This window comes from Pezoporus wallicus, unplaced genomic scaffold (genome assembly GCF_028554395.1).
Source record: "Pezoporus wallicus isolate ANWC-B61680 ecotype Strahan unplaced genomic scaffold, APGP_CSIRO_Pwel_v1 contig_13766, whole genome shotgun sequence".
NCBI lineage: Eukaryota > Metazoa > Chordata > Aves > Psittaciformes > Psittacidae > Pezoporus > Pezoporus wallicus.
Window position 1 is genome coordinate 220,600 of NW_026635291.1, and position 117,514 is coordinate 338,113.

General features: G+C 44.1%; 1 protein-coding gene and 1 long non-coding RNA gene across 5 annotated transcripts; one reads left to right on the forward strand and one right to left on the reverse strand.

Moving 5' to 3' along the window:
- Positions 1–14,674: 14,674 nt before the first annotated feature.
- SKI (SKI proto-oncogene) lies at positions 14,675–111,768 on the forward strand. The gene is made up of 7 exons (XM_057417643.1): positions 14,675–15,992; positions 102,741–102,866; positions 103,363–103,478; positions 103,972–104,243; positions 105,279–105,580; positions 107,311–107,541; positions 109,842–111,768. The coding sequence occupies exons 1-7, from the start codon at positions 15,081–15,083 to the stop codon at positions 110,031–110,033; spliced, it is 2,151 nt and encodes a 716-aa protein (XP_057273626.1). The 5' UTR covers positions 14,675–15,080; the 3' UTR covers positions 110,034–111,768.
- LOC130603739 (uncharacterized) lies at positions 110,463–114,730 on the reverse strand. 4 transcript variants are annotated; one of them, XR_008973268.1, is made up of 4 exons: positions 114,073–114,730; positions 112,740–112,848; positions 111,630–111,747; positions 110,463–111,128 (listed from the first exon to the last, which is right to left on the reverse strand). It is a non-coding gene; the product is annotated as an uncharacterized LOC130603739 (long non-coding RNA). The 4 variants fall into 4 exon arrangements; XR_008973269.1 differs by lacking the exon at positions 112,740–112,848; XR_008973267.1 differs by having other exon boundaries at positions 111,630–112,833.
- Positions 114,731–117,514: the final 2,784 nt, after the last annotated feature.

The following is a 117,514-nucleotide window of genomic DNA, read 5'->3' on the forward strand; positions in this document are numbered from 1 at the left end:
GGCATTCTGCATTCAGTCATCCTGTTTTAGAGGTGGGTAACTTGAAGTTGTATACATACATTGTGGCCACATGGCATGAAACACTCTCACAGAACAAGCTCAGACTTGTTGAAATTAGTAATACAGATCTATGTACAGTATCTGGAATACAGGGGGAAAATAGTTTATGTTGATTGTATAATCCCATCAATGACAAGTTGCATGAAGCCCATGTCCTAAGTATTTCTAGATAATTCTTTTTAATATTAAACAGATTAGTTATTTACACTGAGATTAACAGTTGCTACTTCTTTATGTTTTAGGTACTTTTCTCTCTTCCCTGAGTCAATTAACATAAACTAGAGGTCAGAGCAGCTCTGCATGATGAAAATGTTCTGGTTTTATCTCTGACTCATTTCTCATGAACAAAATAAAGTAGGAAAGAGTCTTTGAATCTTTTCAGTGCAATGAAAAGGATTTAAAAAATTATTCATGTGCTTGAGTGTATGCTGTGTCCAAGGTTCTCTTTTTGAAGAAAGTTTTCAGAATCTTACCGATTACATTGATCTTCTGCACCTCAGATTTCTAATGAGGATATCTGGGAGCACTTACCATAGAGCACTGGCTATACAGCCTCCTCTGCTGAGATGCAGATGCCTTTGTGCTCAGCCTGACAACACAGATCCTAAGCAGAACTTTGGGTGAGCTGTCTTTCATAGGCTGATTTGTGATCAGCTTAGGAGTTCCTTGGAGTTAGTCGACCAGCAGCCCTGTGCCAGTGTTGTGTTTCTAGAGACTCTAAAGTCAGAGAATGTTGTATCTGACAAGTCAACACAGTTTTGCTGCTTAGCTCCTTCCACTGCTCTGTGAAATATTTGCAGAACCTGTATTTCATGACTGGCCAAGTTACTGATTGATCTCCTGTACTGTTTATCCCACTTAGGGATCAAGTTATTTTTTCAGAGATGACCTCTCTTGCTCACAAACCACAACCAGTTTGGGTTTATTTCCCTGCCTGCTAACTCCCCCTGGCATGCTAATAGCTATTCTAACTGGCTGTTAACTTCTGCTCTGCTGCAGTTGTCACTGAGCCTTTCCAAGTTAAACATTGCAAATGAAAATCAGAATCTGCCTGGCACTGTCTGCAGTTGGAGGTGCAGTCAGCACTTTAGGAGGTGATGGTCATTACCAAATGTCAGCCTCGGAGAGATTCAGCAGATGGGAATGCTCTGGTTTAGATTATCTGCCCATGTGTTTGTTTAGACAGACTCAGGAGCACTTCAAATGTGTCTGGAAGCCAGAATTCCAGTGCACTGCAATGCAGAGCACTAAAGAAGGAGGAAAACATGGAGGTATATGCAAGTGTTTGTAGTGTACATGAAGTGCTTTCAAATCAGGTTTTGAAATTTCACAAATGGTGCATATTCCTATATGCTTGATCTGTGCACCAGCAAAATACATTAAGAAAATCTGGACTGAGACCAGTGCAAAGGAATTCAACTCCTCACCCACCTCTGGAAACAAGATGATCAGATCTTCTACTTACTCAGTTACTGATAGATGCCCGTGGGAACAAAGTGTCAGGAATAGCAGCTGAATTTGAGTATGTTGTATTCTGAGAACAAACCAGAGTGGAAACTTCAGTGACACCTTTTGGAAGGCCTGAACTATCAGGATGCAGATTAGGAAAAAGCATCAGGACCAAACATGATCTACAGCATCAAGGACTTTCTTTAGTATTGCCAGCTAAGAATAGGGGTGGAGTTTGTGATAATCCAGAGTTTATGCTCCTAGCTTTTGAGCAAAATACGCTGTCCCTGGCGAGATAAAGGCTTGTCTTGATGTCACAGATAACCAACTATATAGACAAAGGGATAAAATTAAGACAAATTAGTTGAAAATGGAGAATTAGACAAATGGAAAACATTTAGACAATTAGACAATGACAGACAAAATGAAAAACATAACATAGGTGGTTAGAAGCACCTGAAATCTGATGTGGTGCCATGACTACTAAGTCAGCAAGCAATTTTTTGTGAATGAGAAATCTGTTAAGGAAGGGAAACCAGTTAAAACTTGCCCTAGAGCAGCTGTGACTTCTACACCTCTTTGTTGTTTTTTTTTTCTGTTGTTCATAAACACCTCTGTCTCCTGCAAAAATACTAACATACTTTTTAATATGGTTTGCTAAGTTTTGTTGCTTGACTTCATTGCTCCTCCAGATCAGCAAATGAATTCCATTTGCAGTTCAGTTTTGTTGTTGTTCTTTTTTCTATTACAAGGAATGCCTATGCCAGTTTGTTGTTCCTATCTTTATCTTTAAACCTCACACACCATAGGAACACTGTCTTGCAGGAACACACAGCTGTGGCAAAGTGTAATGGGCATGTGGAAAGATCTCAGAGGGCCAGACTATGATGCATATTTTTCTAGTGCTGATCGATTAAGTAACTTCAGACACATGTTGAATAGCACTTTTATCTCACATTTAATTGTTGAATACAATCATTGGAGTTGTTAGGTGTATGTCACAGCCCTTTTGTCTCGGCTGCACATGACAATCATTCGATCCATTTTCCTCTAGCTGTCCCATAGCTGATTAATACCAAATGTGGCAGGTAAGACTCTCACAGAGTGATTATAGTCAAATTATTCCAGTTTGATGCCAACGTAAGATAGAACTGGGTCTTTGAAGTCAGATTTTTCCCTAGTGTAGGGAAGAGGAAGAAGAGGTGTTCTCCTTACTGAGGCAGTTTGTGGGATTTTTTGCTTGCTTGTTTATGAAGAAGTTTGTGACTTGTTAATATTCTACACTATAGAAAGGAGGCTGGTGTTGTTGCAAAGTACATAAAGAAAATAAGCCTAGAGTAGAAAAAGTCTGAAAATCAGAGAAGGCTACAGAGCTGGTGCGAAAATGAGAGGTGACATGAGAACAGGAAGGAAAGGGGAAGGTTATGTCATTAGAGACTGGAATTCAATGTTTTGATGAAACTCCATGGATACAGGAAGGAGGAGGACTGGTAAAAATAGCTAAATGAAAATGGTATGAGTTCCAAGAATTCAGCTCTCTGAAAAGAAAGAAATATATGTTCATGCTTAAAAACAGGCAGAAAAAAGTTATGTGGTTTTTATGAAACATTGGAAAGAAGCAGAAAAGAAAGGGGCAAAAATTGCTGACTGCAATTTTCTGAAAGGTTTTTTTTTTCCTCCTCCAACCAAAACTTCAACTTTTCTGTTATTATTCACATTTCATCCAAATTCTCAGTGGCTTCATTCCCAAGAGAGAATATTTTTTCAGTAAAGTCATCTCATCAGAAGACCTTGGACACTGTTCAGATCTGAGGGGTTTTATGGGGGGCTGAGCATGCAAATGCTTACAGATACAGAGTTCTCTCCCTCCCTGACTGGTACAGAACACTGCTTGCTGATCATTGCAGTAGAAAATGGCCATAAGGCATATTATAATAGTTTACTTTGCAGGACCTAAATTTGCCAAAGCCATCAAGCAATTAGACTGAAGTATCTGGTTTTTTTGTACTGAATCGTACATGCTTACATCCCCCTCACAGAGATTCACAGCTTATCTATAACACAGAAAGCTCTTAGTGCAAGAGAAAGAAAGGAAGAAAATCAACCAATTTACTGGGGTTTTGGTTTTGTTAATTTCTCAGCAGATGGTAACATACCACAATGGAAGTTTTATAAAAATTTCCATCTTTTAACTGACTGCAGGCCTGAAGTTTTTCCCTCGTGAAAAGGCAGAGCATGAGTCACACAGCGCACTCTGCACTATCTGCATGGGATTTCACTCTCTGTATTCACAAGACTCAGAAAGCTGTTCCATAACAGTAACTGCTTGGGTTTTCACAGACAAACACCCCCCAACCCCCCCCACCCCCCACCCCCCCCCGGGCAAATGGCCAATTCCATCATCTGAGCCTCAGCACTAGGAACAAGGAAGGCAGAGTCTGAGGAGGGGATGTAGTGCACAGACAAGGGGAGAGGCATGGCTCCAGAGTCCAAGAGCAGGAGTCCATCTCTAAAGCGTCAACAACTGTCAAAAGAAGTGGCCTGAGTTATGATTTCCCTAGTCTGAATTCACTAATTGAAAAGTTATGCTCTAGTTTTAAAGTGAGGGGTTATATTACCTGCAGAGTGTTCAGCACCTACTGCATCCTGGCCCTATATTCTCACTATGGAGATCAAGAGTCTAAACATAATCTTAGTTTGAAATCCATTTGAAATGTGGTACTGATTGCTTGGGACAAATAAGGCCTGGACATGCTGGGTGTGATTTTTCTGCAGGTCTACTGATTTAATAAAATCTTGACTGGTTTGGGTTGAAGGCATCTTAAAGCTCATCCAGTTCCAAGCCCCTGCCATGAGCAGGGACACCTTCCACTAGAGCAGGCTGCTCCAAGCCCTGTCCAACCTGGCCTTGAACACTGCCAGGGATGGGGCAGCCACAGCTTCTCTGGGCACTCTGTGCCAGCGCCTCAGCACCCTCACAGGGAAGAGCTTCTGCCTAAGAGCTCATCTTAATCTCCCCTCGGGCAGGTTAAAGCCATTCCCCTTGTCCTGTCCCCACAGGCCCTTATCCAAAGCCCCTTTCCAGTTTTCTTGTAGCCCCTTCAGGCACTGGAGCTGCTCTAAGGTCTCCCCGGAGCCTTCTCTTCTCCATACTGAACACGCCCAGCTCTCTGAGTCTTTTCCAGAGCGGAGCTGCTCCAGCCCTTACAGCATCTCCATGGCCTCCTCTGGACTTGCTGAAGCAGCTCCACATCCCTCTTGTGTTGGGGGCCCCAGAGCTGGATGCAGTGCAAGCTTTGACCTTGGAGAGCTAGAGCAGTTCAAGCTCTCCAGATATAGTACTGTTCAGCTTAGTGAAGTTATTGAACTTTGCTGGGGTGTGGGTTAGAGTGTGGAATATAAAGGGATTTTTATACTGAGGCTTCCAGGTATTTGTAAAATCCTTTGGTTCTCTTCAGGGCCCTGACTGCAGTCTCTGGTGCCTAGTCCTCAACACACAGCATCTTCCTGAGGAGCCTTGTGCTCATCAGTTGGGTCATTTTCCTGTTTCTTGTACTGGTCTCTGTAACACATGTAGATCAGAGTTACCGTGGAGAAATAAAATCAGGGTCTGAAATCTGTAGTTTGGAATCTCATCTGTATCATCTCAAGGTGGTATCTACACCCATTTGGGAATGGAGATGTGAAAAGGACATGAGATGTATGGCTCCTCAGTTGGTTGCACTGATGAGTATGTTAGAAATGCAGAAAAATAGATGGATGGATGTTATCATTTTCCAAGCTCTCTTGTCATTCAGGAAAAGATTAGATAATTATCCTCAATCTATGTGATATTTACTGACATCTAGAAGAGAGGTGAATGGCATCTTTTTGGATGGCAAGGATGATATAGAATACAATTTCCCCTGAAGAAATAGCTCACATACCTTATATAATGAATGAGCTCATTTTGCCTGTGTTTGCCAGAAACAATAAAAGTTAGAAAATGTCCCAGTAATTGAAATAAAGTGTTACCCAGATTTATGGTGAGAAATGTGAAATGTCAGGCAATTGAGTGCAGCTCCACACTCACAAATAAGCTTCACATTCATTAGAACAGGTTGCATTCATTACTAAGAACTGTGCGGGTCCAGTGCTAGCCCCAGAAGGCAATGAATGGTTTCGCCTGCACAAGGAAAGTAAGCAGAGGGGAGGGAAAGGTGCTAGCTGGTGTGTCAGCCCATGGATTGTGGGTCCTAATGGTAATGTTGCAGTGTGGACAGTACAGACATGATCATTGCTTCAAGATGGGCTTTAGGTTACATGATGAATAGTAGGAAGAAGAGAGTGCCATTTTCAGGCTTGCCACATTCAGAAAATAAACCCAGCAGAAATTTTTGAAGGATGGAGATAAAGAAGGGGAATCTAAGCAAGGCCAACCTTTCCTGCAGCTCTTCCTTTCACAGTCACTGGTTTAATACAAATACTGTACCTGTTCACAGAATAGAAGTTAGGAACATGAGTCTATCGCTTGTTTGAAATAATCTTGAACCCTTATTTTTTCCGTCAGAGGGCCACATAAGAGAAGTGAAGTGGGTCTAATTTATATAAGTACTGTGCATACGGACATGGGGAATACTGAAAGTGGAGGATTGTTGGAGACAGGAGCGAAGCTCACTGACAGAAGCTCATTTCAGCAGTACCCTTTCAATTATGCTGAAACATTAGATTGCCTTTCTGCTCTGTACTGCCAGAAGAGGGTAGGCTGGGGAAATGTCCTTCCATCGTGATGCAGTGGTTGGGATATTGAGAACCTGCTGCCTTAACATCACTTGTTAGTTTCTGCACTCCTCTTTTCAGACATAGCTAGTTAAAACTTGAAGAAACTTGAAAATGCTTTATATAAAAACTGGTCTAACAGTTGAAGATGTCTAGAAACTAAAATGTTGAGTGTCTTTTCCTGAAAAAGAGAACAGAGCAATAGCAAGTCACAGACAAGTCAGTGAATAGCAGTCTGGTGGAAGACTTTCTCCATCTGATTCTACCAGACTGAAGGTGTTTCAGAAACCAGGTTGTCTGGCCCATGGGAGCATGAAAGAAGTCTTACAAACAAACCCCCGAACCTTTTATCTTTTAGTGCTGGATTCTCTTTTCAAAATAAATTACACTTGGGAGTAGTTCTAGGAATACCAGTGGAGTTCTGTTAGGAAAAAATAAACAGCTATGAAGTTAAAGCAGTTGATTTTAACTTGGTAAAAGATTTGGATCCAGATGAAGATCTGCAGGGTGGCCTTAAGCCAGCTGTATATCCACTCTGTTCCTCTCTTCCACATCTGTAAATTCACAGTATGAATTTGTTTCTTTTTCATTACATGCTGGTAAGAAAAATCTCATAATGCTAATGAGGTATGCATGTGCTTTAGTCACAGGTTCATTCAGAAAGCCAGAAATATCATAAATATGAGATCATCCCATAAAAATTTGCGAGAAAGGAGAAAAAATTCCAGATTTTTAGGACAGCATGTTCTGAATTACTGAAGTGATGATGAAAGCACTTATCTCCATGGAGTGCTCTGTGTGTTATTTATAGGAGACACAGACCTTCAAAATAAATTGCAGGTTCACATGTCAGACCAGCAGATAGAGGATCACTTTACAATACGCAGTAGATACTATGAATTTCAAGCAGACCTTGAAATTCCCCACCATGATTTTGCATCTTAAACTCTTGTAAAGTATCTACCAAAGAACATGGGAAAAGAGATTAGAATCAGAAGCCTTAGTGATAAGCCAACCAGCACATAATAAGGCCTTAGCGTCTTTCTAGTAAAGGTGCACTTAAACTTATCAATATTATTTGCAAAATATGGATACCATGATGATGGGAAATGATCTCAAAGATGGAATAGATTACAGAAAAGATACATGCATTCCCTGGAGTCTGAGAGAGGCTGTTGAGGAAGGGAATGTTTGGCCTTCCAATTGCACATGGGTTTCAGGTAAAATAGAAATGAGGCAGTATTAACCGTACCCTCATGCAAGCTGATACATGCTGGTTGTAGAGCCCAGCTCTGTTGCCCTTTTACTCACTGCAGCAGCTGCAGAAGATCAGATCAGTATTCCCACAGCTTCTCCGTGTGATAGAGTGTGTGTGGGAGGGCAAGGGAGGGTAGTTTACCCACTTTGTTTTGGTGAAGCTCAAAGCTGAGGTTTTGCTAATCAGTAACTCCTGTTGTGCAAGGTTGGCACACTCATTTCCTTTGATACTGATTGCTTTGGGACACACTAGACAGCTGTAAGCCCTGAGCTAGGGGAGACACTTTGCTTAAGTCTTTGGTTTAACATTGTCTTAAATGTGTTGATTTTTTTCCCTAGAACGGTTATAGTGGCTGTTTGGTTACAGGCTATGTAAGAACTGTGCAAGGAGGAAATGCTGAGGGTGGTCAGAGCAAACAGTTCCATTGCTCCTTTTACAGGGACAAGGCTTTGGCTTGGTGTGCTTGTCCCTTCCTCTACTGGATGCATATGCTAGGCCTTGTTTGCTTATTGCTGGATATGCTGGGAAGTTAAAGAGTCTGTGTTAATATAAATGACAAAAAGGCTGTGTAGTCCTAAATCACTTACCAGGACTATTCTGTAAGCTCCTTTGGGAATCCCAGGAGTTCCAGCTTGTATTCCCCTCTCTGGCTCTGCCTCTTCCCTTAAATTAATTTTTTATTGGTGGTAATGTGCCTTTTTTTTTGTTTAATGAGGTGTTTGGCAGCATCCACTGGGGCATGTAGGTGCAGGGTGGGTGGGTGGGAGGGGCAGCCCTGAGCAACATACCAGGAGCTTCGGATGGAAAGACTCTAGAAGATTGAGAGTTCTTTTGTGTGTCTCTGCAGCCCCTCACCTTCAGTCCCCTGGATACCTCATGATTTCTTGCCATTTAAAAGTGAATTTTAGGTGTGCGAGCAAGTCATGTTTTAAGCAGGTCATATGTTCATTACATATGTTAATTATGGCTGTATGCCCATTAGTCAAATTCTGTGACAATTCAAGCCAGTTCTTAAGTTTGCTACAGTCAGCTTTTGTTCTGAAGGGCCTGCTGAATTGTGTTAGCATGATAGCTGCTCTGCTGGCCAGCATGAGGGACCTGTGGTGCAAAAACCATCCACTGCTGTAACCTGCTCTTAAAGGCCAAGTCCCATACTAGGTGACTAAATGATTATCATCTGAGGATCAGGAATAGAGGGGAATAAGAGATGTCTATTAATCAAGAGGTTCTGTACTTTGGAGAGAAGTAAAGGATATAGAGGGAGATAGGCTGTAGGGCTGAGCTGGACAGGAGCTGAGCATTGTGAATGAAGTGAAGAAAATAATGATGACTTCTGGTTTACATATCCCTGCTTTGTTCATATGCCTTGGAGTATGTTTTCAGCATTCCCAAATTCTGTCACTGAGGTTTTTTTCTTCAGTTTATTCCTTGGCCTTGAGTTTCTCTCAAAGTGAGGAAGATTGTATGCGGCACAGTCTAGCTGGCTCTGCCTTCCAGGAGGTGGAGGCCAGCACCGTAGCTCCTTAGCCTTAGTTGTTCAGAAGTTTGATACAACTTGGGTATTTTCATTGATATTCACCAAGACCAGGTTGGACGAGGCCTTGGGTGATATGATTTAGCGTAAGGCATCCCTGCCCACAGCAGGGGGGTTGGAACTAGATGATCTTAAGGTCCTTTCCAACCCTAACAATTTTATGATTCTATGAGTCTATGATTCTATGATTGAAAACCCACAGCATGGCTGGATTGGGAATAACCTGTGAAAGGGGAGCTCTACATTTTTTGTCCTCACTCTGGACTTGCTTTCTCAGTCTTCCTGTGATTTGGACCCTACAAGGCTTTCAAGCTGCCAAAGGCAGAGATTCTGCATGATGGCAAACTTGCTCCATTACTGGATCATCCTTTAAAACCACCTTCAAACTTCAGCTCAAAGGAGTGAGTGGCAGAGCCTAGATGTTTTTTACTATCTTGTAGCACTGTTACCTTAGACATACAGTTACAAATCACATCCTTCAAGTCATAGCTTTAAGGAATCATTTTTGGCCAGGCGTGGAAAGGGCTGGAGAGCAGGACAGCAAGGTGAAGTGCGTATTTTTCTGTGCCATCAGGCAAGTGAAAAAATTTTGCTCACTTGTGTCTGCTGCTGTTTGAATCATGTTAGCGACAGTGACATATGCTGCTGTTCTCCTATTGTACCTGTTAATAACTTTCTAAATGCTGAATGGCTTTATGAGGAGAAAAATGATCACTAACCCTGAGCTCATTAGCTTATTGATCCAAAGACTGACAACTGATTATCTCTACAGCCAGAACACTGCAGTAAGAATCACATAGGGTGCCCTGGAAATGCCAGATGAACCTGATTCAGTTCCAGCTCTGCTTCCCTTGTGCTTTCTAGAGAGTGGAATTCCCCACTGGAATGACCTCCCACTTATCCTGTTATCCAAGGTTATCTTAAGAAATCTTTATCAAGTGCCAACTCATGTAACTCAGAAATTTCAGAATATTTTACATCTACCTATACACCTCCCCACTCATAAGTACCAGTTTCGGGTTTACTGCTACCAGAATGGATCTTGCCTTACAAATGAGCTACTTGTGTATAAATCAAACCCGTAACCAGTCTGTGAAGTGTTGTAGAGAGGTAAATTTTCAAGGCTGTGCAGCATCCTAAAGCTCACCCAGACTTGATAGGTGATAAATACCATGGAAGTCCCAGGCACCTCACTGAGCTCTTTGGTCTGAAAAGGGGTTGTGTGGTTGTGTTGATTTTTCCATTAATTAAAAGAAGAGACTATTTCTGTTGACTTGGGCCCCTTGCTGACCTTCTCCGACAGTGATGTTTTTAGTTTGGTTGATCTTAAATTCACGAGTATTTTTTTTCTTGTAACTTCTTAGATGTTTTGAAATTCACTCTGTTTGGTGTGTATCTGAGAGAAATCCTGGCCTCTTTAAAAGTAAACCTCTCAGAATTTGCTTTAGCCAAAAAGATAAGAAGCTGGTAAGCATTTGTGAAATAATTTTCTGTCAGTGGATTCAGTTTGTTGATGAAAAATGAAAGTATTTGATTGAAAAAAAGACCACCTGATTCTCAGATAGCTTTTTCAGCAGAGTTTGAAACCTCATTCTGCTGGTTCTGGGTAGTTTGGCATACCCCAGTTTCACTGTAAAGGAAATAATCAATGAGGATGATGACCTTTACCAGGTAATGATCAAAGGAAAGGAGGGAAAGAAGTATCCTGGTTGTGCAGAAATTGTTCTATTTCAGTACCAGAATATCAAAACTAGATATGAGTATGTGAAATAGAAACTTGGAGAAATTGGATGTTTGCTGCTATAAAGAATTTAGTCTAATGCGAGCTACAACGCGAGTTTTGATGTGTCACATTTGCATGCGCACTTTTATTTTCAACTTACTTTCCTTCTCCACAGTCCTCCCAATAGGCCCTTCCCAAACGTTTTGTCAGAGAGCCGCATCACACAGCACAGCCCTGGATAATCCCCAGTTCTTCCTGACTAAGCAGGCATCCAAAACCGACAGGGGACTGGGGTGAATTCATTTAGGATGCACTTCTCCTCTGCTTGTATAAACACATGCATAAACATGATAACCCCCACTTGGTGTGAGAGGTGGGACATGGTGCTTGTGAGAGGCACTGAGTTCTGCAAGCAGGGAGGGAAACAAATTGCCTGTTAAATATGGAAAATGGAGTCTGCTTTTTGTTCTGGGCCTTTGGAATCTGTGGGTGGATTGGAACTGGCAGGCAGGGAGCAAACACCCACCCACCACAGGGCTGTGTGGTTCAGAAGTTTACAAGAGTGTTTGTGTTCCAGGAGCTGTTGGCCTTGAAGCCAGTAGAGAGGGGGAGGAGAAGAGGGAGAGAGTGAGAAAAACTCTGTGGTGTTGGGGCCCTTCCTCAGAGATATTTCTCCCCTCTGCTTTCTCCAGCTAGAGGGCTTTGGAACTGGAGCAAGACAAACAGTGACCGGGGGAAAGAGTAGTGTTGTTTTAAGATGCACAGCACTCACAGTCTGTCATCGCGGGAGGCAGAGACTTCAGAAGCCACAACCACCTTAATCCCAAATGACAGCTCTGTTGCTCCCCCTTCCCCTGCCCTGCTGCTGTTTAATTCTGCATAGTCTGTGGCCTATACAGAAATGGGAGTTTTACTGTATTGTTACTGTAGGATTTGGAAATTGGTTTCTGTCCCATCATGAATTTAAGGTTCAGAAGCTGCCACTCTTAACTGCTCACCATCTGGGTATTGCAGATACAGAAACTAAGCACAGAGAGACAGAACAACTTGCCCAAGGCAAAAGGAAGTCTGTGGGAGATCTGGGAATGGACCCCAGATGTCCCGAGTTTTCCGTCTTAACCACAAGACCATCCTTCCTGTCTTTTTGGTAGTCCCCTCTGCTTCAGGAATTCCGTTTACGAATTCCACCCATAAATGATCCAGTGATTTACTTGCGTAAAAGACTCATCTGGGAGGGAACATGGCACCTCTCATAAAGCGAACTGCAGCTCCTGCTGCCCTGGCTTGCTGGGGGGTAAAGGAGAGGGAGTAACCCAGCTAAGTAACCCAGATTCCAAACCTAAGGACCTTCCCTATTGCCATCCAAACCTCCTGCAAGCATTAATTGTGCTCTGTGAAAGAATCGGGGATGCCACACATGATGTTTGAGTGTATCTGGCCATGTCTATTTTAGTGAGTTTAAATAATGACTGGAACTGGACTAAATCCATCTAGAGAATTATGCTGCTGCTGTTCTGTGCTGTATCTGAGGGCCTTTGGTGCTTGTCAGTTCGATTGCTGTATCCCTGATAGGCTTCCCTGTGTATCTGGTATTTCTCCTGTGTCACCAACACCACTTTTCCAAGAGAAGGCTGAATGCTGGGAAGGGTTTTATTTCTAATAAAGTACACCCTTTGATTTGAGAATGATGGAATGGATGGAACATTGTATATGTCCTTCATATGGTCAAAAGGGGCCATATATAATTTCTAGAGGATTATTAAAAATTGTTCTTAACTAAAACCGTCTAACTACCCTGTTAGTCAGTGAAGAATTCCTAGACTGGCTTCCTCTTAATGTGGTCACCTCTTTAGTGTCAGGGGTCAGCAAGGGCTGCATGGCCAGGACTGTTCAACACATCGTCAGATCTTGGGATTGTGGTAATATCTAAAATTCCACTTGTGGATCTTCAGATTTGTGTGTGGTGCACTGTATGAACAGAGACTTCTTGGCACCAGTGGCTTTTGGGTTGGGAAGGATGCTCTGTATGTCTTTTCTCGGCACTGAAGACACAGCCAATGGCCTGCACCATTTGATTCTATCCTTCTCCAGCCTCCCCTTTAACACTGTGAGGCTGGATGTCTGATTTGGGTACGTGAGAGCAGGCTCCTCTCTGGAGAATTGCTGGTGTAGTTGCACCATCAAAGCTCTTTGGCAACTCTGTGACACCTGTTTCCTTTATGCTGAGTGGGATTTCAGGATAAAACCCCACAAACAAACCAGGAGAGTCTGTGGCATTCCCTGTCGTGTTATGTGGAGCCTGAGTACACGGTGCCGTTCTGGTTTTCTGCTTGCTCTTCTAAGAGGTGTTTGGATATTTGTTCGCTTGTTCTTCCTCTCGCGGCCTCATCTACCTGGTTTTAGGCTGCAATGGTGAACTCTTCTGGAGGAGGCTATCAGGATGGTCGGTTTGCGCATCACTCAAGGTTAAAGGTACTGTGGTACAGGGAGTTTCCTAGCAGTCACCTGGGTGTCAAAGCGCTCTCCAGCCTCGTTTTGGTGCACGCAGTTGAGCGAGTGTGGAGGCACCAGGCGGAACCTCCCAGCTTGCTCCGCACACCCGCGCTGGGCGCCGCTGGATGCATTTCCCACCGTTCCCACTGCGCAGCCCAGCTCCATACGTGACGTCACTCGCGACTAGGGAACTCCGCGCCCCCGACCGCACCAATGACGTCACATTAGTGATGTCAGCGCGCCGCCGGGGCCGCGCCGGGCCGGTAGGGGGCAGGGGAGCAGCGTGGCGCGTCGCTCGGTAGGGGGCGCTCGCCCCCTCTCTGCGGCGGGGGTGGCCCTCACGTGCGCCGCAGTGGCGGCCGCGGCTCGCCCGCTTTGCGACAGAGGTGGGCTCCACCGGCCCGGCCTCGGGGAACGGCTGCCGGCAGGGCCTGGGGCTGCTCACCCGCGCACCTCCGCGGCGGTGGTGCCCCTGCGCTCCTTGCACGTGTTAAGGCGTCGCGCGGTCGGGAACGCGGGCGCTGCCCTCGGCTATAACCCGAGCCTGCACGCCTGTGATTTCCGCCCAGAGAAAGGGTCGTGGGCTCCAGGTCGAGCCCAGGCGTTGTAACCGGCTCTGGCGGCGGACGCGCTTTTGATAGTTCGCTTTTTCCCCGCTATACCGGAGGAAAGGAGAAGCCACCGCCCTCCCGCCCGGCCTCTGCGGCGCGGCGGTCCGTGAACCCAGCAGTTTATCCGGCGCGGGCTGTGCCGGCGGCGGGGGGAGGCGGGCGCTGTTCCTGGAAGAGCCCGGCCGGGGAGTTGGTCACATTCTTGGCCGGGATTCAATGACTGAGGCAGACACCAACAAACAGAGCGGGCAGCAGCAGGCGGAGGAGGAGGAGGAGGAGGCTGAGCCAGCCTGCATTAGCTCAGCGCTCAGGCACTCTCAGTCTCCGCTGGAAAGAGGAGCTGGGAGGATGTGCGCTCTGTTACCGCGGCTCCCCACGGCACGCTGAGAAAACCGGGAGAGATAAGGGAAGAAAGGGCGAACGGAGAGACGAGGAACCCTCCCGGACCGAGCTGACGGGCCTCGCGGGGGAAGGAGCCTGCTTATCGCTCGTCCGAAGCCCCCGCGCCGCCTTGAAAGTGCCGGAGATTTGGGCCTTTTCCTTTCCTCCTGCGTCGCTCCCTTCCACAGAAGCTTTCCGCCTCCCTGTGCTTTTCCTCACCTCCCCCCTCGCCTTCCTGCCGGTGGATATGGACAGAAGGGCGATCACTGCAGAGCAGCAGCAGCCGCCAGAACATATTTGAGCCCGTGGAGCTCGGAGCGTGGCACAGACTTTTTGTGTTGCTGTGGGTGGTGAGGGAGTGTGTGTGTGTGTGTGTGTGTGTGTGTGTGTGTGAGAGAGAGAGAGTGAGTGAGTGTGTGTGTGTGTGTGTGTGTGTGTGTGTGTGTGTGGAGGTGTGGGAGGCGGGATTGCTTTGCCTGGGGGGCTGGCTGAGGGGCTGAGTGCTCGGATGAAGACCTCTTTTTGCCGTGACTGTGCTCCATCGGGGCAGCTGGAGACTTGGAGGGTTTGAGGTTGCAACGAAGTAAGAGGAAGGAAAAAACGAAGAGAGAGACACGCATACAAAAGGATATATTTCCTATTCGTTAGTGGATTGTTAAACCTGAGTGGGAAGGAGAAAAGAACAAGGGTGGGTTGTTTTATTTTGCTCGATTTTTTTTTTTTCTTAAAAAAAAATCCCTTAAGTGGATTTGTACCAGGGTGGAAGATAACTGGGGATTTTTGTTGTTTGTTTTGGGAATAGAAACTAAAAAAATGGAGACTGTAAGTAGAAGCAGCTTCCAGCCTCATCCAGGACTGCAGAAGACCTTGGAACAGTTTCATCTGAGCTCTATGAGCTCCCTGGGTGGCCCTGCTGCTTTCTCAGCACGATGGGCACAGGAGATGTACAAGAAGGACAATGGCAAAGACCCAGCGGAACCTGTACTGCATCTGCCCCCTATCCAGCCTCCTCCTGTGATGCCTGGTCCCTTCTTCATGCCCTCGGACAGATCTACGGAGAGGTGCGAGACCATCCTGGAAGGGGAAACAATCTCCTGCTTCGTGGTGGGTGGAGAAAAGCGGCTTTGCTTGCCCCAGATCCTGAACTCTGTGCTCAGGGACTTCTCCCTGCAGCAGATTAATTCGGTGTGTGATGAGCTACATATTTACTGCTCCAGATGTACTGCTGACCAGCTGGAAATCCTCAAAGTCATGGGCATCCTGCCCTTCTCTGCTCCTTCCTGCGGGCTCATCACTAAAACTGATGCTGAGAGGCTTTGTAACGCCTTGCTTTATGGTGGCACCTATCCTCCCCACTGCAAGAAGGAATTCTCTAGCACAATTGAGCTGGAGCTTACGGAGAAGAGCTTCAAGGTGTATCATGAGTGCTTTGGGAAGTGTAAGGGACTCTTGGTGCCAGAGCTTTACAGTAACCCCAGCGCAGCCTGCATCCAGTGCTTGGACTGCAGGCTTATGTATCCACCTCACAAATTCGTGGTCCACTCTCACAAATCTCTGGAAAACAGGACTTGCCACTGGGGCTTTGACTCTGCAAACTGGAGATCCTATATCCTCCTCAGCCAGGATTACACTGGGAAAGAGGAGAAAGCTAGACTGGGCCAGCTCTTAGATGAAATGAAAGAAAAATTTGACTATAACAACAAATACAAGAGGAAAGCCCCCAGGGTAAGTGATGCCTTTGATTTTAAAGGGGGTGGGGGGAGAAAGAGAAAAGAAATTTTCTCCAATGTTGCTAACAGCCGTCGAGCCGTCGAAATACCCAATTTGTTAGCAGCTGCTTTTCCTTTGAGTCATTTAGCAATCTAATCGTGTTCTTAATTCTCACCACGTGTGTGTTAATGGAGACGAGCAGCGTTTGAGGTGGCACCTTTTTTCCTCGGCTTGTATTCTGAACTTGGTAGTTAGAGTTTGTTTAAATGTTTGCATGGCTTACTATAGATGGAACCTGATCTTTGAAATCCATCGCCCTGCCCCAGACGTTGGTAGGACGTATGTGATTTCAGGTCTTGAGAGCTTCAGTTAGGAGTCAAGACAAGAAGGAGGCCAGAAAAAAACAAGTCGGTTTCTGATCGCTCCAGAAGCAAATACATATGTTTTTTATATGATCAGCTGCATGCTGCCAAGGGTGGAGGTGGAGGATAGAGTGTCTAAATGCTTGCATTGAAATAACAGTGTTGGCTCCTAACAAAAAAATCCAGACAGTAGCACAGGTTACTGGTGCTGTGTGGAACGTGAATGGCCAAGTCCCTGCTTTCATAGTATCCCTGTGGAGTCTCCCTACCAGACAGGCTTTTGTATATTGGATTATGTATACATTCAGCAAAAGAATCTGTCTCGGGGCAGCTGCAGCAGGAGCTTAAGGTATGCCGTGCCTCGTGTGCTGAGCCAGACAGCTAAAGCACAGTATTCTTTTAGGTGTCTTGTTTTTCTTTCAGTCCGAGCTGCCTTTAGCTCCCAGCATCCTTGGTGTCTCGGGGAGGGAGGCTGCCTTCGAGCTGGCAGTGGGACTTATCCATGGGCAGTGGTGGGACCACAGAACCTTGAGGCCTCACTCACAGACTCCAGGGTGCTGGTGAGGGTGCAGAGCCTGTGGGGTGAGCAATTGGCTTCCCCAACGCCCAGAATACGGTTAAAAGCAAACTCTCACCTACTGAGCTTTACACTGCGAGTTCATTGGCTGGATTTTGGCTGGTCTGTTAGAGATCTCTGAACTTTTCTTTGGTTTTATGTGTCTGGAGCGGATGGCAATAACACAAGCCTCAAAACAGAAGTAACGTTTAAAGCCCACTGAGAATGTTCAATAAAATTCTTAATTAACTTATTAAACACCTGCCTAAAGGGGCAAATACACTGCCTGAAATAGACTTAATAAATGGGACTCAAATAGAGGTTTTGTTTGTTAAAAACACAACAAAAATGTCCAAACACAGCGTTTGTAAGATACCCTGCCCAGGCAATGCAGTAATTCCTCCTAGCCTGAGACGCCTGGCTAACCCATATTGTGGGGAAGGAGCAGAGGCTCCCTCTTCAAGTTCCAGTTTCTCTCCTGGTCTTGTGCTCAGCCCCCGTTTCAGTCCTCGCCCTCACCCCTCCTCTTCCTCCCGCTGGAGTGTCAGAACTGCTGTGACAAAGCTAGGCTGTAATGAGCCACATTATCTCCGTGGTTGGAGGTGGATGTGTTTTTAATGGCTTGTCTATTCTCCGTCAGTCATGTGCTAAGATGGAGTGGTGGGATGGATGTATATGAATGCCTGTGCAAGGAGAAATCTGCTCTGAAAGCAGAGGCATTTTGCATGTTGGGAAATGGATTTTCTAGGGCAGGCTTCTTTGGGAAGCAAAAGTAAGAAATCTCCAGATTTTTTGCTCAAGAAAAGGTACTGTGTTCCTGGCTTGGCCATTTACAGAATTTAATTAATATCAATGTTGGTAGAGGTGCACTTTCCTCTTCTTCCAAGGCTTTAAAGCATTCTGTTCAGTTAGATGATTTATCCCAGATGAACTTGCAGGTGGAGAACAAGAGAAAACTACGAAGTCTTGGCTTTGCCTGAGTTTTTTGGTGACCCTTTAATAGGTCCTAGATCAGAACATGGCAAGAGCTCTTCCCCCCGCCACCCTCCTCCAAAATCTGCACGCAGCACAGCTCTTCTTGCAGAGGGAATTCAAGATCCTTAATACTGGACACCAAAAATTATGCTATCTATTGCACAGAATATGGTGCCAGAAATCTGTCATGATAAGATGTTACAGTCTCCTGCATAGGTTCATTTGGGAAGTGGCAAGGAATTTTATGGGGAAGAGCAGTGGCGAATATGTGCTCAGATGATGGGGTAGGGAAAAAAGAATGCTTTGTCATACACCCAGAGCAGGACTAGACTCAAGTTTCAAGGCTTTAGCGTCGTCTTCATGGCTCTCCTATTAATGTGTTGCAGTCTTGAGGAGACCCTGGCAGTGCTGGCAGAGTTTTGTCTGCTTATCCTTCCTTTTTCTGAAGTCTTTTTTTCCATTGGGCTCAGCTAGCGGATATCATATGCTAAGGTCATTTGTGTTGTAGGAGTGTGTGCAGATAATTATGGAGAGATTTAATCAGGCTCTAAGATTGGTAGACTGTGGCTAGGGGCAAGTAGCGTTGCAGTAAAGTTTAGATGCCTAGTAAGGAAATGAAAGGATGGTCCCATGACTGTGTGTTCGTGTTAATTCCTGTTAGTCCCTGTGGGTTTTGTGTGTCTGTTGGGCTCTGTGTCTGTCTGTCTCTGTGGATGAAAGGGTGAAGCATATGTGTCTTTGTGGTGGTCGTCCTTTTTGATGTAGATCTCTGCGTTGCTTTGTTCTGTTTTATACAGAGGTGTTGGTAATCTGCTGTGACAGATACTCAGTCCTCTCTCTACTTTCAAGAGTGGGCTTTTTATCAGATTCTGAATTTATTTATTTATGTATGTGTATACACTGCTTTGTGTGATGTGCTTTCCCTGGGCTCCCTCAGTATGTTGGTAGCATGGGATTCATATGACCGTTTAATGGCTGTTTGAGCAGCAGTGAATTTTTTTATCTTTTTCTGTGTCTTCATGAGGATATGCAATGAGGTGTATACAGTTCTGCCAGCACAGCTCTGCCTTTTAAGGGTCTGACTTAAATGGAGGAGCTGGGTTGGCACAAGCCCCCGGTGCAGACTCAGCGCAGTGGCAAACCTGCCTTTTTCCCTCTCCCTTCGTTATTTAGTTTCTTTTCCCTATTTATTTTTTTTTCCCCTTGGTGTGGTTTTGAAGCATTGCTACACAGCAGAGCTTTACCAGGTACTGCGTTCGTGACATACCCTCTACATGCATCAAGTACCCGTTGTACACATCTATCTGTCAGTAGCCAGAGATGTATGCATAGATGCAGATACATTGTCTCTCAGTCAGCCTGGTTGGGTGAGCAAGATGCGTGTTGCTTGGTCTTGCCACTTGCAGAAGCAGCTTTCATCTACATCTGTGTGAAGTCGGCAAAGGGTCTTAACCAAAAATTGGAGAGAGTTGTGACAGCTGAGCCCTCACTACGCAGGAACCACAGAGGCCTCAGGCGCTTCCTTAACCGTCTTCTAAAATTTAGATTTCTGTATCCTCACTGTTCATCCATGGATTAATGATTTACCTTCTATAAACTCCTTCACTTTCCTGCCACTTCCCAAAGCTATGTGTCTTTCCTTGAGCCATGTGATAACTTCTCCATTTCCCTATGTATCCTTCACTGGATTTTCCACCTTTTATGCTCATGCAGGGTTTTTCTCTGCTTTACCTTCTCTCTGGTCTTTTCAGAGTCTCTGTACATCAGCATGGCTTTTACTTGAGTGAATGTTCTGTTTCCCTGCCCGTCTCATTTCATCCATTACTGGTGTGAAGAACAACCATTACATTCTGGGAAGTTTCTAGAAATGTCAAACATGAATAACCTCACAGGGTTGCAAAACAGGGTCCTAGAAATCCATCCTCAGTGCCAAAGCCTTGTTCTTGAGCTCAGCAGCTGGTGCATGTTGAGCACCACTTGCTTGGTGTAGATAACAGCCTTGGTGTGTGTCTCATGCAGTCTTTCCACGGCTGTGTGAGACAGCGCTGTGCCTTCTGAACATCAGCATGCCTCCTCTAGGATTGAATGAGTTCAAAAAGCAGGCCTGAAGGCTTTGTGGGTTGCTGTTTGCAGTGAAGGAGGGTGGGTTCAGCTGTCTCTTTTGAGCCCTTTTTGTCTTTTTTTTTTTTACTTATTGAACCGAGTGACATTTGTCAGTGCTTTCCTGTTCCTACCTGTGTGCCAGACAGCTGTACTTGCAGTAAGGCTGGATGTGATCAGAGAATGAAGGAGCTCTTCTTGCACACGTGTGAACACACCCACACACGCCAGCGCTGCAGCGTTCCCACGGTTCCAGTCCCAGCAGCGCTTCTATGAAGTAGCTGGAAGCTAGAAGCGGCATTCTGGGTACTGACACACAAATGAGCACAGGAGGCCTCCCACCTGATTTCACAATGCCTACCAACCTGGCGCTGCCACAACACGCAGCTCTCTCAGCTGGAGTAGGGTTTAGCCAGGTCAAGTGTGCAGCCAAATCAAAGGACAGAAATTGCTGCGAGTAGAGTAGTGCAGTGCTGAGGTGTGGGGTGGCTGTGGGCGTTCAGGGGCTGCACAGCGACTGTGCTTTATGACCATCTGAAATCCTGCAGTAGTAGAGCTGGAAGGCATATATTTCTGTATCCTAAGGTCCTGCCTCCTGCCAGTAGTAACCTTCTTTATTTGTTATACAGTATATCTTTTATATATATATTTATTTGTTAACAGTATATCCAACAGTAGGTGTTGCAGAGAGACTCCTGATTTTATCCACAATGTATTTATTCTTTTTGGTAAGAACTAACTTGATAAATACTCATGGAAAATTTTGCTGGAGACCGGAGAGTTCAGTTGTTTTATCATGGAGCAATGAAGTCATTTGTCTTCTTACCTCAAGAATTATATTAGAGACCCTTCAGTAAAAATTTTGATGTCCCTAAACAAAAAACGTTGAAGTCTTGAGGCAGTAACTTAGTTCAGAATCCTTTTACAGCTTACAAGCTGAACTTCAAAACAGACACCACGCTTAAACAAAGCCCTGTGAACCTGAGGAAATGTTTGTGTTCAAGCAGACATCAGCACTTTTTTCCCCAAGCTTGCAAACAGTTCTACAGATGTTGTAGATCAAGAACAAAGCAGCAGGTACATGCATGTGTGTTAGACAAAGAATATGCTGCAAATGATGATCTAATGATGTTGAGTCAACTGTGGCTCTCTGTTGGCCCAGAATAGTTCCTAAGCTCCTGAATTCAGTTCTCCTGAATTAGGGAGGGAATCACATGCAGTCTCTTCTTTTGCAAATCGCTGCCTAAAATGTTTGAACATCTGCCTCTCCCTTCATTGTCTGGGCTGTCTCTCTTGCCTCTCCATTTCTGTGGTTTCGGGCTTGGGCGTATGTTCTGCCCAAACAGTAGCATGCTTTGCAGATGTATGTCAACAGAGCTGATTTTTGGATGTGTGAGGAGCCCCACACCTGGTCTCTGCCGGGATGTGAGTGTAGTTATTGGAGCTGGGGCTGACTGACCAGCAAAGGTGTGTTTGCACTTGCTGAGAGGCGTGTTTAGATCCTTGTTGTAAAAGCATCTGGAGATGTCTGTGTGAGGCTGCTTGGAGCATGTCTAGACAACACAGCAATTAAAATCCTGGCAGCCACTTGGACCTTACCTACACCTTCCTGGGTTCTCCATGCTGCTGGAACGAGGGGAACTTAGGGGATATATTGAGGTGGTTGAGCCCAAGCAAGATGGGGGTATCTAAAGAGGTGAATTGTCCATCCTTACTGAAAACTCATGTTATTCTTGTCTATCAGCAAAGTTATTTTGGCAAGGTAAAGGACTTTGAATGGCACTGACTGCAGTAAGGAGTGGGCAGGCTGTCTATGGCTGGTGATAACTGATGAGAGGAACTCACAGTGCTGGCTTGGCTGGCCAAACTGCTTTGCCATCACACAAAGAATTGCGTCTCAATGTGTGCAGTACTTAGACCCAGAAAATACTTCAATTCTCACCTTTTGTGTGATTTTTTTAATAGGCAGACTTTGGAATTGACAGTATCCCTCTTATTTAGAGGGAACCGTCTTGGAACAGTTATGCTAAATCCAATGGGGGATTCTTGGAAAGAAATTAGAGCTTAGGCAAAAGTAATTTAGGCTGAACTGTAGAGAATCTATCAATAGAATACTATCCATTACTAACGTAAACTATTTTAGCTGAGTGGCCATAGAGCACTTAATTCAAATTGATCTTTGTGTACAGGAAGCATTACTTTAAAATGTAGTAATATAGTGTGGTTTTGTTTTAAATTTGTCAGTTATAGCATGTGTGTGTGTGTTGATGATATGCTTTATTAGATAATATCTAATTCATTTGTATGTGTTTTTTGAATCTGTGATTCTGTGAATTTGGATAATCTACATTAATAAATCTGCACATCTTTTTGGGGCCGTTTCACTCTCTCAGTCCCTAACATAGTCAATATATGTTTCCGGAAAATAATTACAAAGAAGCAAGTTTGCTCTGGAAGGATGTGCAAAGGAAGTCCCTTCCTTTCCTTGTATAGCCTCATATGTCTTATGTATTTCATTGTCAGTGCAAAGATTCAAATTCAGTTTATTACTGAAGTCACCCATTCCCATGTCTTCTGGAATGCACGAGGTTAATCTGAAGGTTAGGGCTCTGGGGCTGGTCCTTCAGCTCTCACTCCAGCAGTCAGCCAGTGTAGTAATTGGAACCAGTTCACCCACAAACCACAGAAGACTTGTGTATGTTTTAGACTTCTTCCTGTGTGTTGACTGGCAGTCACAGAACAGAGGGGCAGATTCTGGCCCAGAACATGTCAGTGTTGGGACAAAGGAGCTTCACTGAGCTTGTGGGCCTGTTCTAGGGTTGAGGGCAGAACCCACAGTTCTGCTTCTGCAGTATTTTAATTTAGCTCATTGATGAGCTTTTGTTTTATTTGATGGTCCTCTGATCTGGATAGATCTTACTGGATGGGGTGGTGGTTTCTGCAGCTGCCAGGGTTCAGACTAAAAGGGTTTTGTCTGCTGGTTGCTACTTGCAATTGGATTCTAGGGGTGAAAGCCTGCTGGCTGATGGTGGTGGGCTCCTCAGCACCCAGCTAATTATTTTGCCTTGACTTTGGTTGGATGAGGTAACAAAACACTGATTCAAATTCAGGCTCTGATCCTGTCAGTGTTTGTGGACAGGGCTGTCCTGGAAGCCAGTGGGAATTCCCATGTGTGGAGCTCTTGTCATTGACTTCATTGATGGTTTGGTTGCTATCACATAAAATTGGGCTTTTCTAAGGACTGGGTGTGTATTAATACAACCTGATAAGCTGCATGGTCATATGATCTCTTGAACAGGTCCTGCCTCCCTTACTCATGTGAAGTAGTCTTTCCTTGGTTTACCAGTCTTATTTAAAAAGTCACGGGAAATGGACACGAGGATAGAGACTCTGTGGATATGTAAAAATTGCAGCATCATTCTGTATGCCGGAGGTAAACAGCAAAGGAGCTAATCAATAACTTGGTTTCTGGCTTTGTTGTTTATTGATTTATGTACAGTTACCTTTGCATGTGCTTTATAGAAAATGTGACTTGTTTTTCTGTGGTGTGTTTTTTTAGGTATTGTTTTAAATTGAAGCTGTTTGTGTTTCGGTGTGGAAATCAGTTGCACTGGAAGCACAAGAATTGCTTAGGCTTTACGGAATAAAAGACAGCAGCAAGGTTAACAAAATAAGATCCAGCGTAGTGCTTGTGTTTTCCTATGACAGATTTCAGTGATAAATTCAGAAGACATGTACCCTGTGCTTTGTTCTTCGTTCTCTGCGCAGTCAATGGTATCGTTTTAGAGAATAAGGTCATTGACTTGGATTGCTTCTTGGTTTCTCAACCCTTTTCACCAGCCAGTTTGTGTAACGTCTGTCTGAAACGTTGAGTAAGGGCATTGAAATAGCAGACAGGATATCAAGTGTTCGGAAGTCTGGGTTAAGTCTAAACAGGCAGCTCTGGCTGGTGAAAGGGGAGCAGCAGCCCCTGAGCTCGGTAACACATCCGTCTCTGTGGCAACAGCAGACTGGTCTTTGCATCCCTGTTGCAGCTTCTCCCCTCTGCTCCCTTCACACCCCTGTAATTAATTGTGTGTGGGTGCACATCTTTTCTAGAGATGCGTCTTGATTGTTTCTTAGTGGCACAGAATTGTGTGTAATAATGTCTCTTTCTAAGGATTGCATAAGTTGAAGCGGATTTCTCCACTGGGAGAATTATGCAAGTTTAAACTGAAATGTATTTACAAAGCTCTTATGTATGTGCTTTCTGACTCTCAATGCAGAAGGTGATTTATTTGCATCCTTAATTGGACAGCATCTGTTAGGATTGGAAGGAAACCCATTCCATATAATTTCAGTCATATCCTGCATTTTTATGAAGGCCCCTACCCCCTTCTGCTCCCTATATTACCTGTTTTAGAGGCTCAGATTCTTCATGTCCAAGGCAGGGACACCTTCCACTAGAGCAGGTTGCTCCAAGCCCCTGTGTCCAACCTGGCCTTGAACACTGCCAGGGATGGGGCAGCCACAGCTTCTCTGGGCACCCTGTGCCAGTGCCTCAGCACCCTCACAGGGAAGAGCTTCTGCCTAAGAGCTCAGCTCAGTCTCCCCTCGGGCAGGTTAAAGCCATTCCCCTTGGCCTGTCCCTACAGGCCCTTGTCCAAAGCTAATCTCCAACTTTCTTGTCAGCCCCTTTAGGTATTGGAAGCTTGTTACAATCCAAAGAATTAGTTTTGTGTGGCTTTTTGCTTGTTTATTTTTTTGCCACAACAGTAATTTTTGCAAAATGGGTAAAGCCATATCTCATCTTTGGGCCACATTCAGCAGTAGACAGAGTAGAAGTGGGAAGTGTTGTGAAGTACTCTGTTACACTGTTCAGTGGATTTGCACAATTTGTTCAGAGGCCTTGGTCTTCACAGCAGAGCAACCCAGGAGTTCCCTTTCTAAAGCCTGAATTTTCTAGAAACATTTATGTGAAAATGTTTTCTTATAATTGCTTAATTGATGCTTCTCTCAGCCCAGTTGATTCTAGAGGACAGATGGCATAATATTATTAAATTACTGTATTTTAATTATTCTGTAATTTTTAATTATTAAAGCTCTAAATACAAAGGGAAAAAGAAAAAGTAGTGATACAGGGGGAAAAAGGAGTAGAGAGAGTTGGCAGTGCTGTAACTCCTATTGGCTTGTGTTTCCCATATTACCTGCATCATTTACAGCATTGTTTAACTTATCCATGTGTCTCTTCAATAAATCTGGTCTCTCTGAAGTTTTGGTGACAACTAACCTAGCTGTGCTGAGGCAGGAATGGATCTGTCTGCACACCTTGAATTAGAGATCAGGCACTCAGCGCTTTGTGGCTTTAGCTTGAAATTCAAGTTGCTTTGAGTCATCCCTTTCCTCTTTTGTTTAGGTGGAGAAAAGGAGTGGCTGGGAAGGGCCTGCAGCTAAGAAAAGAAAGCATGGAATTAGGTTTTAGAGATGTTAGTCTTGGCATTTGGGACATTTGCATTTGTACTGGTTGTCACACTTTGCTTTATTTTGAGTTTAGCAGTTCACTGTTCAGGATGAAAAATGTTACATATCTTTTTCCCATTTACGTGACACATGCTTACTACCCTGCAAGAGCAGGAAGGAGCTGGAGTATGAGCTGTGGTTTCAACCAGTTTAGTAGTAGCAGCCTATGGATTGTCCTACCTATAGTTTCCATGCTGTGGTGCACAACTGACTCGGGTTTTTTTCTGATGGCAGCTTCTAATTTTATCAGCCAGAAGACAGTCCACTCTTCAAAATCCAAAATGAGTCAATTGAGACCAATTCCTAAGAAGGAATTGGACCTACTGCCTCTCTTGAATTGACGGGGTAGTTGAGGCAATGTTTTGCTCTGTGGTTTGACTCCAGTGAAGTCAATGGGCTTGGCCCAACTTTATCAAGTGCATCTTAAGAGTGGAAATTACTTGTCATAGCTTCTGAATGCAGTCACTTTCTCCTTACTGGTTATGATTTGGGGGTCAAGTTCTGCTGAGATTTTACAAGTGAAAATGTGAGTCATGTGCAGGGTTTCAGTGGCATTAGCTTTTCAGAAGTCTGTTTCAACATTTAAATTCTACTCTTACAAATTTACATAAAAATTGATAATTCAGGTTTGTAACAGTTTTTCAGATTTGCCCTCACTAGCTGGACTAATTTCTTGGTGCAGTTTGCCCTTATCACTTGATTTGATTTCAGTAGATTCACACAAAACTTGATATGTTTGTTTCTAAGAGGGACGTTCATTCACGTTCTCCTTAAAGAGCAGCTGGATCCTCTCTTATCCTTACATTAAAGTTGCTGTAGTTTTTGTGTAGTTTCTTTTCTTAATTAACCCACCCCCTTTTGAACTCCTTCACTGCCTCAGTCAAAACCGTAATCCCCTGCGACATCTGAATAAATTGCTGGAGATGGTTTGAATGTCACGAAGTGAGCATTAGATCTCAGGGAAGAGGAATATGGAGACCCCTGGATCCTGTTTCTAATAAATCTCTTAACTAGGAAAAGGTTGCTTGATTTTTTTTAAATTTTAATTTAAAAACCAGAAACAAATTTGGCTTTAAATTCTAATTGCAAAGGAAAAATTGAGTTGCTCCAAATTCACCCCACTAAATCTACCTCAGTAATGATGAAAAAGAGGCTCCAAGCTGGCTTTGTGTAACTTCTGTTTTGGCAGAGGAGAGCTGCAGTTCTGTGGGTTAGATTGCTGTAAGGCGAAAAATGAATTGCTACCCTGGAAAAGCTTCTTAAATGGCTGGCATGGCAGAGCTGTGTTCCGAGTTGTAGTTTGGAGAAGTAAGTTCATCATGAGTAGCTCTGTGGCTCCTCTTCCTGCTGTTGTGGACACATTGGTAGCTCGTTGTTTCTGGGGGTGATGGTGGTTTTGTTTTCTGGTTTGTTGGTTTGTATTTTTTTTCCAGGCTCCTTGCCCGAGTGCATCTTGGGATTTCCCTTTTGCTGAATGAGCTGCTTGTGTGAGAGGGAGGAAGTGAGGTCCCTTCTGGATTAGGAGGGAATGGGGGTGGAGGGTGGGGAAATGTCCTGTTTCATATGCAAAGCACACTGAACTGGGAGAAAAAACCACATGAAAACCTTTTAAGAAAACCATCCATGTCACAGGCTGGTGGAGCAGCTGCTGGCTTTGTTAAGGAGAATATTAAGGTCTCAGAGACTTGCAGAACCTTTGGAAAATGAGATAAAGGATGGGATTTTTATTTTTTCTTAAGATACAAGCTGAGGCAAAAGAAGTAATCTCCTTATCAATATCTGAATGGAATGTAATATCAGTGATGTGATACCAGCTTACACAACAGTCAGAATCTCAGTGAGATACGCTGTTAGGGCTGCTCTCCACTTCCTGAGATTTTGAGTGTAAAAATGGTCCTGAATCTTCAGTTACATCAGTATTAGCTGTGTGCGTTTTGATTGCCGTTAAGTTTCTCCTGCTTGGTCTAGTAAGTGATCTAGCAAAAGAAAAAAGTAGCTCTTCTGACCTTAACAGCTTCAGCTGAGAGCAGTAAAACCTGTGCAACAGAAGAGCAATCTGGTTGAGAAAATGCTGCTTTTTTTTCTTGTATCAGTGATCGACATCAGGAATTGGATGGGAAAGTTTCCATAACACTCAAAGTGAGGAGGGCAGCTACACTTTGCCTGTAGTCTCCAGTCCTCATCCCCATCTGGGTTGGGTCAGTAGGAGATCAATTAAAATAAGATTATGGTAAAAAAAACCAAACAAAACCCCAGACCCTTGCTTGCATTTGTCCTGTTAAAGATAAAATAATGCTTAGTGTTAAATTCCATTTAATATATAATGCAGATGCAACTCCCTAGCTCTTGCCTTTTTATTACTCAGTCTCACATGTCCAAGCAGGCACCACTGCAGAGCATTAGTCTGGCTTAGGGCTGCAGTGTCTGTTGGAGTTGATGACAGTGTGGTATCAGCATCATCTACATTATTGGCACGAGCAGTGCGAGGCTGACCCTGTGGTCAGTCCTGTCGTTGTTCCTAAGCTTGTATGTATTCTAAAACATGATTGCTTCAATTCCTGGAATAAATGGGGCTGCCATTAGATTAAAAAGTTTGTTCTTGGGTTATTGGTATAAGAAGCCTCACTTGAAAAAGGAGGCTATGAAAAGGAGCAGCTCGCAGAACTGCCCTTTTTGTCAGGATATGCAAGTAGTAAACTTGATGGCAATCTCACCTAATCCTGTCTTACTAATGGTGCAACTCTAGGCATCAGAAGCATTCTGATGTTTGGTGGCTGAATTATAAAATCCTTTTGCATCAAGATAAAGAAGCTAAATGTCTTTTGTATTGCTTTTATTTTTCTAATTTAGAAGATCAGAAATGATAGAGGTTGATAATGTAATAATGTTAACACTTCAGTCACAGAAATATCTCTGTTGCACAAGTACAACATTCAGAGACAGAAGGAAGTGCTCTGCTGCAGGCCTGGCAGGTTTCTGGTTTGTATGCTGAGCTCTTTTTTTGTACAACATTTCCAAATGCTAAAGAATCCCATCCTTTAAAAAGGGAAGTATGGCAGCATCATTTCTGCAGTGGTTACCTCCCAAAAGTGAGCAGATATTAACTTCTGCTGCAGTATCTGCCTGTGTCTGGTAACAAGCCTGAAACAATGAGTCCATTTTATGTTGGGAAATTGTGTTCTTGACTCTTAGTATTTATCCACTTAAAGAAAGAAAATCGTCATCTGACATCCTTGGAGCAGTGCTTCTGTCAGACTAGTTTCGTCCTGCACGCTTCAGGTCATTTATGAACCATGTAGCTGGCAGATAATTGCATGTTTTCCTTGACTTGATTTAATCTTGGAGTCAAAGGGTTTTTTTCCTGCCACAGATCTGAAAGTTTTCTCAAACCTTTCTTAAAATTCACACTAAATTTAGTGGCAGAGGCATGCAGACATTGACATTTTTTCTCCTACAGTGATTGAAATGAAGTTATTTGGGTTTTTTGTTTTTTTTTGTTTTTTTTAAGCTGAAATGGATTCTCTTGGATGTAAACCCATTTTTGGGAGTAACAGCTGTGCGTATGAGCAGGCAGTAATGATCACAGGTTACAAGTAGGGGAATAGTTAGCATGGCTATAAAACATTTGCTGTAATTCTGAACGTTGCTGTTGGAATCACTTATGTTCTAATGTTCTTAACAAAAGAATGTTGAAAATCTCAGCTGAAATTTTCTATTTCATTCAGAATCTGCCATTGCGTTTTCTCATTGCCCTTGGTTGGTTTTACAGAGCTGCCTTTTGCACAAGGAAGTGCTTGTGTAATGCCCAAGCCATTCCCATTCCTCAGTGAATGATATGCAAATCTAGTCAATTAAGCAGGGGGGATTTAATTAGCAGTTTAAGTTCATGTGTGAAGTGTCTTGCCTTAATTACTTAACAGTTTTGTTGCAAATTTGCTGAGGGTTTTTTTTTCCCCACAGAACTATCAAAACTGTGATTTTTTTTTTTTTTTTATTTTTTTTATTTTTTTTCCCCCCTTTCTTTTCTTTCTTTCATTTTGGTAACTTTTTCAACTCTCAAGTATTGCCCAGTCCCTATGCCTCCTGCGTTGCTCCTGTGTGTGCATCCCTCTACTCAGAAAGCTCTTGTCAGAGCTGCGGGGACAAAGCAAAACTCTATTGTCTCAAGTAGAACAATATATTTAAAAAAGAAAAAAATAAGGATTTTTGTTCTTCAGATATGGAATGAAAGGCCTTTTTTTTGTTTTGTTTTTTTTTTTTTCTGTTGTTGTTGTTTGTACTTAGATGACACCATTGTAGTAGTATCTGTGTAATAGTCTAATATGATTGCCATGCCTTGTATTGAATGGTGGCTTTTGTTTCCTATTCTGTCTGGCCAGGTTGCTTTTCTGCATCACTGCAGTGTCAGTTTGTTGCTGTATCAGTGGCGTTGCAGTGATGGTGATGCAAATAGCTCAATGATAATACAAACAAGAACACTTCTGGCTTTTTGTTATACACCTTCTCATTTGAAATATCTGAGCATGTGAGAGCGGCACCATTTGATTCTGTGGTTCCCAGGCCATCCCTGCCATTTGGAGTTCTGATGGGGCTGTCTTGTGGCTTTGGATTTGATTTCTTAAAACATTAAGGGTGGGAAAATGCGTGATGGAAGGTTGTGGTATTGCCCATTACTCTGTTATCACTCATGACTTAAATATGCATCAGTTCTGTAAGACAGGTTATCAATTGCTGTTTTTAGCAATTTAGCTATATCACTTCTCGGTTTTATATTGACTGTCACTCTGTATTGTTTGTAGAGGTCTGTTTTGGAAAAAACCCTTTGTTCTAAAAGCCCAGTATGCATTTTAGATTGGGAAATCACACACACAAAAAATCCTTGGAGCTCAAATGGGTTGCTCCATAGTCTGGCCCAGGTCCATCTGATTTAAAACACTCAAATTCCAGCTAGATGTTGGTTCTTTTCTTCCATTTCTGTCTTTAATCCTCCCTTCTCCCAGTGTGAGAATCTCTGGGAATGGTATAACTAAGGCAAAAACCTGGGAGACAGAAGAAAAGAGATTAATTTCTATAAATGCCTCCCTCAATAGGCCCAAATCACATCTGAATGTGTCCCAGGACAGATACAGGTATGTTGCCTTCCCTTCCCAGCACAGCACGGCAGATGGTCTGGCTGCAAAGAATCCTGGCATGTTGCAATTTTTAGTATAACTTGGTACAGTTCTGTTTTGATACCCATTTTCATCAACAAAAATAGTATTTATCCCTATGATAGCAGATCTATCAAAGCCAGATATGAATTGCAAAATAGAGTTTGTCATCTGTTGTCGCTGGCATACTGGCTCTAAAGGATAACCTGGCTTTCATGCTCTTAGCCTGTAGGTATTTCTCTCTCCCTCACTCCCACCTCCTCTCCTGAAGTTGCCCAATACCAAGGTGCTGCTATAAATGCACATAGCCAAATAGGATTGGTAACTCCTGAAAAAGTCTGAGGATGTTTAGCCGTGAAGCATCTTGGTCTTCAGAGGAACTACAGTATGTGGCCAGTGTTCCTATGGTTCCTTAAGGGACCCTGTTCTCATTATGGTGAACCACTGCTCGTTTCTGTAGTTTGGATACACAATAGAAATGCTTGGGAAGTCAGGGAAGAGCGTTGGGTGGCAGGATACTGAGCTGGGCTTGCCTAAGTGAGCACTTGGGAGTACATCTGGTGCTCTGTGGCTTCACCAGTAGTTTCTTAGGATGATAGGCTGTGTGGCTTTTATGGTAGAAGGGGTTTTATTGCATCTTGATTCCATTGCTGTAGGATGTTGGAGAGCCCTTCTCTGATGGACTTAAAGTGTCCCACATCTGTGTCCCACAGCAATATGCTGATGGTGATTCTTTTTTACTGCTTGTCAGCTCCAGTTTTGGGTCAGTGAACGTGAGCATGTACGTGTATGAAGGAAAGGCCTGGAAGGAACAAGAACAGGATTGTTACTTAGTCCGCTACGCCACAGATTTGCAGGTATTACCCAGTGATTGTTTTAAAGGATCTGTTCTTTAGGATCTGACGACAAAACTTCTTGGTTTTCCACCAGTACAGTTAGAAATTTAGCTCATTTGTCTTCTACAACACACAAACTGCCAGTAATGTCACTCTGCAGTTCATGGTGTAGTGGTGACATCCTCAGTTTAAAGCTTTTTGACTTGAAAATGGGCTTTCTACCAACCAGGAGCTCGACAGATGAGAATAAGGAAGTACTGCATTAGTTCTGGTGACTAGTTCTTGCATCTGTGCATCTGTAGAGTATAGATTTTAAATAATTTAAGGCACAGATTACTGCCTGCAGTAGCTGTGTTGTTAGAATCATTTCAGTCAGCAGACATCCAGACTGGGCAGAAGGCAAGGATGCTCAGGTTTCTTTCAGATTCTTTGATTAAAGGATCTTAAAGATTTACTGCAGCACCATATGATTGGAAATTCACCTTATTAATAATTCTTTTTATGAAAACAGAAGAAACATTTCTGAACCAGAAAACCAGAACTCCTCATTCCATATCACATCTCTTTGTAAATTGCTTTTGTAAAGCAAAGCTGTGGTGTAGTTTTTTTTGTCTTCTTTTTTTTTCCCCTTTCTTTCTACATCTTACAAGTGAGGATTGAAATCCCGTATGTATCTGCACCACCTCAGCCCCCAGGATTAGTGGAAATCACACACTTCTAAAAATGTATTGATAAAAACATCCACCTTTTCATTGGATGTATTCATTTCTTAGTTTTTTTCTGTGCTTTTCCAAACTAGGTTCTGGAGGCTCTTTCTTCAAATTTGATATTATTGTTAATCTTAAGATCTTGCCTCTGTGCAAGGCTGTGTTTTAATAGAATTTCTCTCTGGTTCAGCCAGGGCAACCCTTTTGTTGCACTTTCTTTGGGATAATGTTCCCATGTGCTGCAGAGGTGCTGACACATGACCTCCTTACACATAGAAAATCCTAAATGTCCTGCCCCTTGCCAAACCCGTCACACAACTGCCCATCACCCCCTTTTCAGGATCCCAGATGGTAAATAGCAGCAGGAGGTGAAAGGGGAGCTTTGTCTCCATTCTGAGTCCTGTTTTAAGTATTCTGTGTCTGTCTGTATCCCTCTGCTTTTCCCACTCTGCCCATAAATTAGCAAGCCAGCTTTTCTGACAAGGGAAGACAAAATGTCCATAAGCTGCAGTAGCATCACCTACTGAAGATAACATCTCTGAACAGTCCTTAGTTTCATTTGATTTGATTGCGATCTCTTCTCTATTTGGGTAGAATTCTGTCTGGCCTGCTTGCTACAGTATTTAGGGAGATGCAGCTTGTACTGTGTATCAGGCTGCAATTGAAGTTTACCTACAAACTAAAAAAAGCAATCCCTCCAAAACCACCCCCCCAGACCCAAAACCAAACTACAAAGATCTGCTTGTCTTGTTCTCTTGGTTTTTAAAGCTGAAATCACAGGAGGAGCAGCAGTTTCTGCTAGATGGGGAGCACCAGGAGCAGCTGGCTTTGAGTGTATAAAGGGATTTATCAGCCAGGCAGAGAAAGTAGCAGAGATGTGGCCAGAGAATGCAGTGCAGACAGAGCTGCTGTGCAAATCTGTGACCGTTCTTAGAAGCTCTGCTTTGCTCCTAGGGTTCGCCAGGCAGGATATTGTCTCTGCACACTCTTTCTGTGGAGTTCCCCTCAGTGGCAACAGTTTCCTCTTACTTGGTGCAGGAAAGATGATGTGGGCTGTTGTGCAGGGGGGCAGTTGTGTGGAATAAACTGTGCTGGTGTTGCTTCCGGAATAGTCTTGGCAGTATCTGTACTGAGATAGATGATAGCTTGGTATTTGTGATTGGGGTAGTAGGTGTGAGTGACATATAAAATGTATATACGTTGATCTCCCAGAATGAGGTATCACATGAGGTAGCCGTGTGTTCATCCTGAACCTGAAACGTGGCAGCTCTGTCTGAGATTAGTCTTTTCTCTGACCTGGACTGCAGCTGACATAACAACTTTCCAGTTTCAGCTGGCTGGAAATGAGACACTGGTGAACTGAAATACTGAAGGCTTCATGGAGTGGGAGTGCAAGGCCTGTTTACTCTCTGGTACCTGAAAGGGGTATTCGTTTTTGTTTGTTTGATTTTACGTTGCAAATATTGCTGTAGAAATCCTGTGTTACTGCCAAGTTCCTACCTAGCTTTGGGATGCCAAGTGATTGTCAGCTGGGAAGCTGCTGGGAGGGTTTTAAAGCAGTATTGCCTCTTGCAAATGCCATGGCTCTCAAATGTAGAATGAATTCACATTGGACCATTTTTTAATGAGCCTTCATTTTTAAGTGATGAGCAGTGTTATGAGGAAGAGAGCTCTTCCTCTGTTTTCTGGGTAAGAATATTCTGCTTTCCACATTGTAAGTTAATTAGCAAAGGTCTTTTCCTCTGGAATCTCCTGCATTTCTCCTGACCTGTAATTCTATGTATAGTCGTCAAGTAAAATAGATCTGATGAGCTCAGTTCTGACACGTTGTGTTTTGACAGTACATTTTGTTTGTACTGAGTCAATACTTTCGAAGCTGTAGTTGCATGGTCACTTTAATTTGATATATACCTACTTGCTGCCAAAACTCCTTTTGGCTTCTGCCCTAACACCAGCCTACTGTTCCTGTCACCTTCTTTGACTGTCACTAGCGCTTTTATGGCTGCACAATGTGCAACAGCTCACGGGGGAATCAATCTGCCTGAAAATTAGTCATTATATAAGGGAGAGTCACAGAAATTAACTAAACAAATGTGCTGTTGAGTGTACAGAAAAGGTGAGTCAGGGTGGGCTGGTTGGTTTATTCACTGGTATTACATGGTATTATTTCTGATTGCCAAAGGTAGGAAGGTTTCAGTTAAAAGCGGTTTAATCGTAGAACCAAACAATATAAGGGACAGTCTCACAATGGTGCGAGTGTGAATTAAATAGAATCAAAGAGTACTTCTTTAGGCCTAGCTTCTTTAAGTTGTTAAACTTTTGTGTAATAGACGTGGCTGCTAAAGATTAGGTCAAGTGTCTGTTCTTTAACACCTTATTAGGCTGTTGCTCTCAACGATGAGCTGCTGGGAATGCATTTTTTTCTTTTTTTTTTTTTTTTCTAAGAAAGGCTTTTGATGGATGAAGATGTAAAATGAATAGAAATAGTGTCTCCCTCTTCCTCTTTCCTCCTACTCGGCGCTCACACACAGTCAGCCCTGGGGTCTTTTCTTTCTGTGTGGTTGGCAGAACAGAGAAAAGGAAGAGAGAGAGGTGGAGACTGTCTGGGACCCTGGTGCTGTCAGGAGAAGAATAGTGGTGCTGTTAGCGCTAAATCTGAAGGGACAAGCTTGTGTGTGTATGCTGCAGCAGCCAGTGGGCTGAATTAGTGGCCTTTAGTCACTGCTAAGAGGCTAATTGAGTCACTGGTACTTGCTGATTAAACCAGCAAATCCAATAATGGATGGATGTGCATGTTTGTGTTTGGTTCTGTGCTCTGAAAAATAATGCAAGGTTTTCCTTAACCCTTTCCATTTTGCTCAAGTTATGTAGTAGCTTAAGGAATATCAAAGCATCTAAATAAATGTTTGGGGGAGATCTTATTCTATTCTTTTCCTCCTGCTCTGTGCAGTGGGATTGGATGAGAAGGCATTACATCAGTTCCAGTAGCAATTGCTGAACTCTACCATTTTTTAAATTGCTGTCTTAAGTGAGCCTTTAGTTTAATGTGGGATAATCCAGATTGTGAGGTAACAGAAGGTGAAGAACTGAAGCCGTCCATGATGGATGATGCATCAATGCCATGTAGGGATGGCAGGTGAAGCCTATGTTGGAATTTTGGTGGGCATCCACCTTGAACCACTCCACCTTTCTGAGTTGTGTTAGCAATGCACAGGTGATGGTTGCACCACTGTCCTGGGTTCAGCAGCAGCAGTCATTTTTCTCCTTCTTAGTAGTTGGTGCAGTGCTGTGTTTTTTGACTTTCAGCCTGGCAACAGCGCTGATAACACCAATGTTTTTAGTTGCTGCTCAGTAATGTTTACTCTGACCAAGGACTTTCTGAGTCTCATGCTCTGCTAGGGAGGAGGGGAAGCCGGGAGGGAGCAGAGACAGGACACATGACCCAAACTAGCCAGAGTGGTATTCCATAGCACAGCACGTCATGCCCAGTATATAAACTGGGGGCAGTTCCCAGAAGGGCTAGATCACTGCTCGGGTCGGGCTGGGTATCGGTTGGTGAGTGGTGAGCGGTTGTGTTCTCTTCCCTTATTTCCCTTATCATTATTATTATTGGTGGTAGCAGCAGTGGGTTTGTGTTATACCTTAGTTACTGGACTGTTCTTATCCCAACCTGTGGGAGTTACATTCTTTTGATTCTCCTCCCCATCCCTCAGGGAGCAGGGGGGAAGCGGGGGGAGTGAGCGAGCAGCTGCGTGGTTCTGAGTTACCGGCTGGGCTTAAACCACGACAACCACTGCTGCTGAGTATCTCATGTAGTAAACGCATAAACAGCTCAATTATCAGGTATAAAGATCAGGATCAGAATGTAGGTAAAGAAAATTCTAGTTTTGTGTGTGGGTCATGGGGGGAGTACACAGAGAATCTGCAAAGCTGAACTAAACTTTAATACACCCTTACATTATATTTTCTAATCCACTGTCACTCCTGAAATCTGCCCACAGGCTCAGGGCCTGCTTTGTTTTTGCCCAGGGTGGTTGTTACGATGATTGTGGCTTGATTGACTGCAATGGAATTATTCTGAATTCAGAACACTCAACTGGAGAGCAGAATTAGCTTCTTGTGTTTTCCTTTGAAGTATTCAGTGCTGCTGTGCTGAGGGCATATTGCTTTCAGTGATTCTTTCTCATTGCGGTTTTAACGTTTAAGGAGAACAAGATGCCTCTCCATCTAAACCAGAAGGACATGGATGAAAAAATAGGAAGACTCATAGAGGCGAATGGTGGGTTCAGAACCTTGTGAGTCATTGCAGGGAGATTGACAGTTTGGGAACATGAATGTGGAGGAGTGAGGATGGGATGCTCAGGGGCTGATGAGATAAGGGAGTCTATAGAATGTCAGCAGAGGGGTCAGCAGCAGCGGGCATCTCATTCCAGAGTTAAACTTAGGCATTGGGAAATGGCATTCCTTGATGGCAAACGCAATCTGACAGTTCTCAGCTAGCTACAGTATTCACCTCCTCCCTCCCCCCCCCCAACTGCATATCAGTGGATGCTTTGGAGATCATGTCTGTTCTTGCCTTCAAAGCAGCAAGAAGAAAATATTTAAAGCCACAAGCACACCTTGGAGACTGCAGGGTAAGTCAGGTTAGCAAGAAATTTCCATGTAAGTTGTGTCCCTGTTCAGGCAGCTGAGTTCTTTCTTCATGTGGTCAATGTGTTTTACCTCCTATGCAGAGCTTTTTGCAAAAAAAAAAAAAAAAAAAGCCATATGTAGCTCTTCACTTCTGTCTGTCCTCCTTTCTTTTCTTTCTTCTTCTTACTGTGCATGTGAAAGAATTCACTTCTGTTCGTGGGCAGGCCTGGACTGGATCAGCTCCTGGAATTAGCTACACAGGAGTTCATTCATTCCTCCTCTGAAATTACTTGGTGTTTGCTAGGATAACTTGTTATTGTTATTACTGAAGGTGCAGGGAGGTAAGACTGCTTTAGTGGGTAGGGCAGAAGATTGAGGCAAGAGAATTTTTTTATAGTCTCAGCTCTTGACACCATTTCACTGGATGACCTTGGGCAAGTTACTTCACTGTGAAAAAGGACTAACAATATTTACCTCCCTGCCCAACAGGGGTCTTAAAGAGGATTTCTGTGAAGCATTTTTGCATATATACAGGGTTGTATTATTGCTGAGAATTGTTGTTTCTTTATGAATATATATGAAAGGTGCTAAGACATTACCTCATCTTGGCAACTCATTACAGGCTTGTGGTTTCTCTGAATTGAGGTGGTGGCAGAGACAAGGAGTGTTGTCCCCAGAAGCTGTTGACATCCTCAGAAGAGAAAGTGGCAAACCCCATTTCTCCTTCCTGATTAGCACTGTGTTAAAAGAAAAATGTATTTATTCTGAGCATGCAGCCCTTTTGGTAGCATTTTGGGGAAGGGGCCTAAGAAGGCTCCTTTTGGACTAAGTATGTATTATTTTCTGTAAAGCTTTTTGTGAGATCCTATAATGCAGCTCTTCGTGCTGAGGGAGAAGGGGAGAAATCATGATGAAACATTGTGTTATAGTTTTATTTTTGACTCCTGATGACTGGGCTTTGATGGGGGACTCGGCATCACAGAGACCCACAAGGAGGTTGCACAAGCAAGGTCACTCTTGTGGTGTCCAGGAAAACTTACTCTTTCCATCAGTACCACAGTGCAGCTGTGACAGTGGTCATCACTGGGAGGGTTTCCAGTTTGTAAGGGAAAGAAGGATGTGATCCTCATCTGATTTGGTCTTTTACGTAGAGTAAGCAGGAGCATTGCAGGGAGATCATAGCAAACCTGTGTTGTTGAGGGAGCATTTCCTTTGGCAGAAAATAAAAACCATAGGCATAAGGTTGCCTATGCAAACTGTGATGTGCTGCGGCTCAGAGTGACTTGATACAGCCATGACCTTAGACTGAACTACTGCACTGATCTGTAGTGGTGTTGGTGCCCATCCAGCCACCCACTGCTTATTTTACCATATATATGTATTCCCAGATGGCATGTGAAGAATTAGTGGCATTGAATTTGGGCCTCTGGCCGTTACTCTTGAGCGCTGCCAGTATTTCATCAAGGTTCAGTTGTCCTGTCTACTTAAAAGGAAAAAAAGAAAGGCTTTTTGTTTTGGGTTGTCACAGGCCTCCATGTTTGGGTTGAAGCTGTTGACGGACAGACGTGCATGAATACCGAGTGCTTTGTGATAAATGTTGCAGCCTTGTGGTTTGCAGATCTTCTCAGGTGATGTGAGTCAGTTGTATAATGACAGCTATCAGATAACATCTCCTGTCCCAGCTCAGAGTGAGCAATCTTAGATTTTAGTCTACTGTGTTGGCAAGGCAAGTTTAGGTCAGATAGAAACCTGTCAAAAGCTCTGATCTGAATAAATAACTGTGCTTCCTCCTGTTCTGATGTCTTGTAGCTTGTGCTTTTTGGCCAGAATGTTAACGCTCATCTCTAGGATCTCCTTGTATTCACTGTACACATTGTGGGTAGAATGAATTAAAAAGTGAGCTTGTGGCATGAAAAACATAAACTGGTGTGGAATGGATGTAGCATCACTGCTGTTCTCAGGAGTTTGTTAGAAATTTCTAGAGGGCTCCTGTCTCTTCCACAGGTCCAACAAGTTGAAGGGTTCAAGAGATGCAATGGACTTTCACACATTTTAGGGGGAGTGCTGTGATAAAATAATTGGGTTTCATTACATTAGTAAAACATTTAGTGCTCACTCTTCCCCTCTAAAAACCTGCCAGAATACCTTCAGGAGTGGACTTCTCAGCATGGCTGCCCATCTCCATGTCCCTTTTCTGGGACTCATCCTTGCAGCTGGTTTTCAGCTCAAACTCAGCTGAGACTTCCTGGAGTTCTGCACTCGCTCTCAGGGTTTTTTAGTCCAGCCTTTTGACCAAAGGCTGCTGGGGGTTGTCCACTTTGGTTACAGAAACAACTTTATTTTTGAGCTTTACCACAGAAGCTGTAAACCAGAAATGCTTCATGTGAGCAGGTAGTGTCCAGTCTCCAGCTGAATCCCCTGCAAGATTCTGAGCTGGGATCTCTGTGCATTGATTCCCTAGTTGACAGGGCCATCCATTGTGCTCTTTGTGTTGTAGGTTTCTTCGTTTCCTTAAGCCATATTTGTATTATTGTTTCTTTCAACACTTAAATGTATTTTTATTCTGTGCATGTGACTTCTAAGCAGATGCGTACCTTTATTCAGAGAAACATACTTAGAGATTTCATGTGGGGTTTCTCCATTTTGTGTGTGTTAATGTTTGCAGGGATGGAGTATGTTGTAAAGTGTGTGTTCTTAAAGCTCTGTGCTTGTGTGGTTTAAAATGAATAAGCTTTACCTTTCAAGCGAACAAGCATGCTAGTATCAAGGGTTTGTGAATTATAAAAAATCCTTTATATGTATAAACCACATTATCTACAGGTTTATCTCCATATTCAGATTATTGTTTGGAGAAAAGAAAGTTAATTTCAGTAATGGAAATGAAATTAAAACTTTTGTTGTTGTTTTGAGGGAAGTAGATCTCTCTTGGACACAGAACATATCTTGCACAGACTGCACGCAGCATGCTATGTGCAGAAGAGAAAAGCCTGGTGGATTTTTCAGTAGAGGTAGGAGTTTCTGGATGAATTCTCTTCATGTTAAGGTCGGGAGGTGTTTGTGGTTTGTTGTGGCTCTGTGTGCTCTAACCATGATGCCTGTATGGGTGTGTGATCACAGCGAGGTGACCTGTGCTAACAGCCAGATGTTACAGGGCTGTGGTTGGGGCTGGTTGAAGGATCAAGAAATTGTGTTTAACCTGTTCATTTGTCTCCTGCCCCAACGCATTCTCTGTTTTGTATTGTAAAGACAGGTCTTCATGGATCTACCATTTTAAAACTGCATCATCAGGAGGTTTCAGGTTGATGATTTGTGTAAATCGGAACTTTCCAGCTAGTAAAAAAGTTTCACTTGAAGCAAATACTTTGTTTCCTTGTTTTGCACACAAGTACAGTGATTAGGTCTTCCTCCCTGTGTTCCTGGCTGGCTTTTCACATTGTCATGTTTGTATTTGCAGTGAGATAGGGATGTCACTTATCACCTGATTCTCCTATGCAAAGGGCTTGTCAGTCAGCTTTCATCAGAAGTATCTTTTTGTGAAGTACAAAAGATACTTTTCAATACACTTATATGCATTTTGTGGCACTTTTGCATCACCTTTCTACTCAAGTGGCAAAGGGAGTTGAGTGTAAATGGGAAATAGTTTGTACATATTAGGAGTAATACTGCCTTGGAAGTGCCACACATAAAGTGCAGATGATTATTGTAAAGTTCTCGTTCTGGTTTGAGAAGCAAAGAATTATCTTTGAAAGAAGAATATGGGCAATTATTCTGTATTAAATGTGCTTTCTTTGTAAAAGAAAAAATGGTAAAGCACTTGAAGATGCACTGGCATGAATGGTGCCATGAAAGGAGAAGTCTATGGCAATAGAAAGGAATTTTGCATGTTTCTGTCCAGTGAGAGGGCTGCTCCGAACAGAATTGGATTGTTTAGTTGAGATGATTCTTGTTCAAGAAAATCAAAAAGGCTTCACTCCTGTCATAACAGAAATGGGTCACTGTCTTTTTTAACTGGGTCAGAGGAGTTTCCCGCATAGGAGGCTCTTACCATGTTTGGTGAGGGTGAAGTGTTGGAACAGCCCAGTCCTGTTAACTCTTAGTGCAGGGTGCTGCACTGTCTGCACGAAGTAGTCACGAGGAAACTACCTGCCCTGATAGATGGAAGTGTTTTCTGGTAACTTACCTGGGAGCTGGTCCAGCTGACTTGGGCTAGAGGTCAAGTCCTTCCAAGTTAGCCCAGTGCTTTGGCTTCTGTTGCAGCCAGAGGCTCTCCTGCATTTCACTGTAGGAGAAGAAAAATGTGGCTCTCTGGACCTGAGTTCCTCGGGCTCTTTCAGTTCACTTGCCTATCCCAGCGAGCCCTGCTTTAAAAATACTGTGTGCTGTAGCAGCATGAGAGTGGTGCCCACCCTCGAAGCACAGTCTGAGAATGCTTCAGGAGTTAGAGAGTAAACCCCCTCTCATTAGGGAAAGAGAGAGAGTCTCCCCTGTTTGTCTGTTTTATGTGAAAAGAGGCAGTGTCTAAAAACCAAAACAAAAACCCCACAGCACAACAACTGGCCTCCTTCCATGAAGTGGCCCTATTTCCAGCTTGCCTGCCACGGTACCAGGGGCACAGGCTGCTCTTGTATGTACATAAAGCCTTGTGATTTGTGTTTAGAGCTGGGAGTCTCCAAGAGTTCAGCTCTGCTGGAACAAAATGTTCAAGACAATACTGTGGGATCCAGCTGGAGGTTTAGCATTAATGCAGTGTCAGCCAGATGGAAATGAGGTGGAGAGGGCGGGGGGGATGGGGAATGTCTTCTCTTCCGAGGGAAAGGAAAACAATAGTAACTCTGAAATATATATTCACATGTATCTATAGTGCTAAATGCTAGCTATGATAGGCATGTTCTCATTCAGCTTTGTGCCAGTAAGATGTCAGCTGGGCTTTGTGTGTGGTTGATACAGCAAATAGGGCAGAGACTGCTCTTGGTGAAACGCCCGTGCAACTCCGCCAAGTTTGGATAGGCACTGACGGAACTGGAGCAGAATTTGCTCATTGCCTGTGACTTTCAGAAGACACTAGTGAGTTTGTGTGTACATATGGGCATGCCTGGTGCTGGCCTGCTTTTCAGAAGTACCAAGTACATACATCCTGAAATGACCAATACTGAAAGATACAGGTAAGTTTTTCCAATCTTCAGAGTTATTTCTAGATGCAGCATGCAACTGTAAGCAGCAATAGCCCAAATCTGTCCTTTGTCACATATTGTATTTCTTGCCGATTTGCTCTGGAAAACCTGTAGCTGTGTGACCATCAAGAAACAGGGAGCATGAAGCTCATGTTTTTTGTAGTGGAGTCATGGTGGTTCTGTACAGGAGTGTTGAAAGAAAAGAAAGAAATCCAAGCCAAATAGGCCAGCTGGAGAAGACAAGGTGACTTTCTTCTGTTCCATGTTTCTCAGACATACAACCTTCTGTTGTTCCCCTGAGGTAAAGCAAAATACTAAAGAAACTACTCTCCTTCACATCTTGCTTTAAATGTGCCAAACCTAAGTAGGTTGGTAGGTAGCTCTTCTGTGGAGCCACAGAGGCTGTTCATACTGTTTGCCTCTTTTTCTACTGGTTTCACATTTGAACTCAGCAAAAGCAGAACTACCTGAATGCAGACTCAAAAAGCCAGTTCTGTTTTTGCAGAGAGAGGATTTGGCAAGAAAGAATCTCTCCTCCACCTCTTTTTTTTTGGTGTATTTTGGTCTTCCTTCTTTAAGAGGAGAGGTCAGCAGGTTCTAGTGAAATCCACTTGAAAAGATCGAGAAAGACAGTCCACTCCTGTAAGCAGTCTTGGTTCAGCAATAACTTTTAGAACATATCTGGAAGCACAGTGGTGTTCCAAAGCATGCTTCAGGGCACCCCTCTGAATAACATCAAGTATTAATTTAACATCCTAGAGCCTGCATGGCTGCAGCTGGATGGGCAGTGGTACAGCGTGGCTGTCAGTCCTCTGAGGAACATCCTTGGGGTGAAACACTTCGTTCATATACTAAAGAAAAGCCTTTTAATCGATGAAGAAGAATGAGGAGATGAAGCACAGTGGTATTCCACTTGACGACCTTGTCTAGGAGCAGTCAGTATGCACCAGGAGATGTATTCTCTCTTCTGGAATTTTCATAGGTCATTCTCCAAGGCGCTGAAGACTTGCAGCATCAGAGTTGGCTGCAGTCATGTGTTGGATGCTGAACTGTTAATTAAATTATCCACAGCACAGGTCCCTGGCTAAAGCCTGTACAAGTGTTTAGCACTCTTTCATTTGTGCCCTAGTATCTTCTGGGAGCATCTTGCAATTAATACTGTTGAAAACCGTTGAGGCTCTCAAACAGAGCGATAGCAGTAGTAGTAAAAAGCCGGCAAACTCTGTGATTTACTGGTGGCAGGTCAGTGCTGGGAAAGCCTGTACCCTTTCTTTAAAAGTCCCTTTTAAAGTTCTCCCAAACACGCAGTTCCCAGGCTCCCATTCACTACTTGCTCAGAGAATGAATGTCTCTCTTCTCTTACGTATGTTCCCGTGGTCTCTGTAATCATAAGTAGCATTGCTGTGCTCCATTTTCCACTGCCTGTGGCTCTAGGCTTTTGTGCAGCTTCTTTAGCATTTCACAAGTACATCACAAGATGCTATTTTGGGTCGCTGCTACAGGATAAAGAGTGTTTAAGATCTTCAGAATGCCCTTTGCCACTTTCCATTAAGACTGTGGAGATACTCAGGAAACAAAATGAAGAAATCAAAACTCTTGGATAAATCTTAGTCCAGCCTGTTCACTTTTACTCATGTTGATGAGTTCAGAAGGTGATGGTTTTGGGGGGTTTTCTTGGTTTGTGGGTTTGTGGTTTTTTTTTTTTTTGTCCTTGAGCTTATTTTGGTTCTGGCATATGGTTTTCCAGATAGATAATGGTTTTACTCCCTGAGTCAGGAGCATATGCTTCAGCAGGCACAGAACTTCAGCATGTATGTCAGTCCCTCACACAGTATTTCTTTAACACTGTACTTAAGCAAAGGAGCTGGGCCATGCAGGAATAAACACACTGTAGGTATTTATTTTCCTGCCTGGGGGCTTCCTGCTGACTGTGAATAAGGGATAACTTCTGCTGTGTCTGAACATTTGGTGGACTGTGTTTTGCTATAGGGTAACTTCTCAGGTACAGAAGGGGCTGTGCCGCTCAGTGAAATGTGTCCCCTCATACATTTGTGGTGCTGTTTCTTTGGGGTAGGGTGGCTGATTGACAATTAGTGTTGCTTTCAAAGGGCTGGCTCATTAGAACAGTGTGTTAGAGAAGTACCTGCCTGTGGTCAGCCAAAGGGACCTCTTGGCAGGAGAGCGTTCTCCTCCTGTGGTGTCTCTATCTTCCTGCTCCTGCACAAAGCTCGTGTAACTGTCTCTGAAGCAGAAGAGGGGTCACTTCAGGTGCCTGGTTTGATCTGGTGGTGCTTCCTCAGCTCTCTAATGCTGTCTGGGAGGATTTGTTAGATTCATTTCTGAGAAGGAGAGGCCAGGCATGCCTGCACTTTGGCACATGTACATGGTGCTGCTGCGCTGGGATTGAAGGGTGCATGGAAGCCCGGGCTGTGGCTGGAGGCGTGATGAGGAATACAGTCTTTTCACAGCACTTTGCTTTTGCATTTAAAGGAGCTTCTGTGTGCTCAGCATTCAGATCCACTGCCCCAGTGACATCACACACTGCCAGGCCTGCAGCTACAGCAGAACCACCAGCAATACTTTGCCTTTCCTGTTTGGTTTGCCTGGGACTATTGGACTCATTTACATACGTAAAACAGCCATTGTGTGACCCTAGGACAAAGGGTTGTACTTTATCTGCTCCTTTGAGGAGTAAACTGAGATAGAGAATGACCTGATAGTGTCTGTGGCCACACAAGATGTTATCTGGTGGACCTGCAATTAGAACCTACAGCCCAGGCTCTGCTGTGATCTGATGACTTGATAAGTTCTTCCTCTGGGCATGCATCCCAGGACCAGTGAGTCTTCACCTCCAGCGTGGGGTTCTGAACTCCCTATTATATCTCCAGACCTGAGAAGAAAAGCTGGGTGTCACGACTGCCAGTCTGGGTTTAAGCAGCAAGCTGCAGCGTGAGTGCAGTCAGGGACGAGGTTGACCTCCCACCTTCCACTGACCTAGTATAGCCTGGGATTCACCCAGCTTAGACTTGGTACCTGCCCTGCCTCTCAGTTCCCTCCCTAGACACTGCCAGAACGTTTTGGACTGCTTTGGTCGCTAGTGCTCTAGATACTTAGAGGTACTCTCCCTTCCCTCTCAGTTTGTGTCTTCAGTTTTGGGATACTTCCTTGGGGTCTGATTTTCAGCAGATGTATGCCCTGCACTGTGAAAATAGAAAAGCTTAACACCAGGCTTGTCAGAAAGCTCTTTTTCCATGCTTTTGATGGGATTCTGTGTTAGAGGCAATATTACTTTCAACTCATCCTTCTGTGTCTGTACTGGTGTTTCTGAATAATTAAATTGTATCTTAATTTCTGCATGCTAACTTTGTATGGATTCTACAGCTTTGGTCGAAAACAATAGAGAGACATATTAGAAAAGCACTGAGGGAAGAGAAGCCACAGTCCCACATGTAGTTACATTGGTGTAGATAAAGACATGCTTTCTGGATATTTACCAGATTGGAGAATTAAAAAACAGATTTTTTTTGAGAGGTGGGTTTTGTAGTGCACAAGTAGATGCAATTTATCTAATGTCTCTTTCATCTGTGTTTCTTCCCTTCTTCCTCTCAGTCATTTCCCAGGGATAAAAATAGATGTTATGCCATTTCACTTTGGAGATCTCAGTTAAGAAGGCATAAAGGGAGCTTTGTGACTGAGCTCTTGTCTGTTGGGATGGAGGGCCACAAAATTTAAATTATCGCTCTTCCTTTTCGGACTAGTAAAAAATTTGGATGACATGCCATGCATATACAACTTCAGATTATACATGAACAGTCTAAGAACTCTTCTCTGCAAGTTCCTCTGTGGTTCCTTGGCGTATAAATTGGCATATAAGGGTCCAACTGATGATAGAGACTGTGAGAGTGGAACTCTTAGTAGCACAAGATGTACTTCAAAGAAAATCCTCATGCTGCCTTTGGCCTGGTGAGATATTCAGAAGACTTATTGCTGCCCTTTGTACACACACACAAAAATTAAGCAGGATCCTGTTTGGTAACATGGTGTCTCTTTTGAGGAAGTAGAAAACCTATAAGCCAACCTCAGTGTTGGAGAAGAAAGATTAAAGTTTGGGTAACTATCAAAACACACTAAGCTGCATTAAAAGTAGAATTACTTATGAGTGTAAATTACAGGGAGGGAATTCAACAGCATGAGATTGACACATCACAATACACTTTCCCAGATATAATGTATTTTTTGTAAAATGGGAATTGTGTTTAGCTCTGGTTTTCCCCCCAAACTGTATTCCGCATGCATGGAGGAGAGACATCTGTAGGGCATGGGATGTTGTGAGAACTTTCTGCACAAACATACTTTGCAAAGTAGTATTCCTCATCCCTGGCAGTGTTCAAGGCCAGGCTGGATGGCACTTGGAACAACCAGCTCTAGTGGAAGGTGTCCCTGCCCATGCCATGGGGTTGGGACTGGGTGAGCTTTGAAGTCCCTTCAACCCAAATCAGTCTGTGATTCTGTGGTTTATTTTAGGGAAAGATGTTACTTTATTGAGAAGATGCTGAAGGAGATACTGAACTATTTACCTGAACCTCTTAAAGCAAGCACTGACTGTAAATACAGTGAAACTTTAGGTATCTTCTTTGTAGTAATCCTCAAATTCCTGTTCCTTTCTGCAGTTCAGCTGTCCATAGCGGGAATGGCTGGTGTTCATTCTGGGGTGGACTGGTTCCTGGGTGCTCTCTTAGTTTGCTGAGTTAAAATTAGGGCTTATGTGTAAACGCCTATTTCGTTTAACACAGTGAGTGCAGTTGTGTTCAGGCGCCACTATAAAAGGTACCCCCATTCCACACAGCCCTTCCTCAGAATGTTCCCCAGCACAGTGCTAATTAATAAAAAAAAACCCAAACCTCTTTTCTTTCTTTCCCCTGGTGTTAACTTATTTATAGGCAAAGTGCATGTTAAGTTCAGTAAATAACTTCCTGCATTTTTATAAGTATTTTTAAACTATCAGACTCCTTGGCAGTATTGGAAGGATTCATGTGGTCTTTGTTTAGTGTTGGGACATAAGTTTCACGCATGCAGTAACTGGGAGGGATGTATCAGCCCTTCTGCTGACCAGCTGTTAGATGAAAAGAAAAACAAAATACAAAATACTAAACCTAAAGTGTCAGAAAAAAGGTGTGCTAAGAATGTACTATTCAACTCTGTGTAGGTTTTACAATGCATAGCAAGAGAACTCAGTATGGCCAAAATAACGTGTCCTTTGTCCTAGGAGTGAGTAAGGAGAACTCCATCATGGAACTGGAAACCTTTCCATTTGTTTGGAAGTTGTCTGGAAGTAGGGAAGGGGGAAGAGCTGACAAAGAGCTGAACTCCCAAAGAACTCAAGGCTCATTCTTACGGCAAAGAACTTTTCCCTTCCAGAGCAATGTGTATCTATAAGAGATTGGCAAAGCGTATCCATCCCCACGTGGAACAATTGGGACATCATGTTCATATTCTTTGGTTCTGGTCATTATTGAGTATTGGACTGCACTGACCACCCATTAAACTGATTCTTTCTGGCATTCATTCATGAGTTATAGTTTTCATCGCATTGTATCAGATCTACAGAAATTTTTTTGAAGTTGTGCAATCAAAAATACTGTATACATCTGTGTGGGTTTGGTTTGTTCTGTGAAGGACTCCGATGTTTAGGAGGCTTTCTAATATTAGGACTATCTAGCAAGAATAAGATCAGGATCACAAGGAAAAGAGAGGTGATGAGTATTGAGAAGTCTTATGGGACTATTTTGTGTAGAAAATTATATCAGGCCAGGAGGAATCCATACAAGAAAAATAAAACAAGTGATGATTGGACCTGAATAAATCTGCACATAGATAAGAAATTCTATCCAAACTAGCCATAGGTACTCACTCATTTTGCTTGTGTGATTGTGTGGCTTCCTGCTAGCATCCATGAATCTGTGCTGCTGCATCACAGCCCTGTACTGTACCACTTAGTAAAGAGAACACCAAAGGCAGAAGAGGGAGCAATAAAATCAAATTGAAGTATGTGAGAGGAGACTCAGTCCCCTAATTCAATCTAGGTGTTAAAAATTAAGATACCTTCTGAGCTCCTGGCTGTGCATTTCCTAGTAAAGTTCATGAGAAATTAAAGATGCGCATAATAGAGAGAAGCTGGGTTTTTTTCTAGTCTTGAAAGGCTGAATTCTTTTCTTTTCCACTTTCTTTCTTTTCTCCCCTTTCTCTGCTCATTAAAAAGGCGCTATTTGTGGTCATTAGGAGGCACCCAGAGCAATCAGGTCCAACTGACCTTCGTGATGGCTATTCAAGACAGAAGCTAAAGCAGGGTTGTGTTGTAAACAACAACAGAAAGGGGGTTGCACTAAACTTTATGGCTTGTTGGTATCTTGGGGGGAGATTAGAGGGTGATGCAGTCAGCATCCCTGTAAATCTTATTTATCACTGATGTGGGGGAGGACACCGTATCTGAGGGGAATCCTAGGACAGTGAGGTTGTGAACTTTGGGGTTTTATCAGTTCAAATGGCAGATGGAGTAAAGGATGGAGGGAATGAAATAACAGAATACAGCCTAGTGACAACTCTGAATGTGAACTACCTGTGGGCTGGAGTTAGAAGGAAAAACCCCACTTTATTAACTGTGGTACGTAAGAATGACCATTCCATGAATCCATCTGACCCAGCATCCTGTCTCAGAAAGTGGGCAATAGTAAATGCTGAAGCAAGGAGACTAGGCTGAGCACACAGTATATACTTGGTCACATGTGGCTTAGGGGCTTCCTGAGTTGGAAGTTATCTTGGTCTTCAATGGCCCTAAGGGACTTTTCTTCCTTGAGTTTGTCAGAACTCCATTTTATCAATGCTGTCATCTCCAACACTAAATCACTGGAAATCTGTCCAATGCTGTCATCTCCAACACTAGCTTTTCACTGGAAAAATCAAGTTATAGACAAACAATCAGTGGCATTTGAATTGCCATTCCTCATCATCAGCTGAGCTCCGATAAGCAAGTGGGTTCTAGCTTCTTACAAGTGGAGCTTAAACAAAACATACTTGCCTGTATCACCCACATGGCATTTGCAGTTGGATAGTGGTGAGCCCACCCACTTCACTGTGTATCAGCTGGTGATAGTGGTGCCTGCAGTTTTGTAATCCTGCCTGTCCCTGCAGGAAGAACCTTTGGTGTCCCTGCTTTTTTTTAGCACTGAAGATCTGTGCAGCTGTGTTAACTGAATGGAGCTGCGCTGATTTACAAGTAAGTGTATGACACTGTTTGAGCAAGGAAATGTCCAGAGGAACGTGGTTAAGATTCATCAATAACCAGAGTTGTTAAAACGGAGTTGTGGATGGATCTGCTGCCTTCCTGCTGGCAATTCCTACTTATCATGGACTGATTTTTGCAAAGATATTTTTTGGGTTTTGGTGGGAGGTTTTCCCGTTTGGTGTCTGTTTGGGAGAGGTGAAAATGATCTTTGCAGAGCATTCCCAAGTTGAATGGTTATGGGTGTACCTACCCAGGAGCGGTTCTGGAGTAGGTGTTGCCGGTTTTTGTGTGCCCATAGTCAGTTTCTCTAAAATTGCAGTTTTGCTTTACCTTTGGTGACTTAAAATGCTCCCTAAGAAAGGTCTGTAGCCCTTGTTTACATGCCATGTCATAGTTCAAATCTGCTTCTCAGGCCAAGGAGAAGCTCATCTCATGTGTGTGTCTTAAAAAGAGTTGTATGCTTTGAGCATAACATAAGTGTTTTAGGAATAGCTGACCAGCTGCCGAGTCTAAATCTGGGCTGGAATTCTGGGCACAGAGCTGAAAACACGTCGATACAGATAGGATCAGGTTCTTCAAGGATCGAAGGTGTCTGCATCCTCCCGCAGTGGGGTGGGTAGGGAAAGGTTCAGCCCCTTCCAGTTTTATGTGGGGTCAGGCAGTCACTGTGGATGGAGAAGGCTCTCAGAAGAGCCCACCATCTGGCAATCGTAAAACAAGTAATCAACATTTTTGGGAGGAGGATGGTGAGGAAACAAGCTGCAGACGATTGTAGTGCGATCACAGCCCTGCACAGACACCTTTATGGCTCTCCTCTGTTCTGGTTGGGTGTCTGCGTTCCAGGTCAAAAGTTCAGGCTATCCTCTCCCCCTTCTTTCTGCTTCCAAAGATGGGAATTAGGCAGGGACTGGAATGCCGAGAGACTGTAAAATGGCTTGGCCTCGACAGCCCCTCCTAGCCCTTCTCCTGCCCCGGCTGCTGCTGCCTGTGCTGAGGGTGGAGGCTGAGCCCTGGGCTGGGTGAGCCGGAGCCAGCATGGCTTGAGCCCCGCGCCGCGGGGCAGTGGGTGAAGCGGCAGGCGGCCTCCTGAGCAGTGCGCTGGCAAGTGCAGGCTTTTCGCTTGTCTTTCTTTTTCCCCTTTCCCCCCGAACACAGTTAGGAGCATATCCAGGGCTGTTACGCTGCTGCACCGGACCTTGGTGGAGAACAAGGAGATGACAGTTTCAGAGGCTGCTCAAAATCTTTTCAGTAGAGATGCTGTGTTGTCAGTAGAGCACTTACAGGCAATTCTGTCCCAGAACCAGATGACATTAAAGGGGAAAACAGGTCAATGATTCAGCAGATCAGATACTTCGAATTACCCTGTAGGAAAGTAGAAGTTGGAGTAACTATAAGGTCTTCTCTCCTGCTAACTTGCATGTTGTATGTGATTATTGCTCCTCCCACCCAGCTACTTACCCACCCTCCCTGTAAGGGTGAAAATTCCGGTTTACCAGATGTGACAGAGTACGAGCTGACAGATCTGCTTTGTGCATTAAACGAAGGCCAGAACTGTTCAGTCTGATTCTCCCTTCTCATAATGAAAATCAGGAGCATGAGTAACTGCATCCGTGCATGCAGCTACCCCCACTGCAGCATCAGTCAGTGGGCAGGGAGAATGAGGCTGAAGCTATTATAACAACAGCAAAATTCAGAGAGAGGTATCTGAAACCATGAGCAAGTATAAACCATGAGCGAGGTTAAACTGTGGCTATGGAATGTCTTTGAGGTGATAGATGAGCTTTTTCTAACCAAGAACTCAATTAATTTCTTTTTCTGAATAAAGACCATTTTTAAGCAGCCGTACCTGGTTAATATGAATCATTCTGTAAACTCTGGGGTTCTTCATGCCCTGCACAACACAGAATCTCCATCTTAACAAATATGCTGGAATGCAGAATGCACATCTGGTCTGTGTTACTCTGGACCCGGCTGGAGTCACATGGAGCAAGCTACCTTGGGTTTTTATGTAGAGATGTTTGTATTATACAAACCCCCGTTGCCAAGCAGTTTTTATTTAAACAGCCAGTTTATGCTTAATATAGTGTCCTGCTGAGGAGCTTGGAATACTACAGAAATCTGTGCACAGCTTCCCTCCTGTTTTACAGTTCCAGGGGCTGAGAGTAACCTGTGTACTGGGTGATGGGTGAACATGCTCTGAGCGTTTGTCTTCACTAACACATTTCTTTTTGGAATACCCAGTTGTTGCTGCCATCCTGACAGTCTGGACTGTTGTAGTTACAGTGGATTGCTAGGGAAGCTGGAATTCTAATCACCATTTTGCATCTGCTGCAGCAGATCTGAATGACATGGAAATTGAAATATCACCACCTAGACTAAGCTAGTGCTCCTGGTGGACTTTGAGTCTGGAAGTGGGGAATTAAACCAAAACGTATAGTAGCCAAGGGGAGCATGGCAGGGGTTAGTTTTGAGGGCTGGAGGGTTTCTAATGATGCATGGAAGATTAGAAATGCTCACTTTGAAATCCCAATTCTCAGGACATAATTTTAGAAGTTGCTTAGGATAATTCTCTTAGGGACTTAAAATGATTAAGATTTACCATGTGCTTTAAAAATGCTTCACATTAGAATACTGCTCTGACCTGACTAGCAGTGCTTCCCAGAACTTGAGCTTACGTGCTACTGTAAATCCAGAAGTTGAGCTCAGTGATATTTAGGTTAATCAGTATCTGTGGAACTTCTCACACACCAGGCATGTTCATCTAGATGCAGTAGTAGTAAGTTAGAAGTAAATAGCAGCAAACCTCTATACTTTTATTGCCATCCTGCAAGAGTTAGAAGAATCGGTGCTCTTGGTAGGTTAGGAAAAAAATGAACCCAACATTTTTCAAGAACTAAGACTCTTTTAAGGGTATTATTCTGCATTTCCAACTAAAAGCGTGCTCTGTACATTCTTACATATAGTGGACCTTACCAAGTGGCATGAAAGGTCACAAGACAGGAAAGGGAAAAGGGAGGGCTGATTTCTTAGCCTGGTGTCAGTTACAACTGTCTGCCAGCAAACCACAGAAGCCTACCTTCATCTGTGCAGGCGCCCGGTCACAACATGCTCTGGCCAAGTAGTTTTATCCTGTCCAGCAATTCTGCATATCCTCATACAAAGTACTTTCTTCTCTTACCCAGTGTGTCCAGTGGGAGGTGGAGGAGCTGTTGCAGAATGTGAACACAGGCTTGTATCCTGCTCTGGCATAAATTGTCTTGTTTTAGTTTTAAAATGCTGCTACACAGAGAAGCAAAGACTCTTGATGGGAAGAGAGGCTTCAGGTAGTTCATCTTCCAGTGGTGTTTCCTTCATTTCACAGTCGGGGTGTATTTGGGTGCACATGAAGGTGAACCTACACAGGTCCTGTCCTGTCCTGAATGTTTTTTTTTTAATGGATGTGACAGTCCTTGATGGTTTTTGTCACTATTGTGACTTGTGTGAATTCAGTTTCAGGATACAAAGGTTTGCCTTCACTGGACATCAGTTAGATCTTTAGGTGCTCTTCCTGCTGACTTGCATAAGTGTGCATAAGGATGTGGCAGTGCAGGGCATGCAGGATGTTGCTGTGCATCTAGAAGCCCATGATATACATGCCAGGTGGTTGGCAAAGGTATCTATGGTTGAATGACACTGGAATATGGCATGTGAAGTGTCTTGAGGGCAGTACTGAAGTTCCATTGCCCACATCTTCAGAAAAACTACTTACACTACTGTTACTTGTTGTGCCTTAGGGGAAAATGCCTGCAGCGCTGTCTGTGGCAACTTGGTAAGGCACAGCCCTGCTCTAAATATGGAAACACGTGCTTTGAAATGAAACAGAAGCCATTTCAGAACTGCTGTATTATTCTTGTTTCAGCAATGATGACCTAAGAACTGGCTTAGCAGGTGAGATCTCAGGTTGGTTTAGCGTAGTCCGTTCCTAAGAGTGCCTGGGTGCATGCACTAGGTAGATGGCAAACATCCAGCCACACTTTCCCACTATGCCTTTCCCAGATACTGCGTGTACATCCTGAACTTCCTGGCCCTTTTTGTTATTATATCTCAATGGATTTTTCTTCCACAAATGCCTCATGATTGATTTTGGAGTTTTTTCAAGCTTTTGGCATCCACCATATCTTGTGGCAGCGAATTCCCAGATTGTATTTGAGATACGAAAAACATCTTTTGTTTCTTCCCCATTTTCCCAGATGTGTCAAAGAAGCTGGAGGCAAGGGAATTTCTGGCACCTTCACCTTATAAAAGAAAATGTATCTTTTACACTGTATTTTCATCCAAAATGAGCATTGACAGGCCCTTGTTTATTGTGCTTAGAAAAGCTGCTCTGCAGTATTGTCTTAAAGTGGTGGTTGAAATATTTCGACTTACTAATTTTAACGCTTGTATGTGGTATAAGAAGGCCAGGAAGGAAAAGAGTGAATGTTGTGTGCTATGTAACAACTTGTGATAACAAGAATTCCCCAAAGCCCACCTTAAATTAAGGATGGGTTTGGATGATTTTCTTTACCCAGGAGGAGGAGATTGTGTTAAGCATCACAGCTGATATTGGAGCTCTGCAGGGGCTCTGGATATACATAAAGTCATGAGGAGTATGTAGAATCAGGCCCTAAGATTTCACACATGTGGGATCCACAGCATGTTGTGTCCACGTGGAAAATCTGCATAATATCCAACCTGATGGATGAATTTAAACTCACACAGCTAAGTCAGTGCATCTGGACTTGGTATGTGTGCACAGAGATTGGGCAAGAATGGCTTTTTTGTTTAGATTTGTCAGTGAGGAGCATCTTGAAATGAAGTATGACCACCACAAAACATTAATCCATTGCTGTTGACACCAGTTTAGTTTGAAACTAGTGCAGCTTTTCAGGGTAGAAATGATGTCGGTGTTCTTTTCCTCATGCACAGTTTAATTGCTCTCCTTTAAAGAGGAAGTTTAAATCTCTGACTCGGCGTATGCCAGGCTCCTGACATGCATGACAATTGAATTGTCCTTTTTTCTGCCAGCTATTTAATGACACTATTGGCATATAAAAATCACTTACACTGAATGACTTGGCCTGGCTGAAAGTGATGTTTGGTGCAAGGATTAAAATAAGGAAATATGAAGTTGCCTTGTTAGCACAAAACCGACTTTTGTCCTGATACTCTTTATAGCAGAGATTTAAAACACCCCAAACGACCCCTGTCCTGTAACAGCAGTTTGTACAGCTTACTAAATCCGTATCTGTCCATGCAGAGAGCTACTACTTTCCCTTGATCTATACTAACTTACTCATTATATTTAAATACTATTTTTTCTGTCATTGCAGGAGCCCTGTTAGAGCTTTAGATGTGCCACCTTTTCTGAACACATTTTCTTGGCACAAATTGTTGCGTTTTGTTGGTCTGTCACATCAAGCAATATCTTTGTCAGTGCCAACTAATTGCTATCAATCAACTGCTGAGCCTGAAAAGCTGGTCTGAATGTTTATTAAAGCATGTTAAAAAGCCCAGGCCACATGATTTCTTGTAAAATCTGAGGCTGGAAGGGTGGTTCTGTAGGAAATCGGCTGACACATCTCCAGTTTGCATTTAGGAACTGCCATGCAGGTGGGTAGATGAAGCAGGCGTGAGTGATTTGTGTCAGATTTAGTGCCTGTCACTTGGGAGGGAGTGTGAAAGTGGTCAGGAAGAAAACCATTCCTCTTCAATTGCTGTGGGGACCATCAGGGACCATCTGCTTGCTTACAAACTCCGCTTGGCATAGTTCTTACTGATGGGATGATAGTACGGGGCAGCAGAGGAATGCAGGTGATACTTCCCATAATATAGCTAAAATAATACACTAGCATTCTACTTGGATAATTTAGGGGATAATTGACCTGAGTCTGAATTTTCCCCTCTTGTTAATCCATTTGTTTGCAGGCTGTTCATTTTAGTGCATGCCTACCTCTTCGATTGTCTTGGCATCCAACTTGACATTTAAATTGCATATAATTTATTAAGGTAACAGCAGCTTGTAGCCTGGTTGTCGGGGGCCGTTGTTTTTAATGCCTACCTGGCTCCTTGGTTCAAACCCAGGGGTCTGAAGAGGTTTGCAAGCAGCAGAAGGAAGGAGCTGCAGCCACCACAACTACCAGGAATCTTTCCCCCATGGAACTGTCATGATTAGTACCTCTGTGCACAAAGGTCATAGTGTGTGTGTGTGTGTGTGTGTGTGTGTGTGTGTGTGTGTGTGTGTGTGTGTGTTTATTACTTTCCGTTTAGTTCTCAGGAGTCCCATTTCATGACCATCATCAGTACTGGCCAGGGCATCAGCCAGGTCAGGGGAGTTATCTCCTTCTTTATGACTCTGGATACGGGGGGGGGGGGGGGGGGGGGGGGGGGGGGGTTAGGAGTAGTTGTCACTCTCTCTTTCTTACAAGCTCATTTGAAAGTTCTAGAAATAACATTTGAAACATTTTTATTCTTCATGTGAAGCTGAGTGTTTACCTTAATTTTAAGAGAAGACAAAAGCAGTTGCAAGACTTCATAGCTGCCTAGAATAACAGCCCAAGTGTGGGAGAAACAGCGGGGCTGGAAGTAGGGGAGAAACAACTACACATTATTTCTGCCTTTTCTAACACCATGAATCCTTCCTTTCCCCAGAGAAGGATGGATATATCCTACTGCTTGCTGATCCCCAGTACATTCATAAACCATTTCAAGGGCCCTCAGGGTTATGTTTTTCCCTTGAAAAGGTGAAGCTCAATTCTGGGAAATGTGACTTACTATGACAAGAGATACAAAGAAAAGACATCTAAATTCTGATGAGAAATGAACAAGCTTGGGGAGAAGCAGCAAGAATCCACTTCTTCTCCTCCCCCCAGTCCTGTTGTTTCTCTGTGCTGGATGGTGGAGTAGGTAAGCAATGCATATTTGGTGTCTTGTATTTAAACAGCTTCTTTCCAGATGAATGTCTTTCTGACTGGAAGATGGGTTTTGTCCTTACCCTGACCTTTGAAAGGTGGAGCAAATCTGCTCTTTTTTCACAGGGGGTGCCTGGTGGTTTTTTGATGTCTATTTTGTAATAGAAGTAGTTTAGTTCTTTCCCTCCCAAATTATTTATAACAACAAATGGAATGTGAACAAATGATTCTTAAAGCACTTAAACAGCAGAACGATGTGTTACTCCTTCCTGTTAGAAGACATCTGTCTTACCATTTCTATGCATTGCAATCAAATTACAGTTTAATTTCCCTGTAAACAGTATAGGAAAGTATTTCCCAACTGAATTCTTCTAGGGCTTTGTTGATAAGAGACAGTAACAGGGCATATTTTGGCCAAAGCATGGCAAAGCTGCTCTTCTGTATTACAGATTTTGTACATTATCTTTAGAGAAATGCGTAAGAGCACCAATTACTTTACCTGGGTGGACATTTTGAGAAGTGCATGTTCCCTGATTGCATATTAGCTTTCGTAATTCACTGGTGTCTCTCCTAATCCATCACGGACATCTTCTGAGAATCCCCAGAAAAGCGAGCAGAAGGAAACCTGGTCTTTTGTTGAGGGTGCCTAACTAAATGCTTAATGGGAAATAGCCTAAATATTGAAATAGGTATTTAAATTTCATCTGCTACTTTAAAAACAGGCTAAGAGTTTAGAATAGTGTTTTTTTTCTGTAAAAATGAAAAAATATAAGACCCCAAAAGACACATTTGCTCATCAAGTTGTGCAAAAATTAAGGCTATAAACAGGCAAAAGGTGTTTAATTAAGATAAGGATCTCCATAGGATCACACTGCAGTTCCGGTTTTCATTTGCTTTCTCTTTTCCTGCTTCCAGGGAACCCTCAGTTGTCTTGGTGCGAAATGTTGGCTTTCTTATTCATGTGAAGTTGTGCTTTACAGATGGCATTGAAAGAAAGTGTTCTGCTGAGATGCAGTTCAAAAAGCATCCAAGAGAGGAATGAGGCGCACATTGCATTAGAGCATCCAGTGTTGGTGGTGGAGTATTTTGGGTTTTCATTGTAACCGGTTTTCTTGAGGAACATAGCTTCAAGTTGGTTGACTTCAGGCCACAGGGCTTGTAATATGGGCTTGGCTGAGGTTTACCACTGCCACATGAAGCTTTGTTTTCTGCTTGCTTGAATTTTGTATTTAAATACTTCTTTTAGGGTGGTGGGACACTGTCACAAGGTGCCCTGAGAAGCTGTGGCTGCCCCATCCTTGGCAGTGTTCAAGGCCAGGTTGGACGAGGCATCAAGCAACCTGCTGTAGTGGAAGGTGTCCCTGCCTGTGGCAGGGGATTGGGACTGGATGAGCTTCAAGGTCCCTTCCAACCCAAACCACTCTGTGATCATATGATTCTATGAAAATAAGGCCAACTTTGTAAGGTGTCGGCTTTCCTCCTTAGGTTTTCCTCTAGGCTGACAGCCAGCACTGAGCTAGACCTGTCCTACAACTTCCAAGCTGCTCCTTGAGAGCATTTTAGAGGCATGAGCGGCTCTCCTTGCTTAGCTGTTCAGAATCAAAGTCCGACATCTTGGCTGCTATTGAACTTCCCCCTTTTTGTCACAAAATGTTGAAAGTCAGGAAGGGAATATTTGTTTTTTGGTTGTCTAAAGCAAAACCACCTCCGAAGGGGTCGGTTTCTGGGAAGCAATGAGCACTTTTGTAAGTTTGTAGATCTGTTGTACAGTTTTCCACAAAATGTTATTGAATCATTGCATATATTTTTAGTCATAGTTTATTTGTGTTATGGTAGAAATAGGAGGTACTGGTGAGAGAACAGATGTTCCCACTCCCGAGAAGGTGAGTATGTAAGCCTGAAGAAAACAAATCTGAGGCGTAGATAGGTGAAGAAAACTGAACTCCCAATGTGCAGTGGTGTATGTGTCATAAAAATAGCCCAAAATACTTGCTGGTTTCACAGATTGCTCTAGCTGATAATCAAGCAAGTGGAACAGCAAAAAGCAGCAGTGCCATTGTGAACACACTGCCATTGTGTCCCAGGAATAATGATACTGCAGCATTCAGATCACATCAGATCTGCCTGTCACTCTTTGAATATGGAATAGATCTGATTCCCAGCTGCACTTCCAGAGGAAATCTGAACAAGACAGGCTCACAGGGAGGTGTCCCTGCTGGCTCCATGACTACTTCCAAGATTATTTGCCTTTTTGATGTATCCAGTGACAAGTGCCTGGTCTCTATTTGTACACAGCTTGAAAGCAGAATGATTTGCATTAGATAGCACAGACACAAGAATGGACATATGGATTGTTTTGAAGGAAGTGAAAATTATTTTGTTTCTGCAAACTGGTGCATTTAAAAATACGTTGTCAAAAATTTGCCAAGCCTGCTTTTCCTTCAAACAGCTCTGTGAAAGCTTGGGTGGAGGTTAATATCACAGGCTTTAGTGACTTGAAGCTGTAAGAACACTTGGAATGCATAAAGAGGGGAAGGATTGCGCAGATAAGGCTGAACTCTGAACTCGGGGCACAATCCAGTTTATAAGTTAATCTCCACCAGTACCAGCAGCATCAGCTCGGCTGGCTGGTCAGGACACTGCTCCTCCCTTTACTTTTAAGCTGTTCAAATAACATAAGTAGGCTGTTACACCTGAGAAGAGGGCAATGAAGGTGCATGGTGTTGAGCTTTGAAACGCATGAAGCAATAATGGAAACAGAAATCAGAGGAAGTGTTTGTCTGTGGTTGCATTGTCTGTTCCATCTCATGAAACTTAGCCCTCTTGCAGGGGAGTTGGGTTTTGTTTGGGTTTTTAATTAGACCATCGCTCTGACACCACCCCCTGCCCATTCCTGTTCCTGGCTGTCAGCATTTGCATTATGGCAGACGGATGAACAGTTGTTCCTGTTAATCAATTTGCATGTTCAGATGCTTTCCTCCTCATGGTATGGTTACCTCCTCCTAACTTCACCTCTTGGTGAGCTTCTGAAGCTGGTCATGTAGGAAACATGGGAATGAGAAGGTTTGTGTGAGTCTTTTCAGGCACAAAACTTTGATTCTTTAAACATACGAACAGGACTAACTGTTAGTCTTAAGTGTTTTATGTGAGGATAACCTCTTTGAGGAGATTCTGGAACACAGAAAAAATGCACTGTGATGGTAGCACAGAAATAAGATGAGATGTTCGTGGGCCATAGTGGTATCTTGATTATAATATCAAGACCTGGCCATTCTGCCTGGAGCAACATCTCATGACCTGATGAAAATCAGGAGGTTGCTATGTCATTCTAATTGTCATTTAGTCAGTATCTTTCTTTTTTGCATCATTCTGGATGATTTTCTGACCGAGGACATCATTTATTTTCTTACAGTCAGAGTATATTGTGATCTTAAGCACTGGGCACTGGCGTGAAGGTCAGAGCAGTTGGTTTCTGTTCCTGTCTTGTTGCTGAGTGACGGACTCAAAATCCTTGCCTCTGTTAACCTGTCTGCAAAACTGGAGATAATGCTGCTTACAGACTTATATGAAGCACTTAGAGGGTTATCTTTTTTGATAGGCTCCTTGTTAGGGAAGGCTGAAATGGCTTGAGTGCTTGTGCCAAAACCAGGCTGCACTGAACATTTGGAGAAATGGATTTTAATTTAAATTTTTACTCTTGCTGCTAGTGAAAGCCAGAAGGGAAGAAGCACTTCAGAAGCAAGTCTCACTAGCTTTTTTCTCTAGGGTTATGGAAAGCAGGAAGTGCAGCAGCTCCCATGAAAGAGGTGCAACCCTTGTTTTTAATGAATAAGGTTGGAGGATCACTGACAAGGCTGTATTCTTATTTAAACTGAGGTTCAAACCCTACTACTGATGTTGAAGGACACAGTCCGATGAGGTGCAAAAAATACTCCACTTTGCCATCCCTTTTCAAAGAGGGACTGCTCAGCACCATGCTAATTTGAGCTAAGGCTCTTGCTTAGAAGATTCCTAATGAAAAAAAGTACCCTTGGGACTCTAAAGTATACAGTAGCTTTAAAATATATAGGGCAGGGATGGCCAAACTTTTATTGCAATTTGGAAAATGCACTGTTAAGGGATTGTTATTATTAGTACCAGCTTCTTTTTAGTGCCAGACTTGGTAGTAGTGTCAATTGCTCACCATTCCCAGTCTCTACAAGTGATGTATTTCAGAGCAGAATCGACTTTGTCTTGGAAGTGATGCTCCCAGTGACCATGTTGCAGGACTCTACAAGGGTCTGTGTTGCCCTCTCTGCCTCCTGCCTTGCCCCTCAGAACTCCTGCAGACAGCTGAGGGTTACTAGGGGTAGTGGCAGCCAAGGTAAGGGAGTGGCTGCTTGCTTGCATAGAAACCTGGCCTTTATCACCTGCTTCCGCTTCTTTGGAAGATTACTCAAGGTTTAAAGTTCTGGACTGGAGTAATCAGTCCAGCCTAAGACCTTACAGAGGGAAACAATGGCTGAATGCTGTGCTGTAAATGCTGTCACTAAGGAAGTGGCTTGGTTTGTCTGAATTTATAACCTTCCTGAGACAATCCAAAATGCACTGCCTGGATTCTGCCTTCAGAAGAAAAGTGTCCTCTTGGCTGTAGTTTCCAGCCCAGTTTCTGCTCCTCCCTCCTCCCCCCCATATATTTTTTAAGCCACCATTTTCTTCCTGTGCTGGTTCTTGTGGGGTTTTGTCATTATTTCTTGTTGCTCAGTGGAGATGCCTTGTTGTTTTGTTTTGTTTTTTTGTTAAGAAAGCAGCAAAGGCAAAGCAGGCTCTTGCCAGAGCAATGTGCAGGCAGAGAACAGTGAAGAGCCACATTCTGTGCTGCTATGGCAACCAGAGTTTTAAAAATGATACCGTTGGTGTTCCAAAATGATGCAACTTACAATGAACATCAGGAATAATTAAGGGAAATGGGGTGTGCTCTGTGCTCAGGAGGAGAATCAAGGAGGGGACCATTTCTCTATTGATTATCCTGTTTCCCCTTGCAAGTGGCATTTACTGTTTGGGTTTTGGCGTTTACTTTTGCTGGTAATACTCTCACAGTGGTCAGTGGTGACTTTGTCAGAGACCTAAATGTTTTGTCGCTGAGTGGGTTTGTGAGGTGGCCTGTGGGTGATACCACTGAATTGATTTAACTGATTTACTTACCTATTTAAATAACTGCAGCGATGTAGCTCTGCTGAGGTCTTGACCCAAGGTCTGGTGGTAGCCTCCTTCCAAGGCCTTCCAGTCAGTGATGGTACCGATAGCAAGGTATTTCTGTCACAGCATACAAGCTCTGTCCTAATATAAAGGGCATGCATTTATTATTACCCTTTTTTTATGCTTCATTTCCATCTTTCATTATACTATCAGTAATGGAGAGGGAGCAGTAAAAAATGGAAATCGCAGGGGTAGATGATGGTGCATGGAAGAGTCAAGAGGGCTTGGAAATGGCAAAGGTCATGGGTTAAGACCCTTTGCTGGGAAGAACAGAAGCAGTCTGAACTTGTTAGTAAAATGACTGGGATTTTTAGTGTTGAGTAGAGAAAGTGAGGAGATGGGAAAAGAACAGCAGTACCAGCTCTCTGTGAGGGTTCATGAAGCTTAATTGTGAATGTTGCTGCTAATCCAATGAACTGGATATTCTGTCTTATTTTTTTCCAAACCAGAAATTAACTTTTTTCCAGATAAACTGCTAATTCTATTTAAGAGAATAAATTTGAATCCTGCTCTTTCTTAGATACCAAAGAAGAAACTGTATCTGCTAGTTAAATTACTAAAATCCAAATATCCATGAAACTTCCAAACAGCATTGCTTGCTCTGGGAAGCATCAGTAGCTTTGCAGTTTGGGGACAGGTATTCCTTGATGGACAATGAAAGGTTCTGCTCTTTGGCTGGTACATCAGTTACCAGCCAAACCAAGTATCTTAAACATAGGTTCATGCATGAAGGCAGTGTAAAACAACAAAATTACCTGCCTTCAACTTCCTGAAAAGCTATTCGGTTTGATTTTCCTTTTCCTGCTATATATGTATTCTACATTGTGTGCCCTAGCAGCTCAGACACAGAGAAGCCTTGAGGAGTAGGTTCTGTATTCTCTCAAGGTTGTTTAATGATGTATCTGAAACAACAATAATAATAAATAATAATGATAAAAAGCAGACCGAAGTGAATGGTACAAGGCCAACTCACTCCCATATGTTATCAAATGTGTGATTACAAATCCCAGCAGTGCAATAGCCACCCACAGCTGTACCTCCACCCCCCCCCCCCCATGCTTCCCTTCCCCTCCTTCCAGCATCCCCACCCTAAAATAAGGAAGAAACTTCTCTGTGGTAATGTGGGGTTTCTTGTTTTCAGCTGTTGGAGGTGAATCTGTAAAAGAACACCGAGTTCATGCCCCAACCACTTCCCAAGAGTCTGGTATTACAAGAATATGATTTCTTCTCTCTTTTGCTGATGAGACAGATTGAAAGTGTGTTTTACGGGCACACCCATTCAGGTTTCGCTATCTCTTAGCTTGCATTAATTTTTAATCACTTCCTCCAGTTCACATGCAGCAACGCCTCTGAGCGCTGGCTGAGGTTGTTCTCAGGCAAGCACTGCTCAGCCTTTATTGAAAAATCTAAGGTGACATGACCTTAAAAACTCCAGAAAATAGGCCCTAATTTCAGATATGCCGGTATGCACTGGCTTCAGGGGTGAGCCTTGTGGACACTGGGGTCTGTCCGCCACCCTTGCATTGTAGAGCAAATTCAGGCTTTTGGCCTACCATGTGTGTCTGTTAGCAGAGGATTCCTTGTGCAATTACAGGATTGTTTCCCAGTTTTCAAGCAAGAGAGAAGGTCCTGCTGGTCCATTAACCCTGTTGTTTTAAACTCCCCATATTTCAGCAAGCAAAGTGAATGCTTGGGGAGGATGCAACTGTCTGTATATGAACACATATTCAAAATGTCCCTATATGAAAAACTCTGTAGATAAAGATGCAGTTTCATTTCCCAGGTGAGGTGGCAAATTGAGTCCCATTAGAACATGTAACTAGAAAACCAAGATGGGGGGAGGTGCATTTATGGTATCTTGAGTGAGTAACCTTTCCATGTGAAGTGTATACCCATGGTGGTTTGAAAAGTAGCTGGCACTACATTTATGGGATCCAAACATTCTTGTTTAATATTCTGTTTAATGTCTCTTGTTTCAGCTGTGGTGGCTGTTTTCAGTGCCAGAACCTTGCTCTCTATCTGACAGCCTTTGCTGCTCCTTTGTAGGCAGAGAAATCAGGTCAGAAACCTGGAAAAAAGCTCAAGGTAATGCTTAGGGTGGAGCACGTGGACATGTGCGCTTGCACACACAAAATACAGCAGGCAGCAAGCTGCCAGGCAAATGCTTCTTTAAACCACTGGTAGGGGGTTTCTTGTCCTGGAGGCATTAAAGGAAGTCATGCGGTGCTGGTGAATGGATTTGCCTTGGATGTAGTCCCAGCCAGGGAAATTGTGTGACAATTTTAGGGCAAAGGTTCCCCTTAGGTGACATTGGACAGTATTTCACATACAGTGTGCGTTACCGAGCCCGTGTATGTTACTCCTCTGCCTCCAGACAAATAAGGCTTCAGAGAATTAATGATCTGTTCGCTGGGGATGACCCTGCTTGTCTCTGAATGACAAAGGAGTGGCTCATGTCTGCAGGCGGGGTGCGTGGATGCCGTCAGCACAGGCCAGATGCAGTCAGGCTCGGAGGTTTCTCCGCGGGCTTGCCATCAGGGATCGCAGTTAAACACCTCGCCAGGTATGCGTACACCCGGCACCATCCCTGCCCGCTGCCGTGAGCACCGATGACTGTTAGAAGCCGTGTGACACACGTCTCACATCCCGGTATGCCGCGCCGGAAAACCACATACGGCTTTACCAGGCCGTCTGGGGAAAACAGCCTCCTGCCCCGGCCTCCCCACTGCGGCTCCGCGGATGCCGGCAACGTGCGTCAGCGCGGGCAGACAGGGCGTGCGCGGCAGGACGGAACAGCCGCAGTCTGGGCTCCCAGCCTCCTGGCTAGACTGAAGAAACTTATAATTGAGTGCCGAGGCTCCCCTCCCCTGCCTGCAGCTCCGCCGGGAGCAGCCTGGCTCCCAGCCATGCCCTTTCGCAGTGACCTTGCCTGCAAATAGCGCGCAGGAATTTTTACAGGCGCTGTGCACTTGGAAAAAGGGCTGGGGGGGGGGGGGCATGCTGGTCCCTCTGGGTTATACCCAAACACCAGCAGCTTCCCTCGTCAGCCTCACCCCTCCCCAGACCGCCGAGAATTGCAGATTTCATTCCGTTGGGCTCTTCTCTACAATGCTATAGATTAATTTGTCTTCTGACGGTGTGACAAGTTGTGAGTCTCTAAAGACTAACTGGTTTAAAGGAAACTGTTTAATGCAGTGGCAGGATGGTATGCTATATGCTTAGGTTTCTTGCACATGTAATAATTCTTTTACATGTATGTAAAAAATAAGTGAAATACAGGGAGAGTGAGTATGTGTACATTAATGTATAAAAATATTCCTACATCCAGTTGTGCATGAACATAATGTAAAATGATCCTAGTAATGGCTCTCTACTTAGTATATATACATAAAAAGCAGCAGCAACCACTGGCTAAAAATAACCCCAAATTCTTCTCTCAGATTACATCAATTAAGCTTAGAACATTTGATGTAAAAAGTTGGGCTGTTCAATTCTGCTTAAGAGTTAGTGGCTCTTCTGGGACACTGTGAGGCAGGGCATAGAAATTGCTGGGTTAGGGATGCAGGAATGCCATGGAATTTTGCCTCTGACCAGCTGCATGATGATGTACGAGCTGCCTTGGCTCCTCGTCTTCTCTCAGTGATCTTAAATCAAATTATAACCTTTTCTGGGAGGGATGGGTATGTCCAGTGTCAGCATTAGCATTGCCTGAACCCTTGCTGGAGCCTCTGCAAGTGCTGCTGTAGCACTGGTACCACCCAAGTATTTTCCCCTAGAGCTTTGAAAGTAATACGGAAATATTTGTGCTGCTCCAGCCTTTGGTGTCATAAGGAGATTCCTGCTGTAGCTGCAGTGTGCTGCCTCTTGGATTTGAAGGTGCTCAGCACTTCTCATTCTCATGCTTTTCACACGTTGCCACCTTGCTCCCAATCACCAAATCAGCTCGTGTAACGTGTCAGTTGTATCACACTCTTCAGATGTGTATTAGAACTTCATGATACAAAAGAGAATACAGATTATTTCAAAGTGGCCTTAATTAAAACTTGTATTTCCTGCCTGCTGCCCTGTGTTGGTGTGTGTGGTATCACACTCACTGGAGTCAGCAAGCTGCTTTTCTCTGCCCTCAAACGTTCAGCTGTTGCAATCAAAGGTAATTTTGTTTGTGCCAGATACTTATCTCCAAAGGAAGGGCCAGGAATAGGGGTGAAAGGGAGGACAGGCGGCAGATGACTTCAGTGTTCCTATTAGGCCTTTCTGACAACCCCAATAATTCTTTAATGGCTTCCTAATAAAGTGTAACATCATTATGTCTGAGAGGTTTTTTGGACTGCTTTTCTATGCAGTCACTAAAGGGAATGAAAAAGAAGCAGCCAAGATCAGATGAGCTCTGTATGTGTGTCTGCACTGTGTTGATTTGAGCATAGTATCTCAGACTGTTTTGGGTTGGAAGGGACCTAAAAGCTCATCCAGTTCCAGCCCCCTGCCACGGAGAGGGACACCTTCCACTAGAGCAGCTTGCTCCAAGCCCCGTCCAACCTGGCCTTGAACACTGCCAGGGATGGGGCAGTCACAGCTTCTCTGGGCAGCGTGATGCTCCAATGGCGTCCGAGTTCTTTTTATCTTTTGTGCAGGGAGGGAGTTAATGGACTAAATGTCATCACACATAAATCTAGCTGTAAGATTCATCAGCTCATTTTATGCTCCTGGCACCTTTCATATAAGCAACCCTGAGTCTCCTGAGAGGGTTTTGATACCTGAGGGATTCTTCTGCTGCAAGCTTGAATTTGCTTAGTGTGACTCTCTCTGAGCCATATGGTGCAGCAGCACCTGTTTTGTGGGTATGATCTCAGTGTGGAGAGCGCGGATCCTCGAGAACAGAGGAAATTTCATCTCTCCTTCCCGGCATTCCACCTGGCTGCCACCTGCTCCCACATTTAATTGGCCTCAGTCCCTTGGCTCCCCACGCCGACCGACCGCAGGGTGAGCAGGAGGAAGCAGAGACAGACAGTGAGCATGCAAAGTGCTGTGGGGAAACAAAAGGGACTTCGAAAGAGCAGCTCAGATAGAAGCCAAGCTGGTTCATGTCAGGCTTGTCAGTCGTTATGGGGCGGTGGCTGGATGATGTACCACAGCCTGTCAGTTGGTGTGAAGATGCAGGACAGCTTCTTGTCCACCTGGGCCGGTAACCGCAGCAGCTGGGTGTAAAATGCATGCCCGTTCACACTTGAAGAAAGATCCATTGCTGTGTGACACCGGACTAGTGGTTTGGAAGTTTCCAGCCTTACAGTTTTGTAGCACAAAATAGTGGTGATAACAGCTGGGAGTATCCAGGGGGAGCTGGCAGTAATATCCACACACCAGGGATAAACATCCTGACAAAACTGGAGTGTTTATTTGCATGTGGATGTCACTGCTTGGTAAATTTCAACACATCTGGTTATCACCACTGCGATTTGCCAATAAAAAGGAGCGTGTTTTGCCTCATTTTCCCTAGAACAAAGTCAGCATGGCTGCTCATGTAAAGAAAGTTAGAGGAGCTGATACTTAACAGATTTCACTCCTCCTTGTGTGTGTTCACCCTCACCTCTACTGAGTCCAATCACCTTTTTTCACTTACTTAGTGTGACCACAAATATTTAACCACAGTTTCTTAACTTACTCTAACCACACTGTTAGACCTGGTAAAGACTAAGCAATGTCAGGAGGAAAAAGCAGTAGTTATACAATGAACCTGTGTGCATCTGTTCCTGAGCTGAGCTTTTGTTTGAAACACTTAGACCACGCTTGCATTGGGGTAAGTTAGCAACAGGGCCCAGGTGCTTCACTACTCACAACTGGCTTTATAAATGGAGGGATGCCAGACTCTGAAATGAGTTCCAAAATTGTTTGTAAGAAGTTTAAAGCCTTATGTGTTACACAGATCAGTGTTTTATAATGGGCCATAACTATTATCCCTGTTTCTCCTCTAGGGGAGAGGAACAGGTCAAGGTCTTTCACTGAACTGATGTACAGGGAAAACCCTGTCACTCCTGATGTAGTGTGTGTAGAACACTCTATTGCTGCAGTTTTGTCGTTATGGGTCATGTTTCTCAGTCTTTTACACATGTGCACTGGACAGTAGGCTGGGGTTCAGAACACTTGTGTTACAGGCTTGTAGCTTTTGCCTCTCAAGTCTCAATTCTGAATTTGTTATAAAACATTCTAAATATTCAAAAGATGATGGACATGTGGCTTGGGTGTGTGTGCATGTGGAGAAGTGAACATCCATAAGCAGCATCTTTAGAGTCATTCCAAGGTAAGCTGCCTTTCTCAGTTAATCAGAACTTTAGAGCAGCCTTAGGATTGCTCTTACTGTTTCTGGGTATAGGACATACCATTGGAGCGTGCAGACACAACCACAGCACATTTTTACACCCATGCTTGGGATAAAGCACAACTTGCACCATTACAGAAACCATTTGTAGAAAATCTGTTCTTACAGGGCCCTTTTGTTTGCTTTGATGCTTCTTTATGCTACTGTAAAGAGGTTTTAATGCAATTTAGAATTCACCGAGCAGTCCCTCACCAGCTTCTAAGCACACAAATGGGAAAATTAGCAGCTCTTTCCAAGTGTGGCTGTTTTCCTGAGGACCACCTCTCCCCCACTCTAATGGAACAGAGATGATAGTGAAATGCAGTAGCAGAATAGAACGGTAGGAGCTGACCCTCTAAATCATCCTGCAGTCAAACAGCATTAAACACTTCCCAATGCCGCCTGCCAAGTGCATATTATCTTTGCGTCTCTGAGTAGTGCAGCCCTTTCGAGATAAGAAAAGGTTAGTGCCCTCCCCTCGGAGGAGTGGGAGAATGTTTACAGAGGTGTTGGCACCAGTTTAGCAAGTCACTAAAATATCTGTTCCTTTGCCTGTTGTTCATATTTAAGGGACAGTACAGCTCCAAGTATCACATCTGTCTCCAGTGCGTCTGGAGTGCTGTAGGTGGCCCGGACACTGTGCTTATATTGCGTGTCTTCTGCTGGTATCTTGATACAATTTTCAGTTTGGTGCTTGCAGTGTCACAGTGAAGTGACTCCAGTGGAAAGCTGGGACTAAGGATATGTGAAGTTAATTCCTTTGCCACTTAAATTCTCTGTAAGCACGATCCAATTCCTGTTAATCCAGATCTGTAAAGGGGCCTTCCTTTTCCTCCTCTTTGGATTGTAAACTGTTTGGGATAGCAGTTGCTTGTATCTGCTGTGCTCTTGTTAGAAGCAAAAACTTTTGTAGTGTTCATACTGGAAGAATGGGATCGATTGAAAGGTTTTAGAGAGCAAGGTCTGGTCAATGAGCTGAGAATGCTGCTTTTCTGCCAAGGAGGAAGCCAGGGTACAGATACAGATAGCCCAGTACTGTTGTTTGATTGCAGAACAAGGGAGGAAGTCATTAGGCCCCACCCTTTACGTTCCCTTCCCCTGCGCGGATGTGAATTTCGGAGAGAGACTCAGACTTAACGGTAGGGGTGTGCGTCTTACCTAGAAAAGAAGAGACTGAACAGTACAGTGTCCGTGCAGGCTGCTGGGCACCAACCTGATCTGGTTTTGCTGCCAGCTGAAACAAGAAGTGACGTATGATTCTGTTTTCCTCCTTTCCATATTTCTTTTTGCCATTAGCTTTAGAGTCGGTTAATGTTTATACAGACTGAGTCACTCATCCCTACCCGGCCACCAAAGAATGCATTTAATTCACAGCTCAAGAAGCAAACTGAATGTTTAAATTGACTCAACCTTTGTGGAGGCTTTGATCCATTCTGGAGAAGAATGACTAAGTGGAAGCAGGGGCAGTCAGCTCACAGGACCCCTCTTACGGCTTTTGCTGTAGGATCTTTTCCACAAAGAACAATGAATGGTGGCAGCAGTTTGGTACCTCCCAAATGCAGTTTAGGAGCAACATTGTGAATTCTGGAGCTGGGACAGGAGAGCAGTCTCTGCAGTACACAACGGGGCAAAGAGCCTGGGCAGCAGCCAGTGTCACTAACATTTGGGGTTCTTCAGACTGTTTATGGAGTGCTTTGGCCGACCCCTTTGAGTGCTTGGATTTAGTCCTGCTGTGAAAATTAAATCCCTCTAAGTGTTGCATACACAAGTTCTGAAAAACAGGACTGGGAACTTGTCTTAGGAACTGCCTTGGTCACTGCCTTTTTCCAGACATCTGCTCTTTGGGCTGTTTTTTCAAATATCAAACCAATGATCTTTAAATAATCAATGATACATGGCCAAAGACCGTGGTGTAAGACAGTCCCTGCTCCCCGCATTGCTTGTTACCCTTTGGGCGCACTGAAGGATTTTAATGCATCTGGGTTTAAGGTGTAAATAACTAAGCACTGTGTGGCTGGGGATGGAAAGTATTCTTGCTCTCTCCTCTAGGGACTCTCCAGTATCTGGAAAGAATCCTTTCCAGGCTGCAGTGCCATGCTCATGGCTCTCACTGCTATTCCATACTGCACCAAGTGCTCACTCGACTTGGTTTTGGAGCCTTGGAGAGAGCTGGTGAATTGTCCCTTTGAGTCGTGCAATTCCTGTTGTACGTTTCCTGGGGAGTAGCCAGAAATCCCTGCACACTGCCTCTCTTCTCTGCCTCTTATGCACACTCTGTCTCTCTAGCTTTCCCTTGCCTTTTGTGCCAAGAATGTGGTGGGGGAAGGGAGAACCGCACAGGAAATGCCTCTTCTTTTCTCTAATGACATTTCCAGCTGCATTTGGATGGGAGAATTCGAGGAGGGGGAAAGCATCAAATCAGTGGAAAGTTGTTCAGCTGCCAAGTCAAACTGGTACATTTTAGCTCTGGAGACAGTAGAGCCTTTTCTGCTGCATTTGGCACATTTGTACGGTTCCGTTTTTGGGCAGCAGCCGGTGACATCAGTGCTCCTGGGGGGTATTTATCTGCACTGGGTTTAGGGGCTTTTTCAGCAAAAGTGGATCTAAATTGTAACTTTACTTTTAAAGGTTGAACATGTGGTTGCTTTAGGAAAGCTTCAGAAGGGTGATTCCTTGCTCTTTCATAGTGAGGAGTGTGCCTGCTCATCCATCTTTTGGTTATCCATCTATCCATTCATGTGCAGTGCCAGAACCTCCTGCTTACTGCCTCCCATCCTGCTACTTGGTGTTATTATAGAGTAAGTTGCCTGGGGTGTGTCTTCAAGCCATACAATGCAATGTTGGATCAGCCCTTTTACAAGTAACCAAGGATTGAGCCATCCAAGGATAGCCTTATAGTTAATCAGATGCCAAGGAAGCAGAGGTGTGAGTTGCAAAGTAATGGGAGGGATGCAGATAGGGCAGGAGCTGAAAGGTGGTGTAACCCGGGAGCAGGATTTCTTCATCTCAGTCCAACATGAAGGAGTTCTTCCCAAGTGCTGCAGGAGGAGATGGGCTCTGCCTGTGGCATACTAAATTTGGAGAGTATCACTCTTAGTGGTTCAGTGCCCAGCATCCTGCGATGGATCCTTTGGTCGATTAATGTTCTAAGAGTATTCTTTCTGTGGCCTGTGAGAATAAGATTTGAGGTGGGTGTAACAGAAGTGGCAAGCAAGCACTAGGATCTTTCGATGGTGAATGTTACAGTCTTAACAGTTCAAGTGCTCTGTATTTTGCAGTTTTTTGCCATGTAAACTGTGTTCCTTTGAGTAAGGAGCAGTGAGACATCAAAGCTCTGCAGCAGCTTTACCTTGTGAAAAGAAATTAAAAGGAGGAGGAAAGAAATGGGGGGAAAAAAGCTTGTTATTAGCAGCCTGGTTGTCTGCATTTAGAAAACCTATTAAAAATGCATCATGCTGAGGAGACAGTCTGCACAGTGTGTAAAAGATGGGTTGCAATAATTTTCTCTCAGTGTTTGGAACCACAGCCTCAGACAGAATACGCGGGATGGGGAAAGGGAGGTGGAAATAGAACTCTGAGAAAAGTTGTTTATTGCCAGTGCAGTTGCAGTCTGGACTCAAAGCAGATGCATGGCTATGCGAGGGTCATAGAGGAGCTGGAGTAGGTAGTAGACGATGGGAGCGGGATGATGGGCTGAAGGAGGAGATCTCTGGTGATGCTGAGTGATACACTGGTGGAGTTACAGGATGAGAGCAGGAGCTGAGATGAGCTGGACTGATCCCAGTCTCTCCTGAGCTTCCATAAATCGGAGAGGACTTTCTGGAAGTCACATTGGCAGTATGTTGATGGGAATCTCCAGCATGAGTTAACTGAAATGTAAGTTTGATTCTTGTTTGCATTCATTGAGGATAAAGAGTGCACAGAGGTAGCAGAATGTCCTGAGGAAGCATGTGGGGGGAATGGAGGAGAGTCCAGACTTGGAATTCCCTGTGTGTCTCTGCTGTCTGCCATGGGCTGTGGTTAATGCCCTGGCACGACACTTCAGGTCACTCCCAGGGAGGGTGATCCAGTCACCTGCACCAGCAACCCCTGCACTGCCGCTGGGAGCAGCGCCATGTTCTGTATGCTGCAGGCTGGCTGGGTTCCAGGTGTGGTGTGCAGTGTCTCACAGATCCAGCTGTTAGTCCCAGGGCTTCTTCACCCTAAACCTGCAGTTCCTGCATTTACCACGTAACCCTATTCTTTCTCTGACAGCGTGGAAAGAGCAGATGGGGTCTAGTGTAATGCCAGCTTCTCTGGTGGTGCTCTACAGCCTTCTGTCTCTCCATCCTTACAGGGAGGGGAGGGAGTGTTGAAACTTCCTTCTTGCAAGGGTTGGATCACCATTTGCCCTGAGGGAGCCCACAAGAGCAGGAGTCACCAAACTTCTCGGGCATATGCTGTTATCAGAGCACACAGGGTAATGTCCTTCGTTGTGAGCAGCCTCTGCCCTTTTACTTCTCTCCAAAAATCTGGATTTCTTTAGCCCTCTGCTCACGAGCCTGTTGCAGCCTGTTCCCCTGTCCCTTACTGCCTTCTACTCAGAAAGGTGGCCAGTGAGTGCCCAAGAGAGGCCAGTGTTTCCTGCAGACTGGGAGGGAAGGAGCAGCAAGGGAGCCTTGAGCCTGCCTCTTGATAGCAGGAGCTGTTTTCACTTGGCATTTCCATGCTCTGTAGCTGTTTTTCTTACCTGACATTGCAGAAGGATAACTGTCATCACGCGGGGTTGGGAGTTCGCTTACTCTGACCGTTTGGAAATCTTTTTCTTCAAAGGTTTGAAGCTTCTTACGTTGAAAAGCAAACGATAAATACTAGAAACGCCCTATAAATTTTTTCTTCCGTGTATTAGGACTCCATCGGTCACCTCTCCTGCATCAGTTTGTTGTGTGAAGATATTTTGAGTGAAATGCTGTACAGCAGATTGGTATCCAGCCAGGTATTTTCTCACACTTAGAAGTTCATTTTAACATTGGAAACAGTCTTTTCTGCTCCTGCAAGCATAAATCCTTGTTGCTTAGATAAAGACCTGTCTTGCAGCTACACATGGCTTTTGACACATCCCTGAGCTGTTTTCACTCTGTAACGGTGGGTTAGGGCAGAATTTTGGAAGAACTGGGGCTGTTCTTAGTTGCGCTGGCTTTTTGTGGCAACTTATGGTGTCTTCTTACGTCTGTTTCTCCCAACTGCAGAAAGTCAGGTAAAAATGTCTGTTTTCTTTGTATGCATTTTGATGTCTGCAGAGTCATAGATGCATATTGTAAACTGCTATCCTAATCACCTGTGATAGGTACTATGTCATAATACTGTTATGCTTGGTATATGCATGAGAACACACTAGGTGGGTTCCAGGATCTGTCTTTGTATTTATCCCATGTCACAGATGTCTTTGTAATGGGGAGCAGAATGCATGTAGGTCCATTTGTTTTGGTGCAAACACTATTTGCAAAGAAACGGGAATGAGCTGTTTGCGTTTTATCCAAGTGTACTGGCAGGGTGCAGTCTGGTCAGTGTTCTAGAAGACCCCCTGAGCCTGGTGCAGTCTGTGTATGGATACCTGACCCCTCTCCTTTTCCTTTTGTAGGTGTTCTTTTTCCTACTAATCGCTGGAAAGCAAAAAAAAAAAAAAAAAGGAGACAAAAAGCAAGAAGTTAGCAGAAGTTGCTGTAAAATTGTGTCTGTGGTGTGTAGAGGGCACAAGATTCTGCTGCTTTTCTGGGTAGCCTCACAGTCCTAGATAGATGGGACTGTTGCCTTGATCCTGAGTAGTTAGAACAATACCTTGAAGGATCAGATGTGCTTGGCAGCCTGTAGGTATCCTGGACATTTCTTTCCATTTCTCCATGTTTCTCTTGAGCCTGCCTTGGGCCAGGCTGTGTTTGTGGAGCTGGAGGTTGGCTCAGGCTTGCTGTTATGTCGGTTTCCATGGAGGAAAAAAAAACACAGGGATTGCCAGACCTGGGAGAGTATTAAAAAAGGAGAAGAAGGAAGTGGGGAGAGGAGCTTGGGGTGGAGTCAAAATGTGATCCCCTGCTTGCTCCAAAGGTAAAATCTTGATTTCTGCCCCCATTTTTGAATTGTACGTGGTGGGTTTGACTTCCCAGGCTCACAAAGTCAAACTGAAAGGTATCTTTAACCGAGGGGTGCTTGCAGCAGGGCTGGTTTCTGACTCTGAAGCCTATTTTGTGGATGGCTGAACCCAGTCTGGCCAGTAGTGTGGGATACAGGCGAGGGCTCACCCGTGGTAGATCACAGAGGTGCTTAGGCTGTATTTCTGTCAGAGCCTCTGGATGATCTGCAGAATTAGGGATTAATGGAATGAGTGTTTTGTGCAAGTGGTTCCAAACTCTGCCTTCCATTCCTAGGTTTGTAAGTTTATTTCTGTAAGCTCTGTGCTCCGCTCTTCTAGAAGCAGTTTCAAACTGCTACCCCTTTCCATCTACATTGCAAGTTATGTTTCAGCAGGTATGATTCAAGTGTTTCAGTAGCACTCTCTGGCATCAGATAAAAGCCCCTGCACATTCTCTGTTACTGGAAGGGATGGGTTTTATCAATTCTCGCTTGGTGTAGGAGATGCCTCTGCAGATCTTGACTCCAGGGAGTTCTTGCAGCTTCCTGTAAAGTGGCAAGGCATTCCGTGTTCTGATTGGGATGCAGGAGGAGCCAGAACGCATCAAGAAGAAATTATCTGTCCTTGGATTAATCCCCTGGCTTCCATCCTCTTGAGAGACATGGATTTTGAAAAATGTATCCCTTCCTAGTTGTGTGCTTGGAGGTTTCTGAAGCTGTTCACACCTCTTAGTCTTACTAAGACAGAACAACTCCAGGCAGCCATTGCTACTAACCTGTGATTGTAAAATACATGTTTTCTGTATTCAGTGGGAATCCTGTGATGTTACAGGATTTGATCCTCCATTCTGCAGCTTAGGGCTACTTAGAGGCAAGACCCTCACCCTTATTTCACTGAACCTGAAGCAGCCCTAAGCAGGGGCCCTTCAGTGCCCCTTACAATTTCCTCAAAGCAGTAGGAAATTGTAGGGTCTTCAGCTGTCATTATAGTAATTCAAACTTGGACTGAGGCTGTTGAGATCTGGAAACTTCTTTTCTGACCAGACCTTGAGCTGGCTTTCAGGGATCTGGGGAGCAATTTATGGGTTTGTGTAGAAACCAGACGGAGTTTCTGTGGGCTTTTTCCCCGTAGTTTTGGTTTTATTGCCTTCAGCTATATATGCCTGTACACGTCCTTTGACTGTTTGTGAAGTAAAAACCCCATCAGTGCAGTTTCTCCCAGTACAATGTTCCCTTGTTCCTCCTTATAGGGAATATTCCCTCTTTTTAAGACCTAACGGTATGTCTCTCAGAATTGCTGAGTCGCAGAACTTTGGTATCTTTGCCTTTAAAAGAAATCATTACTTCTGGTTTGAGTAAACTTCCGTGTGCTGATAAAAGTGTGTCACATTTGGGGCTCTTCTTGCTTCCATGTTTTACATTAGAGATCAAGACAAATCAAGGAGCAAATTCTGTGGGCATAATTATTTGCACCTTAGGACTCTTTTTTGTAGAAAATCTCAAATATTCATGAAGTGTGCTCTATTTTATTTATTGTTTTTACAGAGAAAAGTTTGTTTAAAAAAAGGAGAAGAAACCCACCAGAACCTCGCACATTAGAAACAATCTGAAGAGGAATGCATGCTTTCTTCAGGCAGTGCAGGGTTTCTTTCTTTGCTAAATGGAGATAATTTTTGGACAGTGTTGCATCTACTTGTTGTATGCTGGTATGTTTAGTGGGGATCAGACAGGTGAAGGTACAGGACAGGGTACAGACATACATGATGGATCATCATATGACTGGGTGACAGTAGAAAGTAATTTTGTGCCAAGATAGACAAGCTCGCATGGGATTTTGTTATTGTTAATGTTGTTTCGATTTGTCCATACGTATCTTATTTGGGATCTTGCTGTTCCTGTTGGAGGTCCTGGTGTCCTGTAGGATGTCCTTCCATTTTTGAACGCTGTCAAGTTGAAGAGCATTGTAGCTGCAGACAAAAGGTCAACATTGAGAAGAGGCTGGGAAAAGAGGATTTTCTGTAAAGAGTAGTTTGTTTTAGGACAAATTCTACACCACTTAGTGAACTGCATCACATTTGCCCTTTGATTTTGACAGTGCAGCCCCTGACTGCAGGAAAGGCAGTTTCAGATCTCTTAATTGCAGCATGGTTTGAAGGGTGAGACTGTTCTGTTGTAGCCCTCTGTATTTCAGCAGTTTCACCCTGGACTAGTAGACAAAGGCGTAATGACCTCATGTCATCACACACTGAAGGATGTGCCACAGTGGTGGTGTCTTTGGGACTGAGGTGTTGGATCTAGTGTGCGCTCTCCAGCACATTAGGGAGGCTCTTGGACTTACCCATGTATGTAACCACAATATGTGTGATTATTTGTAATAACTCTGCTAGCTGATAGAGTTTGCTCAGGAGCCACGGCTGTGCTGAGCAAAGCAGCAGCAGGGCCAAGCTGCTGGCTTGGAAATTGTGTGTGTGGTAGGGGGGCACAGGCCAGCAAGTCTGCTGGAGCTCTTTCAGCCTAAAATCTCCTTGGTTCCTAGCACTCCCCTCAGTAAACATTGGCCTCAGCTGGCAGCTAAAGCAGGGCAAGAGTATTTTGATTTCTTGGAATCTGGTAGACCTGAAATCTCTGTTAAATGTTAACTTTCAAAAGACACATGCATCAGCACTCTGACCACTGCTGGAGTGGAAAAAGAGATTATAGAGAGCATCAGTTGAGCTAGGGTTTGTCCTTTCCAGGCTTCTGTCCCTTCCTTCCTGCCCAGGCATCTGTGTATGACCTGTAGAAGAATCTGCAGATAACTGTGCACCACCTAGCAGCTGTGATTTTTTTACTTCTAATTTGATCATAAAAGAAACTGAGGTAGCAAAAAATTAATCCCATTGCCTCCCCCCCCCCCCTTTTTTTTTTTATTTAGGAATGTTTTCATTTAAGTGATTATAGTGGTTGCCATAGGAAAAAAACAGGAGTTTAGAGAAGGTTGCTGAAGTGTTGACTCATGGATTGGGTGCTAAATAGGTGGGGTTTAAGTCTTTGCTGAACTGTTATGAAAAATGGCACAAAACTTCTTTCCTGACTCCATTTGTAAACTACATATATCATTAACAAAGAGACCTTGTTAAACAGGAGGTTCTGACCTGAGAAAGGAAAAATATCCCAAAGTTTAACTTAAGTTTAAGCAGTTTCTCATCCAGATTAAGCTTCATTCTGTAAAGGCCTGAGAGCAGAAATGCCTTCCCATTGCATTAGTCGGTTTGTTACTTGTAGGAGTTTCAGCTAGTCATTTTCATTATTTGTTCTCTTTTTTCCCACACCAGTTTGGAATTGCTCCAGGTGATGGCAAACCAGGAGTGCGATAGACAACTGAAAGAATTAGTTTTCGTTGAATCTCTCTCACACTTGGTGGTTAAGGAGGATAATCTGTGAGAGCCTGAAGGTTTTGGTTTCAGATGCTATTTTCCATGACAGTTCTGTAAATCTGGAATTACCCCATTGACATCCTCTTGACATTCATTTGTTGACATTTGTTTCTTGCTATGCTAATAATTCTATGTCCATTTCTGATCTCATGTGATGATTATAAGCTCCATTTCACAGTAACACCAAGACCAGATTCATTATTATCCATAATGCAGTAGAGGCTGGAAACCGGAATCATGACCTCCTGTGCTTAGGGCTCTGTAAATGCAGAGGGGCATTTGCTTCCTTACTCCTTGAAATATAATTTAGCAGAAAATGAAGCAAAGAATGAGACAGTTCAGAGGAGGACAAAGGTAAGGAGTAGGCGTAGCAGTAGTTAAGATGGCTGTTGTAAACATGTCAGCTCCCTTCAGCCAGCAGCCTTTCAGTTTGCGTGAAATCACATTAGGTGTGAGGGTAATAGAGGAATAGCGAGGTTCCATGGGTAAACTCAAGCTGGAGAACTGAATGCTCTTGTATGCAAAGGTGGCATGTCCATGCAACGTCCAGAGCAGCACGTACCAGTCTGTCTTTGTTCTTCCACAAGATTGTGCCCCAAATGTTTTCTATATTGATACTTTGTGAAATAGAGTTGTTTGTGTTTAGGAGAATCAGATTTCTTTTGAGTTTGGATTTTTGCTGATGTTTGTTTAAAGGAGGAGTTCCAAAACACTTCAGCCATGTAGTAACAGTAATACTGCTGCTTTGCCCTCTGCCTGTGTTATCTCTGTATTCCATCATTCCAGCTGTTCACCTTGAATTTGGGCAAAACCATTTGCTTCTCAAAAAGATTGGTTGTCATAAAAGCATTTGCTACCTTACTGTAAGTCTGATGGCAAGGGTAAACTGTATTGACAAAATACAAATGGGTAACAGCTGGCTGGGAGTTAGCAGAGCTATAGGAGGCTGCTCTGTGTGTTTATAGTGCATCCTGAAAGCTGAAGGCTCCTCTGCCTGTAAGTAGCCTTTTAATTTAGACAGATGTTTCTTCATCATCTATTCTTTTCAGACTGTTGGAATGATCAACAATTTAGTCTAATTGTGCTGGATGTTTGGGTTGTAAGGCTGTTTATTTTGTCTGTATGTCTGGAACAGTCACTCTGTCAAGGACTTGACTCCACTCCACAGACCTCACATGATTTACAGAGGAATGGGTTGTGTGCTTGCTAAAACCTCGAAGATGTTAACCAAGCTTGGTTTCAAGAACTGTTCTTCTATTCCTGGCTCTGCCACGTGGCAGGTTGCTTCACTCATCTACATGCTGCCTGTGTAGAATGATGATAATAATTACCTGTTAGGATAATGGCTTGAGATCTAGGATAAAAAAGTGCTGTTATTCTCAGAGTAATTTCCCTTTTCTGGAGCCTAAGATGCCTGCAGTTGCAGTCAACCCCTACATTACTGTGTCTTCTGGGTCTGATTTTTAAATGAAGCCCAAATAATGAGCTGAGTATATTTTGCCAGGCTATGCTCATCTGTGTCATGGAACAAGTAAACTATGGGGCAAATAATGGAGGAACTCAGGCATTTTACTGAGCGCTTAAAGCACAGGTTTTGGAGTTCCAAGTTCCTGGTGTTAGATCTTCCATGGGAAAGCTGTGAAGTCCCTTCTTGAAGATTGCCCCGGAATGTTTTTTTTTGCTCCGTGAGTTTATACTGAGTTACCTTTTTATAAACAGGATTCACACAACATTTTGCCTCCTCTGATTGAATTTATTTTCCACATTAGTTTGTTCTCATGCTAATAAATTCTGTATGCAGGGAAATACCAAGCCCTTGTTGTTCTTTCCTCTTAATCAGAATTAAGAGGAAAATATTTGACATTTTTACTGTTCTTGAATCCTTTACTCATAGTAGATGGGGGAGATTATTTTAGCATCTATAATCTCTATGTCTTTGATAGAACAGCACAAGCAAAAGTTATCTATCAAACCATGCAGGTTTTGTGTCAGCCTTTACTTCATGCCTGTTACATTTCAGGGAGATCCTTTCAAGTGCATTAGCTGCAGTTTCTCAGTTGAGTTTCTATTTCCTGGTCAGAAAAGAGGTGGGGTTTGAGTTTTTAAAAATAAGCCTGCATTATTAGTAGTATGGGGTATGTTTCATAAATGCCATGTTGATTGTAAATAAACTTTTATGATAGCTCCCCAGGCTGACAAAGCAACCACCGTGGGGTGATTGTTCATGAAGGATTCAGTCCAGCACCCCTTGTTCAATGAAGGAAGCTGCAGGAGAGCTTGGCTTGTGCCCCCCATCCCTGAGAAAAATGGACTTTCTTACAACCAAGGAAGGGAGAGTGAGAAGAAACTAAAAAACCAATGGAATAATTATTCCCTTTTTAACAAATTCTATGGATCTTTAATAGCTGTACTCAAACAATCCTTCCTCACCTCCTTCCTCACTTCCCTTGATCATGGTAGATAATCAATTGCTCAAGACAACTGATGTGTAGTAAAATACCAGTTAGTGCGAGAGCCCAGTGCATGGAGAGGCAAAGAGCCTTTAATGACTATAAGACTATTATTTAATCCCAGTTTACTCCTTGGAGAGTTCTTGAGTTTATAGAAGTGTTTCAGTCTACAATACATTAGGTTAGCAATTAACAGCTGGTTTTCACTGATTAAAAGTATTTATAAAGTGACTGAAGTATTGCTTTTGAACACAGCTAGTAACTGTAGATATGTGTGTGGTATCTTGTGTTTATAACTCAGGGTAGTGGCTTTGCCATGGGGTTATTGGTGTCCGCAGTGTGCACGCAGTCACACTGATGGAGATGGGGCAGAGGTGAGCAAAATGGACTTCCTTATTTTAGGAGTGCACTCTTGGAATTCTCCCCTAGACAGTACACCAGTGTTGTAAGTGGTGAACTTTGAGAGCAATCAGTAATGAGACTTGACCTTGCCGAGGCCAGGGCAGTCCTGAAGCATTATTATAGCCCAGCATTCCAAGTCCCACAGCATTGGACCGTGGGCTGTGAGTAATGAGTGCGTACATGTTCCTGTGTAAGAATAGTAGCCACTAATCATGGCATAAGCAATGCTGTTCTAGTAGTTCACTGACACAGCCCCCCCAGCCCATAATTGTCAGTTGTAGATGTTGGGAACTGACAGCTCCCATGAGCTTTTCTCATTCCATGAGCTGTTCTGTGAGTCGGTCTGGGCTTTAGGTAAAACTCCATTTGAACAGAAGCACCAACCCGTTTTGGAGGCAGCCTGTAAACATGAGGTTGGTGCTTCACTGCCGTGTTTTCTGTTCTTTCCTGGGGGGAGGCAGACAAGACAACACTTATGGGGTAGCACAGAGGGTGAGTGTCTGTGGCTTCTGACATGTAGCAGTTTGGAAAAGGAAATGGTTAAAACCTGGCCGCTAAGCAGTAGGTCTGTGAAGGAGAATCTTTGTACAAGACGTTTCTGGGATCAAAACTTTCCTAGCTGAGGCACATGCCTTTCATTTCAATGGCCTTTTACAGCAAACGGTTACTAGGGAAAAGGAAAATAATGGAATACTATAAATGGGGTTATCATCTAGCACTGCAGATAGCTTGTATTCGCAAGCTGTGGTTCGGTGTTGGAGCTACCACAGCTTCTTCCCGTGAGATGCACGTGCTCCCAGATGAGCTGGGTGGGGTTTCTCCCTGTTAGAGATCCATTAACCCACAGGGTGAACCAGGCTATGGGTGCATTCTGATACTTAACTGAGGTTTAGTATCATACCTCTTTGAAATCTGTCATTCCCTATTTGTCTCCCTTTCCTGCTAAAGCTGTGAGCAGTAGCATGTCCTGCCCTTTCTCAGCTTTCCAGGAGTTCCTTAAGTTCCCTTTTCTCCTTACTTTACCTAATGTTCTTGTCCTTCTCCCCACTCCACCCCTTGATCCCTCCTTAGCATCTTTCATCATAATTGAACTATAAGGTAGAGCTCATCACTCTGTGCCAGACCAGGAATCTTTTACATGGGGAAGGCGGGGGGAGAGAGAAATTTGAAGAAATAAAAGGTTTTATTTTGCATGGAAAGTTGGCAGCCTTCATGTGCCAGCTTCAGACACAACTAATACTGCTTTTGCACAGGGGGGTGGTTTAAAGGAATACACCTTTTGCTACAAATACTAGAACTTTTCTCTTGTTTCTCCTTTGCCACCTTCAGAATACCTGCATCAGATTCCTTTTACCAATGTTCCTCTTCTGTGTCTTTAAGGGTAACAGCTAGTGGAAAAAGCTCTTTCCTGTTGCTGTCTTTTAGTGCTGGCGCTTTGCAATTCTGTCTATGGATCTGAGAACACTTTGCAGGGATGTGTTAATTGCAGGTTCCTGATGGGTGGTCTTAAAATGTTACTGGGATGAGCAGAATAATGGTAATGCGCTCAGAGAAAGACTCTGCTCTTGTTTTTAAGCCCTGTTGGTAGGACAGACTTCAGCCATGGTTGTACACTCCCCAGAAGTTGTCCTCTTACTCTGGTGAATAGTTTCTCAAGACAGAAATATTAGTCCTATAACAGCTGGATGTGCAACATCTGTATCTGCTCTACAGCCTGTCAGTGTTAGCATTCCATGGAAATGTGGCCAGCTGTCCTGAATCACAGTAATACCAATAGCAATAGTATTTTACAATACATAATGTTACTTTTCGTGATTCTTAAGGTGCTGTGGTATAAAACACAACACGTTGTGGTTGCAGCTCCTTCTGGGTTTCTCTGTTGGGCTCCCGTAACTCTAAAATGGCTTGGTTTAAAAATGGTTGTCAGGCCTCTTATGTATTTCATTTCATTGAAGGTGGGAAAATGTCCAGCCAGTGATTGATGGGTTTTTGGAGCTTGTTCAGACATTTTGCTTAGCTGGGATGGAGAGGGTTCTTACATTTGAATCCAATCCAGCATTCCCGGTACTGCAAAGCTCCTGCTGGATTCTTCCTGACTTTTGCTCTTACATTTATAAAGAAAAAAGAGAGGGAGAGGAGCAGCAGCAGAAAGTACCGCACACCTGAAATACTGCTGTTGGTTGTGTGAGACGTAGAACTTCACAACAGGCCGGTTTCCACTTTGTGTTTTCCTTCTAACCATTGTCTTGTGGCACTGCCCAGAGTCCTGTGCTGTGCTGAGGGTTTTCCTGTGCAGTACTGCCAGAGGAGATGATTTAAATATGAAGAGTCACTTTTAGTGTGCAATTCCGTGAAATTTTCAGTGAAAGTCAGAAAACCTCCCAGCTTAAGGATTTCTGAGGACCTCGTTAAGTTGTATTCTGAAGCTTGTGTTAAATGCGAAGCCTGAACTGGGACCTCATTCCAGGAAAGAGAGATGTGAGCATCCCTGAGGGATTTTGGGAAGAAGCAGGTTTTCAACAGCACAGCAAAAAATGACAGCTAAAACCTTCCTGATATCCTTGCAGAATGGGGTTTGGAAAACTGACTTAGAATGCAGGCCTGGTTGCATCCTTAATGCTGGAGCAGCTTTTCAAGCAGCTCTATAATTTGGAATGTGAGTGACGTAAGTTCTTCTGGCCATCTGGTTAGAAAATCTAGTTGTAACTGAAAATATCCAGCCCTTTTTTTCTCCATTGCTAGGTGGTGACTACACACTTATGTAATTTAACAGCTCAAATTCTTTTCCATTCTGGTGATCTCTTCACAAAGTCGTAGCAGAGGGGATGCTACTGTAAGGATCTCATCAACCAATTCGACATGAGCACTTTGTCAGCTGCAGAGGAAAATACAAGGCTCTGGGTTGGAAGATAGGATTCTGTTTGAACTGGTGCTAGCTTCATATGTGAACTTGGACATGTATAGTCCCATTTTTGTCCCTCAGTTTCCCTCCTTATGAAACAGTAATAATGACGCTTCCTACCTTACAGGCATTGTTCGCATCTAATGAGTCATGCTAGAAAGGCAGCAAGGTATTGTTATAATTGCTGCCTGTGGTGTTCTGCTCATTCCCTGCTTTTTCTTCTTCTGCTTTTCCCCCTTTTTTTTTCTCCTCAGCACATCCAAACATCCCATTTTAATGCTGTTCTTTAAATACTTACAGAGCCTCGCTGCTCCTTATGCAGAGGTTGTAGACTTAGAAAATAGTATTGACGAAAAATAAGCAGGAAAATGCACTCCCTGATGGTGTATGAAAAATAAAGGGAAGCCATTTGGTAAAGCCTTTTGAATGGCAAAACTCAGAAGAGCCCAGGACCAGGTTGTAAACTAAGCAACTGCAAACACAGCCATACAAACATAATATTTGTATGAAACATTGCCTTTGATTCACTGGGGTTCATAGTCAGTAAATTTTCCAAGCAGAATAACCACAACACCATGTGCTTCATTTTTATGTCGAGCATTTCCTCTAATTCTTGATGGAAAAGTGAAATCTTTTTGTGTTATTGATCCCAGCAGAGTCCTGAGCCAAGCACCCTTTCAGGTCCCTACATCCAGCTGAAACACCAGCCATTGTTAGTCACCATGAAAAGGGAACTGATACCACCAGGGAAAAGTATGATAGACAATTTGCCAGGGAGGAGATGGACTTCTGGGATCTAGGGGTTAAAAAAAAAAAAGGAAGGACTTTTTGCATATTCTTTTCAGATTCTCAGGCCATGTGTATTAAAATTTAACTTGGAATGGAAGGAACTACTTCATTTTATTATTCCACGGAGTGGGTGAAGGGGGCAGCATTAAAAAACAAGTGATAAATAGAACAGAAAACATCTTTCTCAATGAAAAAAGAAATTATCACTGCCCCATCCCCTTTCTTTAAAGCAAACAAACTCTTCATGTTGATATAGAGGGATGTAGAAATGTAAAATCAGTCAGCACATCTACTACAGGAGTAACAGGCACACAAACCCATTGCTGTGGGTACACTGGGATTTGAGCACAGTGACTTTGATAAAAGACTTAGCTTCTGTAACTACATGGTAGTTCACCCTTCAGTGGTGAAGGGAGGGAAAGCTGTGTCACTGAGTGGAAAGCTAAAGTAAACTCAAGGTTTGCTCTGGCATTAGAGGGGTATATGTCTGTTGCTCTAGAGGATCTCAAGCACTGTATATTTGCTCCTCGACGTACTTGCTTATGTCACCTCTCCTGTGCTCTTCAGAAATAAATGGGCAGGATCAGTTGTCAGTGAATAAATACCAAAGGAAAACTCCCAGTTTTAAGGAGGGTTGTGATGGGCATGGAATGTCCTCGTTTGTGTCATACCAGAAACATTACCTATACAGTTACACTTCACCTTCTCTTAAACCTTTTCCACCTGTGATGGAAGTGACCATTCAGCTGGCCAGAGCCCCCACTCCTGGGGAACAGCAAATCTTCGTATTGCATCTCAGGTTATAATGCACCATTTTTGTACCTCAGTACTGAGCTCTAGAGCTTACATTTATTTTCCTCAAGTGCTAGAAAGAATGATTTCATATTAGGGATAAAAAAAGGAGTGGAAATTACTCAGTGGTTAGGTTTAATTGTTCTGAATCCTTACAGTGTTTCATGAGAAAATGTACCAAGGAGATGTGCACTACAGTGGGAAATGTGATGGAAAGGTATAATTTGACCACCTACCACTAGGCAGCTGAAAAGTAATTCTAAGGGCTGCCTGCCTATCAGGATTAATCACTATTTCATTATTGAAAATACCTTCTTTGTCACTCCTGCAATCCCTCTTGATGGGCTCTGGGCATCAGAAGGTGTTTGCTGAAGGTAAACAGGAGTTACGGTCCAAGCTGTGCCTGTAAGGTTCAGGGAACACCTTTTGTTTGGTGCGATTCTGGAGTAGTTTGCTGTGGAAAAGCCTTGGTAGAAGAGCGGGGAAGATCTGGAAAGGCAGGGTGTTCCCAGGGCAGAGCAGCATCCCTCACGAGACAGTTTATGGCCTCCCTGTCTAGTCATTTACCTCCAACTGAACTCTGGCGATGGACGTGGCCAAGTGTTTCATTTGGACAAGAAAAAAAAGAACATTATTGAAAGGGGCTGACCTCTCCATCACCCTGTTCTGTCGTCATGGTGCTTTTATAGCATTTCTCTCGACCAGCCCCTTCCCTTTTCTGAAACACAATGATTCCCCTCCTCTCAGCCTGTCCTCCCAGGAGACTTGGTGGTTTCTCTTTATTTTCACAGACACCTGCACTGCTGTGCTTGTCCCCTAAAACCTCGCGAGCTTCTGGCAGAAGGTCAAATAATTGGCACTGGTCCATTGGCAAAGCTTGGAGGCACTAGTTGTCCCTCCTGCCTGGGCACTCACGCCGTGCCTCGGTGATGGCTTTTCTCCTTTGCTCCTGGAAGAGCAGCTGAGGGTGTTTTGCAGGGCACTTGCCCTCCCAGAGTGTCTATTTTATAGACAGAGTGGCTTTTAGTTGATAGAGCAGGGAGTCTTGTGCCTTTCCTCATCTCTAAAATCATTTTGGTAGCAGGAAACACCCCTTTGAGCCCAGCAGTCTTTCTCAAAGCTCACTGTTACTGTATTGAGGCACAAGGCTGGCACACTGATGAAGTCACGCAGGCAGAGCTGATCTGCTCTGGGCACCTGTCTGTAGGTAAGCGATGGGCAGAGAAAGTGTGGCCGGAGTGACTGTGTTTGTTATTCTGAGTGGAAAAAATCAGGCTGAAAATGAAATGATTTCATTTCCTTAAGCATGTGGTAACCATGGCTTTGTCAGTACTATTGTAACAGTGGAAATTTTCAATTGATTGTATTTAATTTTTATTTTTTTACTGAAATTTCTAGCAAGTCCAGAGGGTGCTTTGTTTAGAATGACAGTATTTGGAGCAATGCTGTGTTTCTGTGGATCTGTATTGGTATACACTGGGTACACAAAGCAGCACTTGACCATTTTCAGGGGAAGCTGAGGTGCCTTGGACCTCATTAACTTGCATTAAAGAGCTTTGGTTGTTACTGGATTCCAGGGATGATTCTGTATTCTGTGTGCAACGAGTTTACCTGTCCTAATTCAGTATATTGTGCACAATCAGGACCTTTTGTGCGTCAGAATTCAGTAGCATACAGCTGGTACTGTACTTGGGCTGGGATCCTCAATTGGCCCCTTTGACAGTTGAAAACACTTTAAAACCAAGTAGTGATGCTGCAGTCACAAGGGGTTAATTTTGATTATCAGTCACTCAGGTGAAACCTGGACTGGTAAAACAGCTCTGCACGAGTTGTGTTTCTGCTGTTTTCATGTTGCACCCTGCAAATCTTAATCTTTGTAGTAATTACACTTAGGGATGAGGCTTGAATATAAGCCAGTGAAAAGAAGAAAGACAAACCTCTGCCAGGTTCTCCCACCAGCCATGTCACCAGCTTATTGATGACCTGTGGGCTGGAAGCCAAGTTGCTCAGCCTCCAGGAGACCCAGGCAGGGTGGAGGGACGGAAGAGGAGGGGGGATGCTTGTGCTGTGCAGGGAGAGCCAGACAGAAAAATTGATTGTTCCTTTAATGTGATTTGACATAAGAGAAAGTGGAAGTAGAGGACAGAGGAAAACTGCAGCCTCAGCACTACATGAGAAGTGCTGTGACTTTATGGAATGTATTGGTGTCCTCTTCTTCTCCCAGCGAGGAATCTGTAGAATCCTTTCTAGGGAAAAAGAAAACAAGAGAAGGGAGAATGTGTACTTCAGTTGCACAGTCCTACTAGGGTATTGGTCAGACTGTTGGTGATTGTTTCTGCAGAATTATAGCCTCCTCTTAATGATGCTGTCAAGAAACCCATCAGAATGGGTAAAATCATAGCTAAAGCAGGTGAAATGGTTCCGGCATGTGGTTGAAATGGTAGAACCTTGTGTAACATGTGGTTGATGGCTAAACCAGTTTACACAGGGATAACTTAGTTTATTTGTGATCTGCATTTTGGGTGCAGGTAAAACATCTTTGCCAGCAGGAAGGAGCTGGCTTTCAGTATCAGGTTACTACCACACAGGCTCTCTATATATTAGGAAAAAATCGATTTTTTTTTTTTTTTTTGTGGTTCTGAAGCAGAAAGTTATTTTTGTCCTACTGAAAAATGTAATCATTAAGAGAGAGTCATTCATTAAAGTAATCCTTCAGCCTCATTGTTTCATGTGGAGGAGAAAACACAACCAAAATAAATCTGACTTATGCATGAGGCATTGAAGTTTTGTCTGAGATGTTAACAAATCTTGGTCAGCTGACAAATGAACTGGGAGAAGAGATGCTTAAACATTGCCCCTTGGAACAATGACCAGTCTTGTAGAGGGTTTCCACCAGGTTTTGGGGGCTATTTAGGCATCTGTTTCTCTCTGTGGAAGTCTCATCCATGAACCTGGTTAAACTTAAGAAATGTACTGGTTTCCTGCAGTGTAGGTGTTGAAGTCTGTGCTAAATGATAGATTATTTGATGGGTTTTGAACCATGTACTTTAGGACGTATTGAAGTCTGAAAGTGCCTTTCTGTTGACTGCCAGGGAATCTACACAGTTTTCTCCAGTATTGACAAGTCCACTGAAAATATCTAAAAGCAGATGATATCTCACCTATGGTGAACCTGATGTTAGATAGCCGTATTCCATATACAAGTGCTCAGGTTAGAATTTGGCACATTAACTGTTTGAGAACATAGTGAAGAGATCTGTCATGCTGGATCAGGCTACAAATAAGTTTGGTCCAGCATCTTAGGATGAGATGTGTCAGGAAAAGGAGCAAAAAAAAGCAGCTCTTGTGCAGTGGCGACTTTTTCATGAGCTCTGTCTTGAATTGCTTCCCAGCTGGAATTAATGGTGCTTAACCCTATTAAAGAATTGGGAAAATTAGATTCTCTGGTTGTAGTTTTCTATGAAAACTTGAGTCTTGTTTCTCTAGGGCCTTTTATTGGAAAATCTGAAATGCCTTTAGAAATTCGGACCCTGTTGACACTAATGTAGTGTAATGAAACATACACGGTGTTTGATTTACCTAAAGCCATTCAAATAACATCAGTAGCAGAGCCAGGAATAAAAAGCTGCCCCAACTTGCATTCCATGTGGGTCCTGTTAGCTCTACACTGACTGCCACTAGCAACACATGATTTTAGTATCTAATGCTATTAGTCATGACCCAAATCAGCTTTAAAATGGTTAAACATATAGGAGTAGGAGTAGAGTGTCAAGAATAGCTTGGAAGAAGATGTTATCCCACATACCAAGGAGTTGGTAGCTCGAAGGTGTCATACTGATGGAAGTGAGGAGAGGACTAAACTGCCAAGTAGGCTCACCAAATAAATACTGACTTCCAATGGAGCATTCACTCCTTCATTAAGTGAAAATCCCCCTTGGCTCTCCTGGTGCAGCGCTTCCACGAAGCTCAGGAGAAGCTGTTCTTGTACAACACCTTTGAAAAATAATACCTATGAAAACTGCCAGGGATTTCTTGTGTTGAGAGAACAGAATCAGGAGCCAGAACCAAGCTGCCTTCATCCTTAGCACTGGCATTCACTGGAGTGAGTCACTTGGCTGGTTTTTGTTGTGCAGTATGGAGATGGAAATGGGGCTCATGCATTTGATGGCACAGCTTGTTGGCCCTTCATCCAGGTTGAAGTTGCTGTAAAATTAGGCCTAATTTCTTAAATTGATTGTCACTGAAAAGCATTTTTGGCCTTAATGTTTGGTTCACTCTGTGTAGAGCTGTGGAAATGCTGTTCCATTTACATTTTTTATACCTCTGTCTTACCACTCCAAACATGCTGTTGTGATGTCTTTGTGTGGATGAAAAGAACCACAGACCAACAAAGTAGCAAGTGGAAAACTGTAGGAAAGAATGTCAGGAGCACTGACAGGGTCTGAGGTAGCTGTGCTGAAAATTTACAGTGTATGTGTTGGAGTCAAGTGAGTGTCAGAAAACCCACCTTCAAGGATGTCTTGGTGGTGTTAATACATTCACATGAAGTGCAGAAATTCATTTGTGTATCTTGGTTTCTTGGTACTTCCCAATAGCTTTGCACCCTATCGAGAGGAAAAGTGACCCAGAAGGTAGCAAATCAGCAAGATTTTTTAAAAACAGTGTGCATTTGCCAGAGATAGGCATTGCTTCACTTTGCATTGTAAAACGGAATAGGGAAGGGCTTAATGTTGCAGCTCTCCCTTTAAGGACTGTGGTTATAGCCCATGTTTTAATCACGACTTTGATCTGATTAAATCCTCAGCCACAGAGAAATCAGCTTAGAGAAACATGTCTCCTGTTGAACCAAAGAGCAGCAGCAGTTCAGAAGACCAAGCCAAGACAAATACCATTAGAAAAAAAGACAAGCTTTAGCTCTCACCAGTAGTATGGTGCTGTTGTAAATCACACAGTGCTACTTTACAACGGGATATTTCAAGTCTGCTGATGGTGGATATCCAAACTGAAAATCACCTAACTATGCTGTGGTTTCATCTCCTCTGCAGACACATAAAACCTGTCCCAAGCACAGAACAAAACTGGATTCTGATTTTTGTTGTTTTTTTTTCTTGTGCCTTTTGCCTCGTAATACAGTGCCAGGAATCAGGTACGTGTAGAATGGGAAAAGGGGAATTCTCATGCTGTGCCTGGGACTTGAGGACCAAATGAAGTTTTAATCTTATTTCAACTTGTCTGCCTTCTTATTACAGTCAAGTCTCCTTTCAAAATGTTATTTAAATCCATACATGGGTCTCTTTACCACGATGATAACAGTAAAAGTGTCCCATTAAAGAATTCTGGTGGCACCCAACAAAAATTATTAATCTGTGGATCAATATTAATGCTGTAAGGAGAGAATAAAAAGGGGGGGGACCCCACGTACTTAAAGGGAGAAATTATTTTCTCTTATCTTGGATTAACCCAAATACTACTTGCAGTGTAGTTTTCAGCAGGCTGTGTTCATCCTTACTGTTATAGGCAAGGAACAGCTACCACTGATTTTAATCCTAAATTAGAGATATTACAGTTCTTCGTGTTGTTTCAGCTGATCTTTTGAGTTAGCAGGACTATAAGAGTTTCATCCCAGAGTGACAATTAAGACTTGTTTCTCTCAAAAGTCACGTGAAGGAGGAGTCAGGATAGGTGAGTCTTGGTTATAAAAATCCTGCAAGAAAAGTCAGTCTTTTCTGCCTGTGGCTTTATCTGAAATTCTGAGGAAACAGGTCCAAGTTAATTCCGTGCTTACACTCTCACTGTAGCTCTCCTGAGGCAGAGCAGTTAGACTGTACCATTAAGTGAGGATTGCCATTTAAAAGCTCTTCTGCAAATGAATCAGCTTTGTGACATTCCTGGGTGACATCAGCATTAGGACGAAGTGATTTGCCCATGGTCCTTCAGGTCTGCAGTGCAAGAGGCAGGACAAGGACCACCATTGTACCACGGTGTCCAAAATCTGAACAAACCCATTTTGGGCCATACTTGTTCACTAAGCTCTGTGAGCTGTTAACAAGCCCTGTTAGCCCTGAAGGTGCTCCAGGCTCTGTTATACTGTATACAAACAGCATGAGTGTCCCCACTAACCTTTTCCCTTCTTTGTAAGGTTTCTCAATGATGGGAAGAGCAACCGCAGCATCCCTGCTGCAGGCAGCAGTGATTTTGACAGGTTTGTTGGTTGTCATGTCTCCTGCAGCATGGCATTAGCTTTGCCCTAGGAAAGAAACATAACAGAGGAGAGGGATCTGGGAAAACTAAATTACAAACAACTGTCTCTGGTTTGAGCTGCGTTACACCACTTTTTGCTGAAGAACTTAAAGCCTTCAACTGGAAGAGATGCATGTGAGTCAGAGGCATAAATATGGGTGGAGGTGTTACTTTTATAATAATGTTCTGAAGCTGCACGGGAGAAAAGGTTTGAACAACACCAGCCCCAACTCTGCCCAGAATACAGCCAGACAGCTATTCTGGGAAGGCAACAGCTAACAAAAGACATGAGAAAGGCAAGGAGACTGAGGGCCCCAGCCTATTGTTTGCCTGCATCATTCCAAATAATCATGACTCCCATGACCTCCTGGCTTGTTCCCTCCAATGAGGATTTTGTGACAGCTGCTACCACCAACAGCTGAGCCAGGCAGCACTTCCCGGGATTCCTGCAGCTCTCCCCTCCCACTGCAGTAGCAGCATTTGCAATGATAAACTCCTCTGCCGCAGAGTTCATCTGTGTTCTTTAATAAAGGTTTGGGTTTCTATTGGGCATTTCAGATAATTTTTCCTTCCTCCTCCTAAAATGTGTGGCTTTACCTCCACTTCCTGTTCCACTGGCACAGTCCTGTTTCTATACAATAGAGGCTCAGCCTCTCTTATGGCAGTTGTCTAAACTTGGCCTTGCTGAGGACAGGGTTGCAAGTTTGTTGAAGGAGAGTTTAGCAGAGGTGGTGAATTCGCATCGCACTTCAGTTCTTTTCCCACTTCAGCAAAAGTCTTGCTGTCGTGGCTGGGAGAACCTGCCCAAATTTCTTGGAATACATTCCTCAAGCCACATGTATGGGAGAGCTTGGATGAGCGTAAAGGATTTTTGCCTTAATGTGTTCAAGGCCTTTGAAGCTTTTGGCTGTTGCACCAGGTGAGTTTAGTTCTGTATCACCTAAAGGTGATAATTTTTGTTCCCATTGTTGGCTGGCAAGGGTCTTCTCAAGATATCTTTTACTTTCTCAACCTCAGTAGTGTTTCTTTAGGTGAAATGTAACTTCCCCCTGCAGTTACAGTACTGTGCTTTCATCCCAGCAGGTTGTTATTTTTTCTCTTGGGGACACCAAATCTACTGTCTGGAGTCATCACTCCACCAAACTCATCTTGTCCTTGTTCCCTTAATGCCACCTTATAACAGTAACTTCTGAACCATGGGTTTGTCTGTCCAGGTTTCTGGAAGGCAGCAAAACCTGTGCTTAGGTAAGGTCTTGCTACTTCATTTTGGCCAGGCTGCTCATGATGGTTTTTAGCATACAGTACTTCTCAAAGTCTTGTGTGTTTCAAGTTCAACTCACAACTGGTTTTGAGGCTTCAAGGTTTCAGATAAAGGAAGAAAATACAATACGAGACTTTGGAGCCATCACAATACCAGAGCTGAATTTCAGTTCTGTGTTGGTTCCCTGATGTGTTAATGCAGGTCAGTGTGTGATAGTGTAATTCCACAAGAAGGGCAGACTCAGACTGCTACCTTGGAAATCTTGCTTGCTTTGCAGTTTGTAAGTCAGTTGTGTTGACAATAAGAGCAAAATCCATCCCATGGTTTAAGGAAAGGAAAGTGGGAGCAGGAAAGTTGGCGTTTATAGCTCCAAACTTTCCCTCAACCCCTTTCTTTGTATTTCTGATCTCAGGCTGCAGTCCAGACTCTGTGGTGGTTTGTAATTAAACCCAAATTGTGAAGGTTCTGTGGAGTTCTCATTGCCTACCAGGTCAAATGGAATCTGGTTTCTATCATGGAATATTTCAGTTCAGTTACCCCTTGAGGAAGTATGGGAACAGGCAGACCATTCATGTCGAACAGATGACCGAGGCTTAAAAAAAACCTTTTTGTCTATTAAGCTTATGGCTGAGATATTATGAAAACGGCTTAATAATGTGCCCCAACATTTATACCACACTATTTTCTTACTTTAATTTTCCAGGCAATTAAAAATAATTGAAAGTTACTGCCAAACCCCCTGAAGATATACTTTTTCTTTCAAATAAGCTTATTTTCATACTTGTGAGGTCACCAGATATTTATTTGACCATCTTTATAGGGGTCAGGCACATTACACATGCCAAATGGGAATGTGGAATAGAACTCACATTGTAACAAGAAAGTGAGAAGTGAGAGCAAAAAACCAGTACATGTCATGCCCAGTGGGTGTTCGTAGTTATTATTTAGGCAGAGCAAACATAACTCATTATATATACACCAGCAAATGAGGCCTCAATTCTGCCATTCACTTAAATACTAAAAGTTAACTCTGTGTTTAAAGCCTATTAATTTGAATAGATGTCAACAAAAGTTTGCATGCTTTGTCAGATAGGAAGGATGAGTTGGGGCCAGCAGATAGCCCAAGGGAGTTACTCAGTAGTCTCCAATGGGTCCTTTTGGGGTGCTCTTGGCATTCTGACTCACAACCACACCCCCCCACTCCCCCCAGGAGCCTGTGGCAATGAGAAGTGGAGCAGGAAGAGAAAGCAGGAATTACACTGGGAGATGTAGCCTGTATATAGCCAAACCTCTCTAATCTTCTCTCCTATTAATAGCGTTGTAGCAGACACAACCCATGTGGCTGTGCGGTCACACTGTGCTGTAACATTGCTTATAGCCAGTTCTCCCCCCGAAGTCCTTAAATCCATCAGGTTACACAAGAACTGAAAGTTCCTTGTAGTGTCCCAGATTTCCCCCTCCTGTCCATCCCATCCCCCTTCCATTTTCCCTTTATCTTTTGCTGCTTCATTTGATGTTATACAAAATACCTTTTTGGAAACGTGTTATGTATCTCTACATACTCACATGCATTCTGTGGACATTTCCTCTTAGATCTCTGACCTGAAGTCAAAAGGTGAGTTTACATTGGGGAAAAAAGAAAACACACACAGGGTTTTTTTTTTGTCAAAATGTGGTCTATTAATTGAGACAGCTTATTAAAGGCCTCTGTGGTACTGATGGCCATGTTGATCGTCCTGGTGTAGGTGGTAATATTTTGCTCAGTGGTTTGAATCTCTCTTTTTTTTGGTAACTGGTGCACATGTTTCTTTTCCCACTGTTAGCAGCCCTTCTGAAGGACAGAAGCTCTTTTCCAAGTGCATCACTCCTGCATGGTAAATGTCCTAGCTAAAATTGGTTGTATTTAGACAAGGCACTCACTGGAATGTAAAAGGTTCTTCCAAAGCAAGCCCTTTCTGACAGAGAAGGGCTGATTTGCTGCATGGGTTTGCTTGAAAGAGTAAACCAAAGGGCCCTCTCCTCTCTGTTCCTCCTCCTCCCTCTTCTCTTAAACCACCTCCACCCACCCCCCTTAACTCAGCATCTGGTGGAAGGAACATGTGATGCTTGTTTCTAAAGGCAGAAAAATAAGCTTTGAGAGTCGAAGGCTGTAATTGGTCGTCTGCCTTTATCCTTGGAGCTCTAGGGAGGTTTCAGAAGTAATAACTGTTACTTAAAGTAGATGAGCTTCTTGTGGCTTTCTTAGAATTGTAGAGCACGTTAGTTGTCGGGTGCTTAAGGAAGCATCTGCCTGTCTGGAGCTTTCCAAACATTTTGTAAGCACAGAATTAAGGTTTTTCCTGGCTTCTATATATGGATGGTGAGAAGTTACTCCTCAAAAAGTGTGTTCTTACAGAAAGGGTAAGACTGCCTTGACTGAAAAGATAGGAAGGAAAACAAGTTCCTTTTAATGATATTAAATTTTTCCGGTATCTTACTTAAAATTATTGGCATCTAAAATATCCTTAACTATATGGTTACAACTCTTCTCCTTCAGCCAAAAATGTAGTTTTCTTTTGATCAAGGATAGATAACTGAGGCCTTCACTGGTACTAGGGGGTTTCTGTTACACTTTTAACTTCAGTATGACTTGTAAATATTAATCCATGATCAGTGTATTGACATCTCATCCTGACAGCTCATCATTGCTGCTATTAACTGCTCTGGAGGTGTTGTGGTGTCAGATGTGCACAGTTGTAGGGATTGTCTGGGAAAATCCAAGTAGATGTGCTGGGAAAACACATGTTCTAGCAGTAAGTGCGTGCAGTGGCAAAATAGCGTGTCACCCTGAGTCATGAAACCTGTGAGTGCGGCTTGTGTTTAGGAAAGATGCCCAAGTAAGAGAGGTGAAAGTAACATATACCCAAGAGGAAGATGTTCTGAAGAGCAAAGAGGTCTCTGTTGGCAAGCACCTGTCCTTGTAATGAAAAAGAACAGGTAGAGTGCCTGGTAGCTTGTTACTTGCATCACAGTGTTGAATCCTGTGACCCAGGGAGCTCTGCAGGCACAAGAGGAGCTGGGGAAGGGCACAGCCCCAGGCAGTGTGGAGCCTGGAGCTGCTTGCCCAGCTGCCTAAGGAGGGTTTGGCAAAAGCCCGTCTGTGTTCCATGAGTTTGGGCCCCCTCTCCCTTTTCCTGGCTTCCTAAGGTGTCTGTGTGCTGGAGTTCATTGTGCATTAGTTGGTACCTGGGGAAGAACACAATGCCTGCTGGAGAGCCAGTGTTAATGGAAGTCACAAGGGGAATACTTGTTCTTTTATGTAACATTTGAAACTTGACCTGGTTTATACTGGTCTTGATCACTGGCTCTACAGGGGGAAGTGTGAGTTGAACTTGTTTTGTTTTGTTTTAAACCACAGGGCAGGGAATTCTTTTCAAGCTGTAACTTTTAGTTTCCACTGGAAGGGCAAAACAGACTCCTGGCCAATGGAAAAGAGGCTTCCAGTTCATCAGCGAAGAGCCAAAACACAAGTACATCATATAACAAATAATCCTAGAATGGTTTGGGTTGGAAAGAACCTTAAAGCAAGCTCCTCCAGCCCCAACACCCTGCCACAGGCAGGGACCCCTTCCACTAGAGCAGCTTGCTCCAAGCCCCTGTGTCCAACCTGGCCTGAACACTTCTTTCTCCTTTTTTTTTTGCCTTTTCTGACTTTGTTTCTGGCTATTTCAGTTTTCCCATCCATCAGTCCCTGTCACACCGGGGTGGGTTTGTGCTGCCTCTGGTTTTCTGGAGCAGAGGAATTTCAGCTGGAAGAATCAGAGAAGCAGGATCACTTTGAGTGGGAAATACTGATTTTATTGAGCAGCTACTAAAGATTTGTAGGATTTTAAGACTAGAAGAATGTCTATTAAAGTCTTAGTGTTTGAGGAAGATTTTGAGACTTAAGGATTTATAGGATGAGATCTATATCAAAGAGTAATTTTATATGATAGATTTACAAGAGCACTGATATAAAGAGTAACTGTTGAGATCAGGAATTAAACAGCCAGTTTTATCTCAGTGCAGCTTTCCATGTAGCACAAGCTTTGGCTAAGTGCAGTCATCAGATGGCCAAATAATCTGGCTGAATTTTTGTACTAAAAGAATAAAAGAAAAGAAATGTTGAGACGGGAGAGAAAACCATTTTCTTTTCTTTGGTTTATGCTAGCCAAGAAGCTTTGGAGATGCATGATGACTTACACCAGGGGCTATGTAGAGTGTGCTAGAAAATAATCTGGATTTGCCTTCACAAAATGAACTCATCAAAGGGTATTCTGTAGCAATATGCCTTAAACTCAGATCATGTCTGAATTAAAAGAATCCTCTCCCTTTTCACTGCTTCTGTTGTAAACTTCTGATGTGATTCCATAGAAATTAAAGAATTTTGCACAGGTGTGAGATAAAACTCAGTTCCTAATTTCTTAAGGTGAACTTCCTATGCTACCATATGACTAAAACATTGCTTCTTTAAATGGAATTCTCTTAGACCAGCTGGGAAGTTGCATTTGCACTACTATCAGTGAAGTAAACTGGGGCCTTCACACAACCAGGAGATCCAGGAAGAGACAAAGTGAGTCCTTGTGGGCTCATTCAGAGGAAGGGAGAGCAGGTGATTCCTATGAGGTTTATTTTCCACAGTTCCTTCTCATGCCCATGGTCTCCCAAGCGCTCTCTGCTGTGGTTTGTGAAGATTCCGCACAGGTCAGACTTGGGGGCCACACTGGCAGCCAGCATGTGTGCTGTGAAGGCAGAAATAGAAAGCAAATACTTCCCGTAATCACACATCCCAAAATTACAGGGTAAAATGAGTGCTTCTGCTTGCACCAGAGCAGTGAAAAATGGGAAGATGGAAAGTCTGGACTCCTGCCCAACGAAACCAAAATTGTAAAAAAGAAAAGTAAACCAAATGCTGCATGCACTCCCCAGAACTGACACTGCAATGTGGTAGGTTTTTTTCTCTTTTAAATAGATACAGTAGACAAGCAGTAAATTTTCTTACAGCTCTGTAGAGCAGCATTATTTTTAGCTTTTTTTTTATTATCGAGACAACCCTTGAGAGCTTTCAATCTGTACCTGAATATATTTATGTTTTTAATCCACGTGGAAGTGCAGTTCTTATAAAGCCCTCAGTACCTTATTCATCATTCCTGGACAGCACAGGAGGCCTTTAGGAAGCACGTGTTCTAGCAATCAGTCGATGTGCCTGTGAAGGCTTGAAGGATGCCAGGAAAGGGCCTTCCCTTTTCCCCACATTGCAGATACCTCTCACTGTGCAGCGTTTCGTTTGACTTTAACTAGAACTCATGTACTCTGACCTTAGCAAAAGTCTATGAAGGTATTTTCTGGAGACTCCTAGGGCTCTTCAGGCATTACTAGTAGCATGAGATACAGAGACTGGGGTGGTTGCTTAGATTTGCTTTTCATCCCTGAGTAAGAAAAGCCACCAGTTTCTGTAGAAAGATGCTTTCAGAGCTTCTCATACTTTATTTTATTGACCAGTTGTGCAGGTAACAGCAGTAATAAGTACTAAAAGCTTTGTCCGGTGATGGTGAACAGCAGCAGCACCAACAGCATGCTCACATGCTTCATTTGGGGATCCTGTAGCTGAACACAGAGCAGTTGCCTGAAAGGTACGTGGGAATAGGTGAAAATCTTCAGATGCTTGTGTAGCATTTTTACTATTGTATGTGTAGTGTCACAGGGTTTTAGTCTCGATACATCTTTTAAGGTAGAACGGAATTAGCATCAGTTTCCCAGGGGAGGGTAGTGGAAATGATTTGCTTAGGATCAGAGTCACAAGCTCTTTTCTGTTTGTGTTCCACCCTGTGGCCTCTACAAAATCATCTTTCCTCTGCAGTTTACCTAAGAAGGAAAGTTTCATTGAGAATAGGTGTTTGGCTAGTCTCAGTGTCTCCATGGCCTGTGGTGCAGATGTTTTTCATCGCTCCTTGGGTCTTGCACCTTTACCCCTCTCCGTAGGACAGTTGCTGGTTTAGGTGTTCGCCACATTCCAGATTCCCTTGGAGTAAATATGAGCTGAGATGGTCAGATGACAGGTTTTAACAGGAAAAATGTATTAAATAACCATAGAATCAATCACAGAATCCCAGACTGGTTTGGGTTGAAGGGACCCTAAAGCTCTAACCCCTGCCACGGGGAGGGACCCCTTCCACTAGAGCAGCTTGCTCCAACCCTGTGTCCAACCTGGCCTTGAACACTGCCAGGGATGGGGCAGCCACAGCTTCTCTGGGCACCCTGTGCCAGCGCCTCAGCACCCTCACAGGGAAGAGCTTCTGCCTAAGAGCTCATCTCAGTCTCCCCTCGGGCAGGTTAAAGCCATTCCCCTTGGCCTGTCCCTACAGGCCCTTATCCAAAGTCCCTCTCCAGCTTTCCTGTCAGCCCCTTTAGGTACTGGAAGACCAAGGTCTTCCTGGAGCCTTGTCCAGCTCAGTGGAGATGGTGGTTCAGTCCCACTGCAGCACAGTTGATGTGAGCTGTATGATGTGCTCACTGTCAGCCTTTTGCTGTTTCAGTGTGTATTTATCTCTTGATGTCTGACACATTTTGAACCCAAGCAGTCTCTCTCTGGGGTTTCTCCTTGCTTATATCAGACTGGAGTCTGGTCTTGTGGTTTGTGCCTCTAATGAGAAAGCTGCTTAATTTTCACACCCAAAGGAGTATCAGCTGATACAGGAAGCCCCTCCCTTCCTCAGGGTGTAACTGCTCTCAGCTCTGCATGGACCAGCAGCAGGAGCAATGGCCTGAACAAATGAGCCTATGGTATTTATAGACTTACAGCCCTTTTCTGTTCATTTTGCCTGCTCTGGCTGTACATGCTTTTCTACCTGTGAAGTTTTCAGTGGAGATGTGATTTATGCCTGAGTTAGGGATATGATATCTTAAGCCTCACAGTATTTTAAGCATCACAGTATTTTCCCAATTAATCTTTTAAACGACTGAAATACACATTTCTGTGCATTGGGATAGCTCTATAGCTTTGGGGGACAATAAGTCTTTCATTCCTAAAGATGCCACGACATAGGATGTCGTGACTGCTGCTGGGATGGCATCCACATTTCCAAGGTGGTAGGAATCGTGTCCCTGAGCACTCCCAAATCTTGACATTCAAGACTCTCTTCTAGGTTCATTTTCCATTCTGTGTCACAACAAGAAGTAGCATTGAGGCTGCCCTGGTGTGCAGCTGCCTGCAGACAGCGCAGAGCAGTAGGGAAGGAGCACTTGTCTTCTTGAGGAGAGGGTCAAAAATTCCTTCTCCTGGTCTCATGGTCAGTGACTGTGACACGTAATTGAAGTGGAAAACATGCTCTGAAATCTCAAATGTGGCCCAGGCTGGCTAAAGGCCGGATTGGGCTTCTTGATTTCAGTTTGCCCTAAAATGGCTGACTGCAAGTTCATATGCCCAGATTTCCCTTTGGGATGTACTTCTGAAATCTTTTCTTAGTAACTTTATAAATCCCTCTGTATCTGCATTTCCTCAAAAATCAGGAGTTTCAGAAAACAAGAGTCCAGAGCTTAAATAGACGCATTTCTGGGTCCACTTTTTATCATGAAGCTTCTTACATCTGTGGACTGGATTAGATGTGTATTAACAAGGTGTGTTTATGCTTTGGCCAGTGCAAAGCCCATTTGACAACAAATCATTAAGTTGCCTCTAATGGAAGGAAAAATTAATAGGAAATGAAGAAATATTTATTCCAGCCTTCTAGGGGTTGGGCTCCAGTTCTTCGTAAGTCACTGCTGAGGAAGGCAAAGAAGTTACATCAGATTTTCAGTCTTTCTTTTGCAACTTTATGTGTTCCATTATTTGGCAAAGAGAGGAAATGAAATAAACTCCTCAGATTTGAGCCAATACCAGGGTTTGCTGGCTGCTGTGGCTGGGTTGGAAGTGTCAGAGTGGGGTATGCTGTTACCTGGAATCTGTCCTAGAGTGGGATGTAATCCATGAGTCATGTGAAGAGAAGATTTTGTGTTCAGTGTCTAGTCTTGTTCCGCATCTGGGTGTCTTCCTATAGTTGGGAGCAGCTCTGCTTCTGCCTCTTCCAGTATTGGAAGACTACACAAAGCAAGAGACCTGCTTTGGTTATGTATGGGGGGATTTTTTGTTTAGTTCTTGACAGCCACAGTGTTTCTGCAGAGGGAGGGGGCAAAAGTGTTTTCAGTGTCATGTGCACATAGATAGAAATACAGATGAGCAAATATTTAACCAAATGATTACAGGTTGTCATCAGGAGCCTCCTGTTCCATGAGTTTTGGAGATGAACCTCCATTTCTTGACTAACAGCAACACATAGTGCCTTGGTGTTTCCTAGACCAGGTGGGATGCTGCTAGAACTGTTATGTTCTCACATAGTTAAAACAGAACCTAAATACTGTACTGGGACAGGCTTTAAAACCAGAATAACCAGGAGATGATGTGTGTAAACAAAAAGGGACGGTGGATGGAGGGAAAGTCAGCAGCGCCATCACAGCAGCTCAGAAGTGCTATTGGCAGGGGTGCTTTCCGGAGCACAGCTGAAGTGCTTCATCCCTTCAGGCAGCGCTGGTCTGTGAGGAACAGAGTCCTGCAGTGGGAGATGGCTGAAAACCAGAACAATCTGCACACCTCACTTTTCTCTCCCCGTTTCCATCTCAGCGTGAGGAAGCAAACCCATCGTTCCCCCATGCACACACCTTGTTTACTTCTCTTTTTTCCCAGCAGCCAGCTCATGTTCCCAGATCGGTACTGCCTCCTCACACAGGTTAAGCATCACTTCCTAGGTCTCCCGAAATGTGCTCAGAGCCCTCCTGATGGTTGGTGCCAGCCTTGATCTAAAGGGAGAGAAGGGGGGACAGTGGGGAAAGCTGGGCCCTGATCCATTTAAAGACTCAGTGAGGCTCCTCTGTGGCACTGCTCCCCTGGAGCCTGCCTGTGAGCGGGCACTGCTGTTCCCCCCATGCCCAGGGCTGTGTCCCGGCGCTGCCGCTTGCGGGACGCCATTTCTGTGCTGAGCCTTGCCACCTGTTGCCTTTTCCATTCCAAGCCCCCCTTCCTCCCCACCCTCCTTCTGGCCCCCTCCCCACACAGCTCACATCCCCAGCGGAGAGGGCTGGGATCAGTAGTCACTTGCCAAATACCTTTCAAATGCTGTCACTAATTCTGCACAGGCAGCATCTCTGAAAGCAAAACCAAATCTTTTCCAATGCATTGTCCTACTAAAAGAGTCTAGAAATGCCTTTTCTGAGGCAAGTTAGATGGGAGGGACTGTGCCATAGCCCCTTCCTGAGCCAGCCCTAGGGGAGCCCGAAGCTGTGCCGAAAAGAATCCTCTGCAAGTCCATTGAAGCTAGCATTTGGCATTGGCTGAGCCCGTGATTTCTCCTAATGGAGGTGTGCAGAAGGGATGGCGTTGCTCTGCTTACACAGCTGCTGGGTCTGCTGGAAGTCAGTTGGGAGTCTGGAGAAGTGCATTGGAACAGTTCTGGTTCCAGTCCTTCATGCGCTCTCCAGGTAAGGTCACGTGGATGGCAGTTTGTAGCAGTGAATAGTCATTTGGAGAAGCAATCTCTTACATTCCCAATTTAAGATGCCTTGAAGGGGACTGATTTTCAGACACAACACATTGGCAAATAAAATCCTCTCCTTCGCTGGCAAATAGACCTGGATTTGAAGCACATCGGGATCTCGGAACATTGCCATGCCTGGGTCTTACAGACCCACCTGTATAAATACTTGTTTGCCCTCAAAAATCACAGTGAGATGTAAGGATGAAAAAGCTTAATACAAATATGAGCACTTCCAAGCAGCAGGAAGGTAGAGTTTGGAACCGCAAAAAGGGAGAGAAGAAAGCAAGCGGCTGTGAACAGAGGTGGATGTTTCTCTTATTATTTCTAGTCATGAGGCAGTGTAAGGTCCAGAACCTTCTCCCTCCCCGTGTTTGTCCTGGCAGGGCTTCCCGCTGGCATCCCCCGCGCCCCAGTTAAACCAGTAGTTACCAATTTTTTTGCAAGCCACGCTGGGACTGTAGGAATTTTATTCTTCCGCCGTGTTGAAGGAGGGGAGTTGTTTGCCAAAGGCTTTCTTATGCTTGAGGATGATTTATGGGCCAGGCTGAGCCACTTGTGGAAAAGGCAAAGCAGCTCTTGGCAGCACCCCCAGAATCCACTGCAGCTGCAGGGCAGTGAAGTCATCGGCATAACAACCACTGCAAACAGAATAACAAAGTCTGCTCTGTTCTCTTTAAAATAATCTTTCCAGCTCAGCAGCCGCGTTAAACCTCACCTTTCTGCTTACAGAAATGAGAAGAGGCTGATAGTTCTCTGCAGCACAGTGTGAATGTCTCACTTACCTGACTTCCCATCACTGCTGCACCTTCCACACTTCATCAGAGTACTTTAAACGAAGGAGTGAAGCCACCTTATGTCATAATTTGTGTCTGTCCCTTGTTTTTACCCCTTTGCTTGGCCTCATATTTAAAAAGCAGAAAAAAAACCCCAGTGTTTCTTATAAATACACAATTTGCTTTTGCCCCATAACTTGTTTCTAAGCTGATTGCAAAACGAGTAATTCTGACTTTGATTTTTCCTGCCTTTGTTTCAGGTCTCCTCAGATCCTCCTGCTTCCAAAAAGCCCAAAATAGATGACTCTGCTTCCCAATCTCCAGCTTCCACTGAGAAGGAAAAACAGTCCAGTTGGTTACGGTCCTTATCCAGCTCATCTAATAAGGTGATTACTGAATATTTTGTAATAGAGAGAGATCAAATGAGCACAGAGCATCGCTTCACTGAAACCAGGAGAGCAAGAACTTGCCCAGCTTTTCTAAATTCATAACCTTTCTGTCCTTTTCGTAGTAAACACTCTGCTATTCAGTCTTCCAAGTTTCCTCACCATCTTCCTTGATTGTGACCTTGATTGTGACCTTGATTGTGACCATGAAGGAAGCAATTCCTTCGTGCCTTTGAGGTCCAAGAATCCTGCAAGACTCAGGAGCCTTTTGTGGTCCCTGCAAACTTCATGTAGCTTAGTGGCAGAGAAAAACCTGACAGGTTTCACCCTGGTGCAGATAACCTCTTCCAGTGGATCTACTATGCAGGTCCTAGCCAGTCGGGAGAAGCTGTAGAACTAACAGAGTGTGCTGAGAAGCAGGGCGACCGCTCCATTGTGGGTTAGAGTTTTAAAAGACTGCTCATATTCACTGATATTCCTTTCCTCCCCTTCCCAGAGCATCGGCTGTGTCCATCCCCGCCAGCGGCTCTCGGCTTTCCGGCCCTGGTCCCCAGCTGTGTCAGCAAACGAGAAGGATCTCTCAACCCACCTTCCCGCCTTGATCCGGGACAGGTAAGGAAGTGGGACCTGAAGGAAGGCCTGGGCTGGCAGCCAGGGGGATTTATTTGATGGCAGTTGTGTGTTTGTTCCCTTGCCCTGGTAGCTGGTGGCTTTGCAGCTCAGCCGGTTACCGCTCTTGCATGGGATTAAAGAGCATTTGCAGCTGCAGAGTTAATTCACAGAAGAGGAACAAAAGTACTGAGATTCTGTGCATTCACTGAATAGGTTTTGTTGGGTGTACATGCCATAGGAGCCTGCAGTGAAGGCTGCTTCTAAGAATTTATAAACACGATGAGCTGGAGAAGTCACCTCCATGTTTGAGTGCAAAGCACTAAGCAAACACAGGCAGAGTCTGAGGTGGTGTCAGTCAATGGAACTTTGCTGCCAGTCCAGTTTTGGTGTTAACGCGTCGATTGGGAAGCGTTTAAAGCCAAGGACATAGGCTTTAACTGTCTGAGATGACCACCAGAATGACTGTTTCCTTTTGCCTCCCCTTCTAAACCAGTTTCTACTCCTACAAGAGCTTTGAGAATGCCGTGGCCCCCAATGTGGCGCTTGCACCCCCGGCGCAGCAGAAGGTGGTGAGCAACGCGCCCTGCGCCACGGCCGTGTCACGCAGCACCGAGCCTGGCAGCACAGCCCCGGCGCGCAGGAGGAGGCCTGCAGCCGACAGCACAGCCCTGCCCGAGGCAGCAGCCACCACAGCAGCCCCGGCCCCTGCCCCTGAGGAGGACAAGGAATCAGAAGCAGAAATTGAAGTAGAAACCAGGGAAGAATGTGAGTGACCGTTCCGTGTGCCTGGATCTTCATAGGATCCCAGAATGGTTTGGGTTGAAGGGGCCTTAAAGTTCATCCAGTTCCACCCCCCTGCCATGGGCAGGGACACCTTTGCAGCAGAAGTGCTCCGGCCTGTTGTGCTTTGTGTCTGCTGGGTCTTCCTCAGCAATACACAGAGCTTAGCTGTTCAACCTCTGTTGTGTTCAAACACAATTTTGGAAGCTCAGTCTCAATGAGATGTAATAATGCAATCTCAGCTAATACTGAAAACCAAGAACAGAAGCTGGGGGGTCTTTTCCTGGGAGATGAAGGACATCACGGACTAGATGATCTCCAGAGGTCGCTTCCAACCCTAATGATTCTGTGGTTTTGAACCACAGGTGTCCACTGACCTGGAGTATTGTATTAAAGCAGGTCAGTGTTGTGCAAAGGACAAAATGTGTGTGGTGTTCACATAAACCCCATGGGTTGATGTCTGGTCAAGAGGCTTCTGTCAGAGCTCTTTGTGGGATACACACCAGTAGCGCACAAAAATTCCAGAGCAGAGTTTTGTATCAGACAAAGAACATGGTCACGGTGTCAGTACCACATCCATGGGGCTGAGCATATAGAGGAGGAGCCAGAAGGTTCTTAAACAGTGTGCCCACAGCAGGCTCTGGCAAGAGGATGCGGGTGTCAGATAATTGTGCTGCTGGCCTCAGCAGGTCCAGTCCTTGCTCAGGGCAGGTGGTGCATGCAAAGAGGTGACATTTACCCACCGAAAACAGCAGGACCCTGTAGGAACCCTGAAGAAATCTGTTTCTTCACACCCATGGAGAAAAAACCGTGACATAAATTGTGACATAAATTCCAAAGTCACAACTCAAGCAAATTGATTTTCATCGCATTTCAAGTATCAAAGTTTAGAACAGGTATTTTCTTTCTTCCCTTTTTTGTCATTGAATATCGAATGTCTCCTCTGTATGACAGGGACGCAGCATATTGTGAGTTATATTGGATGTTTCTGTATTAATTTTGGATGTTTCTCATTTTCAGTCACCTCCTCCTTATCGTCGCTCTCCTCCCCGTCCTTCACCTCATCCAGCTCTGCGAAGGACATGAGCTCCCCTGGGATGCAGGCCCCGGTGACAGTCAGCAGCTCGTATGAGGTTCCAACACATTCTGACTCTCACAGCAGCGGGCTGGAAGCAGAGCTGGAGCACCTAAGGCAGGCCCTGGACAGTGGCCTGGATACAAAAGAAGCCAAAGAAAAATTCCTCCATGAAGTTGTTAAAATGAGAGTGAAGCAGGAAGAGAAGCTGAACGCGGCCTTGCAAGCCAAACGCAGTCTGCATCAGGTAAGGGTGAAAAATTGCTTTCCCTTGCTACTGCCTGCAAGGCCCCTTTCAGGTAGGAACATTAGGCAGGCTCATGTGAAAAAGAATGGGCTCATTTTTCCCAAGTAGCAACAGCCTTTACTGGGGCACTGCTGTAAACCCAGCCAGGAAACCCAAGTCTTCAGGAACCATTCCAGCATTTTTCAGCTTGCCACCTGTTCTTGCCCTGGGCTCTAATCCCGAGGGACCAAAACCAACATCTTTCCATCACTGAAAGAATCTTTGAGCCCAGCGCAGATCAGTTTGTTCTCATTGCAGTGAACTAGAAACCCTGAACCTACTACCAGGGTTTTGGGGGTTGGGTTAAGTAAATAGGTAAGTCTTCAGAGCCAGGTTGAATGGGGCTTGGAGCAACCTGCTCTGGTGGGAAGGTGTTCCTGCCCATGGCAAGGGGTTGGAACTGGGTGAGCTTTAAGGTCCTTTCCAGCTCAAACCAGTCTGGGATCATATGAAAGACTTGTAAGTAATATATATTTAAAGCTGATTTTTAAATATCTGAGCTCAATGCAGTGTGTACTTAAAGTGAAGCAGGAGTTACAGGTGGTGGTTGATGAAGAGCTGAGTGCTGAGGCATTAAAAGCCTGTTGGAGTGGGGGGGAGCAGTGCCAGGCACGGCACCGTGTCCGGAGTGGGGCAGGGCTGAGCGGCTGCAGCCGCCTGGGGAAGTGAGACAGGGAAGGAGTGAGTTTCCCATGACCCCAGTGCAGCGTCCGCTGAAGGGAGCGATGCTGCGAGGGGTGACTCTGACACCGGAAATGCTGCTTCTGGGGAAAAACTGCACTAATTTAACCATCTGGGAGACAGACTTTGGTGCACTCTGGGACCCTTCTGGGCTTGGGAGGCCTTTCAACAACAGCATTATCAGCTCAGGACTTTCTGCCACTGTAGCTTTAGGTTCTTTATCATTATCACTTCCGTTAATGGCTCTCTTTTGGATTTGAGATTTCAAGGTAACAGCTTCTGTTAAGAACGTGGACAGTGAGAGTGGCAATTTCCAGAGCAAAGCATGGTTTTCATTTGGCTGAAGGTTTTAGCCCAGGATTTTCCAGATGCTGGGATAGAGCCATCCATCGGTGGGTTGTCAGGGGACTCAGGCTCCACACCAGCCACCTGGAGCACAACCAGAACTGCCTAGAGTTAGACAGATCGCACCTTGGTTTTCCCATACTTGCCTTAAGTGGATTTGGGGCAGGGCGGAGCTTGGTAAAATGGAACCGCTTCCCAATGCCTTCAGTGAGTAGGGAACAGCATTGCTGCACACAAAGGGCATTCATAAACTGCATGTATCACAACACTGTGCATCTTCAGTGTCTTCAGTTGAAGGGCAGGCACTGCAGTTGGTGGGTTTGGAACTTGGAGCAAGCGTAGAGCACGCGGCTCATAGCGCTCTCCAACTGCAGTTCATCTTTATTCAGTCACAGATGGTCACAGCTATTTTGCGTGACAAAGCAAAATGTGGCTGTAGTGTAGAGGTTTTTATTACCCAAGAATTCAGAGTATCTTGAGTGCAGGATCTCATGTTGATTTAAAGCAGGAGAGTGTATGTAAAGTTCAGAAGGAGGTTTAGACATGAGCTGCCTTGGTCATAACCAGCAGAAGTTGGTAACTGGGTTTGGACCGCTCCCTGCGCACTTCTGTTCCCATGCACTGACTCAGTTTGTGCTCACAAGTGAATGGCTTTTGTATTCTAGGAGCTGGAGTTCCTACGGGTGGCAAAGAAAGAGAAACTGAGAGAAGCAACGGAGGCGAAGCGCAACTTAAGGAAGGAGATTGAACGTCTGCGAGCTGAGAATGAGAAGAAAATGAAGGAAGCGAATGAGTCTCGGATACGACTGAAGAGGGAACTGGAACAAGCCAGGCAGATCCGGGTGTGTGACAAGGGCTGTGAAGCCGGCAGGCTCCGCGCCAAGTACTCAGCCCAGGTAAGACCTGCACACCAGGAGTATTCTAATTCTAGCAGCCATAACTGACCCTTCCTGTGGGTAGCTCAGGTGTCTGTTCCCTAATGGCAGTGGCCTTCTTGTGTCTGGTGCGACACAAGCCCAGCTCCTGCCTGTGCAGGGTCTTTGCCCCCATCACGGTGGCTCACAGCCCTAAGGCAGTGTTCTGTCTGTCAGGCCTGCAGGTCTGCCCAGCACTGGGCACGTTTGTCAGTCGGACATCACCATTTACAGAGACAGACAAACGCTGGCCAGGATTTCAGTTCCACTTGCAAGCAGTGGGTTCTGAAGGATGGGCAGGCTTGGCTTGGCTGAATTTAAATTCACATACACACACGCCATATTTGGAGGCTTACCTGCTACATACACACTTAAAGGGACTCCTCCAGAGCATGTTTAGTGGAAGAACTTTTCTACCAGGTGCGTTGTTGCACACACGTGCTTTATAGCGTGTTGTTACCCAGCACATGAGCTGCAAACAGCTCCTGTGGTCACTTTAAGGGAGGGGGACAGGCAGAGGTGCAGCCCGCAGCTGGGCGTGGGAAGGGGAGCGGTGCTCTGCCAGGGCTGGGAGAGCTTCTGCGGGTGCAGCAGCAGGAAATGATGTGGGCTTCCTCCTGCCCTCGCAGGATGTCTCGCTGATAAGAGGTGTCCAGACTAAACATAACCAGGCCATGGTGCCGCGCTGGGCGTTACCGGCAAGCTGGCTTCCACCCGGCAGCAACCAGGGCAGGGCACCAGCAAGTGCTGGTAATGTGGGACTATTCCCTGTGAAGGAGTAGAGGAGGCTTCCTGATGTGAAAGGCTGAAGTCAGTCACCTCAAAAAGCTGAATATCCATAGGTTTGTCCTTCTAGAGCAGCCTGAGGACACAGCACAGCCCTGCCAGTGCTGCGTTGGGGCAAACACCTCATCACTACCAATGCCTCAGGACCTGGGGCTTTGTCTGGCAGCTCCCTCAGAGATTTTTGGATGGAACTGAGTGGAAAAATACCTCCAGTAACTTCAAAGCCTGAAGCTTACAGAGGTCCATCCATATGACTTCAGCTCTGGAGTCATGTAAGACATTTTAAAGCAAGGCTTTCTAGCCCCTTCCCTCTTGCATTTGGCGGCACAGGGAGAGTTCATCACTTCTGGTTATTTTTGCAGAAACCACAATTCTCGAGACAGGCTCAGTGTGAGAGGAAAAGCTTCAGGCTGCAGGGGAGGAAGTAACACAACAGATTTGGGGATGTAAATGTGTAAGTGCCGAAGTACTCGATGGCCAATACCTACTGCACAGCAGTGTGCTTTAGGCCTTTCTGTGTTCTTGGCAGTGAGATCCCAGCCTGGACAGGTGGGGGCTTTATGGTGCGTTAGCCCCAAATGGCTGTCTTTCCTTTCCTGTTAAGTGGCAGTCCTTGGTAACAGCTGATCTTAGCTGTTCGCGGCCTAAAACTGTGTATTTCAAACCGGAGCCGCTTTTCCCATCTTTACACCTTTCTCTCCTGGAGCTTTAGGTTAGTTACCAGGAAGTACAGAATGGGAAGGGTGAAATCCATTTCTGAGCAGTTACTACACCTTAGGGCCTGTTCCACCCCGTTCCTTCCAACATTTAGCTTCTTACTTACACATTGAAAGGATGGGCATTTTCCCTGTTGCTTGGAGAGGTTCTGTTCATTCAGAGGACGTGCTGCATCCCAGCTTCCTCATGTCCATGCTCACACCCCCTTGCCATCTACCCCACCCCTCCACATCCTCCACACCCATCTCACCTCCTTACAGTTCCTTACATTTGAGGGTCTCAGAGGATACTGCAGCTGCTGTTGTTGGATATTAATCTATAGCTGAAACCTCAGGCCTTGTACAGGGGTAACTGAGGATGTCTCCAGTCACTCATATTAATAACCATTGTAAAAGAACTGCAAGTAAATTTACCTTTGCAAACTCAGCTCATTGATTAGTGAGCTGAGTTGCTTTCTGCCTGGAGAAAGAGTAGGAATGGGTAAGTAGCGACCAGAGTTTGTCACATTAAGGCACTGAACTGTTCTGGTTTTTCACCCACCTTTATGAAGGTTCATGTGATGCACTTCATAATTGTACAGCAGCATGCGGAAGGAAGTAGGGAAAAGGGAATTAATTCCTTCCTCACCTTGACTTTGACAGTGGTATGTCTGGAAGTCCATGGCTTTATGCTCTCCTCCCTTTGTGCAAAGGCCCTGGTCTGTGTTAAAGTCTACAGACCCACACTGGAGCTCAAATACTAAAATAGTTTATTATGTTTCTTAATGTGCTTTTCTGCAGATTGAGGACCTACAGGTCAAGCTCCAGCACGCAGAGGCCGACAGGGAGCAGCTCCGCGCTGACCTGATGCATGAAAGGGAGGCTCGGGAACACTTGGAAAAAGTAGTCAAGGAACTTCAGGAACAACTGTGGCCTAAATCAAGCAGTCAACCCCCCAGCAGCGAAAACACAGCGAGCGCCCTCGAGAACTGACCCACCCCTCGAGTCCACCAGAGCTGCACAGTAAGAGAGGACACGTGGGGACGTGTGTAAGTGCATGTGTGAGTACTTGTGTCATGGCACACAGGGCTCTGAATATGGATTTGTACTAGTTGGAAGGCAAATGTTACTCTCTCTAACTGAAGCACTGAATGATGCCTCTTTTTCTCCCCGATCCATATAGCACAACATCTTACTGTGCCTAGAAAACACAAAGTGTTTATAAACAAAATACTTTTGAGTCCACAGCAAATTTTCTACTGGCAAACTCCAAGCAAGCAGCATCGTCCAGCTCAAATCAACGCAGGCAAGTGGGGTAGGGGTTTTATGTTGCCCTATTGCCTGTTGGAACATTTTGGAATTCAAAAACAAACAAACTTTTCTTATAAGCTATTTAAAATAATTCGTTACACAGACTTAGTATTAAAAAATTAATGAGATTTTTATAATGAACCTTTCAAAGCAAAACAAAAAACAACCTTCGATGCACAATTTTTAATGACTTGTTACAGGTTTGGGGGTTCTCAATGCAGAAGCCCTCTGGTGATGATGCCATTTCATTAGCAGTTTTCCAGCCACCTCGGAAGCCATCAGTTTAATCCTGTCATGGGTATATGACAATTTCGGAGTGCTTTGATTTTTAACTTACTTAGAAAGAATTCTCTTCATTTCCTGTCCTGAAGACAAGAAGCAAGGGAGATGCAGGACTGGAAAGAGGGAGGGGGATGAGAAGACTACGCACTATACTTACAAGCCCAGCCTTACAGACTTCAGTGTTTGACATCACACCATCGTTTCTAAAGACATCCTCACTACTCGGTGTGTTCAAAGGACTCGCTTCATCCAAGAGCACTTCAGCTTATGGAAAAGAAAGAAGGAAATGGATAATCCGTTAAGTAAGTCAGTTGAGAAATAAAGCAAAAGATGAACGCGTTTTGAAGCCATTCTGAAATCTTAACGTCAGTTTTCTGGAAAACTCACCTTTGTTGCACCATCTTCCCATAAATTCAGTATTTACCTGCTTTTTACTATGAACCGTCAGTCCAGAGTTCTGTGCACAAGGGGAGTGCAACATCGCGTTATGGGATACTACAGACAAGAAAACATGTTTGCTGCTGTGAATAAGCCTACATCATTGACAAAACAAAACTTTTTTGTTTTTAAAAAGAGAAATTACTTTAATTCTGGGATCCCAGCCGCAGCCCCAGGGCCCAGGTGCAGGCTGCAGGCACTGCAGCTCGCTGGGGGGTGCTGGTCAGTTTTCAGTTGGTTTTTCGTTAAACTGCACTTTGTCGGGATCTTACTCTGCGTTTTATTCCACATTTCTCAAGTTTACAAGCTGAGCAGTCCAGGCTCTGCCCCACTGGGCAGGCGTGGGAATCATCAGCCCAGTTTTCCACCAGCTGCCACCTCGCACCATCACCCACAGGAGCATCCCCCGGGGTGGAATCCTGCCCACATGACTTCCCCAGCGGGGTTTGAGTCCCGCTGAGCTCGGGAGGCAGCGGAGACGCTCCCAGAAGAGCTGAACAAAGAACGTTGGTGCTTTACTGAACAAGAGAAAAGTTCTTTTCACCCCTGAACACTCACCTGTCACACTCGAGCTCATCAGCAGAACATGAACAAATTGATCTGGGGCTGCAGATGTGCCTTCCAGCTCGTTTTAACTCTCAGCATCTTCTAGAGGCAACGCTGACACTCTGGTGACCTTACAGAATAAAAGGAAAAAGATTAAAAAAAGCCCCCCCCAATGGGTCATCCTCCCCAGAAGTTACTCAAAACAAAGAACCATTATTTCCGGTAATCTTTATTTGCTTTTGGACATTACTGCAAACTCTGTAAGCTTACAGATTATTTCTCAGTAGACAGAAAGCGGCTTCCAATCCTGAAATTATCCTATTTACTTACAGTACATTAGAGAGATTTTTTTTTTTCCTAAACAAGAGCTGTTTGCTTGAAACCATTATATAATAACCATTATAATAACTGTGAGCATTAACAAAGAAGTTCATATATATGTTTTTAGGTACAAAAAAAAAAAGAAGAAATATGAAAGGAGTAGAATTACTGGGACAATGTAAAACTGTTGGGAGCAAGAAACAGTTCCACCAAGTAAATGACGGGAAACTGTCCGCTGATCCAGGGTTCTGCCCTCGTGCGTTTGGGATGCCAGAGACTGAGGCTAGTGCAGGTCTCCTCCTCTAAAGTGCAATGCAAAAGGAATTTTGATTATGCTTAAGCAGGTTTTTTTTTTAATGTGTTTTGTTGGTTTTGGTTTTTTTTCTTTGTATGTTTTTTTCTGCGATATTAAATCATATGCATGGAATTAAAATCTCTGCCATAAGTATATTCATTAATGGGCATTATTACTGTCTTATGTAAAGGGTTTATTTTGTTATGCAGTATGCATAAAAATGTTCTCAGCCTTATGATTTCCAGCTCTGTATTATTCACTTATTTGTTCAAGGGAAACAGAGTAACTTTAGCTCTAGTTGATGCTGGATCAGCACTCACCTCCTCTGCTTCACTGCCACAGTATGAAATTACACCGAGGACACGTACATCCCCCCAGCACCTTTGACCCCTCACGGTTTACATTTGGTTCCTTTGGGGTTTTCACCTGCTCTCCCCTTGTGACCCAACAAGAGCTGGCACCGTGCCTGCCTCCAGCCACCTCTTCCCGGGAAGTGGCTCACTCACCCGCTGCCCAGGACACGGTGGCTCTTTCTGAGTGTACAGGAAGCAGACGCAGTCACTGGCACAACGTCTGCTCTGCAGATGATGCTTTTAGCTCCTAAATGAATGAATTCTGCATTTTTAACCCAGAGCAGTGCATGGGCTGATCTGTCAGTAGTAAATGGTCCTAACAGCCACCAGCACCTGTGCTTCACGTGAGATGGGCCGGGCAGTGTTCAAGGCCAGGTTGGATGGGACTTGGAGCAAGCTGCTCTAGTGGAAGGTGTCCCTGCCCGTGGCAGGAGTTTGGAACTGGATAAGCTTTAAGGTCCCTTCAACCCAAACCGTTCTAAGATTCTATGATTAAGATTGGCAAGAAAGAAGCCTACAAATTAAAGTTACAACCATTGTTACAAACCTGTTGTGCCCTTTTGCCAAGCATTATAGCAGTTCCATGATCTGACAGATGAACTTTACCATGGTTGAGGTTCATGCTCAATAGCATTTGATCCTTGGGAGTGAGAATGTTCTATAAAAAACACTTGCATAAATTCAGGTTTAAAATCCAAAAGCCTAAATAAGGTGCAGGAAGACTGGGAACAAGTGTTCCACACCAGCAGCTAGTTGGCAGGAGAGGCATGAAGGACAGGAATTCCATCCTCAGGAATTCTGTCTTTCTGAAGTACATTTTACCATTTATTTCTGCTGAACACGGAATTGATTTCCAATTCAGAATTCCTGAGCGTGCCATTCATTTCCACATCCTCAGCAGACAGCCCCAGAGACACTAACTTCCAGAAGCGGGCTGTCAGACGGTGGGAATCTTCAGCAACCCCCCCTTGGGCAGGCTGGAGGTGGGGAGTTGTGTGTGTAATTTCAGGGAGCACCCGCTGGCGGGGAAGGGCTGGGCTTGTCCTTGGGCTCACTCCGGGTCCCGCTGCATTCCATGTGCACTCCAGCCCCGGAGGGCAGGAACTGTAAAGTCCCAGCTTCGCCTTTCATCTGCTCGTTAGTTTCCTTTAAGAAGTTAACAGGGAGAAGAGGTGTTTCCTACAGGCTGTTGACTCTCCCTCTGCTTAAAAATATATTACTTAATACTTGTATATTCAGTTTAATTACTCATTGTTTCTATTACTGAAAGAAGACTTAACGAAGGGAAAAAAAAACCAACAGCAATAACATTCATATCTATGGAGCAGCTAACTCGTATACATAATATTCTGCTTTTCAAACAGAACTAGCCAATGTAAAAAAAGAAACAGTTAAAAGTCAAGTCAACCTGTAAATACTTGTTTTCATTTTACACTGTTGTATTATAAGTGTATATGGTGTTTACTTTTTCAAAACTCTTTCTTACCTGGTAGCTGTCTTGTTTTATGAGTTGTGTTTTTAACTGAGAAGAACCTTTGCTGTCTGTGAGGAACAACACAACAAACCCTTTTTGGAAGCTGCCGCTGTGGGTTCGCCCTCCTCCACCATTGGCATTTCCTTTGTCCTCGTTTTCACTGTAAAGTATTTTATTACCAAAAGATTGGTTCCTTTCCCCTCTGCCCCCATCAGTCCACGTGTTTTAGAGAGGTTTTTTGTTGGTTTGGTTGTTTTGTTTTGGGTTGGGTTTTTTTTTAATCAAAAGAACTCACAGAAATGACATTTTTTCAACTGAAGAAAAATGAATCTTTACATTTATAATAGCCAATAGCATTTCAGCACATTTTTGTTATCCTGGTCTCTCCTATGCTGCTGCTAATGACAATATTATGACTTACTCTACTATTCTAGAACTATTTTTATGTAAGTAATGTATGCTTTCTTGTTTATAAATGCCTGATTTAAAAAAAATAAGAAAAAAGCTTGGCATATTTATCTATTTCGCTGTGTACCTTGATAGTCCTTTTCCACCCCTTTTCCACATCCCCTCCCCTCGAAGCAGATAATATTGTAAAATAAAGGACTTTATGAGATTATGTATGAAAATAGCTATGCTTATATACCACAGTGACTGAATGTACAGTGTATAGACGCATTACCTAAAATAAAATTGTTTGTCCAGAAAAGAATCAGTAGCAGTGCTTTGGTTTTTGGCCTGGCTGTGCTGGAGCTAAGTGTTCGGGTGAGCGCGTACCCGTGTCCCACAGCAGGTGAGGTACCTGCTCGAATGGCCAGTGCTTTGTCATTTGAAGTTAAACCCCCTGCACAGACAGGAACTAGATACCCGCACACGTGTACCCGATGGTTACTGCCATTGGCCTTGTGTGTGTTGTGCATGGAGAGGTCTGCAAAGCACCAGTGGAGGTGACCACGTGCTGGTAAAGCCCTGGCCTTACCTCAGTGCTGGGAAGGAGGCCCAGGCCAAGCTCCCCAAGGGAAGGTGTGAGATGGGGGGGCGTTGCCTCCTGGGGAGAGATGAGTGATGTCCCTGGCTTGGACACTTGCAGGCACAACCTTCACTAGTGCCTCACATGATGTGTGCCACCACAGAGGGATGGTGACAGAAATGTTACTGCATTTTAATTCTACTAGATGGGGATTTAGTGCATGTGCAGCCAAGTCATATAAGACAAGGCTTATAAATTGTCTAACCCATTGTAGCTTGCAGGCCAATGGAACTCGTCCACATAGTCATCCTCTGCTAGACACATATACACACCCTCACATACACCAACCACCAAACCCCATTTTGTCTGTAGGTGGAAAGAGCACTGCAATTGCAGATGTTGGAGGGATGCTCAGCTTTCCTGGTGTGCTTTAGCTTTTCTGGCATACCTAACACCCCCCACCCCCCCCCGAAAAAATAAAAATAAATCAATCACCTTACCACCTTCAATGGGCCAAGGTGCACCAACCACCTGCAGCTGAGTCAAGACAGCCCCTCCTTCATGCTGTTCCACACACAGCCTGGTATAATCCTCTTGAAGGCATCATTTAAACAGAGCCATTTTCAGGTCTGCACATGATGATACGGTAAAGGAGAATGGAATTCCATTGGAAGCGATGTGTACTGCTTCATGGGGGAAGTCCAGCACTGCAATGAACTGTCTGTTGAATGCAGAGAGCTGTAAGCATATAAAAGTTTGTACTGGGTCAAAGAAAAAGAAATACAAGAGGGGAAAAATGCAAAAAAGCAGGAGATGGAAACATGTTAAAGTCATTCTCTCATGGTTTTCTGAGAAATGGCTGCAGAATTTCCACAGCTCTGGTACATTTCTTAACATGCCCTTGTAAAACATCGGAAAAGCCAGGGAATGATCAAACAGCTTAGACAAAAATACCTCTGCTTCCTCTTTGTGACTCACTGCAGCCTGCTTTGTGAGGGGCAGTCGGAGCCATGCCCCTCCTGCTCTTGCCAGAACTGCCCAGGATGTGTTCAGTTTTGTGCATTCTGAATGAGTGCTCTTCACCAGGGACCAACTGCAGCAAAACTGCACTGCCAGAGTTTGCAAGAGCTTAGGAGTAAACCTTGTTTGGTTTAGTCCCCTTCTGATGTTAGCTGAGGCTAACTTGGAATTAAGGCTTGGCCTCGCATATGGAAATCTCCAATGCCTGAAAATCCAGCTATCCAGTCCTATTGGACTCCATCCCTATGCTTGGACTATCCCTTTTCAGCTATCCCAAATTTATCTGGCTACTCTATGCTAGGAGCTTTCATTTAACTGATCTAGATTACAAGCACAAACACACAAAGCAAGAAAACGTGTACTTCATTTGCCTCCTCCACTGTCCTGAGCACAAGACTGTCCAATGGGAGCTGTACACCCGAGGTGACTGTCAGAGATCCCACAGAGCTCTGGGTTAGTGCTGGCAAAATTTGAAGAGACCCACACCATTACTATCTTAGTTTTTTCCCCAGTGGCTTATGTATAAAACCAAAAATCACACAAAACCCCCAGAGCTTCTCCTTTGCCAGCTGCAGCTGTGTATCAAGGGTGCCAGTTTCATCTCACAGTGGAAATGAGGTGTTCAGATGTGGTTTGTGAGTGAACAGGCAGTTGGGGACATACTGGGAAGAGCCAAAGGCATTAAGTGGTACCTGCCAGAGAGTTTCTTACTGGGCAGCAAGAAATGGAGGTGTCCACACCACTTATGGTTACTCGTAGAAAGCTTTTCTTTTACTCCATTATTCCTCACCTCACCTGGATTTGTGTAGCCCTTCTTTTGGCAACTTGCCTCCACCGATGCAGCTGCAGTTCAGGCACTGCCCATCACTGCAGTGAGCCACAGGTAAGGAGCACGGCTCAGTAAACTGCTGCCCAGTCCCCAACCTACAATCCAGGGATCTGTTCATCCCGAGCACTACAAAACTCCTTTGAGACCAGTTGATACTCAGAATTCACCTAATGCTGGCAGTGCACACAGAAACCTGCCTTGCAGACTGTGGCGTGCTGAAGTACCCCTTGAGTTCAACTTCATTTCACAAAGTGGAAATAGTTTAGAAGTCTAACAGGGGCCCCAGCCCCTCTGTGCTCAGTTCCCAACAAGTCCTTAGCAAGCTACAGGCCCTGCCCTGATGAACTTTCATTCAACAGGAACAAAGGGGGGAAGGAGGGGGAGATCAGCAGCCAAATGAGCTGAACTGCCCCATGCTCAAACCAGCTGCTGGACATAGAAACCAAAGTCAAATTTCCTGAGGCCTGAGGTAAAACATCTTCATGGCTCATTCAACAGCCACTACGGAAAAAAGGGAAACAAAAAAACCCCCAACCAAGCCCATGTACATACTCTTGGAGCTGCTCATTCTGAACATGGTCTATACACTGTAAACAAAAATGCTCTGAAAGAGGATTAAACACTAGTTCAGCACT

Excerpts from the sequence above, each read along its gene's own strand:
- SKI (XM_057417643.1), top strand. The coding sequence starts at position 15,081 with ATGGAGACTGTAAGTAGAAGCAGCTTCCAGCCTCATCCAGGACTGCAG. Across the intron at positions 15,993-102,740 it reads ACAAGAGGAAAGCCCCCAGG|GTCTCCTCAGATCCTCCTGC; the intron begins GTAAGTGATGCC and ends CCTTTGTTTCAG. Across the intron at positions 103,479-103,971 it reads CCCGCCTTGATCCGGGACAG|TTTCTACTCCTACAAGAGCT; the intron begins GTAAGGAAGTGG and ends CTTCTAAACCAG.